Source organism: Natrix helvetica (assembly GCF_964273705.1).
Source record: "Natrix helvetica genome assembly, chromosome: 1".
NCBI lineage: Eukaryota > Metazoa > Chordata > Lepidosauria > Squamata > Natricidae > Natrix > Natrix helvetica.
This window is the reverse complement of record NC_138548.1, coordinates 150,834,963-150,979,141: the sequence shown is the minus strand read 5'-3', so window position 1 is coordinate 150,979,141 and position 144,179 is coordinate 150,834,963. Positions and strand designations below refer to the sequence as shown.

The following is a 144,179-nucleotide window of genomic DNA, read 5'->3' as shown; positions in this document are numbered from 1 at the left end:
GCAGAAGCAAAAACACGATGGTGGCACGAGAACCAGTTCAGGGGCATGGCAGGCCTGGGTCGCTGCGGTTTTCAGCAATCCAGGCCATCAAACCACTACCGGTTCGGCTAATAGGAAGGAACCAGTAGGAACCCACCAATGAATTTCAGTTATGTTAGCGCACTGATAGTTATATCATATCCCTTCCTTCCTTCCCCCCCTCCCCTCCCTTTTCCTCCCTCCTCCTCTTTCATTCATTCACTTACTTATTTTATTATTTTATTTTTTATTTTGTGCATTGTATCATTTTATGTGTATTTTTATTTGATTTTATTTATTTTTTACTTTATTTTGTTTTTTTGATTGATTACTCTTCCATCTTTATTTTGTACAACTCAAGGAACTGGGCAGAATGCTTCCTCCTGTTATTTCCCCCACAATAAAACTTAGTCAGGGAATGAATGACTGGCTCAAATTCACCCAGTCAATTTCGGTGCCTAAATGATTCATGAACTCCAAAGTTCTAGACAGGTTCTTTAACCATTACACCACAGTGGATCTCTATAATGATGGTGATACTGATGGTGGCGATGACAACGGTGAGGATTTAGTATAACCACCCATTCCAGGATCCGAATGACATACACCGTAACAACTATATAATTAACATGGTTAAAACACAACCGGAAGACGTAACAGCCATTGAAGTCAAAACAACAGGACAGACCCTCACCCAGTTCCCCTCTCCCCTCTTCCAACACACCATCTCCAGACCTGGGAACAGAGCTTGTTCAGAGCAAACATTCACTTTAGAAAATAAATGATTCCTCTTCCTTAGAAGTTTCCTAGAAGTTGGTAAACATATATGTAGTTTAGGAAAATGAAGTAAATAAACCTAACATTCCAGAATTGCATAGCATTGGTTTCTTGTTTTATCCTTATTTCTCCTCTTTAATATGGATGCTCCTGGGATGTACTTAGCTGTTTCTTAAGCCAACTTCAAAATTTCAGTCCAGATTGTAGTGAGTCGATAACAGAACAGGGCTGGTGCTCAGTCCAGATTTGGACTGATTGTTCTCTACTCCTTGTTGTCATGGCCCCATCAGAGCCTGGTTTGGAGGAGGAAGAGGAGTTGGAACTGAGACTGCCAACAGGGATGGCACGTTTCCCTTGGAATGTTTGGAGGGGCCAGTGGCTCAGGACGATGCTGTACCAGGCCCTTCAGGCATTGGGGAAAGTGGTCAACCAGAAAGAGAGCTGTCTGCCCTTACAGATATAGGGGAGGATCAGCTGGTGACAGACAGTGGTGCTGATAGGCAAAAGATCCCCTCTGATGAAGGATAGCTGCCTCCCCCACTCGATCCAAGGGCATGAAGAGCAGAGCATAGGCAAGTTCAGAGAAGGGCTGTGAGGCTACACGGGAGAAGATTGCCCAACTCCTCACAAGGAACACCTGGAGTATATTGACTTAAGTGTTTGCCAGGAACAATTGTTTGTTTTGGTTTTATATTACTCCACGTTTGACTTGTGCTTTTTGCCTTGTCTTGAGACTGCTTTTCGCCTTTTGCTTTGCCTGCTCTTGAGTCCAGCCTTCTGCCTTTTGCCTTGCCTGGAGAACTGCCTTTTGCCTTGTACCTTTCTTTTGCCCTGAGGACTGCTTTTGTCTTGTGCCTTGTCTTTGCCTTGTGGACTACAGTTGGCCTCAAGACATATTCCTACTCTGTGGACTTTCTTTGTTATATATGGGTGGTTGTTTGGGGGACTGAGGGTGGCTGACTTCAGGATAGTTTGGGGTGGAGCCTTACCAGTCATTGGAGGGCCATTTGTTGGAACATTTACTTAGAGCAATAAGGGACTCTCTAGAGACCTGCCTTGCCTTGAGACCTGTGTCATAACACTTGTCCCTCCCATCTGCTCAAGGTAGGCAGTGTACACTGGCTGGCTGGACAACTGTACCAGTGCCTTCTCTTTCTTTCAGGGGTTATTCCTTCTCCCTAGTCTCTGTACCTTCCATTGGCTTTCTCAGAGGCCTGCACACAACATATAGCTGCCTTCAAATTTTATTTATTTCTTTATTAAGAAAATTTATTTGGCAATCCAACTCATTCATGGTGACTCCAAGCAGCTTACAGTAATAAAGCCTAGTTACAAAACCCAGTAAATCCTAGTTCCCCTAGTGATAACAATCAAGCCAATCACTTCATGAGCTCCATATCACCTTGGGGTCCTCAGGCATGTTGGACAAACCAAGTTTTCCGGGCTTTTCAAAGTGGGGACTAATCTTATTTCTGTAGGGATCATGTTTCATAGGGAGGGAGTCACCATGAAGAAGGCTGTTTGTTTCTTAGTCCCATCAGATCGAACTCTTTAAGAGAGAGGACTCTTACCCTGTTTCCATGAAAATAAGACCTCCCCAGATAATAAGCAATTGTGCTGTTGAGCGCAGGTGCTAAAAGAAGCCCTCCCCCTAAAAGAAGCCCTCCCAAAAATATTGCAACACAGCAGCAGCCATGAGGTGACCACGTCTTATTTCCCTGAAATAAGGCCAAACACTTATTTCAGGGGTCAAAAGAAAATAAGACTCTGTCTTATTTTGGGGGAAACACGGTAACATACCCTGTCTCCCCACTCTGGTGGGTCAGATAATATAACTGGGGAAAGATGGTCCTTCAAATAACATTCCATCCTTTGCACTCTATCTCCTTTGACACTAAATCTGACTTTTTTCTTTTTTTTGCCTTGTGGTACCATTGTGGTTCTGATGCTACAATCAAAGCAATAGGGGGAAAATAGCTCTTTCACTCCCACCTCTCTTCTAACTTCAGGGAAACTTGTACAAGGAACAACTGATAGGTCAGTTTTATAGAAACAACAGCAATGTTTCTAGCTTGCAACTGAAATATCCTTTCAAAAAAATAAAGGAAAAGAAGGGAAGGGAAGCTTTGCAGTACTATGAGCAGGGAATGGAAAGCAAGGGAAGGATGATTCACTCAGCCTAGGCCAGGGGTATCCAAACTTGGGAACTTTAAGACTTGTGGACTTCAACTCCCAGAATTCCCCAATTCTGGGAGTTGAAGTCCACAAGTCTTAAAGTTCCCAAGTTTGGACACCCCTGGCCTAGGCAGAAAGTGAGAGGGTGTCCATAGGGAAAGGTGAGCATTGAACATTATTTGCACTTGTGTCAGAGGGACTGAGATGGTTCCAGTTTGAAAGAATTAGCCATTGATATCACCAGCCGGTGTCAACTGGGAGACACCCAGTTAGGGGGGGGGGGGGGGAGGCTTTCATTTGCCCGCTGGGAGCTTGAGCAAAGAATGGGAGCTCACCCTACCCCATGGCAATATTCGGATGACGAACATGAGTTTGCTGCTTGTCAAGTCAGTGTCTAACCATGAGAGCCACCAAGCTCCTTGACCATTGACATATGGGGCCATCACTGGATCCCACAAGAGCAACTGCTGGTCAGCAGAAGCAACCCACTGGAGGGCAGGAATGGGCTGTCATAGCTGGGCTGTTCCTGAAGTGGATGAAGCTCTGAAACCATCTGCTCTCAAGGACTTCAGAAGGCTCAGGTTGGAAAACAGCAGCTTTGAATCAAAGCTGGGAAATGGAGGTGCAGGGGGCATTTGCAGAGGGCTGGGAATGGAAGGAGAAAGATGTCACCCCTTCTTGCACTCAGAGAGCAATGAGTGGCCTGTACACTATTAGTGATGGATTTTTAAAAAATAAAGTATGTGCCATCAAGTCATTTTGACCCTTAGCAACCAAATAGACAAACTAGGTTTTCTAATGGAGTGCCATTATAACTAGTTATTTAATTCATTTGTCAATTTGCCGCCTATCTCACCATGGGGCTACTCTAGGCTATCCTATCATTCATCTAACTATCTATCTATCTTTCTTTCTATTTATCTATCTATCTATTTATCTATTTATCTATCTATCTATCTATCTATCTATCTATCTATCTATCCATCCATCCATCCATCCATCCATCCATCATCTATTTATCATCTGCCAGCTTTGGAAGCCATATTGATACGGGAAGCTTCCATGCTGCCACATTCCTCTGCTTGGGAAATTAGGAGGGGGATTTAGTAGAGGGGATGTAGTTAGACATAAAAGCATTCTTCTTTTCAGAATGGTATTTCTGCACCTGGAGGAGGAGTGGTTGAAGTGGTGTCTTGAGTTGGGACGGATTGGGATTGGACTATGTGATGGACTGATGGGTGCAGGGGATGGGTTTGGACTTTTGACTTACTGACGGAAAGCCCGAGTTTTCCCAGATATGCCTGTATATCTACTCTAATAAATGGGAGCTTTGAGAAATGACTGTCTTGGAGTTTTCACTGGAGTTTGGTTTTTCTGGAACGCTGACATTATCTATCTATCTATCATCTATCTATCTATCTATCTATCTATCTATCTATCTATCTATCTATCTATCTATCATCTATCTATCTATCTATCTATCTATCTCAGGTTAACCTCCTTTCTGCTAGTCATCTCATCCTCCAACTTCCCATGATTTAAGACTTCTTTAAGAAGCAAGATCTTCCCATAATATGTCTCTAAGTAAGATAGTTTGAGCCTAGTTATTTGTGCCTCGAGTGAGGTTGAGTGTACCCAGGTGCCTCTGAAATGATTGGTTCAATTATCCATTGGTTTGTTTTCTTGGTGATGGGCCAAAGGAAAAAATTTGGATCTGCTCTTATAAAGCTCTACCATGTTTTAACACGTCTATAGATCTGCATTTACATCATACAAACATAATCAGTTTCTGTAGGATGCATTTAATTGTATCAAATCTAAGCATTGCACAGAGAAACAGTATGAATGAATGAATGAATGGCAATGTACACAGTTATTCAACCACAAAATTATGTTCTGTGCATTCTAGTTAACTGTTATTACAAAATGGGCAGAGTTCTAGAATGATGTCGTAAGAGTCTGTTTCAAAAATATTGTGATCTGTCAACTATGTGATTCAGCTTTGATATATTAGTATAACAAATTGTAATTCAAACCCTCTATGTCAACAGCCTTGTATTGTCATGTGATAAACTTTCAGCAAAGTATTTTTAAAAATTGTCCCATGATTTTCTCATTAGCAAATGCAATCAGGCTTCATCAACAGAAGTGTAGTTTCTAAATCACAGAACATAATTCTGTTTTATTTTAGTTTAGTCAGCCCCATCCCCAACTTCTTAGGTTCATAAAAGGACAGTAAATAGAATTCAGGAACCAGAACCAGTCAAGAGAGACTGAGAGGATTCAGATTATCTATCCCTTAAAGACCAAATGTTTTCAAATGTCTGAAAAGACACCACACAACAGATTGCAAAGAACATTACTCCTCCATCATTGCAGAATCTTGGAATACATTATTGTATTCCATACAATAATGGAAAAAAATGAGAGGAAGTAAGTTTCCTGTTGACTATCAGGAAAATATTCCTAAGAATGAGAGTAATTTAAGATTGAAGCCAACTTCCACCAAAAGATGGTGAACTCTCCTTATTTAAGGTAATCTGCTGTGGATGGATTACATTAATGCACACAGTAGGAGTTTGACTTCATACCTTAAATCAGAAGTGGGGAATTATGTCCCCTTTATAACCAGCCATGCTGGCACAGGAATTCTGGGAGTTGAAGTCCATAGGTCATTAAAAGATCATAGTTCCTCACCCTTAAAGGTAAAGGTTCCCCTCACACACATGTGCTAGTCATCCCGACTCTAGGGAGCAGTGGTCATCTCTGTTTCAAAGCTGAAGAGCCAGCGCTGTCCAAAGACATCTCCGTGGTCATGTGGCTGGCATGTCTAAACACCGAAGGTGCACAGAACACTGTTACCTTCCCACTAAAGGTGGTTCCTATTTTTCTACTTGCATTTTTATATGCTTTCGAACTGCTAGGTTGGCAGAAGCTGGGACAAGTAACAGGAGCTCACTCCATTACGCGATGCTAGGGATTCGAACTGCCGAACTGCCGATCTTTCTGATCGACAAGCTCAGTGTCTTAGCCACAGAGCCGCCGTGTCCTCACCCTCACCTTGCCTTAAATTCTCTCCTTCAATTACATAACCTTTTTAAATCTATTGACATAAGATCCCTCAAATTATCTTTTATAGCATCAGGATGAGTTGATGGTACTATAGAAGGCCTCACTTCCTGACAGAATCATGCTGTAACAATCCTCCTCCTAGCCCTTTAAAATGTTACTTTCCTGAGTTTGGAAAGGTGGAAAGAAGCTGTGGGTAACCAACAGAATCTCAAGAAGACAACAAATCAAGAATCATCATGTTTGCTCAGCAGGAGGACCTGTTTCCCTTTTTTGACAGTCAGAACAAAACAAAAAAAACCACCCCAAGCTCCTTTTAAAGAAACATCATGGCAAGGAGCAACGTGAGATGGTATATATTAACTTGAAGGTCGGGCAGGCAATCTTGTAACCAAGTGCTGCATTGATTTTTTAGCTACCAAGGTCACAGGAGATGTGGTGGTGAGTGCCATCGCTGGTGGATGGCAGGACTGGAATTTCAAAATCCTTTTTATTTCTTTGCTAAAATAGAAACGTTACGTTTTTGGATGCTTAATGCATTTACCTGTTTATTTTTCTTTCAGAAAGCAAGGGGAAGTGGGGGAGAAGGTTCACTGTCATACATTGGTTGATGACCCGGGGGAACCTGTGGTAGTGTGCATGCCCTGAATTTCATGTTTCTACTTTAAGCAAGCCCCAGTGAGTTCAGTTAGGTTTCTCTCTGGAAAAAAAACCCTACCAATAAATATAGCCATTTCTGAAACTGCCTGGTTTTTATCTATGGATTGCAACTGGGATTATCCTCAAGAAACTGTAATTAGGAATCCTTGCAATATGATGCCTTGAAAGCTTCAGCCTAAAGAATCTGCTGGATCTGTGACTTCCAAGTCTACTCCACCCGGAGAGTGTCCAGGGGGAGGGACCAACAAAGCTAATTTAGTAGGCACAACTGAGCAATCGAACCCCTGTCCATTTTCACATCAATGTGATTTATGAAAGAGGGCCTGGGCTTTGAATTAATGGACAAGATAACAACTCTGACTACTTTGATCTCTTCTAAGCAGCCCTCTCCATCCTTTAACCAACTGAAATTAAGAGTACCTATCAAAACATTCAGCTTGCTTACTGAAAGTCTGGCTTTAAAATTACCTTCTTCAAAAAGCTGTATTTCCATTCCACCATCTTTAATGGGGCTTAACTCCCATGTTAACTTTGCTATAATTCTGCTTTTCCTCTATTTCTGAGCTTGTTTCTGTTCTGTGCAAAATTCCAAACGTTGATTCATTTGACTTGTAAACTTAGAATAAATCCCATTTGATTTTTAATAGCTCCTCCAGGGCTTAGATACATTTCAGTAGTTGTGCAACACACCATCTCAGGCAGATATTGGGGAATTTGTAGGTTCTTGGCATAGCACACCATCCTATGAATCCTGTTCACAGGGAAATTCATATCATCCCTTAAAGGAAAATGCAGGTTTACACTTCCTTATTGGTCATTTACATAAGGCTTATGGTCCCCATGGTTACCTAAAAGAAGATACACTCTCTCACCTAGGCAGTATAGAGACGGAAAGCACATTTGAAAAGCAATCTAAAACATAATCTCATCCTATACTACTCTTATGCATTTAATGATGCATCATTAAATACACTCGTTTGCAAATTACTATTTTAAATGATAGAAAGATACAGTGTTTGATTTGGGGAAGGCATTGGACCTTCGTCAAAATGTCAAAGAAACAGACAGACAGACAGATAAAGAGAAGGAGATGGAGGGGGGGAGAGGGAGAAGAAGGGAGAGAGAGAAAAGAGGAAGAGTGAGTGTGAGATGGAAAAAGAGGGAGAGAAAGAGAAAGAGAAGGGAGGAAAAGGGAAGGAGGGAGAAAGCAAGGGAGAAAGCAAGAAAGAGGGAGGGATAAAGAGAGAGGGGGAAGAAAGAAAAAGTGGAAGGGAGGGAGAGGGAAGGAGGAAGGAAAAGAGAAAAGGGGCAAGGGTGAGAGAAAGAAGGAGAAGGAGAGGGAAAGAGTGATCGAGCTATCTATAATAACTATCAGCAGTACAAATATCTAAATTGGGTTTGGAAATTGTGGCAAATATATAAACTGGGAATTAAGAGCTCCAATCCCAAGAAGAAGTAAGTTACATAAATTAATTACGCATCTTGTTAAAAGAGAGGATGTACCTGTAGGGAAATGGGATTCAGCAATAATCTTGCCTTTTGGGGGGTAAGACCTGACTTTCCCTCATAAAGCTAAGCTATTGAAATTCAAGCCCACAGCCAAAGATGAAGGGATGCTGGAAGTTCAGCAACATGTAAAGAAGCCCAGGTTCTCCATTCATGGAGTTGGCTTCCGATCAAACAACTTCCTAGTTAATTCAAGGCAAGCTTGGCCGCGTTTGTGCAGCTCACATGCTAATATTTACATTCAGAGACTTTGAGGTAGAATAATCGGGACCGGCTACAAAACAATTGCGCCAGGTTTCTCCAGGTGTTATAACATGAGCAACCTTAAAGTTGGCATGTTTTAAAGTTGGTGCCTCCCAGGTAGTTTCTCAAGAACAAATGAAGCCGATCTAGAAAGGTATTTCCCTTAGGATGCCAGAGACGGTTTTTTAGTCATGGGGCCTAGCCTGACAGAATAATTCAAACTGTAATATGGAGATCTTTGTCGCAGGGAGATCGTAATTGCCTTGGGAGCTAGGCCCTCGCAGAGTGCATGATAGGCTTTCATTCCATAATGATTAATTGCAAGGTCACATCAGGAATTTCATCAGACAAGGCAGACAAAAGGAGAAAGTAGTGACAAGATCTATGATAGAACACAACAGTGGATGTGGGAGGAAGTAACATTCCTGCCTATGTCACAGGGTGATATAGCAAAACACTTCAACTTGAAAGGCCTTCTTCTTATCTTTTATGAATTAATTCTTTTCTCTCTCTCTCTTTCTTGGTTATTTCCAAATTCTATATCCAATACTTAATCAACGTCAAAAGATCACACACACCAAAAGGCCATTGTCACGGTTCATCAGCTAGTCCTGAATCAGTGGTGGGATTCACATTTTTTTTACTACTGGTTCTGTGGGCGTGGCCTGGTGGGTGTGGCATGGCTTGGTGGGCGTGGCTTGATGGACATGGCAGGGGAAGGATACTGTAAAATCCCCATTCCCTCCCGATCAGCTGGGACTTGGGAGGCAGAGAGTAGATGGGGACAGGGCCAGTCAGAAGTGGTAGTTACTGGTTCTCCGAACTACTCAAAATTTCCACTACCGGTTCGCCAGAACTGGTCAGAACCTGCTGAATCTGTCCTGGATGCTAGACTAGAAAAGGGCTGCCTGGGCATTGCACCACCAATCCCCGTGAGGCTCTCAGATAGGAAACAGTTTATTATTATTATGGTTGGTTGCACAGTCAATCAGATGTATAGGCTGGATTTGGCATTTTGTCCACCTATCGAGTCTTACTCAAGCACCTGGTTAGATAGATGATGTTTGCTGGTGTTAAAAGGTCTCGTCTCAGGATGTTAGTTGTTCCAAGTAAACCTGCCTTTTGCAATTGACTGATTTTGTTGATGCCAATGATGTTCCAGTGGTGCATCATTTGTTTTGGGATTGTACCCAAGGCACCTTTGATTATTGGTTCTATCTTTGTTTTCATTTGCTACATTCAGCTTCTATTTGCGGGTTCCTTATATTTTGTGATTTTCTCCAATACTTTCTCTTTATTTTGTTGTCTCCAGGAACTGCAACATTCACTAGCCAGACTTCTTTATCTTTCTTATCAACGATGGTTAAATCTAGTGTGTTATGTGGCCTAACTCTCTGCTTGAATTCTAAAATGCCAGAGGATTTTAGCTTCTTCATTTTCTATTATGATATTTTTATCCCATCTTGTTTTGTGTATAATTCAAGGCTGGGGACATGTCTTATATTCCTGCCTCCACCTGAAGAACCCTGTAAGTTGGGTTGGGCTAAAAGAGAACAACTGGGTCAGATCAGAAGTGGTATTAAGCAGGTTCTGACCAGTTCTGAAGAACCAGTAGCGGAAATTTTGAGTAGTTCAGAGAACCAGTAAATACCACCAATTACTGGCCCTACCCCCATCTATTCTCTGCCTCCTGAGTCCCAGCTGATCGGGAGGAAATGGGTATTTTGCAGTAACCTTCCCCTGGAGTGGGGAGGGAATGGAGATTTTACAGTATCTTTTCTATGGAGTGGGGTGGGAATGGAAATATTACAGTATCCTTCCCCTGCCACACCCACAAAGCCACGCCCACAGAATGGGCAGTAAAAATAATTGAATCCCACCACTGGGTCAGAATCACCCAGCCGACTTTCATGGCCAAGAAACTTATAGAAGAAACTTATAGAAACGTATAGTTTAGTACTTTATAGGCTTACACCTTCAAGGAGAAATTTGTAGGCCATTGACCTTGCTCAAGGCATCAGTTCCAAGGGTGACATCCTGAAATACACACTGGATACATCCCCCCTGTTACTCTTTGGCAAAGGTTCTAATGTTGTTTTGTGCAGTTATCTCTGCATGCAAACTTTGTGAAGAGTGCTTTTAAAATAAGCTCCATCAAACACGTATAGGCCATGGGCTCATACATGGTTGAACAACAATAAGGTGGAGAAAAGCCAGCGTAGAGGGAATGTGACCTCTTTTTCAACTTCTCCTTCCAGTTGCCTCTAAAGTGTGTAAGGCCATGTATGTATTGGTGTGGGGATTAGTGTGAAACACAAGTCTTCGAATTTTAGAAATTGATATGTTGTATCAAACGTTGCTGATGAATACAGTATGTTGTGCATTATTTTCTTGTTTTACTTTTTGGAAGTACTTGTGATTTTTGTTGTTGCATTTGCACCAAAGAAGTCAAAAACGTGTTTTTGCTCCCTAATGAACTCTCATAATTTTTCTCTATTTGAGTATTAACATAAACTGAAGCATGTAGAAATCAAAGGCCATCAGGTCCCATGCAAAGCTTCGGCCTCAAGCATTGTGTCTGCTGTGGAGCTTGTTTATAGAAATCTCTGATCTTCAAGAATCACATCAAGTGGGCATTGAGATAAACAGATTGGATCATAACCTGAAAAATAAGCTTGCAAAAGAAGGGCCCATGATCTCAGAAGTATCTTTTCCAACCTTGTTAGTATCGAATGAGCAATCTTTTCCCACACATGGCCACCTACAAATAATATGTTTCTAGGGGAAATTTTCTAATTGAAGAGACCTTGTTAATCCACATTTCAATTGTATGTATGTGTGTGTGTATGTATATATATATACACACACAATTTTAGACACACACACACACACATACACACACATAAACAAATATACCGTATTTTTCAGAGTATAAGATGCACTTTTTTCCTCCCTAAGAAGGTGAAAATTTGGGTGCATCTTATATACCGAATGTAGCCCTGCCCACGCACTGGCCCCCACCCTTTGAACTCTACCTTCCAGCAATTTGGCTCCTTGTAGCAAATAGCAAACAGTCTGTTTCTGTTTCAGTTCCGTGCACCACACTTTCCGCCCATTCTGATCTCCGCCACTTGGAACAGGCTGAAAACAGAGCATGGGGAGGCCGAAAACAGGGCGTGCAGAGGCTGAAAATGGGATGCGGAGGCCAAAAATGGGGTGCATGGAGGCAGCAATAGGCTATGACAATCCCTGCAGCCTGAAACAGCTGATCGTCGGGAGGTCGATGCAACAGACAATCAGCTGCTTGTGCTAATCAGGTTGTGCTGAAACTGAAACTGAAACGGGCTATTTGCTGCAAGGAGGCAAATTGCTGGGAGGCAGAGGCAGATTTTTTTTCTTTTTTCCTCCAAAAGCTAGGTGCATCTTATACTCTGAAAAATATAGTACATACTCTCCTGAGTTCAGAAAGCGGCTCCAACAGATCCCAGGAACAGCATCAGAGCTCTCTGTCCAGCAGTGCTAGGAACAGTTAAGATTCTACACAGATCACTCAAGCTTCCAGGGATCTTGTAGAGGACCCAAGATCAAGGTAGACACAGACCATCCATAGGGATAAGAAGTGAATTTGTTTATGCCATGTATGTATGTATGTATGTATGTATGTATGTATGTATGTATGTATGTATATATATATATATATATATATATATATATATATATATATATATATATATATATATATATATATAATCAATTAGTCATCTGAGTTAATTATAAAAACCATAATGTAGTATTTTCTTTATATATAGCTTATGGAATCTGCCCACACAACGGCAAACGAATACAGAATCTGAACAAAGTGATTGGTTTTTGTTTTATAAACATTTTGCAGTGCCAAACTCTTGGTGCTTGTAAGCCTTGGCATCTGCAGCAAAGGTCAAAACAGACAAGGCGGCCCTTATAGCATCATGAGCTTCTCCTCTACATGTGTTGACATGTTGAAAAGGGTAGGGCTATGATTGGGATGGTCTGCTTGCCATCTTGTCTGTTTTGACATCGCCCCTTCTAATACAGCAGAATTGTGCAGCAATTGAATTTTTTGTAGTTTAGTATCTTAGATGTTGTTATGCATTTTTGCTTAGTTACATCCTTACACCTTACTTTCATGGTAATGATAAACGTTACAATAAGATGCTGCCATTAGTTTAATACAGAGACATTTGGATTCAAAAAAAAAATAAGTTATCATGTTTCCCCGAAAATAAGACATGGTCTTATTTTGTTTTGACCTCCCAAATAAGCACTTGGCCTTATTTTCAGGGAGGTCTTCTTATTTTTGTGGTGCAGGAAGCGGTAAGCATGGTCACCTCCAGTGACGTGCAGTGAGGTTTATGGCTGGTGAGGCTGGTGACGTCATCAGGAAGGTGGGGAATGGGACCACGTGTGCTGGAGGCTCAGGCTGCCTCAGCCTCCAGCACACGTGATCCCATTCCCCGTCTTCCTGAGCGTGCTCCGCCGGCTTGCGCTCCGCATTCCTCGAAAGTGACTTTGCGCGCTCCTCGTGACTGCATATTGCAGTCGCGAGGAGTGCGCAAAATCCAGCAGAGGCAGGAAGGTTCTCGTCATTCCCCAGGCGCTTTCGTGCCTTCGTCATCCGGGAGTGCCGACAACATTTCTGCCTCCGCAGATCCCGGGCGCGGCCGGATGGAGGTAGCCAGAATGGCGCCGAGGCAATCCGGCGGGCGAGTGACCGAGGATCAGGCTGCCTCGCTCGCTCTTTCGTCCGCCCGGACCGCCTCGGCGTCGCTGTGGCTACATCCGTCTGGCTGCGCCCGGGAGCTGCGGAGGCAGAAATGTTGTCGGCGCTCCCGGATGACGAAGGCACGAAAGCGACTGGGGAACAACAAGAACCTTCCTGCCTCTGCTGGATTTCGCGCGCTCCTGTCGCTTTCGTGCCTTCGTCATCCGGGAGCGCCGACAACATTTCTGCCTCCACAGCTCCCGGGCGTGGCCGGATGGATGTATATAATATTATAATATTATATATATAGTATATAATATTATATACTATTATTTCATGAAGAGAGGTGAGGCTCTGCCTCCCTTGCCTCCCCTGACCGCACGTCCCTGGTCACCTCATGGCTGCTGCTGTGCTGCAATATTTTCAGGAAGGGCTTATTTTTTGGGGAGGACTTATTTTAGCGCATGCATTCAAAAGCCCGATTGGGGAGGTCTTATTTTCCTCGGGGAGGTCTTATTTTCATGTAAACAAGACATTTGTCCAAGAACTTGCAAATTCTTCAGGTTTAGAAGGGCAATCCATTACAGACGCTACGATGCTGCAATGAAGAAGCTAAGTATCAACGCTTATTCAAATTTTTCCAAGGTGCCAATGGATCCTTGGCAAGCTCTCCACCCAATTCATTGTTTTAACTTGCACAAATTCCTATCTCTGATATCTAATTTAGATAAGCTCTTGTTTTTCTTCCGACATAACAAACTCATCTTTTTCCTAGCTCAACTAATATTTGCTATAACATTGAAAGGTGGGTCATTAAGAGAAAGGGACAATAATTCCAATTTGTTCATTTTTTTTCTTTTCCTTTTGAAATTACCAAATACAATAAGGGCATCTTTTTCTTGCTGAAGTTTGTTGCTTAATTAACTAATTATTTGTAGGCTATGTAGGTACACCATCAGAGAAGGAAAATACAAGTCAAATTATATTCCTTTTTTCTTTATAACTCCTAGATATACGCATATAGAATATTTGCTGCCTGATGAAGTTGGTGACATCCTTAGTTACCCAGCCATGAGAAAATTCAGATAGTGTACCATCTACAACTGTTCCTTTTCCCCACCTTCTTTAAAATCCAATTTTGAAACTGATGATATGGGACAGAAGCTGGCCTAGGAAATGTCACCTCCTTTTTCTTACTTCCGTTTGAAGAGCTGGATTGCTATGACAACCATAGTCCACTTGAATCTGAAGGCTTTACCACATAAATACATTTATCTTAAAGAGTTTCCTGGGAGGATGCTGAAGATAATGCAAAATTATTATTTTTTTTATTATATAACGTCTTTGTTCAAGGTCTTGATTTCAATCAGAAAGATCTCATCAAGGGCTCCCAATGAGTAAGAAATAAATTCCAGAAGTAAGAAGGCGGTTGCAGGAGAGGAGGTTTAGATGCAGGTGAAAATGTATAAAATACAACGGAGAAGAACCGAAACGTCAAGATTCCATTGTCTGGACTTGCCTGTGTGAAATCATGATGGAATGTATCTAACATTCACCCCTAGGATCTGGCTGTGTACAAAATGCTAGGGATGTGTTTAAGGTTCCCTCCAGCTAAATTCCTTCAGGGATTTCTGAATTCATCATTCTCTCTTATTGAATGCAGAATGACCCATGTTCACTAAACTGATGAGACAACTGTTATCATTATTTTTATTCCTGGTAGTGAATGGGCTGGTTCTCCTCTCCTTCTCAGCATCCTGCCTGCCGATTCTGGCCAGGCATTTCAAGCAGAAACAGTTGGGGTTTGGCACCTCCACAACCAGCATTTCCCAATCCCCTTCTTTCTCCTAAATAGAAAAAAGATTTTAAAAATCAAGCAGGAGAGCATGACAAGAAGCCAGGTAAAGATAAAGGTTCCCCTCACACATATGTGCTAGTCGTTCTCCACTCTAGGGGGCAGTGCTCATCTCCGTTTCAAAGCCAAAGAGCCAGCGCTGTCTGAAGATGTCTCTGTGGTCATGTGACCAGCATGACTAAACCAGAGCTGGTTGCTGCTGATTCAGCCAAACAGGTGGTGGAAGTCAGGCCTGGGTCACAGAACTGGCAGTGACCCAGGCCTGCCACACCCCCGAACCTGTTCCCTTGCCACCACTGGGCCGCCACCATTTTGGATTTTAGTGACTGCACGTGCACAGTTGACTGTAAATTGTTCTGCACATGTACATTTTTAACGTGCTTTCAAACTGCTAGGTTGGCAGAAGGTGGGATAAGTAACGGACGCTCACTCCGTTACGCAGTGCTAGGGATTTGAACCGCCAAACTGCCAACCTTTCTGATCGACAAATTCAGCGTCTTAGACACTGAGTCACCACATCCCCTAAGAAGCTGGCTACTAGGTTTTTTCAACACAACCACGACCTAGTTATTTGCGGGATCGTATTCTGCCCCATACATCCCTCCGGCCGATTTGCTCACACAGAGACGGACTCCTCCGGGTGCCGTCTACTAGGCTGTGCCAGCGGGCGACGCCTAGGGGAAGGGCCTTCTCTGTGATGGGCCCGACCCTCTGGAATGACCTTCCCCCCGACATTAGAATGACTACGGATCTCCGCTCCTTCCGTCAGAAACTTAAAACCCACCTATTCCAGCTAGCTGGCTTGGCCTAATTCCACCTATCCCACCTCAGTCCTATTTCTAAATTTTTTAAGATTGGTTTTAAGGTCTGTTTTTTAATTTTTATAAATTGTACAGGGGTTGTTAATTTGATTTTTACCTATGTGTATGATTGTTTGTATGGTTTAAATTTATTCCTGTACACCGCCCCGAGTCCCTCCGGGGAGAGGGGGCGGTCTAGAAATTTAATAAATTATTATTATTATTATTATTATTATTATTAAAGTTGGATTTTGTGGAAAGCAGGATTTTCCATGTAGTAAAATTAGCATAAGGTACATCTGTTTCAAGGGCCATCTATTCTCTAAAGAAGCAAGGAGAAATTAACTAAGAACTGCCCTAAGCTTAATTTCTTTTCTCTCTCTGCTGGTTAATGCTTAATGGTCTCTGAAATTTTAGAGTTCCGTGTACGTGTTGAAAAAAATGTGTGGTTTTATGCAAGTTGGAACCTTTTTACAACCAAATTTCTTTAGATTCTAGAACTTTAACTTGAGTTTGCCCAGAAAATTAATTGTATTTTTTTTAGTTTTCTACAGGAAATCTTTTGATGTCATAATCTGTGCTCTGAACAGTCCTGTAGTTTTATTGCCTTTGCTACTGAATGATTTATCTCTAGCTATTGAAAGCAAGATAAAGGAATTTTGTACATTCTCCTTTTTAATTAAGTAATCTTATTTTCTCATTGTGAGACTGATCTTCCTCCAAAATAAGAGTCAACTTCAGAGTCAAATAACCTTAAACCAATTCAACACCTTTACTTCAAATTATATTCATATAAATGATGATGAAAGCTTGATTCCATTGTGATCCTCCTTTATAACAACTGTCAGGGTCATCTCCTTACAACTACAAGTATAAAATCATAGCCAGTATTATGGCTATTATTCTATAAAACATAGGTAATTTATATATTTGGCCAAGAATATAGTCTCTCTCTGGCTACAGTGAAGACCATATTCTTCATTGTATCAAAGGGATTTGTTGAGGGGCCAGAAATGCTTCTCAAAGTTGCACAATGATTTTAACAGTAATTGACAAAAGAAAAGATGAAACAGAAATTGTATATAAATGTCACTAAAAAAATAATCCCTTGAATTTTGGAATATTGCTTTACTCTTCTGATAGTTCTATTATTTCTGCAACACTTTGAATAAAAAATAGTGATTTTGTACTTCATCCCGTCCATCTTATTTTTAGCTGATTCTTCTCAAGAAAAAAACATTTTAATTATTTTTCCTCCAGCAATTCTTCGTAGATTGTTCCATTATCTTTATAAATGCATCATTTTTTAAAAAACAAAATTGTAAATTTCCAGTGAATGAAAATTAGGCTTGTAATGCCAGCAGAATACTGTTTTTTTTCCTTATTAAATAGCAACAGTTTCTTCATTATTTAGCTTAAACGATAAAGACAGAAAAAGTCTCATAAAGAAATGATTTTAAAATAATTATTTCCGTGTGAATGCTTTTGCGAGTGCACAGGATGAATACAGGAGGTTACTGATTTTAGATGCAAACTAGAGGTAGTTAGTCTTCTACTAGCAGCTTTGTTATCAAGGAGTAGAATTTCCAAGGAAAAAAATTCAGGGACCCATGGAAATGTGACCATGTCAATGGATACTAAACCTTACAATTATTGTCCAAAGAAGCAATCGTCAATAAATATTATTCATCCCAAAAAGCATAACCCTTAAGAACTACCTACAGATAGTCCTAGACTTACGACCAGGTAAGTCGGGATCAGGATTTCTGCACAATTCCATAGTTCTGAACACCCACATAATTCACTGAACAATTGCAGCAATTTGCTTAACAACCATGACAAAAATTGTTGCAAAATTAAGCATGACTCACTTAATTTGCCTTGTTTAGGAATGAAAAACTCTACTGCCAGCTGCGGTCATAAATCAATGTAATATGGGACTGAGTGCTGAGATCAGGACTGCACACAGTATTGGGGCCAAAGTGGGCCCCATGTCCTTCTGAGGATACCATCAAATTGTGGTGGTGCAACTGATGAAAATTAACAAGAAACATAGGACAACTGTTGGTTGAACACCTTAATACCTTTAACCCAATTAAAAAGCAACCCTTTCTTTCTAAGTTCTGCCTGTCCAGAAACTCTCAATCAGCTCTGCTGCTTTACATTATTGTCCCTAGTAGCCATTTTATATTTTAGCCCCCAAAATATTAAATGAATTCCCATCTGCCAGATGTCTGCTTATCTTGGGCATAGAGGAATGAACAGGAGTCGTGACTTCATTTAAAAGGAAGGACGTTTCTGAAAAATTCTACAAACCCTTTGCATTCTCTGGAATTTTCCAACTGTGCCCCACATGAAAATTTCTCAAGGATGACCTTTGATGAACATTTCCTTACTTTTTCCAAATGCTCTGAAGATAAATATGCTTCTCTCAGAATATGCCTTTGTTTCTTCCAAAAGTGTTCTGTATCATCAATCATCTCAGAAACGAAGGAGAAGACAGGGAAGGATTACTATTGATGCACATCTAATACCAGATAACCAGGAATGGGAAGGCTCTGCTTAGGGCAAATGACATTGACTCCCTCCCCATTTTAATCCTTCAGATCCCCTGAATTTCTTCTCAAAAATCCAGGTCCATTTTCCCTCCTTTTAGAGGGATTTTATAGCAATAGCGCTATAGCACTTAGACTTATATACCGCTTCCCAGTGCTTTACAGCCCTTTCTAAGCTTTTTACAGAGTCAGCAACAATCTGGGTCCTCATTTTACCCACCTCGGAAGGATGGAAGGCTGAGTCAACCTTGAGCCTGGTGAGATTCGATCAGCCAAACTGCTGCAGCCGGTAATCAGCAGAAGTAGACTGCAGTACTACACTCTAACCACTGCACCACGGCTGCTCTTATAGTTGTCTTTATAGGATAAGACAGAATTTTTGGGAGGATTAAAAGAAAGAGCAGTTTTTTAGAAGAGCTACTCCTTGCCAAAGCCTCATAACAATTCACTTTCTAAAGTTTGGGATGCTATTTCTTTATGTCATGGATGGCCAGCCTTTTTTTTTTTTCTAAATGTGTTTTTGACCAACAGCCTCTCTGAGAACTCCAATGAATTGCTGGATGGAAGTGGGTGGTAGAGCCAGAACAAACATGTTCAAAGTCATTAATTTATCAATAGTTCCCCTTTTCGAAATATTTTTCCACAAACAAAGGTGAATATATGTGTCCCAGGATAATGTTGCAGGATCCAATCCATGTCGGGACCAGAGGTTTTGTCTTCCGAGCTTTCGGATTCGTGCTGAAGTCCATCTTCCTGGTTTTCCTTTTTTTCTCCTTCAGAGACTTTTCATCCTTCGTTCTCCATGTGCCTGTTTATTAGGGTGGGGATTGGCTGCTCTTGCCAGAAATCTTAACTTCCCTTTTGGCAGAGGGGGCTTTAATTGAGTCATATTAAAACAATATGCACCTCCAAGGGGCTTTAGGAGGGCAGCCTGTGAATCGCAACTTTATGTGCAGCTTTTCTAAAGTGAGCCCCAACAACCCATAGTAGATGTGGACTGTCAACAATTGTGAATATTCTGCTGGTATTCTACCTAGGCCTTGTGTCAAGATCATGGAGATATACTGCCTTTAACAGAGCGACCATTGCATCCAATGTGTACATATTGTGATAACTAGACAATGCACCAGTGGTGGGTTCTGGCCAGTATGCCCCAGTACAGGCATACCAGTGCCTTCTGGGAGCCACAAGCACCGTTCCGGTACGGTGCTGCAGAGGGCCCACCCACTTGCCCGCTCTCCTTACCTCTATTTGAGCTTACTGGGGCATTTGCGTACGTGCAACGCAGTGTACGCCGCCTGCGTGACACTCTGCCAAGCAGCTGGAGCGTTGCAGGGCGGTGGCGCGCATGTGTTTGCAGCGCACGTGCACCTGCTGGACTCCCAGCCCCATTGGTTGCGACGGGGACCGGACCCACCACTGCAATGCACATAGCCTTCAAAAAGCCAGATCCATTCCTAGTGTCCCTAGAAACCATACTATGACTTAGCTTTCCAGTTAGAGACTGTACAAGAGATAACACCATGTTCAAACTCAAGAGGCAACCAAATATCTTATTATGACAGGCATGTCCTCCTGCCTCCGCCACACATCAAACTCACCCTGTTATCCCATCCTCAAGATGGTTGCCATGTAGTAGCTATAAACCTGCTACATCTTCTGGTATCCTTCTGGGTTGTTTCTTGTAGGCCCTGATGGAGAACCAAAAGCCTGCCTGATATAATTAGATAAAAGCATGGTTCATGAGGAGAGAGATCTGAGGAACTGCTGTCCACCAATATGCTTGTGTGCTTCCCCAGCATGATTCAGGCAGGGGGACTTCAACAATGAGATTGTCCATAATAAAATTCAATTGTACACAGACACAGATGTATGTGAGTATGCAAAATGAAAACTGTAAAGAAAACATTCTTTGCCTACATATGACCGTAAACAGCATACTTCTGGAGAAAGCCAAAAAGCTTCCCTTGCCAAACAATGGGAAAGGCCTAGAAAATAAATATGTAATTATGCTTAAGGAGCCATTCCTCTTAATGTACTTTAATGTACTATTTCCTTTAAATACACTCTAAGCAATAATTGCCATAGCTACATATCATTTTCACATTCCTTAGCCTAATCCAGTGCCAAGGAGTTTGGCTTGTAATTTACATAACTCACAGGATGGATGTAGTAAAGTCTTTTTTTTTTTGTCTGTGCTCTCCTTATTGTGGAAAAGATTCAAGAAACAGACTCCTTCTCCCTCCTCCTCCTCCCATTCCCAACGCCTGCACCTGAGATATTCTAAACATGAATTTTGGACACCTAAAATTAATAAAATTCATTGAGATCCAAAAGACCAAGGGGAACTCTTGTTAGCCCTTTGTTTGTGCAAAAAGCTTCTTCTTCTTTTCAATCAAAGGCAAACTTTCCACACATTTTCCAAACATTTGTTCGTGGAAGCTACACCTCCCATTATCCCCATCTAATACTGTTATTGTTCAAGATTCCCATGGAGGATGGAACTTGTAATCTAATGAATGCAGAAGGCATCTGGCTAGAATAGCTTGCCTTAAAATGCAGGCTTAAAGCCCTTACCTGCCTAAGAAAGACACCCTGGTTATTTATTGCATTGACTCAGGATTGCATGCAGCTTCAGTTGAAAGCAAATCTGAGAAGCTTACAAGTCCAGATATAACATAAAAGGTTAAAAGGAAGTCTATAATGCAGGGGTGTCCAAACTTGGCAACTTTAAGACTTGTGGACTTCAACTCCTAGAATTCCCCAGCCAGCTCTGCTGGCTGGGAAATTCTGGGAGTTGAAGTCCACAAGTCTTAAAGTTGCCAAATTTGGACACCCCTGCTATAATGCAATGTTAAACGTAACAATCACTTACTCAACAGTAGGCAATTCACAATTTTCTTCCTTGAAGGGAACAAAGACTCCAATCACATGTACACACATGCACATACTTTTGGAAGAGCCAAATTCTTAATGTCTTTCCAAAATCATTCTGATCTTGGGCAGGTCCCTTTGTGGTATCAGTTAAGGCGGCCCAGTCCTGGGACCCACAGCCGGCTCTCTCTTGTACTTAGATTCTTTTTAAAAAAAATGACCAAACCAACCAAATTCCAGAATAACTGGTATTTTATAAATGAATCACAGTCAAGGCATGAGTTGACTTTATTGTTGCAGGATATAATAACAGAAGGCTGAAAGCCTGGCAGTAGAATGTGGTTAAAAAAAACAACACAAGATGGCAACCAAAGCAGTGACGATCGAATCTGTGTTTGCTTTTTACGTGTGCACATATAGTACTAAGCCATAAACCATGACTTAACACATCTTAAAGAAGCCACATGATCCTTTAAGGTAAAGGTAAAGATTCCCCTCACACATAATGCATGTGCTAGTCATTCCCGACTGTAGGGGTGGTGCAGTGGTGGGTTTCAAAAATTTTTACAACCTCTTCTGTAGGTGTGGCCTGCTTTATGGGAGTGGCTTAGCAGTCATGTGATTGGGTGCGTGTGGCCAACTTGTAAAATGTGGTGAAACTTATTTAACAATGCTCTTGCTTAGCAACCAAAATGTTGGCTCAGAAACTCTGGCATTTGAAGCACAGAAGTCTTAAAGCTGTCAAGTTACAAGACCCTTGCACCCCTAACCCTTTAGAAAAATAACCGCAGTAGTGTTCAAACTTGACAGCTTTAAGACTTGTGGACTTCAACTCCCAGAATTCCTCCTCTTGCTCTTCATCTTGATGATGTCTGGATGGGTGGTGGGAGGGAGCTGGAACCGGTTCTAAACGGCACTGTAGATTTGTGGAACCTCTTCTATAGAAGAGGTTAGAACTGGCAGGAACCCACCCCTGGGGTGGTGTTCATCTCCGTTTCGAAGCTGAAGAGCCAGCGCTGTTCGAAGACGTCTCTGTGATTATGTGGCCAGCATGACTAAATGCCGACGTGCACGGAACGCTGGTACCTTCCCAAGGTGGTTCCTATTTTTCTACTTTCATTTTTACAAGCTTTCAAATTGCTAGGTTGGCAGAAGCTGGGACAAGTAACTCACCCCGTTATGAGGCGCTAGGGATTTGAACCACCAAACTGCCAATCTTTCTGATCGACAAGTTCAGTGTCTTAGCCACTGAGCCACCGCATCCCCCCCTTTATACTTTAGGGTCCTCCATATGCTCGTTATATTTCTTACAGAACTGTTTGTAATGTATGACCTTGTTCAACAAACCATGATTGAAATAAATCATGTGTGAATTCTCTGGCAACTGGCCTTATGGAGTTTACCCTACCCTTTAGTGAAATTCCTTTTTCTTTTTTCTGAAGTAAGAAAGATAATGTTAAAAGAGTTTTTTAAACATTGTCTAGGTTAGGGCAATTAAAGATCTCAGCAGATGTCAAAAACCTGGTAGTTCTTTGGACTCGGAAAGAAGCAGAGTTATCCCCGCTTCTTCACTATTATTAACCCTTTACTATTTAGTTAGGAAATCCCCAGAAAATATTCGATTTTGCAGATGATTAGGAAGCTGAGAAACAGGCCACGGGCAAACAATTTCTGAAACATTGGCAAGAAAACTGCATGTGTGTATATGGGTGACTGCAGGAGGTAAATGATGACATGCACATGATGATGTTATCACGCAAATGTACAAGTTGAATACAGCTCTTGTTTGAGTTGCTGGGACTCAAAGTCCTGGTATGAATATGATATCATGTTTGGCATCTTGCAGTTAGTTATAAATGCCATGGAGATGTCTTATGTCCATGAGATGACTAAGGGACAGGTTTAAATTAAGGAAGACTCTATTTTTAAAGTGCTTAAAGTATTGTTCACATCCAATGAAAACTATTTTTAAAAAAACCCCAAAACATAGATTTTTCTTTTATCATGAATAATTCTGCGACTGATTTATTGTTTACCCTTTTCGAAGACAATTGTTGCACAACAAGAATGCAGTCAGTATTTTTGAAGCGACTAAAGAAACAGATTGCACATTACATACGTGAAAAACAAAGCGCTGGCATGTTTTTGTTGAAATGGTGACTGATTCTGTTACCGGTTTATTTATCTTAGAAATGATTCATTAACACCAAGCCAGAAATGACTGGAAGAATGTATTCAGAATGATGTATATGACCTGTGTTGTAATACAAAGAAAACACAGAATATGTTGTGGTATGTGCATTTTGACGGCCACATGTTATTAACCTAATTAGTGGCATTTCCCTTGATTAAATTAGTATTACATATGTTAAAATGATAACTGGAGAATTTGTACAAGAAGACCTGTAGTTAATGTATAACATTAACCTTGAATCATCTATAGCAGTGTTTCTCAACCTTGGCAACTTGGAGATGTCTGGACTTCAACTCCCAGAATTCCCCAGCCAGCGAATGCACAGGTTCACCACCTTGAGTTATCTGTGAATTAATAAAGGCAGGATAAAAATCTCAGGGGTTGCCACAAAGAAGAGGGAGTCAAACTATTCTCTGAAGCACCTGAGGGCAGAACAAAAAGCAATGGGTGGAAACTAATCAAGGAGAGAAGCAACTTAGAACTGAGAAGAAATTTCCTGACATGGGAACAACTTGCCTCCAGAAGTTGTGAATGCTCCAACACTGGAAGTTTTAAAGAAGAGTTTGGATAACCATTTGTTTGAAGTGGTGTAGGGTTTCCTGCCTAAGCAGAGGGTTGGACTAGAAGACCTCCAAGGTCCCTTCAAACTCTGTTATTCTATTTTATTCAAATAAATAAATAAGTAAGTAAGTAAGTAAGTAAGTAAGTCAATAAGTAAGTAAGAGAGGAGGGTACTATTGCCCCCTAGGTAATGCTTACAGTTCTCCTTATGTGGGAACACAAATACTTATCATTGCTTTAAAGCAGGGATGGGCAACTAGGCCCCCTTTATGACCTGTGGACTTCAACTCCCAGAATTCCTGAGTTAGCATGAAGTTGAAGGTCACAGATCGTAAAAGGACCAGAGTTCCCCACCCCTCCTTTAACCAGGCCTCATTCTCATCTTTGAGGACACTTGTGTGCATGCATAAATAAACTTACATCCGTACGGCAATTCAGAGCAGAGTACTAAGATGTCAGCATTTACCCAGCGAATTTGTAATTGGCCTCTTGTGAAACATCCTTCAGAAACAAGTTGACAGAACTGAATTCCAGCTTGTCGTTTGATCTGTAATAGTCGGAGGTGATCTGAAGACACTTCCTGGATGGGGTGAGGCCAACCGATTTTTTCCTTATCTTCAACAAGTTTTGTTCCTTTCATTCATCTTGGCAGCGCGTCTTGTATGCATTGTCATGCCAACGAGATTGCTTCCCCCACTTCCTCCAAATACCAAAAAGTAAAAAGCAAACAGTTATTGGAAACGAAGCAGAGTGGTTTCTCTTGTATTCTCCACCACACCCCACTCAAAGTTGTTTCTTTGGGAGGAGAAAGACAATCTATCTCTAGCTTCCTTATAAGATTTCCTTCTGCATTTCAAAGCATTTCTCATGCTTTTGACCATGATCAAACTTCTATTCTTTTTGATATGGGAATTCGATTCAACACCAATAGTGCAATCTTATCCTTTCGGAAACATTCCCACTGATTTCAACTTTTGAGGAAAGAGAATGGCAACTTTCAATTGCTAGAATCCCTCTAGCATAAACGTCAGCAGACTTCATGTTTTCCCTTTGACCACAGTTTCTCTTTTAATTTGTTTATGATATGGAAACAGTGGGGAAAAAGAGAAATCCATAAAAGCAAGATCTCTGTCTCTGTCTCTGTCTCTCTCTCTCTCTCTCTCTCTCTCTCTCTTTCTCTCTCTCTCTCTCTCTCTCATATCAGTTATCTTAAAAATAGTTGAAAAGAAGAAAACAAATCTACAAATTCGTTTATATTGCCTTAATTTCCTCCAAATGGGATTCCGAGCCATAGAATTTTTGTTTAAATGTGTAGAGGTGAGCTTGATAGAAAACAGACAACCTCTCGCTGTATTCATATAATATTTACTGCAATCATAAAATGGTACAATATGCATTTATCTTATCTCCTGTTTCATTTCTCAATTTTTGGCATGTTCAAAAGGGAACCACTATAAGTAAAGAAGCATATTGTAAAAACCAATATCACATTTCCAATAAGGAGCTAAATCTACCAATTTTTTCCCTAAAGTCTCCAATATCCTCCAATTAATTTTGGATTGAATTGTACTTTTAAATTTATAGTAATGTGGCTATAGGAAATCATCAGCCTGAAACCGAGGGAGGAGTCAAGGACATCATCAGTTTGGAGTCCCTTCGCATCCACAAGACATCTAAGTCCAGCCCTCCTTGAATTAACTCTTACCTACTGCAAATTTGTTTTGACTGTTAGTAGTACAGATTCTTGTAGTGAGCTAATATGGATAAATTTGTACTCACTTGAATGACTTTGGTTCCTGAATTTTTGCACCTACGTTGGCCTATTAATGCTAAATGTTAATTCATTCATTGTAATTCTTCATTCTATTCTTCTCTAGCATTCAATATCTAGATTAATTGAATGCATTACATATCACACCTATATAGTGGAGCGCTGCAGCTCTCTGAGGGAAATGTTACAATATCTCTGCAGGTGCATCATCTAACCAACCATGTCTGGACTCAGAAATTAAGCAGGGTTAGGCCTGGTAGGTATTTGGATGAGAGACCTCTTAGAAATGCCTGGACTAAATTGGGAAGCCCAAAAGACATCCCAGGAAAACTGAAGAACAAACTTATTTTGTAATTCTGTCAGCAAAAACAACATGGATATGAACATGAAGTCACTATGTTTGACCTGAAGGAGATTTTACTTCCTTTTATTATTATTTTTGATTCCTGAAGCAACACAAAGAGCACTTCTGATATAAAACTGTTCTTGAAATGGTCATGTAGTTCTCATTTCCATGTTCTATTTCCTCCAGTAAATCCAATAATTGGAAGAGACTTTGTATACATATTCCCAATTCCTCTCACAAGCCTCGAGTTATCTTCTAATCCAGAGGGATCCTGAAACAGAGCTACCTGCCTTTATATACCTGTTTGGCTTCCCTGAAAATAATAACCACATACTCTGGTTTCTCTTTTTAAAATCTAATGCTGTAGTAGCTTCCCAATTTTATAATCTTTTTGCTAAATCCAGGAGTCTCACCCTCCCAACTCTAAGCTTAGGCAAAGTTCTGTACCAGAAGCATTCCTCTCCCATCCTGTGCAGACACACACACACACACACACACACACACACACACAGTTTCCACATCACACTAAGAATATGATTTAATTGATTCTGGAAACCTAGTCATTGTGGTTTCTAAATCATGTTTGATGGCTTTAGACCAAAGTGTGCATCTAGCTATTGTGGTGGAGTCAATGAACCACAGGCAGAATTATCAATGGCTTCATATTATGTGTAATGCTAGCTATTTTTTCCTTCCAGCCTCAATGAATCAGCTATAGTTTGACATTTAACCTATGTTCCAGAATTGTGATCCTCATACTTCACACAGGAGCCATGAATAAAATATTGAAAAGTCTCTGCCTTAGGAACATAGGCAGTAAATTGAATTCTAAAGGGGGAAACAATCCAACTGCTGACATTTCGATAACCTAAACTCTTTCAATAAATTTTGGTGAAGAAACTCTAGAGAAAAAAAACTGTGCTTTTATGGAGGTGGGATGAAGAAGAATTTGACAAGTAGTTTGAACTGGGGTCTGGCTTAAATAGGCAGCCTTATGATGTTAACAAAACATGATAATACTCCAGAAGGTCCAGAGCAGATTGAATAGCACTATTTCAGACTAGGATCAAGGAAAAGAAAGGAGAATGAAGAACATCTACCTGGAGACTATTGCAATAGAATAGAATAGAATAGAATAGAATAGAATAGAATAGAATAGAATAGAATAGAATTCTTTATTGGCCAAGTGTGATTGGACATACAAGGAATTTGTCTTTGGTGCATATGCTCTCAGTGTACATAAGGAGAAAAAAATACATTCCTAATCTGATTTAGATTGCAGTAATATATAATGTGATGCAGTCAAGGCATCACCAAATAAAGGACACATATTCCTCTCTCAAAAGTCTTTGGATCCTATAAGTTACTCATCAAATGAAAATTAGTGATAGATAAATAGACGCAATGTGAATTGATTACCAATCATGTCCTGAGATTGTGGGCAGAGAAAATGGGGGGGGGGGTAGGGAATCTGGAAATCTTAGAGACAGAGAATATGAAGGACAGTCAAGTCAAAAGAGAACAATACCTACCTTATTCATCTTCAATTTAAAATGATGACAGGACATGGTAATCACAAGTTGTCTAGAAGTTGTTACAACAATAACAAAAGTCATGTTGACCAAGGTACATAGAACAAAGGCACACAATATTTTAAACACATTTGCTATGGCATACACTTCTGTGTATTAGACATAAACTGCAGATGACAATACCATCTTGTATGTTGGTACCTATTAAGCAAGTGCTTCATTTAGCTGGTATTGTCTGAGCTTAAAAACTAAGCAAGATGCTTCTGGCTAAGAATTTGCATGGGAGAACTACCCCAAAATCAGACTGGTGATTCTCTTCTTGTCTTCCAATTCTGGAAAGAAGCAATGGCAAACTATTTCTGTAATGCTGCCAAGGACATAACTTCTTCTAAGTGTCATCTCTCTCTCTCTCTCTCTCTCTCTCTCTCTCTCTCTCTCTCTCTCTCTCTCTCTCTCTCTCTCTCTCTCTCTGCTGAAAAGGAGGCTGGACTAGAAATTATTTAAGGATGACATTAGCTCCAATTTTTGTGGACCCCTTCCCTTAAGGTGTGGTTTTCATCTTGTCTAAGATGGAAAGAAATTTGATTAACTGTTCTCCCTCCATGTCCACAAAATCAGCATATGTAGTTTGGAAAAAAAATTCTCAGTAAACAAATGAAGAAGTATAATAGTTTTGACTCATTTCTTCAGTTGGGCTCTCTTCATCCACTTGTTTTAGGGCTTGTGTGAAGAACATATTCATTTTATATCATATTTATATAGAAAATATTGAAAAATCAAGAGATTCTACAAACTTTTAAACACCACTGTATGTTAAGCACACTCTCTGCAAGGGAATTTCTGGGATGAAATATGTCTCAGGGTCTCGGGGTCATGTGATCTCCTTTTGCGACCTTCTGAAAAAGCAAAGTCAATGGGGAAGCCTGATTCACTTAACAACCCTGTCACTAAATTAACAACCAAAGTGTTTGGCTTAACAAATGTGGCAAGAAAGGTCGTAAAATGAGAGCAAAACTCATTTAACAACTATCTTGCTGAACAACAGAAATTTTGGGCTCAATTGTGGTCGTAAGTCGAGGAGTACCCGTGACTGTAATTGGCACAGGTAGTCCTCGACTTACAACAATTTGCTTAGTGACCGTTCAAAGTTACAACGGCACTGAAACATGTGACTTATGACTCGTTTTTCACACTTATGACCGTTATAGCATCCCCATGATCACGTGATCAAAATTCAGATGCTGGCAGCTGGTTCACACGTATGACCATCGCTGTATCCCAAGGTCATGTCATCCCCTTTTGCGACCTTCTGAAAAAGCTGTCAGTGGGGAAGCCGCATTCACTTAACAACCGGGTTACTAACTTAGCAACAGAGGTGATTCACTTAACAACCGAGGCCAAGAAAAGTCGTAAAATGGGGCAAATATCTCACTGACAAATGTCCCATTTAACAACAGAAATGTTGGGCTCAACTGGGCTATAAATCGAGGACCGCTGGATTGAGCGAGGTCCTTTGTCAAATAGCATCTGATCACCGCTTCCTAGCGGGCTGAGGTGATTTCTCCTTCCTGCGGTCGCCGGGTTACTCCTGGTGGTTTCTCCCCTAGAGGGCGCGTCTCGGCCGGTTGCCGTCGGTGCTGACCGGCTTCTAGCAACCATAAAAGGGCAGGAGGCGGATCGCTCCTTTCTTTCCTTGAGCCTCGGATTGGAAGGCGGCGGGGCATATAAATTCCGGCAGGGCGGAGTGAAACAAAGCAGTTTGCCTTAGGATCCGACGCGGAGAGGTGGGAGCCGAGTAGCTGCGATTCAAAGGACCGGCGAGCGAGCCGCGAGTTTGGCAGGAGATTTTCCTTTTGCGCTTTGGATCGCCTCCCCACCCCCGCCCCCCTCCTCGAAACTGGTAACTTGCGTGGGGTTTTAAAAAATAATAATTCAGAGAGAGAGAGGAGGAAACCAAAAGATCACGGACATCTCAATGAAGGAAAGAAGAGCTAGCCAGAAATTAACCAGCAAATCGATCATGGACCCTAATCAGAATGTGAAGTGCAAAATAGTGGTGGTGGGAGACACGCAGTGTGGGAAGACGGCGTTGCTTCACGTCTTCGCCAAGGACTGCTTTCCCGAGGTAAGTTGCTACCCGCCAAGCTTGGGGGGAATCCCTCTCGGAAGTTTATTTTAAGCCGGATTTCCCGGGGAACGGTCTCTCGTGACGCTCGGTTTAATGCGGAATGCCAAAGAAATGCCACCTGATCCGGATCCCACCGTCGAGAAATTAGCCTGTCCCGGACCCGGGTTAGGGATGGTGAAGATGATGAGATCTTCAGGATCTCACTGCGATCTTCAGGATCTCAGCTTTTCAGTGAAGCTGCTCTCCAGTCTTTCTCCTGAGAGACTTCAGTGTAGCTCTGGATCCCGAATGTGCTGTCCGGATTAAAGCCGCTTCCTCGCTGGTGATTGATAATGTCACCCAGCCACCCCGGTGGTGACATAAAGCCTGTCTCCTTGGCTGATATATTAGCCCGGGGACTGGTTCATTGCCTTATAAATCACTAGCGAGGAAATGGATTGGATGCCCGCAACTTCTAGCCTCTGTCCTTTATCCCTCCTCCACTCTTTAGAAACCATACTCCTAGTAAAGCTTTGCTGAACTTATGCATAGCAATTGAGTTAGTAAATTTAGTAGACCCCTGGCCCATTGATTTAGTACATTTAACTTGTTTAAGTTGAGGGGCTGAAGCCCTAAGAATCTGTTTAAAGCATGCTTGGGCATGCAGGAAAACTCTAGCAGGACACCTATCTTTCCCTCCTGAAAATATATTTTGTGAGGGATGGGGAAGGAAAGAACAATGGGGGTGGGGGGCATCCAGACCCCTGCCCCCTCTGCTACTGCAAAGGAGGCAAGATTCCTCATCCAGGAACAGAATCCATGTTAATTTGTCTTTCCCCAAGCTGGTGCCCACGAAACCTTTGAAGAATGACTCCCATTAGTCCCCCCCCCTCCCCGTCTACCCTGACCTTTGACCAAGTGTGAACAAGGCTGGTTTGACTTTCAAGATCTGAGAAGTATAAACTTGGTTGGAGGGAGGTGAGCCGAGCCTGATGCCGCAATGTAAAGCAATGAAGGAAAGTGGTATAGAATTAAAGGCATGGCCGGTGGCTGGGAGATCCAGGGAAAGATTTGTGTTCCTTTCCAAGTCTGGGAATCTTCCAGAAGGAGAAACAAAACATGTTCAAAGCGATGTGGTGTTCACTTTCAAGCGACCGTAACGCTGTTCTTCTCTCTTTTGTTGCCTAGAATTATGTGCCCACTGTGTTTGAGAATTACACCGCCAGTTTTGAAATAGACACGCAGAGGATAGAGCTCAGCCTCTGGGACACTTCGGGTAAGAGCTTAGCTGTGTAGCAGGAATTCTCTCCTTCTGTTTCCATGCCATTCCAGTGACTCATAGCTGCCTTGTGTCGTAATTATAAGGCTTCACTCAAACCTCTGTTAACACCCTGTTGATGAAGTAATTACTTGCCATCTAGAGCTGCCTTTTTCAGAGGGATATGTGCCTGTATGTGTCAGGTTTTGACATAAAGTATTGTGTCCCCTCCTCTCTCCTTCCTTTGTTTTAATTGTAACTCTTTCTGCAGTGTGGTTAATGCTTCCATCATGTTTACCTGACTCCCCCCCCCCTTTTCCCCTCTTATTTTTAATTCTCTCAAGGGTCTTAGGGTAATTAGCTGAACAGATGGGAGAAGGTTATACTGGCCTATTGTGAGCCATTCTTTTTAATATTTGCCTCCACGGCTGGGGGGAGCCGGCATGTGTTCTCCTGGTAATATGTAATTTATACAGCCGCAAGAAAATGAGTAAATACACATATGCCGGCATAGGTTGGGGTGTGTGTGTACGTGTTTCTCGCTGAATTTTTTTTTTTCTCCCGCCGTTTCGGCATGCATTCCCCATGTATTTTCTTCCCCCCAATACTCTCCACGGCAAAAGATGTAGGAAGTCTTTCATTTAGTGGATATGAGGTGATTTTGGCGTGGGGGTGTAATCCCTGGAGGATTTGACAATACATCCAGCAGGGGGTGGAAAAGCTTTTGAAATGGAATTTTTTCAAAAAGCTGAAAGAAGTTTAAAGGCAAATGTGAGTTTTATGCCTGAGCATAGTTCAAGATGCAGTTAGGTAATTCTAGGGGAAAGGGGTAATGACAAGACAGACAATTGAGGAGTGGGGTTGCTGAATTTCGGCAGCTTCCAATTGTTTAACCAGCGGTAAGAAAAGGGCTCTTCTGTGAAATTTGTCTTGGGATCTCTAGTAATGTGGATGTAGATTTGAAATTGTCATATTCAGGTCACCTCAGTATGTAAGGTTTCTTGAGGAAAATAAATGACAGGATTTCCTCTCAACTGAGCCATTATTGTTGCACACCTGATATAATTTGGTCACTTTTAGTTGCTGCTTAAAGTAAAGTAGGCCCAGGGATCCTGAAGTCTTGCTTGTTTTCTAGCAAGACAGATCAACATAACTTGAATTGACTAGCAATGATCCTGTGGCTTTCAAACAAAAATCATTCCCACCTTACATGGGGGTATCAGAGTTTGAACCATGGGCCTCTAGCATCCATTGTTTGTACTTACTCCTGAATGATGGTCCTTCTCTTCCCCTTCCCTCCACCTTGCTAAATTACAACACTGGAAACCATTGCTTCTTTTCCCCCTTCTGCTGTGCACCAGATTGTCTTGCAGTCTTCCAAATGAATTTTCTGCCCCATAAATCATCCCCTTGAGACTTTGCCTTTCCGCTAGGCCATCCTGTGATTTAATGCTAGGTTTGCAGATACTGTCATCTCGGCCCATGTTCTATCCTAAGGCAATAATGTTGAGATGGTGGGAGAAATTAAAGAAAAAGTGTAACCTGGATCATTTCTGAGGGACTGAGACAATAGTCGTATAAAGAGACTAATCTTATTTTTCTGGTGGTTTTATACTGTATATATTTATACCTTTTAGACCTGAAGGTCCAAAAGAAGTTATAAATTTGCTCTATATTTACATGAAATATAATCATTTAGCAAGAGACCTTGCTAAATGATTATATTTCATGTAAATATAGAGCAAATTTATAACTCCTTTTGGACCTTCAGGCCAAATCTGTAAAGAGCTTTGCAATGAACTGTGCAAGGGGATGCTAGAAGCAATGTACACTGTTACACTGATGCCCCTCAGGACTTGCATAAGGTTGAATTCTCTTCTAAAAGAAGTGGCTGTATTCTCAAGAACCACTGCAAATCCTAGAGCCTCTCATGGCCTAATAAAATCAGCTCCATTTAGCACTGAAATACATTCTTTCGAGCATAGCATTCCATAAAGGGCAAAACCAGAGAATGTTGGAATCTGTTTCTTTCAATATTTTACTCATTACATTTATATGCAGGTGATGTATTGCTATCTTAGAAGCCTTTTCTAAGGGCATAAGAAATTTTACTTCTCTCTCTCGCCCTCTCTTCTGACTGATTTTATATATAAATCCAACCCACTGAGATGAGACCTATAAAATTATGTGTGCAGAGCAAATAAAATCTTCCTGGTTCACTGTCATTTATGATGATTAAAAAAAACATGCCACTAAAGAAGGCAAGGGGTGGGAGACAAAGAAGGGTACAGGATGATGAGAATGAATGGCAAGACAATCTGAACTCTTGTCTGTATTGCCTTCAGCCTGGTGTGTGTAAGACCACCCAGTAGGTTATCATTCTTCCAAGGCAAAGAATCCCAAAGAGTTGCTGAAGAGGATGCCTGTTTTACAGCCTAACACACAAAGTACAAAGTTCTTTCTGGTTTTAAAAACACTTTTAAATATTAGGTCAAATGTTTGTCTGCCGGTTGCAGTAAGCAACGTTATGAAATCACATTGTGGCACAAAGAATGGTCCGATGGGGAAAGGATGTTAATAAAAGCCCCAAATAGCAAGTCTGCTTGTCTTGTACATTGGGCAACGTTTCTACAGCTCTTTTGAAGACACCACAATTAAGTCCTTTCTGCTTTAGCAATCTTCACAGCACATTACTGCTGTTGGCATCATTGGAATGCAAGCTTCCAGATGTGGATGACAGCTGGGAGGCCCGCAGCTCTGATTCTCTTTCTCTTTCCTCCTCCCCCTACAGAGGAATGTGTGCTGCTTTTCTCCCTCCACTGTGATAGAGCAAAATTTAATTCTCTCCTTCCACCCCATAGCAGGAGAAAGAGCATGAAATGGAGAAGGGGAGTGAAGGAAAATTAACACCAAAAAAAGTCTCAGAACTTATGCTTTTATTCAAAGCTGGAGATCTCCTAAACTATGGTACATGTTAAGGGTGATCTGTAGAATAATTTTGTTTTTAAACTTAATGAGTGAGAGTTAAATTCCATTAAACCAATGGGCCTTATTTTAAATCTAAGCCAACCACTTCAGATTAGGATCCTACTGACATGTTTTAGTTATTCTTGGAGTTATAAGTTAGTTGTCAAGTATCAGCTGCCTAGATATTTTGGGCTGTGGTTCCCATTGCTCTTGGCCTAATGCCCTATTAGCTGGAGGTGAAGAGAATTAATAGTTTAAAAAATCTGGCATTTACTGGGTTAATTATCCCAGCATTTTTATGTTGCTAAACAAAATGGAACAATTTCTTCCTGGCATGAATCAAACATAGCCTTCCAATTCCAACAGGATATGATGAAACAGACTTCAAAAACTTTCAGGAGATTGCCTTGATTCTTAATTATTATGTTTCGGTATGTTGAGTTATTTTGCTCATCTGTGTCCTAAGATCTCTTCTACACTGCCCTGTGGTATTTTTTAGGTGCACAATAAGTAGGGGCTATCACTCTACAAAAAAGTAATTCTCATCTGTATTACTCACACCTGTGAATTACTGGGTAGAGAAACCTTAGTTATCCTTCTCATCTTTGTTAGAGATTAGCATATCATTTGCAAGCCTACTATAGAGGAAAAGACTGTTCTGTTTGCTAGACCTATTCTCATCTAGAGATTATAGGATTGCAGCATGACTCCAAGTCAAAATCTATGCCTAGTTTGAACTGCATAAACTTTGCATTAAAGCCTGACTGCTTGAGTAGGACACAGCTCAAACATCAGAGTAGCAATAAATATCAATATAATGGTCTGAAATAGTCAACCTTTGATCCTCATAGTGGAATCCAACTTTCATTGTCATCTTTATCACTGGCTGTGCTGGCTAGGAAATTGGTTTTCAGCACCTACAGGGCTACATGATCAACCCTGTTAACCACATAAGGGAAATGCTTGCTTGACTATAGATGATAATTGGGGCAAAAGGATGGCAAAACAGAATAAAAAGAACAAAAGGACAATCTCCCATTAGGAAATCCCAAAGTTGGGATGAGTTTATGTATCGGGGAAAAAAAATATGTGATGTTCCATTATGTACTTTATTTACAGCATACGACTATGCAAATTGCTAAAATACAGTGAATTTTTATAGACTCCATGTCTACCAGAACTAGTCTACTGTTTAATTGAACACAATTCAAGAAAATAATGCCTCACTTTTAATGACACCACTTGGGTAGTGCTCATCCTTCAAATGTTGGTTGAGGCTCCCAAAGCATTTCAATATGACTCCTAGTCTCGTGTGTTCTCGTTAAGTCAGTGGGTCTACTTTATTTCACTGTACATTTGGGATGAGCATTCCTGAACAAGTAGTGTTCTCAATTAACAACGGTTAATTGCTGTTTGACCACATCTTGGCTTTGGGGTTAAAATTCATGGAAAGGTTTAGGAATCAACAAGTACAATAAATATCTGAATATTTTATGCCTTAATCTATCCCTAGAGCTGTTGGTATTACAAACATTCAAATAGGAACCAATAGAGTTGCTTTAGGGCTATTTTTGCGAAAGCCAAGGTCTCATTTTTAAAATGAGAAAGAGTGCAGTCCAGCCTTCACAGTGTTTTTGTGTCATAAATCTAGTAAATTAGGGAACAGGCAGCACTAGTATTCTGACATGCTTAAAGCATCTATACCAGTGGTAGTCAACCTGGTCCCTACCGCCCACTAGTGGGCGTTCCAGTTTTCATGATGGGCGGTAGGGTTTTGCTGTAACTCTGCTTTATACATTTTATAAAGTAACTTCCCTACTTTATAAATCACCATTAATGTGGAACCGGTGGGCGGTTAGAAAACTTTACTACTAACAGAGATACAAATGTGGGTGGTAGTTATAAAAAGTTTGACTACCCCTGCTCTATACTATGAGCACACAGCCTAGCAACTCTCTCTTCCCATTAAAAACCCAGCCTCTGATTATGTGCTCCTGATTCGTATTGACCCCTTATGACAGGGGAGGGCAATCCTTTAGAGACCAAGTGTGGTGAGAGGTATCGGAAAGAGGTATCGGAAAGTTGACGAGGCTCCATTATTCATGTGGGTGACCTTGGTTTTTGATGGGAATGCTATTGTTTATTTTTAAACCATCTTCTGCTTTCTTTTATATCTTACCTTAAGGTTCTAATTATTTCCCAACTCAAAATTGTGCAGAATTGTGTTACCTTGTTCAGAGGAGACTCCCACAAAAAGTAGACTCTGGAGTTGCATACAACCTTGGGGTTGAAAGTCGCCAATCTTGACTTTTGATATGCTGTAAGATTAGAGCCAGCTTGGTGTAATCGTTAAGGCATCAGGTTAGAAACTAGAAGACCTTCTGTTCTTGGCCCAGTTGAGCCACAAAGCCAGTTGGGTGACCTTGGGTCCATCACTCTTTTTCTCAACCTTAGGAAGGTAATAAGGGCAAACCACTTCCAAATTCTTACACAAAAACTGGATGGCTTTGCTCAGGCAGAGATGAGGAGTCAACATGATATGCAAAGGTACCAAAAAGAAAAAAAAACCTGTAAGCCATATTCTGTAAACTGTATTAAAATATTAATTTTACACTCGACAAAGTACCCACCCTAGGAGAGTGTTCTATTGTCTAATTAATCTAAATTGCACATGAAGTGTATTAGCCAGATTGAACAAATGACTCTCTTCCTTGTTGCAGTTACTGGAAAATAATTTGCAGTAAAATATTTATTCTTTTACAGTCGTCTTATACAGCTTGTCACCATAGAAAATGAACTCATTTTAGCAGCTTTATTTTGCTATATTTTATTAAGAATTCAAAGCACCTGAAAGGTGTATCCAATGAAAACCATATGTGTGTTTACTGGTTTTTTCCCCCTTATGTTAAATCGCCTATCCATCACATCTAGCAGATGTGTTTTATAATCTCTTATTCAAATTGTTTTCAGACGTTCAGATTTCACAGTTATACGGTTACCCAGTGGTAAATCGTAGGACATTGAGGGTGGCTAATATGTGAATTTTGATTAAGTTTAATTACAAGAAAAACATGACGGCATACCAAGGGGCCTTGACAACTTTCAGATTAATTGATTTTGATATTAATCTACTAGGGTAATCCAAATATAGTCTTCCCAGATAGGTTGGGTTTCAATTCCCATAAATCCTCAAAGAATGTTATCATAGGTCAAAGTAATTTGTCTTCTGAAACATTCTGTGGCCTTTTGGAATGTTGGAGTAGCCTACAAATATTATATAATTTCAGGAGACATTTCATCTTCTTGATCAGTTTAGCAATTAGTCTTCCAAAACGTCTTGGAGAAAAGGCCTTAATAAACTCAAATTGGGTAACTCTTTCTGTTTCCGGAAAAGAATATGGTGAAGACCATCTGATTCCTTTCAATAATCAGGATTGTTATATAGGCTAGATTTGAGTATAAAAGCCACCCATGATGACTTAATTGAGGTTAAGAAGCTTTTTCATGAATGACATCTGGGAGATAAGCATATAAACTGATCACCACTCACCTTAGGGAACTGGTACTTGAGGCAATGGGTCAGCCTTTCATTCCTAAATCAGTGGCAGATCCCTGATCAAAATAGTTATTAACAGTTATTACAAGTTACTAGCAGACACTACTTCTGCAGCAATGGTATTTTCTGCTGGTCTTAGTGCTCATTTTACATTTGTGTTTAAAATTAGCCATGGTGATTCAGTGGTTAGAATGCAGTATTGCAGGCTGACTCTGCCCACTGCCAGCAGTTCAATCCTGACCGGTTCAAGGTTGACTCAACCTTCCATCCTTCCAAGGTCAGTAAAAGGAGGACCCAGATTTTGGTGGGCAATATGCTGACTCTGTAAAAAGCTTAGAGAGAGTTGTAAAACACTGTGAAGTGGTATATAAGTCTAAGTGCTTTTGCTATTGTGCTTATTAACCCAATTTTTCAATGATCCTATAATGATGGACAAGCTTTTGAACATTTATTAGAAACCTTGATCAGGCAACAAGGGGAAACTTTCATCAGGCAGCAAGAGGGAAAACCTGGGAGAAAAATGGTTGGCATGAAGCTAGAGAACCTGCATTTAGCCATGTCAGGCTGACAAGTGGGATCAAAGTGTCAGCTATAGAGAAGACTAAGTGTCCTTTCCTAATAACAAGGATATCAACATACAGAATGCATGTTGTGACACAAGATATGCTCTCTCTCGTTTGTGTTACAACTTGGCATGCAAATACATAAAGAAGAGAGTTTGTGCTGATACCACAACACATTCCCTTGTCTCCTTTCCCTTTATGGACAACTTCACTATCAAAAATTGTTCAGGTAGCTACTTTATTTATGACCCAAAGATCCAAACTGCAAAGTACAAATGGAATCTAAAATTTCGCATTAGATAAAACAGTTCTAAAGTAATTGATAAACATTACAGAATACGTTGAAATTTCTAGCATGTTGATGCATTACAGTTGATATGTTAGTAGCAGGGTTGTTAAGTGAATCCAGGCTTCCCCGTTGACTTTGCTTGTCAGAAGGTTGCAAAAGAGAATCACATCACCTTGGGACACAGCAATGGTCCAAAGTATAAATCAAGTAGGGCCAAGCATCTGAATTTTGATCACATGATTGTGGGGATGCTGCAAAGGTAACTCTGAAAAATGGTCCTAAGTCACTTTTTTCAGTGTCATCGTAACTGTGAAAGCTCACTAAACAAACTGTAGTAAGTTGAGGACTACCTGTAATAAGTGGTCTACAGTGTATGATGTAGATTGGACAGAGAATGACCATTGGCTTACCTGAAGGGTCCTTTTCTGTACACCGCGGGAGAGTCCAAGCAATGGGTTAATTCAGTCTGCTTGCCCTTAGGACTGAGGAACTATTTTTCCTTTAGCCACACCTCCTCCTGGTGTGATCAATCCCCCAGAATTCTTAGAAGGAGTCAGTTCGTGCGGACGGAGCGAAGCGTCCAAGATGATGTACTGTTGACACAAAGAACCCGAATCCCGGCCTTGAGAGCCAGGGTGGGTTGGACTCTCCCGCGGTGTACAGAAAAGGACCCTTTAGGTAAGCCAATGGTCATTTTCCTGTACACCGCTTGGAGAGTCCAAGCAATGGGACATACCCAAGTTATTGTCCATCTGGGTGGGCAGAAGAAGGCTCCCGGGATTCGGTCTCTGACACAACCGCCTGGAGCACACGCCTGCCGAAGGACGCCTCAGCCGAGGCGAAAATGTCCAATTTATAGTGTCGCACAAAAGGAGAAGGAGAGGACCACGTAGCGGCCCTGCAGATGTCCAGGATCGAGGCCTGGGTGGCCCAGGCCGCCGAGGTAGCAGCACTTCGTGTGGAGTGTGCGGTGATGCCGCGCGGAATGGCTTTGGATTGGCTTTCATAGGCTGTCGCAATGCAGGCACGAAGCCACCTGCCAATCGTGGAGGAAGAGACCTTCTTCCCTAGAGAACCAGGCTGGAAGGAGAGGAAGAGAGCCTCTGACTTCCTGAACTCCGCAGTACGAGCGATGTAAACCTTCAGGGCCCTCCTGACATCAAGATTGTGCCAGGAACGCTCTCTGGGATGCGACGGATGAGGACAAAAATTTGGCAACACAATGTCTTGCGCTCTATGGAGCCATGAGTTTACTTTGGGGGTAAAAGTCGGGTCCAGCCTCAAAATAACCCTGTCAGGGTGGATGACGCACAGGTCCTGGCGAACAGACAGAGCCGCCAGCTCCGAAATTCGGCGAGCGGACGTGATGGCAATCAAGAAAGCCGTCTTCAGCGTCAGGAATCGAAGAAAAGTAGTGCGTAGAGGTTCGAATGGAGGGCCGGAGAGGGCCCTTAGGACCACGGACAGCTGCCAAGTGGGGTAGCGATGAACGGTGGGAGGGCAAAGGTTAGAGGCGCCCTTGAGGAAGAGGCGCACCTTCGGGATTTTGCTGAGAGGCAAAAGATGGTCGCCCGACCAGACGGTGGACAAGGCCGCCACTTGGCGTCGAAGGGTGTTCGGGGCCAGGCCCTTGTTGAGTCCCGCTTGAAGAAAGTCAAGGACTCTGGAAACAGGCGCGGTCGTCGGCTCGATGAGCAGCTCCTCACACCACTTTGCGAAGGCGGCCCAAAACGCATCATAAATTCTGGTGGTTGAAGGGCGTCTCGCCGCCTGAATGGTGTTCACTACCTCCTCTGACAGGCCTTCGCCTTTCAGTTGGTCCCCCTCAAGTGCCAGACGGCCAACTGGAGCCACTGGGGCTCTGGATGAACCACGGCCCCCTGGCTGAGGGAGATCTGGTCCGGAGGCATGCGCCACGGAGGAGACACCGACAGGTGGACAAGGTCGGCGAACCACGACCTGCGGGGCCAGTGTGGGGCCATGAGGAGAACTTCCGCTCCCTCTGCGATGACTTTGGAGATGAATTGAGGAAGGAGAGGCAGGGGAGGGAAGGCATACAGTAGCTCGCGGGGCCACTTGCAACGCAGTGCATCTGTCCCCTCCGCCCCCGGGGTGGAGAACCGGGAGTAGAAGTGGTTGAGCTGCTTGTTGTCCCTGGACGCGAACAGGTCTACGGTCGGATTTCCGAATCTGTTGGACATCTGGTGGAACAGGCGAGGGTCCAGTTTCCACTCCGCAGGATCTATGGTTGTCCTGCTCAACCAGTCTGCCTGTATGTTGTCCACTCCGGAGATGTGGTCGGAGCGGAGAGATTCCAGATGGCGCTCCGCCCAGCAGCCCAGGGACTCCGCCTCTCTCATCAGTGCCCTTGGCGGTTGATGTGGGCCTTGGTGGCCACATTGTCCGTCATCAGAAGCACATGTTGACAATGGATGGACCGGCTGAAATGGCGCAGGGCCAGGCGAGCAGCTCTCAGTTCCAGTAGGTTGATGCTGTAACTGGCTTCCACTTGGGACCACTTGCCCTGGACAACCAGGGAACCCATGTGGGCTCCCCAGCCGGAGAGGCTGGCGTCTGTGGTGATGATTAACCTCTCGGGCTCCTTGAATAGGTGGCCCTTGAGGACGGCCGGAGACACCCACCAGCGGAGAGACCTCTTCATTTCCGGCGGAACTCGAATCGGCCTGGGAGAGTTGCTCCTGGATGCCCTCTGGTGCGGCAGCAGCAGCCACTGAAGCGCCCTGGAATGCAGGCGGGCCCACGGCATGATGGAGATGCAGGAGATCATTTTTCCCAGCAGCTGCGACAGAAGGACCACTGGAGCCTGCCTCAAGCTCATCACCTTGTGGGTCATGGACCTTAGACCGTCCAATCTGTCTTGGGAGAGGAAAACCCTGCACAAGTTGGTATCTATCACCGCCCACAGGTGTACAAGTCTGTTTGTTGGAGTGAGATGGCTCTTCTCTATGTTTAGAGTGAAGCCGTGATTTCTGAGGGATCTCATAGTGGTTTGGAGGTCCCGCAAGGCCTGCTGCCTGGATGACGACTGGATAAGGATGTCGTCCAGGTAGCACTGGAGCCTTATGGGCCTGCGTCTTAGCTGGGCCGCCACTACCGCCAGAACTTTGGTAAACGTCCGGGGAGCGGACGAGAGGCCGAATGGGAGAGCTTTGTACTGGAAGTGGCGACCGGCATAATAGAAGCGCAGGAACTTCCTGTGCTGAGGGCGGATGGGAATGTGGAGGTATGCCTCCTTGAGATCTATAGATGTAAGGAGATCTCCCTGTCGAATCCCCGCCAGAATGGTCTGCAGGGACTGCATCTTGAACCTCCGGTAGGCGATGTGCCTGTTGAGGTTTTTGAGGTCCAAGATGGCTCTCCACCCCCCCGAGTTCTTTGGCACCAGGAAGAGGATGGAGTAAAAACCCCTCCCTTCTTCTCCCTGGGGAACTGGTTCCACGGCCCTGATGTCCAGGAGGTGGCTGACTTCCTGGTCCATGCGCTCCCTCTTTTGAGGGCAGGATGGGACGGGGCACCGGATGTAGGTCCGGGGGGGAGGGACAGGAACTCCAGGGAGAGACCTTCCCTGACTATCTGCAGAACCCAGGCATCCTCGGTTGTCTGGGCCCAATGGGAGGCAAACAGCTGAAGCCAACCCCTGATGGGCGCCGACCCCGGGCAGTCACTTTGACTTACGGAACAGCCTATTGGAGGCCCCACCGCGGTTATACTTGCAGAAGCCGAACTGCTGCCTGCCCCTGTCCCGAAAGGGCGCCCTGTCCTGGGACCTGTCGCCCTGCTGACCGAAGGACCTATTGGAGGGAGAGAAGGAAGAGGCAGAGGTGGAAGGCTCGGAGGCACGAAAGGACTGCCTCCTGGAATAGGGAGCGGTCTTACGTTCCTGCTTCTTGTTTAGAGAAGGGAGGATCTTCCTCTTGTCCTTGGACTCAATGAGGAGAGGATCCAGGGACTCGCCAAATAATTTGGACCCCTTAAAAGGGGCGGAAGCCAGTTTCCATTTGTTTTTCTGGTCCGCTTGCCAATGGCGGAGCCAGATCAGACGGCGAGAAGTAATATTAGAGCCGAGTGCCCTGGAGGCGAATTTAGTGGCGTTAAGGGAAGCGTCAGCGGCTTATTGGGAGGCCGCGATTATCTTAGACACGTCCTGGTGGAGGCGGAGCTTGGTTAGGAGCTCGCGCAGCCAGATAACTGAAGCCCTATTAAAAAAGGAGGCGGATGAAGAGGCCCTGATGGCCCAGGCAGCCGCCAAATGGGTCTTGTGGCACGCCTTTTCCGCCTTCTTGTCCTCCGCCTTAAGGCCTTCCAGGAGGTCGGCCGGTAGGGAGGAATTGGAGGTGAGTGCAGCGATGGGCGGGTCGACAGTGGGAAGGGCCAGAAGGTCTTCCAGCACTGGCTCCATAGTATAGAGTTTCTTATCTACCCCGCTAGGAGAGGACTGCGTGGCTGGTTGAGCCCACTGGCGCTGGATGAGGTCGAGAAACAGCCCCGGGACCGGCACCAACTCCTGCTGTGGAGCTGGAACATCGAACATGACCGCATTGGGATTGGCCGGAGCGGCATCCGCCGCCGGCACGGCCGGTTTGGGCTTGATCCCCACCCTGGTGGCAGCCTTGACCTTTGAAGGACAGATTTAAAAAGGCTGGGCTTGAACAGACCCGCAAAGGCGGGCGCTTCAGGAGGAAGGTCCTCGTCGTCCGAAAGACCTAGCACCTCTGGGTCCGGGTCCTCTATGGCAGAGACCTCGCTGACCACCGAGGATTCCAGGGAAGGATGGCGGGCACGCTTGCTAGGAGGAGGAGCTGCCTGATCAGGTTTGGGACCCTTAGGGACCACTGCAGTGGGATTCTTAAATTTCATGGCCTCCGTGATGCCCTTGGCAATGGCACGGGCCATCAGTTCCTGCATGCGGGGAGATAATTCCTCTGAGCCAGAATCAGGATCCAAACCCTCCTCTAGGGGGGGTGAAGCCTCACCCTGCATATCATCTATGCTAGCATCCCCAGGGGGAGGAGCCTGCTCACAGGCCCAAGAGGGTGCCGGGGAAGCAGGCTCTGCAAACGACCTGTTTGGGGATAGGTCCTGGGACTCCACCTCCTCGGCAAGGACCATTTGGAGATCCTCCCGGGAGGGAGGGATTCCTGAGTGGGCCTGCTCCCTGTCTGCCTGGCGTCTGGCCTTCTCAAACTGCTTGTCAAGGGCCCGCTGGCGCCTTTCAGCATCCTTGGCCTCAGCCACAGAAGGGGTTCTGGAACGCTGTTTCCCAGAACTACCCCCACCACTCTTGCCCGCACCCCCACTCCCCGATGAGGAGGAACCCTTGCTATGGGCCTGAGAGAGGTTCGGCCTAGTGTCTTGGGAATCGGGGGGACTAGGCAGGTCCATAGTCAATGACCACACAAGATGGAGCAAGGCTATGACAAGGCAGAAGTTAGAGAGAGAGACTGGTTGCTGCAAGGGGAACAAAACAAAAGGATTTGTCAAAATTGCTATATGCACAGTAATTGAGTCAATACGTATGAAAGTATCCCATGCTTAATACCAGTCAGAGGCCCAGGGGTAGGATTGGGGCCTGCAGCGAGGCGCAAGGCTCCGCAGGAGAAGCAGGGAGGAGAATGACTAGAAAAAAGGCTTTGGCCTGCGCTTACTTAGGCCTCCTCCCTGAGCCGGTATAATGACCGTTGGTATGGCCCAGGAACCAGCACCGCTCGCAAAAATAGGCAAAAGACGAAGGTGGCGATCCCAGCCTGAGAAACCCTTGCTAGGCCCTGCCACCTCCAGCGGTCTCCTGATAACGAGGCTGATGCAAAATGGCGGCCATGGCTGCGCGCACTTTTTTTCATGCCTAAAATGGCCACCGCAACAGCGTGGGGCTAAGGGAGAGCGAGGAGTGAACGCGCCTCGAATGGCGACGATCGCTCACTCCTCCCTGCGGCAGAGGTCCTCTAGCATGCCAGGGAACGAAAAAACTTCGTCTAAAATAACAAAGGAGGGGCCTGGGAACGTAGGAACCTCGCCGCTGCAGCCGCGCCGTTTTAAACGACAAGCGGCAGGCCTCCGAAGCCGTCCCATAAGGATCGGCTGAGGGGCACCCCCCACCACCTTCCAGCTTACCTCCTGGCCTACAAATGAAGATTCTGCTGGAGAAAAACGCAGCGATGAGGAGAAAAACGTCTCACAAAGTTGGGGAAATGTTAGGAAAGAGAAATAAAACGCAAATAGAGAGTCCAAGCCAAAAAAGGATTAATTCAGCTCAGAGCTCTAGCTAATTACGTCCAAACGGGCTGACTGAGGAAGAATTCTGGGGGATTGATCACCAGGAGGAGGTGTGGCTAAAGGAAAAATAGTTCCTCAGTCCTAAGGGCAAGCAGACTGAATTAACCCATTGCTTGGACTCTCCAAGCGGTGTACAGGAAAATGATTTTTGCTTAGAGCAACCCCCTACCCAGGAGTGGGTTCCGGCCGGCACTGCTGCCGGTTTGCTCATGTCCATGCTTCACTCATGTGCACACTTTACACACACACACACACTTGATCCCCGCTGCATGCGCATGCAATAGAAATTGTCCTGCGCATGCGCAGAACTGATAAACAAGATGGCGGAGGTGACTGGGGAACCGGTTCGGGGGCGTGGCAGGTTCCAGCGACCCAGGCTGCCAAACCAGTAAACTTGTAGGAACCCACCATAGCCCCTACCCCACCCCTTCCCCAAATGGTTACTGAAACAAATGTGTTAGGGAGGCAAGCTTGACTTGGAATGTTAGCTTCCCAGCAGTAAACTTTAGCCTCTTAAGACCATATATACACTAAACGCAGATTCCTAATCTCTGGGAACTTCATTGATGTAATACATTCTGAATCCGAATATTCATCGGATGTACAGTGATCTCCTCAATCTGTGCCATTTCTCTGTTTTGGGCAGGGTTTCAGGGTTTTTGAAAACCATCTTGGGGAAAGATTGAACAGATCGCTATTGAGCTCTCTTGAAAAGAGACTTTTTAGATTTAGCACACATTCTCAAAATTCCTCAGCTCTGAGGATTTTGTTCTAAGTAAAAAAGGTTGCGAGGATAAAATGCCCTATTGAATTCCATCCTGATGCTTTTGTTCCTAACTTCTGACTGACTTGGGCAGAGATAAAGGATGGCTATTGAAAGAAAATGCATTCCTTGGGAAGCAAAAATGTAACTATATATTCTTAAAAGATGCAGCATATAGTAACATTCCTCGGTCATTCCCTCACATTTTTTCTCCAGATAAGAACGCCAGATTGGTTTCCACTATCGTTGGATTCAGCAAATTTATAATTAAATAAGGTGACTCTGGCGTATCAGTATATCATTCATAGACATGTACATATATGGTGTGTAGATCTCCTGGGTGATGACTGAACACTTAGGTATGTGTCTAAAGAATTGTTATTATATTTTTGGGGCGAGGTGCTTTATTCTTCTCTTATGCAAGCAATATCTCTATCCAAAGTTTAATGAACTTTAGAAGTTAAGGATTCATCATGCCCGTGCCTGTCTCAAGAATGTGGAGAAGAGAAGGTGGCACCTGTAGGTTGGAAATTAAAATATTGTGCATTTCCCCGAAGTTAGTCGAGGTTTTATAGCATGATGATAAAGCATAGTATCTGGTTATCCGTGGGTTGCACTTGAGAGAACAGTGGTTTTGGAATACCAGCTTAAAAAACTGTGATCATGGTTACATTTTTAGACAGTAGGTGTGCCATAAAAGCACAACTTAGATTTTGCCCAGCTAATTAGTGATCACCAATCCATGGCCTTGCCAGCAAATATATACTGTATATAATATTGAGTTATAGACATGTTGCTTAAAGGCTGCCTATTCTTTTATCAGAAAAGGGCAGGTGGGACCAGTGACTTTGCCCTTTAAAAGTGGGCAGAGCAGATTGTAATGGCTAATCAAATAGTTTGTGCATTTTTCTTGAGAGAAAGCCTTGGTAGGAGCAAAGAGTGGTCATTTGCTCTCTGATTATGGCTCAGGAAAGGTCATCAGAAAGTTTCCACAACCACACTACTGAAAAACAGACACCAGAGGCCACTTTGAGGCTGAGTTCATCATAAGAAACCATGGTTTGATATTGCATCTGAATACAATATATGCATATGTCAGTTGCAGGTGCCAGATGAATAATCTCATCAGGAAGGGCCAGACAAGAACATATGTCTTAAAAGTAGGGTCAGTACCAGCGGTGGGATTCATTTTTTTTTACTATCGGTTCTGTGGGCGTGGCTTTGTGGGCAGGAAGTGGTTTTGTGGGTGTAGCTTTGTGGATGTGGCAGAGGAAGGTTACTGCAAAATCCCCATTCCATTCCCTCCCACCCCACTAACCTGCTTTCCAGCTCCGTTCTCCTGTTCAGGGCAACAAAAGAAGATCAGCTGGGAGGCCAGCCTATTTGCCGGTTCTCCGAACTACTCAAAATCTCTGCTACCGGTTCTCCAGAACCTGTCAGAACTGGCTCAGTTCAGCTCTGGTCAGAATAGCACTAACTTAACTGCAAAAGACTTTGACTTCCATATCCCAGGGGAAAGAATTTGGTGGCATATTATGGAAAGGAACTTGGCAAGATGTCCTTGGTAAATTTGTGCTAAGCAGGGTTAGTTGTGTTTTTTTAGATCAGGAGTGAGGAACTATGGCCCTTTTATGGTTTACGCTGGCTTAGGAATTTTGGGAATTGTAGTTCACAGATTGGCTTAATGGCTATTAAACATTTCTATCGCATTAAGAATTGTAATGTGGTAAGCCCCTTTGGAGTTACTTTAGCATAGGCTTTCTTCTCTAGATGTGAATTCTTTGGTCAGCTTGATCATTCCTGAAAATTCTGGGAATTGTTTACACATCTGGAGAACACCTAGATTTGGGATAAGTCACTGTAGAAGTTGCATCTGAAAGTCTAGCTTTGGGGAAACTGCAGATGAGGGTCATATTTTTCTCTCTAGCAACCCTATTTGCAGTAATAACTGTTTTACCTCTGAAGTGTTTGGCCGTGTTGCCAGATTCCAGCAGGAGCCAGTGAAGCAGCAGTGAGATGCTATAGGTTTATTGTTCCTGTATAAAAGTTAGCTCTGGTGTTGACAGTATAAATACACATCTTGTAGAAGATCATTTGAGATGCCCAACTTCATATGCTTCTCTTTTGGGGTTCCCTAATCCAAAATCTGCAATAATACTACAAGAAATGATGAGGAAATTGTGCCATCAAGGGGCGCATTTTGTAGAGTCCTCTCTATCCTGCTCAGTTATCATTCAATGCAATCCCTCACTCATCCGTAGCATGCTGCAGGCTTAAAATATTCAACATGGCTCGTTCCCCAAAGCCAAAGGCAATCTGATCACCAAATATTTGTGTGTCCTCTTCCAGCACACAGTATGCAGCCAACTATCCAGCACAGTGGTAGAGACTGTCTGCCAAGAGAAGACCCCCTGGTTGTCAGCCTGGCACCATCCCTGCTAAGATTTGGCTGGCTCTCAAAAGCCCTAGGGGTGTGCTGTACAAAAAAAACCAAATCAAAAATCAGGAAAAATAAGGATCCACCAGGAAATAAAATATAGCTGGTCTGGGATTGAGCATATGCAGTAATATGCTGATTGTCATTTATTTTATTGTAAGAAAAGGATCTGAGAGAGTTATGGAACAGCTTATCCTGCTGGTTGATTGAGCAGGTCATTAAACTAAAAAGGGTATTTTATTTCTACACCGTTTTGTGGCAGGTCAATGATAAACAGGAGTAAATGTGTTTTTAAGGATGCAGTCTAATTCTTCGGATTCCTGGGAGAGGAAGACCACTCATCCATTTAAAAAATACTTAAGCCATTGACTTCTTCAAGAAACAGCCAGTTCTAGCAGGCTTTTAAGTTTCATGGGAGCTGCTTGCAAAGGCAGTGTGGCTGGAGGCGATGTGGAATCCTGCATTCCAGAAGACCAATTCCCTCTAATGACCTCTGATAGATTTGAGCAGGTCATTAAACTGCGGGTGCTCCAAAGGATTCTTTTACTGATGCACGATAGAAGTGACCCTACAGATAGGACGGAGAAAATTAATAGTTACATGCAAAGGCAGGCCAGACTTATGGCGACTGTGGCCAGATAACTGCTTAGTGGAGGGACTTAGTTATACCCTTGCTGCATATCTGGTGATCCGCAAAGCTGTGGGTAGTCTGATCATTCTATCAGTGTTGTCATGATGCCTGTATAGAGCAGGGGTGTCCAAACTTGGGAACTTTAAGACTTGTGGACTTCAACTCCCAGAATTCCCCAGCCAGGCTGGGTGGGGAATTCTGGGAGTTGAAGTCCACAAGTCTTAAAGTTCCCAAGTTTGGACACCCCTGGTGTAGAGTCAACTGTACAGAGAGAAGCAACCTGGAATTAAGGAGAAACTTCGTAACAGTGAGGACAATTAACCAGTGGAACAGCTTTGTCTTCAGAAGGTGCTTCGTCACTGGAGGTTTTTCAAGAAAAGACTAGACAGCCACCTGTCTGAAATGGTATAGGGCAGTGGTCGGCAAGCCGCGGCTCGCGAGCCAAATGCGGCTCTTTAAACATTTTAATCTGGCTCTTCTGTGTGCCGGGCGCCCGCTTCCCTCCCTCCTCTCGGGCTTCGGAGGGAAGCTTCTGCAAAACCCCGGCGAGACAAGTCTCCCAGGCTGTAATTTGCCGAGCTGTACGCGCGCGCCTGTTTTCCACGGCGTGGAGCAGCGGCGAGATTCTGGGCGGCAAGCGATGATTCCGGGGGCCATCAGTGGGGGGGCAGGGTCCCCCCTCGTGTTCCTCATCTTCCCGGATGGCCCCCGGAATCATCGCTCGCCGCGCAGAATCTCGCCGCTGCTCCACGGCGTGGAAAACAGGCGCGTGCGCACAGCTCGGCAAATTAAAGCCTGGGAGACTTCTTGTCACTCGCCAGGGCTTTTGAAGAAGCTTCCCTCCGAAGCGTTCCAAGGGAGGGCTGTAAACTTCCCTCCGAAGTCTTGGGAAGTTCTGAGGAGCCCCCCAAGCCAAAACGCCGCTGCCAGGTAGTTAAAAGTACCTCTCTGATTCGTCTCTGTCAGTCTCTCTCTGATTCCCTCTCTCACTCCCTCTCTCTGTTCCTCTCTCTGTCTGTCTGTCTCACTCACACACACACTGTGGTCACCTTGTTGAGTGTTCCAATCACATTTCAAATGTGATTGGAACACTCAACAAGGTGACCACAGTGTGTGTGTGTGTGTGTGTGTGTGTGTGTGTGTGAATGAGACAGACAGACAGAGAGAGGAACAGAGAGGGAGTGAGGGAGGGAATCAGAGAGAGACTGACAGACACACACACACACACAGGGGGAGGGAGGGGGAGAAAGATAGACAGACAGAGAGAGAGAGACACACAGAGTGAGTGATTAAGTGAATGAGTGAGAGACAGACACACCCACATACACAGAGTGACAGAGAGAGAGGGAGGGGAGAGAGACAGAGGGAGAGACAGAGACAGACACACACACACACAGAGTGAGTGAGAGACAGACACACACACACACACACACACACACACACACAGAGTGACAGAGATGGGGGAAGGAGGAGAGAGAGACAGAGATACAGAGAGAGAGAGACAGACAGATAGACACCCAGAGAAAATGACAGAGGGAGACAGGGAGGGAGGGAGAGAGAGACAAAGAGCCAGAGACAGAGAGAGAAAGAAAAAGAAAAAAAGAAAGAAAGTGGGAGAGGGAGATGAAATTAAAAGCAACAACATACAAACCTGACTTACTCAAACTATCCAAGGAAATGCAAGGCCAATGTTCACATTAGTGGTTGTGACTTTGTCAGTCATTGTCAGGATGTAATTTTCTCTACATTGTAAGGCAAATTTTACGGAATTTAACGTTATCGATAAATAATATCGTTCTAAAGTTTTTATTTTATTAGTTGTGTTATTTGTGTCCTCCCCACCTATGTGGATACTTGCATGCGGAATATTCTCAATAAAAACTTATTGAAACTAAAAATAGTGTACCATCCTATGTATTTTCGGTTTTAAAAATGCGGCTCTCCAAATAAATTTCAATCGTGGTTTTGGCGAGATTTGGCTCAGTTGAAAAAAAAGGTTGCCCACCACTGATATAGGGTCTCTTGCTTGAACAGGAGATTGGACTAGAAGACCTCCAAGTTCCCTTCCAGCTCAATTCTGATTGACTTTAACTGCTGAGCTTCAGCAGACAAGTCCTACTGTCTGTGTCCCCAAACACATTGCTTCTTGTTGCCCACTTTGTGGAGATGGGATGCTCAGCTAAGTGAATGATGGCTTTGATCCAAGAGAGTTTTTTCTCTTTTTGTAGACGTTGTCTCTGGTTAGGTTAATACCAGTCGTAGGCAGGAAACATAAATGAGATGTTTGTTGAGTTTCTGGTGGTTGCGTTATTGGGTCACAAGTTGCAACAAGCTAAAGGTGCAAGTGCCTAGAGCTTTACAAGGAAAAGTCTTTGCTTAGCAATGGCAACTGGTAGCAGCAACTCCATCACTTAAGCAACGCAGTTGTAAAGTGCAGTGTCACATGACTGCACCAATCTGTAACGACAGTTGTGGCAGTCCCAGTTGATGTATTAGGAGAATCCCTTACGGGTTGCAGCCTCTCCTGGTCATATGATTGCTACTTGTGACCTCCTGCCAGCTTCCCAATTTGCTTGTCAGAAGCTGGCAGTGAAGGTTGCCAATGACAATCACATGACTGCGGGATGCTACAGCAGGACCCATGGTAAGTCCCCCTTGCTCACTGCTGTTGAACGGTCACTGAATGAACGAATGAATTTGGCATGAAAACAGGGTATAGTTAATTAACCATCCAACTGATCTCCCAGCACTCTACTTTGGATCTGCAGTGATGAAAAGTTTAGCAGCTGGATATCTCATAGGGAGATAATGCTTGGGAAGGCTTTATGGGGACAGCTTTATGGGAATAGGCTAAAATATTGTATATATTTCCCAATTTCGGAACATTAGGCTGACTGGCCGCTTTGGGTTTTGCGAAAGTAATGCTGAGCATATATTTCTCTAGGGTTCAGGCTTGAAGTGAACCTAATATAGCGTTTAGATCTAGAATTCAATCAGGTTCTGAAAAATGCTGAGGTAACAAACTGAACCTAACTACATTAGTCATGGAACAGAAAATTAAAGGTGTGTGTCATTTTACTCCAGCTGTAGTCCTTTTAAAAAGAAGGCAGACAGCTCCTGGGCTCTCTTGGCATAAGTGTAAGAGATTTTAGTGAGCTTAATCATATTTTAATTCTCCGGAGAGACGAGAACAATTTCAAATTGTTGTTTCCCTTCCAAACTGTACGCGAGAGCTGTTTCTGGGAAGCCATGTAAGCACATGCTTTATTGATGTGTAGGTGACTTACCCATAAGAAATGGGCTGAAGAGGATCTGAATGCCCATTGGTTACCCTATGTGGTTATTCCTTCTCTATTACTAAATGTAAAACAAGTTCAAGAGGTGGTGGCTGTTTCAGCTGAAGCTAGCCTAAATGAAATGATCTTTAATATTGGGTTCTACTGATTCTAATGCAGGGGTATCAAACTCAAGGCCCGGCGGCCGAATCCGGGCCATGGGGTGCTTAGATCTGGCCCGCGGGGGCCACCCTGGAAACAGTGAAGGACTGCCCGTGGTGCCTTTGCCAGCAAAAACAGAGCTCGGGAAGGCCACACACTGGACAAGGGTTGCAGGAGGAGAGTCCCTTTTCTCTGGCTGAGTGCTCCGACCACCACAGGCTCCCCCGACACGAGTGACAACAAGCTGGACATGTCCACCCTGGCCACGCCCATTCCATCCCCCTGAGGTCAAACACAACCCTGATGCGGCCCTCAGTGAAATCGAGTTTGACACCCCTGTTCTAATGGATGAAAGAAACTTGAAGTTGAGGATCGGGAAATCATGATACCTGTGACACATGAGAGTTCTCTAATCTCTCCAAATTGGGTTGGGTTGTATCTGTCATCAGAGCTGAAATCTAATGCATTTGGGGAGCACAGGATTAGAAATGATTGTCATGTGCCATGATTAAAACTCTTGGGGCACATACTTTTGTGATATGTATGTGTTTTTCTATTGTATAACCCTGATTTAATTTATTCTTAACAGGGTCTCCTTATTATGATAATGTCCGCCCACTTTCCTATCCAGATTCTGATGCCGTCTTAATTTGCTTTGACATCAGCCGTCCAGAAACTCTTGACAGCGTATTGAAAAAGGTAGGTGTTTTAGAAATGTGCATATCTATCAAACACTACTGTTTTCATTTTTATATATTTAAATATATCATCCAGGCTGGGGATTGGAAAAATGAAGCTACTATGTAGACTACTATGAAAATATTTAAAAAAGAATAGTTCATTGTTTTCCCGAGCATATTCAACTCCTGATGGTAAGCATTAGGCATCCACTTTTATTTCTCTATTTGGGGTTTGAGTTCAAACATTTAGCTTAGCGCTCAAAGGGATCTCTTAACCTCTTGTATCTCTTTGATCTATATGTTGGCCAGGAATCATAGCTTAGTAGGGGATCATATAATCTGAATCTTGGAAAACTAGATTGTCAAAATCCCAGCCTCCTCGCCATTGGCCAAACTGAGAGGAACTGCTGTAGATTATAGTTGAGGAATATCTGAAGAAGAACAGGTTTCCCATTGGTTCTGGTTTAGTGTAAAGCAATTTTATTATTAAACTATTTATTGACAACAAAACGAGCCGCTGCCCTCAAAAGGAGGAGAATGCTGAGATTAATATCTGACTCTTAAACAAATTACAAACCGTGTCTTTTTTAATTGACTAACATGGTGAATTTTGTACAGCTGCTTATTTCTTAAAGGAAATTGCTTCTTCATCTTTCCTTCTTAAATATAACATTTGTTTTTAATTGTTTCTATATTTTTTGATGTATGCCACCCAAAGTCATTGTTTCATATGGGTGGCTACGGAAATCAGATAAATAACCCATGAATTAAGGACTCAGAAGCTGAACTAATTTGGTTGAGTCGAAAAAGGTGCTCGGCCTAGGCCCCAAATGAACCACTGTTAGATTTGGGTAGAATTTTATCTTTATTAATTGCAGTATGATCTGACTTTTTTCTCATCTCATACGTTAGGGAAAATTGATGACCCACCGAATTTCAATAATTTTCTATATTTTGATGCCTATCTTTTTCCTAATGTTTTATAACATTTTGATATAATATTAGGCTAACGGGAAATGTGTGAATAAATAAAACATACTAGGGAATGTCTGCTTTTGGTGATTATTTAAAAGAATTGAAGATGAATGAAGAAATGACAGAAAAAGGATATGAGCAGGCAGAAATGTAAGTGAAAGGGACTAAAATTAGAAAGATTCATCTTTATTTCTTTGAATTAAGAAACCCTGTTTGAAGAACCCATCTAAAAAAAGATGGAAGATTCTCCTCTATGCAATTTATAAGGAGAAGGAGGATATCTAATCAAGTCTTTGTTAAACTGTATAAAGGTGGGATCCCAAGCCAATGAAATTCTTGAAACATTATTTTCTAGTTTTCTTGAATGCCTTTGCCTAAGAACACTGTTCTCCTATATTTATTAATGCAACAGGATAATGGTTAGAAACCTGTGTTTTTACAGATGATATTCTGTGGAGATTCTTAGCCATCCTGGTCATAGTTGTCTCAAATGTGTTTTTTCTTTTCTTCAAAAGGTGATTGGACTGTTTTTTTCCTTGAGGAAGAAGAAGAAAATGTTTTGCTTCTCATCCAATAAACTTCATAAGTTCCATCCCCCCCCCCCCCCCTCCATCAGAACTGAAAAAGCTTCTTGGATGAGAAGCAAAACGTTTTCTTCTTCCTCCTCAGGGGGAAAAAAAACCCATTCCGATTGCCTTTGGAAGAAAAAAGCACCTTTGAGACTTCCATGATACTGAATTTCAGCTTCCCAAAGACCTAAAAAGCAAGCTGAACCAAGCAGTGTGGTGAAGAATTCCAATTCAACAACATCCCAGTTCCTCTTGCCTGGCATATTACATGGGAAGTAGATCTCTCGTTACTTTCCAAAAAGAAATATTTAAAGAAATGTTAGTGCTAAACTCCTGTAAGTTATGATCCCTCAATTGAAGGTATTTTAGTGGGAATGTAATCAAGCAAATTGAGCTTATTATATCCAGTAGGCTTTACATATAAATAGATGGGAATCCCAGGAACTAAAGGATTTGAAAAAGCAATATATTCATGTGTATTAGGCATCCTTTAGTTTTAAGCAAACCTTCAGCTATAGGGAGAAGTAGGGGAATGCACATTTGATCTTCTACATATATTAAAAGAACAACTGCCCAAGCCTTAAATGCAATTCAATTACAGGTGATCCTCGACTTACAACAGTTCACTTAGTGACTGTTACAACAGCACTGAGAAAAATGACTTATGGTGGTTTTTCACACTTACAACTATTGCAACATTCCCCTGGTCACGTGATTAAAATTCAGATGCTTGGCAACTGACTCATATTTACGACAGTTGCAGTGTCCCGGGGTCACGTGATCCCCTTTTGCAACCTTCTTATCAGCAAAGTCAAAGGGGAAGCCAGATTCACTCAACAACTGCGTTACTAACAACCGCAGCGATTCATTTAACAACTGTGGCCTGAAAGGTCTTAAAAACAGGGCAAATTGAACTTAACACATGTTTCGCTTAGCAACAGAAATGTTGGGCTCAACTGTGGCCGTAAGTCGAGGAGTACCTGAACCGTGTTTTCTGTGGTTAATTGTGACTAAATTGGATTACATTCTTTCCACCCCCACCACCACTGCCTTGCTGATCCGCATTTTGTAAGGTAGCCCATTTCTAGAATTGCTGCTGATCTAACCCTTTCCACCTTCTGCAGTGGGAGCAAATACACACCTAGGCTTGGTGCTAAGCTGCTTTATATTAAAAAAAAAAAAAGCCCGTTTTCACACTGTACAGACCGCATTTTGTGCGGGACACAGGTTAAGACCACAGTTTAATCTAACGATTACGCTACATGAAATTTAAGGAGCAGTTGAAACTTGCTCTCTCAGAAACTCCCTTGATTAGATCTGTGCCGCCGGTTGATGTGATGACTCAGACGGCAGGGCAGCTGGGCTATCTGCAGGGGATGCTGAGCTTCATGTTGCCAGCCAGCCTTTCTTCCTCAGCCCTCTGGAGTTGGATGGGTTTAAAATTAGCAGCACTAATTTTGATGCAAGACTTGTCCTGACAGGCCATTCACCTTAAGGTGGCTTCTGATCTTTGGCGAACCATAAAACACAACGCTGCATTAAAACGCAATGGTGTTGGTAGTGCCATATACATAAATATATAGAGATATTAGGTGTAAATATCATACACACACATCTCTATCAGATTGTATTGTATTCAGGAGGTTCTGGCCAGTTCTGGAGAACCGGTAGCGGAAATTTTGAGTAGTTCAGAGAATCAGTAAATGCCACCTCTGACTGGCCCCGCCCCTATCTATTCTCCGTCTTCCAAGTCCCAGCTGAACGGGAGGAAATGGGGATTTTGCAGTAACCTTCCCCTGCCATGTCTACTAAGCCATGCCACACCCACCAAGCCACACCCACAGAACCAGTAGTAAAAAATGTTGAAGCCCACCATTGATCTCTGTCTGGTGTGTGTGTGTGTGTGTGTGTGTGTGTGTGTGTGTGTGGTCCTTGGTGGACTCTGAGCTTGGTTGTTTGCTGGTAGACATTTCATTACTCAATTAGATAACATTATCAGGGTTAGTAGGTGTGGTATTTGCAGTATATACAGTAGCACCAAGGTAGGACGGTAGCTTTTTAGGTACAGTGAGCACCAAAGATGTCAGAGTTCAAGCCTAAGCATATATATGTATATATTCTCTGCTATTGGATGTACATACAGTATCTATTAAGGATAATTAAAGAAAGTGGAAGATATTATAGACTAGTTCTCTCCCTTTCTCTCCTTCTCTCTGTCACACTTTTACATCTCTAACCTCCTGCTAAGGGATGCAGTAGCTCAGTGGCTAAGACGCTGAGCTTGTCGAGCAGAAAGGTCAGCAGTTCAGTGGTTCGAATCCCTAGTACTGCGTGATAGAGTGAGCTCCCGTTACTTTTCTCAGCTTCTGCCAAACTAGCAGTTTGAAAGCATGTAAAAAATGCAAGTAGAAAAATAGGGACTACATTTGGTGGGAAGGTATCAGTGTTCCGTGCGCCTTTGGCATTTAGTCATGCCGGCCACATGGCCACGGAGATGTCTTCGGACAGCGCTGGCTATTCAGCTTTGAAACGGAGATGAGCACCGCCCCCTAGAGTCAGGAATGACTACACATATGCCGAAGGGAATCTTTCAAACTCAGCCGAGATTGCACCCTTTGGGAGAGGGGGCAAAATAAAGAGGTATAATGACATCATCACACAGGGCTGCCTTGGAATTTTCAGTCCATGTTTCTCATTTTTAGGGAGGTGTTTTTTTTAAAAAATTTACTTTTCCAAACCTATAAGAGGTTTTATATACCCCTTTAGAGCCATCTACTACTATGATTTGGTATTGTGCGTAGTTGGGAGATTTTACATTGGGGGAAAGAAGGAGGAAGAAGATGAGAAAAAAAGGTATTAGGGTCACATCTGTGGCCAGAGGGAGGAAAATGTTGAAAGGGAGGTCTTGGCAAAGCAATAATATACTACTGTAAGCCACACAGAGTCAGTCAAGATAATGTGATGGATGGCATACAAATTGAATAAAAAATAAATCAAAGTGCCACCTTTTTTTACAGGCATGTGCCAAAAGGACAAAACTTTGTTCACCATGCTGGGACTACTCTGGATTTTTTAAATCCCTTCCCCTGGATGCTATTGGGACCCAATATGGTCCATGGACTGTACTAATCCTTCACTCTTATATATCTGCAGTTGAGAAGCTCAATTTCGGGGGGGGGGGGGGCTATTGAGATGTAGTCCATATGTACTTAAGCATTTATATAAATTTGACTTGAAGAAAAGGATTTAAATGATAGACATCTGCAGATGCAGATGATGTAAATGATGTAAACATGATTGAATATGCATCCTAACATCAAAATGAAGGCATTTATGATTTGAGTCCCGAGTAAAGCTGAACCTTACAATCCTTTGCATCTATGCTCAGAAAAAAAAGCTTTATTACCCATTATTTTACTCAGAGACAAGGGTGTGTAGGATTACAATCCGACACTATTTAATACTTGAATTGGATGCTTTACTTTACTGTTACATAGCACTTGAAGTGTACAACTAATCATGATAGGGATTAACACTTTAAACTTCTCAGTGGCGCAAGATGCACTACTTTATTATTGCATTATGGCATTGCATGATCATGAATGTCTTATTTTTACAGTGGAAAGGAGAAATTCAAGAGTTTTGCCCCAACACCAAAATGCTTTTGGTTGGCTGCAAGTCTGATCTGCGCACAGATGTTAGTACGCTTGTAGAGTTGTCCAATCACAGACAGACACCAGTGTCATATGATCAGGTAAGTTCTGACAATTCCATATTTTGGTTGTTACTTTCAGACTTTTTTATAGTACAGTGTAGCAAAGACAGATACATGCGCTACACTGATTTTCATCATTCATAATTACTACAGGCACTGGGAATTTCGTGGAACCAGAAAATGTGAATTATTGACTCATGGTGCTCGCAGAGTCATTGTTTACCATACTTGCAGAGCTCACCCTGCAATTAAGAAAGCCCAGGTTCAATTTGTAGAGTGTCCAGATAACTGAAATCTGAACTATGAGTGCAATAGTGGACAGTCTTTTTCATTTGGGTGCCTGCAAATTTTCTTTGAGTTCTGCTTGGGAAACAGACATGGGTATGGATCCCTGTTGTCCTTTAAAAGACTTCCCCCAAACCCAAATGAAAATCTACAATTTTGGTCCCGTTCATTCTAGTGGCGGCTGCAAATAAAGTCCTGGAGGAGAGTAAATTTGAGCTGCAGGTTGCCCAAACGCTCCTAATGAAATGTTGCCCAGTCAAGTTAGCAAAATGGACTAATGGATTGATTCAGTTTGGAAGGCAGTCCTGTGCCAGAGACTCCACATTGGACCAGAAGACATGATAGAGAGAATGGATGATCTTTTATAGGAAGGTCTTGAACAATGCTAGTATCGCTACATAGATTGTGAAGCTCAAATAAAATAGTCTTATGCATGAATGATTGCAAGTTGTTATGCCAGCACTCATTAACATGTTGGGTGAAACCTAGTCATAGTGATTTATATGAATCTACCCATTGCTGCTTGTTCCATGTTGCGTTGAAATCAAGCTATGCAATACATAAAAGAAGCATAAACAGCAGAAATGTGTTTGCACGTATCCTACTGGAATCCAATTACTCACAACTGAGGACTTCACGGAAGAGCTTTTGTGTGAACAGAACCCTCTTCAAAAGGAATAGGGGTTGCTCCCCTTGATAACTCAGAATATAATCTGCAGAATTTGTTATCAACAACTGCAGGCTTTCAGTCCCCCTCCCTCTTTTCTGTGTTGCTGAAGCTGGATAGCTAAACCGGGCAGGAGTCCATTTGGCTTTAAAAGGTTCTCCTCCCTTTGTGGAAAGAGTGAACTGAATGTGTATTTCCTCTTGTCATGATAAGCAATAAGGCAGAAGCGGCTGTTTTCTTTAAAGAAGCAAAAAAAGTAGGGAGCGCGTCTAACCAATGTCTCAAACTGGGAATAACCACCCTTGTCCCTCATGAAGATGGCAGAGGACTCTTTTGTATTGTTATAAAGCTGCATCAACCTAAATCTGATGTAACACAACAAGCATCAAATAAGCCACTTCCAAAACATTTCCCCGAGGCAAATGGATTCAAAGGGCATTGAAAACAGTCATTATACTGTTAAGAAAACTTGGTTTCAGCCGGCATACAACTGGTTTATAACATGTGGATTTCTGTTTGTTGTTGAACACCAAAACACATCAACCCTAGGCAAATATGTTGATAGTGATGATGTTTGGAGATGCAGTCCAGCTATGTCTGGAAAACAACATGGTTCCCTGCCAGTCTTCAGTTTCTCCAAATCCTACAGCTTCAGGATATTTGTCAACCTTTTTTTAGGTCTATCACATCTGATGAGATCTTGGCAATATCATTACAAGGACTTGTTAGACAGTGCTGAGTTTTCACAAAACTTTCACATGAAATGTTGGCATTTCCCCCCCTCCCCCAATGCTTACTTCTCAAAAGGGATACCCGCTAAAAACACAGAAGCAAAGCAATAACATAGCTTATGTATTAGTCCTCCCTATTTTAAAAAAAAATTTACAGATGAAACCATTTTTGTCCCGAAGACACAGGAATTAGTTCCATTTGAATTGTCAAGAAAATAATTGGGATTTCCCCCCCACACACACACACGCACAGCGTTTGCTTTCTAAACTTTATCAAGCCGTGATTGAGTCTTATGAACACTTTTTTTCCTCTGCAGAATCTATAGGAATAAATAGGAGTAAACACCTACAGTTGACAACATAGATGGATACTGTGATAAAATGGTGAAAGGGTCTTTTATTGGGTCATAGAGGAGGGTTGATCTTGATAGTAGTTTCAAACTAGAATCATACGGCCTTGAATCAGACTTTATGGTGTACAGCGCGACCACAATCTTATGCCTTTCAGGACTACATTTTTGTGGGCACCAAATTGGAGCTTTGAAAAATAACATATGAAACAAATACTTCTCTGTGGCTTCCCATGTAGCGCTGGTGAGTTTAACTTTCTCACTGCAGATTGATTGTCGTGGATAATCCAGAAACTATCTGATTGCCCCTTCAGTTGTAATGAGACAAGCCATTTAATTATCTTGATTCATTTTTCTGCCAAAATGTTTGAGCTTGCACAAAATTATCCAGCTTTCCTTCCGAGAGTCAACTCAAAGCTCCAGCTCTTATTATATCTAAAGACCCAACAACCTTTGGTTTCTGAATGTCTTCCAGATCATTTCCATTAGGCACGAAGTGACAAAGTGCAAGAGACCATTCCTAACGTCAGTAGTGAGGCTCGTATTTGTACAACCGGAATATGCAAACTGTTCTAAGTTCTAGTTGAACAGCATTTTTCCCTGTCCAGGTTGAGTAAATAAGCATTATTACCAAACAGGAAAATCAAATATTTGTTTTTCTTCCAGTTTTAGGTGGCTTGTATCCCTCCCTGATGCTTTAGGGCACTAAATGGCTCAGAGGAATAAAATTATAGATCTCATTATCAATTAACAACATATAGTTTGTTTGTTTATTAATTGCTGGCTTAGTGAAAGTTGAGGGTTTCTAGAAAACACTGTTCTTTGCCTACATAGTATAATGCTAGACTTTGCTATGTCTAAACCCATACGTGTGATTTTAGAGTCAGGTTACAGGTTTTACCAGTCTTGCGATGAAAAAAGATGCCATCTGCTGTCCAGAATCTTAGCTCAAGCAGTTCTACCCTATTTCTTTAAGAGAACAGAGAAGGTGCCTTAACTTCACCACATTTGGATGGCTTGCTTCATCTTTTGACGCCCGTTGGGTTTTTAAAGTCAACAACTATAGGTCATAATCTGAACTAGTTGAACTATTCAACCTTGTATTTAGGGGGAAAGGTAGCAGACAGCCCAAACCCAAAAGCCTACATTGGTTGCTACATAAAGAGCGGTCTGTACCGCAGTAGTTAAAACAATTTGCTCAGCATGGGAAGGGAAATGTGTCTTGTCTGCTGTGTTGAGTTTATGTATATCATACAAAATTGTGCTAGGAGTCTTTAGTTCCTTTTCCCCTCGCTGTTACTTGTTGCGGGTCATATCTAATCCATTCCACAAGCTCTGGACACACAGACACTGCATTGTAGGACTGCTGATAGGAACATGAAACATTCAGACCATTGAACCAGAATTTAGGACCTGGTTATTGTTGCCTATCATCTGACCCTGTTACTTCTCTATAAGTACTGTCTTGAAATGGATAGGGTTCAGTAAGGGCTTTTTTTTTAATGTGGCTATTGTTAGACTACCAAACTGCTTAAAGATTCCACTGTCCAAATTGCTGTCAAAGATCGTTTAAGGTTGTGATGTGGACAATAAGAGCTAGGATCAGCCTTTATTGGTTGAGTGTCCTCCAAATTCATTGAGGTTAATATTCCTAGAATTCGCTGTGCTGGCTGGGATTCTGCGAATTGTAATCCTAACACATCTGAATGACAACAGGGTGTAGAAGTCTGTTTTTATTTGCCTAAATGCTCCATCCAAAAGCAAATAGGACTTGGTTTAGGTTTGAACAGACTTTTACTGAGGGCTAATACCTGCCTCTCCTTTTTCTTTCTTCCTAGGGTGCAAACATGGCCAAACAGATTGGAGCAGCCACTTATATTGAATGCTCAGCCTTGCAATCTGAAAACAGCGTACGAGACATTTTTCATGTGGCGACCCTAGCCTGTGTGAACAAAACTAATAAAAATGTTAAGCGGAACAAGTCGCAGAGGGCAACAAAACGAATTTCACACATGCCAGGCCGGCCAGAACTCACTACAGTCACCACAGATCTGCGGAAGGACAAAGCAAAGAGCTGTACAGTGATGTGAAGACTCAAGTTTCTCACTCAAGATGGCCAAGGACCATGTGTTTGGGGGGATAGACGATAACTCAACAAGAAGTGCCCAGTGAAAGTGGCCTATTGTATGGGCATGCCAGTGCTTAAAGGCCACCGTTTCCCCTTAGTAGGCAAGAACTGTACTTGAGGGGTCAGTGTGTAGGGAATCAGTGGGAAAAGATGGATCCTGAAGGGTTGTTAAAGCTACTTGGATGAAATACCAAATATGAATGAAGCTATTTGAATGTGCTAACGTGGCTAAAGGATTAAGTAGCGCCCAAGAAAATGATATTCTGGAGGAAGCTTATTTTCAGTCGGTTTTGAATACCAACTTCAATTCTAATTACGTTCTAAACAATACTCTCAGATCTAAAGTCAAGATTTTCCTACTCCTTTCATTGTGAATTTTGGCCTTGTGATGCAGTTTTAGTTTTTTCCAAAGAATATATCTTTGCCTTTTAGTTGAACCTTAAAAATAGGAAGAGTTATTCTGGAGAAGAATGCTCTTAGACTTTAAAAATATATGTTGTGTGAGAGGACTAGAGTGAAGGAGGAAGTTAAACACTTTTTAAAAGCTATTGTTATGAAAACACGGATGGATAAGGAAGAGGGTTTTAAGAATCTCTTTTTCAGAGCAGATCTTGGATACGACACCTTTCCCTTCATGCTTGACCCATCCTTTTGGATAATGGGCTGAAAATTAAGTTGGATTTCAATGGCTTCTTCAGGAGTTGTATACAACAAGAATAGCATAGGTGGAAGAGTAACAACATCCAACAAATGGTGCTAAGAGTTAGTTATAAAAGAGCATAGTCTTACTGCCCTCCTAACCCGCTCTTTTAGTGTGAAGGAGGCCAACCACAGCACTGTGTGTAAGAGAGTAAGTGCTGTTTTGCTATATGACCTTTTCTACAGTTCTGTCCTGGGTATTTTCTGTTTCGGCTAGCACATGAGCCAACCTTCTCCAATTAGCTCCATAAAAATGTATCTCAGAGAGAGAAAGGGAGAGAAAGGCTGCGTATGGATGACCGTCTCTTATTACACATTTCTGTTTACTTGTAATGAGCACTCTGAGGAAATGGGGGAGGAGGAGCCCAAAGAATGGTGGAGCCTTAACAGGTCCCATGTGGAAACAGGATATTGCATTAATCCTGAAGGTCTAATGCAAGCATATCCAGACAGTGATCATTAAACATTACTTGGGTGACCCAGATTCTGTCAAATTCCTTTTCCCTGACTGATGACTATTGTTACATCCACTAAGCCAATCTCAAAAATAGTTTGCAGATGTTGTTGCGCTTTGGAAGAGGCTGCAGAGCTCTGCTGAGAAGCTGTCTCTCTAGCTTGTCCAAAGCCAGCGTTTTTCTCCAATGCTTCATTTTTGAAGCACTTCCACACGAAAGGTCCAGATCTATTGCCACCGTGATAACGCTTTTGATTGACGCAATGGTATGCTTATGGCAGTATTAAAACAAGCCAACAAAACAAAAAAGCTGGCAAGTGCTTTCCGTATTTAAGTATTGTAAAATGAGAAATGAGTTAACTGTTTCAGCAGAGCATCACTTTTTAACAAATGATGGTCACTTTGTATGTTTGGTTATTGTTTCTGCAGTATTTATTTTTCTTTTAAATAAAAAAAAATGTTTAGTCGTTGATTACATCTGTGTTCCTATGCTGTTTTATACTGTCCAGCACTGATATTTGTGAGGGGCAAAGAACAGAAAGACCAATTTGGATGACCCGGAGATAAAAATCTTGGATCGGTGATCAAAGAGGAACTTATAAATGTTTCAATGTTTGAAGAGAGGTCAGGACGATGGGTGCAAGCAGTCTGGTTACTTTATGTAAGAATGTTTAGACCATACCAGAACACTTTAGTTAATTTGTGGTAAATGCCTGGCATTTTTGCCTGTTGCTGCAGCTTGGTATAGGATTTTTATAGATGCTGTTAAAAAGAAAGACAGGCAGGAGAAAGAAAGAAAAAGAAAAAGAAAGGAAGGAAAGAGAAAGAAAGAGGAAGGGAGGGAAGGAAGGAAGGAAGGAAGGAAGGAAGGAAGGACAGTGATAATGGGAAAAGGTAGAGAACCAAGCATACAAGTGGATTACCATATAAATGGTAATGAAATTTTTATGATGATGATGATGGTAGCAAGTTGGGATTTTGAGATGTGTTGTTTTTACAATTCTGTAAAAAATGGGTAGAGAAGGAGAATAAGAATTATTGTGCTACTGTGGGATTTTCCAAGCAGAAGACAGTGCTATCTTAGTGCTATCCTAGCTCTAGTAAGCTAAGTGGTGAAACTTTAGAGCAGGGAAGTTATGACAGCAAATGCAATCGTATTTTGAGAAGCTGTAATTTTCCTGAATAGCTGCTTTGAGCCTAAAGTTACCTTTAAAAATTGTTCAGCTAATTACATGAATTATGTATTGTCTTGGTTGGCTTAGTAGTACAGCTGTATTATGAAGTAAGACTGGCTAGTGGAGAAGAAGAAATTGCTGATCTGTTGCAAATTATCAGTTTATTTACTTTGCTCATGACTTACCTCATCCATGCAAGAAAAGTAACTTACATATTGAAAAGATTAGAAAAGCTATTACACATAGTTGACATTCGTAATTAAAATAATAATACTTATTATGCCCCTGAAATGTCAAGATCACCTTGTCCAAACTGGCTCCTTCAGAAGTGCTCAATCACAGCTCCCATCTGCCATAGTCTTAAAGTCCCTGTGAAGCATTGCTGGTTGTAAATGGAACTGATAATTTCTCACTGGAAACCCATTCTCTTAATTTATATTTTTTAGATCAACTTGTTGGATGCTTCTCTACCCACCCACCCACCCCATTCAATGATTTTGAGTTGGGTGAGGGAGAGAAATGACTCACTGAGATTTAGTCTATCAATTTCCTTGCAAAGAAAGGTTTCGGGCTAAAAGAACCAGGGCTGTTTATAAGGTTACAGCATAGAAGACTAGCTATGACACATTAGCTATTTGCCATGAAAGCCAGTTGAGTGATCTTGGGCCAATCATTCTCTCTCAGCCTGCCCCGCCTCACAGGATTGTTGTTATGGGGAAAATAGGAGGAGAAAGCTGTATGTTATATTTGTATCAATAATAAAGGTGGGATACAAACGAATAAAAAATAAAATAGAAGATTTGTTCAAGTCTATACACAAGAATCTGATCAACTGAAGTTCAACACTAAATGGACGCTAGATAAGGCTCAACGGAATTCAGAAGAGGTTGGATTTGGAGCACTTGAGGGAATGCAAATTAGTTTAACTGTGCACTTAACTCCGCCCTCACCCCCTCCTCCTACAAATGGGAAGAAATGACCTGTTGGGATTCCATTCCATCGATTTCCTCGCAAGGAAGTGGGTTGCCATCTATTTTACAGTCTACATCTGTGTCAAGCAAAAGGATATAAAAACAGGAAAGCTTGCCGACCCTAGGGACTGGCACTATTACCAACATAACAGCTTCCATCGCCAGATGCAGTATTAGGTAGAGCAGTTGTGTGTTGGCCAATTAATCATAATCTACAGTGGGTTTGCATAATCATTGGTATTCACAGATGGCCAGACATTATTACTTTGCTTAGTAACCAAGGGATGCTTCTGGCTAAGTCAGAACAGACTCCATCAGGTACCTCTTCTTTGGATGAAATGATGGAAATGTTTTGGAAAATATTTTTCCAAAATCCTATTGTCAGCCCTGGAACCTATTAGGAGTTTTGAATCTGATCCAGTTACAGCTGGTTGATAAGACATTTCAGGTCTGCTACTTTACCCTTTACCATTGGAGTCATTTGGGACAAAATCCTAAACTTGATCCCAAGGGCGGAGACCATACAGAGCATACTATCTCTACACAAAGGCTTTCAAGAAAATAGATTTATGGTGCTTTCTGAAACAAACAGCTATATCCCAATTATGCCGCTGGCAGAGAGAATACGAATACAACAAGAGGAAATAACATCTTCTTAACCTGAAGCTGTTTCCCATTAAGGAGCCAATTCAGCCATAAAAACAAGAAATGAGCAAAATGGGGAATAAAAGCCGAGGCCCTCAAGAGTCGATATGCAGCCTGAGGGAAAAGGAGTGTCAGGCCTGTAGTTACGTTCCTTTTAGGATCTTTGGCCTGCCACACTTTCTATTATTTTCCTATGCTGTTTCATTAGTGTAGCAGTTGGGAGGGGGGAATAGAAAGGAGTAGATTTGTGGAATGTGTTGTTGTCATTCTTTCTAGAAGCCCAAGGTCATCTTTTGTCTCCGCACCTCGACACCTGACCGGAAGCAGCTGGGTGGAGATGCCAGCATGGAAGAAGAAGATTGGGCCATGTGATGGATTTATGGGTGTGGGCATAAGATTATGAACTTTCAACTGGGTGGAATTCCAGGAAGCAAATCAGAGTTGGAATTCCACAGATGTGGTAAGATGTCTGATTTATTAAATTGGAACTTTAAGGATAACTTTGCCTTGGATTCTGATTTAATTCTGCATGATATTTGGAACGCTGACAAGGAGACTTAAAGCAGAGCGTGTATGAAAACCAACTGGAGGAGGAAGAAAGCTTGGAATGTAAAGGCTTTCAAGAAATGGAGGATGGAGGTTGAGCAGAAAGAGGAAGAAGAGTGTTCAAGGTTAATTGGTCAGGACAGGTCCTACCAACTAGCAAAATGTGATTGGGCAATACTGGAAGTGTTGCGAAGTAAGAGTATTGGGTTATACTTTGCCTTCTTTAGGCTAAACCAAAGTCCTCAGGTGTGATGGTGAATGTTGTGGTGCCAACAATCTTGACATGACATTCAGCTAGCAGTCAAGTCAGTTTCTATAGATGGAGTGGGATGAGTTGGTGCCATCTTGTCTTTTGCCTCGGGCTGCAAAAGACCTCAGATTGGGCTTTGATTTGGAAGGACTTTTAAAATGAAGGGTGTTGAGAACAACATACATACATACATACATACATACATACATACATACATACATACATATTCGGGTCTTTTCCTGTGTAAGATTGAGATTGTCTTGGCAACATTTCAGTGATTTCTCACTCACCATCTTCAGGCTGGTGTTTTCCGCTTAAAGCGTGGTCAGAGCTGCCATCTTTCTATAAATCTTGGTGTGTGTGTGTGGAGTGATGGCTTTGTTTCATTGATTGGCTGTGTGGTTGTGAGACCTTGCCGAAATGTTGCCAAGAGAATCTCAATCTTACACGGGAAAAGACCCGAATACAACAAGACCAGCACACACACACACACACACACACGTATGTATGTATGTATGTATGTATGTATGTATGTTTTGATTCAATCAGCAAAGCACCTCAGTCTTATAAAATAAAAAGAAAGAAACAAAGGAAGCACTCACTTTTCATAGAAAAACACATTGACTTTTTAAAAATGCATTCCATAAGCACTTTATTTTTTTATACTACATCCAAAAACATTGAGGTACTGTAAACATGGGAAATTGACATCGGCAGTTACATTGTGAGGACATTTTTGGTGAACAAGTTTTTAAAATGTATTGACCTACTTTCTAAAACATACTCTGCTTGCAAATGGAAAGAGTTCTATAACAAGAGTCACAATTACTATAATACTAAAATTTCCTGAGACTTCCAACTGTTTTAATGTTGCTAATTATTTATGATTAAAAAAATCAGAGAAGCAACAATTGAATTATGAAGTGTTTGTGTGGATTTTTCGAAATTCAGAAATAATTTTTTATTAAAAATTTTAATAAGTTTTACAATTATTCCCCCCTTACCCTTCCCTCTTCCCCCATCCCTACCCCTCTTCCCTCCCTCCCTCCCCCCCACCTCCCAGAGCAAAATACAGGGTATAAACATTTAACAACCATACGCTAGCTAATTTTAACATGTTACTATTCTTGTGCTTTAACTCCCCCTTTATTAAACTAGCTTTAAATGAATTGTAGCATTCCTTATGCCTTCATTCATAAGCTAACTGAATTTTTTTAGTCCGGTATTTGTTTTGAATATAGTCAATCCATCTTCTCCAGTCCAGCTTGTACTTCTCTTCTGAATGGTCCTTCAGATACGCTGAGATTTTGGCCATCTCTGCTAAGTTTACTACTTTTAACGTCCATTCTGGGCAACTCTTCCTTCTTCCAATATTGCGCCACCAACAATCTTGCTGCCGTCGTTAGGTTCAAAATCAAATTAGTCTCTATAACAGTACAATCTGAAACTATACCTAACAGGAACAACTGGGGCGTGAACTTTATCCTCTTTTTCAAAATATTTTGAATAACCCACCATATTTTTATCCAAAGTGTTTTAGCTTTTTTACAAGTCCACCAAATATGGTAATACGTGACACTAACACAGTCGCATCTCCAACATTTAGATTGTAGATTCGGATACATACAGGCTAGCCTTTTTGGATCTAAATGCCATCTGTACAACATCTTGTAAAAATTCTCTCTCTCAAGTTCTAGCTTGTGTAAATTTTACATTTCTTACCCAAATCTCTTCCCATGTTTCCATCATTATTGGTTCTTCAAAATTTTGTGCCCATTTTATCATACAATCTTTAACTAATTCTGTTTCTGAGTCTATTTCTATCAATACATTATACAACCTTTTTATGTGCATTTGACCCTGGTCCCTAATTTGTTTTATCAAATTATCCTCATTTTGGATGATACCAGATTTCTGGTCTTTTTTCCATCTAGCCTGTAACTGACCGTACTGAAACCAGGTTGGAATTACCCTTTCCTCTCTTAGTACATTCAAAGATTTTAACTGTGGTACACCTCTATCCATACTAAGAAGTTCTGCATATGTAGTTACATCTTGTTTTTGTTCTATACTTATGTTCTCCATAGCATGTCTGGGCACCCACCACATGGGTATCTTGTCATTTAACCTATATTGATTTTTTTCCAGACACGCAATAAAGCATTCCTTAAAATATGACTTTTAAAAATCTTGTCCACCTTCTTGTCATATATTAGATAAGCATGCCAGCTATATACCAGATCATAACCCTCAATATTCAATATTCTATCCTCTATTTGGTTAACCCAATCGCTAATTGTTGTTAGAACTGCTGCTTCATAGTATAATTTTAAGTTGGGCATTTTTAAGCCTCCTCTTTCGCGTGTATCTTGCATTATTTTAAGTTTTATTCTCGGTTTTTTCCCTGCCCAAACAAAGTTGTTGATACCTTTCTGCCATTCTTCCAAATTTGCGTCTTTTTTAAGTATTGGTATCATTTGAAGGAGGAATAGAAACTTGGGCAAAACATTCATTTTAACTGCTGCTATCCTTCCCAACAAAGACAATTGTAATTTTTTTTCATTTATTCATTTCTATCTGTATTTTATGCCATAATGGTTCATAATTGTACTTATATAATTTCCCATTTGAAGTTGTATTATAAATTCCTAAATATTTAACCTTTTTTACTATCTCACATCCTGTTACTCTTTCTAATTCTTCTTTTTGGTTCATAGTCATATTTTTAACTATCATCTTTGTCTTCCCTAGATTTACTTTGAACCCAGATACTTGGCCATATTGATTAATTATATTCATTAAACCTGTAACTGATTCCCCCGGTTGGGTTAAAGTTACAACCAAGTCATCCGCAAATGCTTTTACTCTGTATTCCTAATCTTAATTCCTTGTAATTCGTCAGACCCACGTATTCTGTTCAATAACAATTCCAGGGTTAAAATAAACAATAATGGAGACAAGGGACACCCCTGTCTTCTTCCTTTTTCAATTTTAAAAGATTCTGTTATGCCTCTATTAACTATAATTTGTGCTGTCTGTTTCTGGTATATTGCTTTGATAGATTGCATGAAATGCTTTCCGAACTGCATCTTTTGTAATATTTTTATTAAAAATTGCCAATTGACTTGACTGAATGCTTTCTCCGCATCTAAGAAATTCAGAAATATTTTTGTCAAGTCAAGAAAAAACTATGTCAGCCCTATTTTGGGGGGGTTCTGTGCTAGAACCAAAGAAGAAGTTATAATATCAACCATTTCCCTGCTTTTAAAGTTGAAAAAAAAAAGGTTTACCACAAATTTCTTCTCCCAACTGAATGACCTGTCTTCTTTTTAAAGAAAACTATTTTTAGGGGAAGAAAAAGAAATGCAAGAAACATATTTTTATTTTTAACACCAGAAGCTCGACTGATTTTGAGATTCCCGTGCAAACGTGCAATTAAAGCATTGTGTTTGCCTTTTCCTTTGTCAGGAATTGAAAAAACGAGACCTCCAGAATTCCCAGTGCAATCTTTAGCCTTGAGGGAACTGTCCTGATTTTGTTTTTCTGCTTGTTTTCCTAATGCTAAGGAGAACAACTGTGCTAGGAACACATCCTTCTTACACACTCACATCTGATTCTTTTATTGTTTTACTGGATCAAACAAGGTACGTAGCCAACTCTTTATTGTCAGTAAGTGGCCAGAAGTTAGTGGGAAGATCATAATCGTATGATATGAATATTATTGCCTAATGTTTGTTCTTAGTCTCTTATCTGGAGTTAGAACTATAGGGGTCAACAATTGCAAGTCATTTGAGGACTATTATAACAACCCTAGTTGATCCTCCAGCTGCCTGTCCAGCAAGATGCTTGAGCCAGGAAAATTATGGCTGAATAAGCTTGATCTGTTTTCAAAGTGGTTTCCAATTATAATTAATTACTGACCAGCGGCCAAAGTGCATTATGTTTCTTTTCTTAGTCACATTGAAATTTTACAGGACAAACAACTCAGAAAGCTAAATAATTTCTCCCTGATAGGAATATAATAGGAACTTCATGACTCCACGTATATACATTTAGATGTAATACCAACTACCAGTAGTATCCAAAATTGCACAAAGACTTTTTCTACTCATAAGCTGTTAAAGGTATATAGCTATATATTAATGACTTGTGCATGTTTAATTGAATTCGTAAGTTTTGCCCCTAACAAAGTGCACAGGATCATAGGAATTTCCCTATACATTAATTTGTCTATTCTCCATTATTTATAAATAGGCCCATTTTTAAAAAAATGCAGATTTAATAAGCCAGGAAATAATTGTATACTCTCCTCACTAGTGCTGATAGTCTAACTTTTAGAAGTATCTTTGCAACTCTTCATCTCTTGAAGATAATTGATATCTGAAGACAGAGGAAGAATCTCTGCCAATGATTCTCTTTCAGGCTGATGTTACCATCAATGTTCTGTAAAGCTATTCTAGTTCAGGTTTGGAAACAACAAGATCAGAGGTGGATTGCTGCTGGTTTGGTCCAGTTCGGATGAACCGGTAGTGGAATTCAGGCCTGGGTCGCAGAACCAGCAGCGACCCAGGACTGACACGTCCCTGAACCGATTCTACGGTGTCTTCTGCCGTTGCTGGCATGGTTCTGTCCATGTGCAGAGCAAACTAAACCGGTACTAACCAGTTCAGGAACCCACCCCATCCCTGGACAAGATGGTTACCATGATGGCTTATTTGGAACTGGACTTCTCAGTTCAAAAATATGAAAGCCATTGTTTGTGTGTGTGTTGGGGTGGGGGTTCCCTTGGTGTTCTTTGAGTTTGCTTGTCCCAACGTTCTTCAGTTCTTGGATGAGAAGCGGAACATCTTCAAGGAAAAACAAAGTCCACTTGCCTTTTCAAAAAGCCCCTTTGGGACAACCATGACCTGGATGACTGAGTCTCTCCGTAGACATCTGAGTTTGGTTATTTTCTTGCAGACATTTCATTATCCAAACTAGGCAACATCATCAGGACTAGCACTGATGATGTTGCCTAGTTTGGGTAATGAAATGTCCACCAGAAAACAACCAAGCTCAGAGAGCACCAAAGATCCTTCATTTCAACCCTGAGCTACAAATATTCTCTTTTAAAGAGCAGGTGCTTTACCATTGACATTAGTTATTTAAAACATTTATACAGCAGCCCATTTTAGTTTAGGAAATAATTACACATCCACAGTTAGTGAGGACATGGCAAATCTTTCCCTTAAAAGATGGGTTTTTATCATTCAGCTGCTGCAAATCAAACATTTTGTACTACAGTACTGTGTGTGTAAGCATCCTTTTAGATTCAGGTAACATCAAAAGATTTTAGTATATATGTTTCCTCAATTGTTAACACATTTAGATTTTAGATTCTATATGCACAGGGACTATCATTGATTTTTTTAAAAAAAACAATTCTCTCTAAATTGCCTGAGGCCTCTTTAATGTCACAACTCTCCTTAATTGGCTTTTGTTGTTTGGAGCTTCTCTCCAGTCATACATTTAGACAATTATCTGTAATGATAAAGATTTAAACCATCCCAGTTCAGATCATCAATTGGTCATATTAGATAGGGGTATGCTGAAGTGCTGCAAAGCCTGAAGATCAAACCTGAAGTAGTAATCAGGGATTACCCATTTCATTCTCTCCATCCCATAACCACAAAGAAATGGCTGCTTTCTTCATCGGGAAGTCAGGCCATCCTGGGGGAACAGTGAGAAAGGTAGAGTAACACATTTCCTTCCCCCTATCACTGCCCATTCTCTTAAATTCTAGATTACTGTAAACACTTAACTCAGTGATTTACTCCTGCTTGGTTTCTACTTGTCGCTGAAGCATTTGGTCAGAAACAAACAAGGGTAAAATGTCAGGAAGAGGAGGAGGAGGAGGAGGAGGAGGAGGAGGAGGAGGAGGAGGAGGAGGAGGAGGAGGAGGATCATTTTTATACTAAATTGGTGTACTGAGACTACAGTATTTTACCTATATATTCCTATCTATCTATCTATCTATCTATCTATCTATCTATCTATCATCTATCTATCTATCTATCTATCTATCTATCTATCTATCTACCTACCTACCTACCTACCTACCTACCTACCTACCTATCATCCATCTATCTATCTATCTATCTATCTATCTATCTATCTATCTATCTATCTATCTATCTATCACCTATCATTGTATTTATCACCTCTCTTTCCGTCTATCTATTTGTCTTTGGTATCTATCTCTGTCTATCTTTGCTACCTATCTATCAATTACTATGTATCGATCTATCTGTCTATCATCTTTATATCTTTCTATTTATAACCATATTTCATGCATTAAGGTTTGATTGAAATATTCAGCTGAAACTTTCTAAAAGCATGAAAAGGGGAACATAAGAAGAAAATTTCAATGAATTTATCATGGTTTGGATATGCCATTTGTCTGATTGCTCTGTATAGGAATGCCCTGTCATTCTACCATCATTGGTCTACAGTTTCATAATCTTGTGATATTTCAGATGGGTCCCAAAGAAAGATAGCAGGAAGGATTTTCTTCTAAAGGGCTTTTTCTAGCTAGAGATTATTGAAAGACAGGGAGACTCCAGAAGACAGTACAGTCAGGGATACAACAGAAAAGAAACAATAATGTTAACTCAATATCAGCTAAAGAAATTCTAATGTACCCCAAGAATTACATGGCAATCTAAAGAGGAAGAAAGCACCCCAAAGACCAAATTCAACAGAACAATTTTGCTCTCATGTCTTTCTATTGGGGAGAGGTGGGGTGGAACATAATGTAGTCCAGGGGTGTCCAACTTTGGCAACTTTAAGACTGGTGGCTGGCAGGGGAATTGAAGTCCACAGGTCTTAAAGTTTTCAAAGATATCCAAAGGTCTTAAAGTTGTCAATGTAGACCTTGTCTGTTTGCAGGAGTTGGATTGCCCTGGATTGGATTCTAGGCATGTCATGACCCAACTATATTAACTGAGCATGGTAGAGATTTATCTGATCAGATATGAAATAGTTCAAAATCGAATAATTATTTCTGAGTTATTTTAGTAATATACATCATAATCACTCATTACTTATCATCTTTCAGTTTCCTATACTCACCAAACTGCATTAATCATGCAGTTTCTTTTGAGCCATTGACACTCAAAGGATGGCTGGAGAAAAAAAAGAGGCTATCAACCTTTATGCTATATTTAAAGAATCAAATGATGTATGAGACACTTTTAGTTCCTGTGGACGTTTTGAATTATTTTACCTATTCTCTCATCCACCATGCAGTGAATAATCAATCAGCAACAGAGAATCACAAACAGGTGATCTTTTGCTTTTAAATAGAAGCTACAGTACATATAATGATTTATATTATATTAATCAATCCACAGCACTCCTATTAACCCCATCTCTATAGAGAGCAAACCTGTTCAAACAGGCAGCTCAATCCTTTTCAACTTTACTTTGAAATAGACCAATTTTACTTTCAAATAAAATTTCAGTGGAGGTCTGTGCAATATTCTCAACAATGGCATTCTCCTTGTGCTTAGTACATTAGTCTTAGTACAGAGCAGGGGTGGTATTCAGCAGGTTCTGACCAGTTCTGGAGAACTGGCAGTGGAAATTTTGAGTAGTTTGGTGAATCAGTAAATGCCATATCTGACTGGCCCCGCCCCCATCTATTCTCTGCCTCCTGAGTCCTAGCTGATTGGGAGGAAATGGGGATTTTGCAGTAACCTTCCCTTGGAGTGAGGAGGTATGGAGATTTTACAGTATCCTTCCCCTGCCATGGCCACTAAGCCATGCCCACCAAGCCATGCCCACAAAACTGGTAGTAAAAAAATTTGAATCCCACCACTGGTACAGAGGTGTCAAACCTGTGGCCCGCAGGCTGGATGCATCACGCCCTGCCCTCTCCCAGTTTAGCAAAGGAGAAAAAAGTCACGATACATCACGTGATGACAATGTGACGCCACGAGTTTGACACCCCTGTCTTAGTATGTAGTTTGGGGTGCTTTTGAATCTATCATTATTATTAGATGTTTGAGTGGCCTCCAAGAAATTAAGATTGTGTTAACTGTTCTGGAGTTGGTTGGATAATCCAGTGGCAGTGAACATTGTGTTAATTCTCTTCTACCTGGGTTACTGCAATAGGCTGGATATTGGACTCCTTTGGAAAATAGTTTAGGAAACTTCATCCAGTCCAGATGTTCAACTGATTTATATAAATCAAAAGGACAGGAAGCTAGCCCGATATAATGCAGAAAACATTATGTCTGTGCATACTGTATTCCTCAAAGCAGATATAGGGAAGGGGGTACAAAGGAAGAAGTTCATCAACATTTACATATATACCAATTGTATAAAGTAAAAAAAAATCTCTGAAACCTTAAAAAACCTGAAAAAAATAGGAGCTGAAAAATCCAATTATATATAGAAGTCCACAAAATGCTATTTAAACAGGGTTAACCATGCTTACAATACAATATAATAGCAGAGTTGGAAGGGACCTTGGAGGTCTTCTAGTCTAACCCCCTGCTTAGGCAGGAAACCCTATATCGTTTCAGACAAATGGCTATCCAACATTTTCTTAAAGACTTCCAGTGTTGGGGCACTCACAACTTCTGGAGGCAAGCTGTTCCACTGATTAATTGTTCTAACTGTCAGGAAGTTTCTCCTCAGTTCTAAGTTGCTTCTCTCCTTGATTAGTTTCCACCCATTGCTTCTTGTTCTACCCTCAGGTGCCTTGGAAAATAGTTTGACTCCCTCTTCTTTGTGGAAACCCCTAAGATATTGGAACACTGCTATCATGTCTCCCCTAGTCCTTCTTTCTATTAAACTAGACATACCCAGTTCCTGCAACCGTTCTTCATATGTTTTAGTCTCCAGTCCCCTAATCATCTTTGTTGCTCTTCTCTGCACTTTTTCTAGAGTCTCCACATCTTTTCTACATCGTGGTGACCAAAACTGGATGCAGTATTCCAAGTGTGGCCTTACCAAGGCATTATAAAGTGGTATTAACACTTCACATGATCTTGATTCTATCCCTCTGTTGATGCAGCCTAGAACTGTGTTGGCTTTATTGGCAGCTGCTGCACACTGCTGGCTCATATTTAAATGGTTGTCCACTAGGACTCCAAGATCCCTTTCACAGTTACTACTACTGAGCAAGGTATCAATACTGTACCTGTGCATTCCGTTTTTGTTGCCTAAATGTAGAATCTTACTCTTTTCACCACTGAATTTCATTTTATTAGATAGTGCCCAATGTTCAAGTTTGTCAATATCCTTCTGTATCTTAAGCCTATCTTCTGGAGTGTTGGCTATTCCTGCCAGCTTGGTGTCATCTGCAAATTTGATGAGTTCCCCATTTATTCCCTCATCCAAATCATTGATGAAGATGTTGAATAACACTGGGCCCAAAACAGAGCCTTGGGGTACTCCACTGCATACCTCCCTCCATGTAGATGCAGTTCCATTGAGGACTACACGTTGCTTGCCTAATTTCAACGAGAGTTTATTGGATGTTTGTACTGCGTTTTTTTAAAAAAACATATGCTGACTTTTATATGTTTGCATCTTTTTATGCCTATGTAACACAGTAGGGCTGTGCAAGCTTTTAAATTGCTTCAGAAGAAAACTGTCTTGGGCTCAGAAGCCTGATAAAAGATGGACTACTTTAAAGAAGAGATATGCAGTACTTATGCTTTATGAGTCTCGTAGTGTATCTCCTGAACTGTTTTTGAAGCCAGCGCAACCAAACAATGTATTATACATGTGTTATGCTATCAAGCATGTGATCATCTTGAAAACTGCTATATTTGTATTTGTGGGATGCTAGAAGCCACATTATATGCATTCAAAAGGAATGGATAGGTTGGATGAAGCCTGAAAGGATGGGGATGAATGGAAGACTAAAGTGTGCGTTACTATCTGTGTTTGAGAGGAAGGTGTACTTTGATGGCAGTTTTCATCAAATTAACCACATCGACTAGAGCGCTACCCAAATGGATTCATGGCTCTGCAGCAAGATTGCTAAATACCATTAGTAATAGTGCATAGTAATTACTCAGTGCAACCTGTCTTGAGAAGGAATTAAGTTAAAGATGAATCCAATAAAAAGACGGTCTTGGAACAGATCCCAAGCAGTCAGCAAAACCCTTTCAGAAGTCAGCCAAACAATGAAGAATGCATTGTCAAAACTCACGCATTAGAACTGAATGGGCCAGGCTGCTAAGAATGAGTAGACAGATTAAATATTAGGTCCTAGGAACGAGCCACTATGTAATCTACGAAAAGTAGAATATACGATAGAGAAGCTAATAATAACTTCTGCCAACTTTTCATTAAAGTGTTAGATCATGGGATTCGTTGGAGGCAACCCACGTCTGGGACATTATAATAAGGAACGTACACTTGAAAGTATATTGGTGGTTTTTTTTACAGAAGTCATACTAAAGAAAGATGCTTGATTTGATACTCATGTCAGATGTGTTGGCTTTTTTAAAAAAAATCATGGAACTCACAAATACATACTTGCCCTCTTTGTGCACATTAAAAAGGTCTGCAGCAGGTTGTTGTTGTTTTTCTTTTCTTATGGGTATAATGGTGGATCAGAAATTTAAATTGGGTATCCTACAGGAAGAGCTATCAAAACTCATTGATTCCAAAAAAGAAAAGGCATTGTACCAGAAACCAGAAAAATGTAAACATTTTTGCTGGGGCTGTTGTAGTAATGGAGCAAACTAACAATTAAATGGCAGAAGAAGAATGAAAGATTTGGGCATAATAAAATTATGGGAAAAGTATAATGACCACTAAAATATGGAAGTTTAATGGAACATTTCACTGCTGGAAAAGAAAGACTTGTCCTCCTTTTGTTCTGAATCATCCTTCGTTATCAGAATATTCTTGAAGTTACTCAGCTCTTACCCTTATCTCTGTCCTTCATTCTACTTGTTTTCCACCCATTGTTAAAAAAATAAGTATTTTATTATAGGCAAACCTAATGTCAGGGTTACAAGTAAGACCCCCAACGAAAGAAGATTTCTTGAGATTTCTCAAAGTTCCATTTTATTAGAGATGTCATATTGGCACATCTGGAAAAACCCAAATCTGAAAGTTTCCGGGTTTTCCACACCCAAAAGAAAGTTCGAGTCCTTGCCCAGCACCCACATGTCCATCACAGGATCCAATCAGGTATCGTCCAAAACTGGAGATGCCTCCCTGTCACCTCATTGCAGCTGCAGGGCAAGGTGGTCCTTGACTCTCTGAGAAAGGAATGTTTTTTGACTATATAACTCCCATATTCCATATACTGTAATCTCCCTCCCATTTTCCCACAGCATTAAATGTGGCAAGCCGGAAGGCCCCATGCAAAAGATGGCTTCCAGGCCTGGCACCTATTTGTCCTCAGTAACAGCATATCAGGTTATAAAAAGAACCTCCTCAGGAGTTGCTCTTTGTTTTCTTTTATGACCTTCAATATATATATATTTGTGTTACAACCCCTGGTATGCCTACATACTAAATACAACACAAATATATATATATATATATATATATATATATATATATATATATATATATATATATATATATATATATATATATATATATATATATATATATATATATATATGATAACTCAATCAGCTTTTTATCCTTATGTGAAGTTTTAAACTTGGTTCCCCTGGTTTAATATGTATACTTAGAAGTGAGCCAATTTTTGTTTCTTCTTTTTTCTTCTTTCCTCTCCTTGATCTCAGAAGGTAATAACGTTGCTTATCTTGTTTATGGTTTGAACTTGGGGTCAGGCTGGGTTAGTACTTGGCTGAAGATACCAGGACTGTAGGCTAGGCAGCATGGCTGGCTGCATAATTCTGGGAGTTAAAATCCACAAGTCTCAAAGTTGCCAAATTTAAAGACTCCTGGGCTAGACAGAAGAACATCCCATCTAGCACGGATAGATCTCTTCCACAGATGCCAAGAAAATGACATGGTTATGTCCACATAATCATCAGAAATAGAGCTCAAATTCAGAATGTGTTTCTATTCACTTTCAAGCTTCCTGAATAACCAAGGAGAAAACATTTATCAGTTGAATTGCTCCATGCATCCATTAATGCCATCCCAGAATTAGACAGAATGTGTGTTAAATACACACAAAATTCTTAAATGAATATGCCAAATTGAGGTTCTTTTCTCCTGTCCATCAGCAAGACATGGCAGCCAATTACATTGGAATTTAAGGATTAGATCAGTGATGGCTAACCTTTTCCGGACTGAGTGCCCAAACCCCCAAAATGCAATGCTCCCAACCCCACGCATGCCCCCCACCCCCGGACATGCGCGGTAGAGAGCTGAAGACCAGCTGGCCGGCAGGCGCATCAAAGCTGAACTGGGGAGACGGCTCACGTGCCATCAGAGAGGGGGCTGCGTGCCACCTCCAGCAGGCGTGCCATAGGTTCACCATCATGGGATTATTATTAATAAAGTACATGAAATTTGATATCTGCCACAATATTGATGCAGGTTCCAATTTAAATTTCTGCTGAATTTCATGAAAATATACTATGAGCGTGTTTAGTTTGAAGTTTATCACTAACCATCACCCTAAGATCAATTTTCTCCATTTTTATAGAATTGATGTTATGGTGCTATAATAAACATGGCTGAAGTGCTCATATTTTCCGACACCATAATATTTTGTGTGCTTTATTAAACCAGGAACTCTTACTTCCCAGATTATGAATCCCGGTTTAGATGGCATTACATCTTTCCAGAATGTCAACAGATACTCACTGTGGATGCTGAATGGGACACTGTGTTGACAACTATCTGAGCATCAGAAAAGCCCGGAGCATAATCATATAGGAAATGTCACCGGACAAAAGGATGGCTGGCAAATACAAATCTAAGCGGATGGGGTTTGTGTTTCATGATTAAACACTGCCAGCCACACTGCTCAGCAAGTGTTAAATTGACTTTCTCAATGTAGCTTATTCATGATTGTGTTAAATGAAGGTTGCAATCTTGGTGGCTATGAGGACATGGTGTTTTCTAGATGAATAATGGGCTAGAAATGCCCAGCTAGCGGTACACATTTTGACATAATCAACAGAGGGTACCCCCTTCTTTTTCCTTGCCCTTTTAAACCTCATTTAAGGGGAAAAGGTGCCTTCATTTTGTTCAATTATTCCTGCTCCTGGGGTTGCCCAAAATTTATTTAACACTCTTTAAGTTGTTGGTATTGCCTATCATTTAAAGAACTGATTGACAGTATTTTTTTAAAAAAAGACATAAAACTATTTTTAAAAATCAGTATCTTCTTTCTGTATATTAGGGCACTATTTCAAGCAACTAACCAAAATGGTTACTAAGGTCAGAGGAGACAATGAAATTTCTTGGGCAGATAAATACATGCAATCATTAAGTGTTTAAAAGAATGATTTTATTCTAAAATGCACAATTGCCAAATTAGAGGGAAAAAGTCCCATAAAGCTGATGAGTTCATAATTGAACATAAATGGACAGCATTTTCCTCTTTTTATGAAGTTCTCCCGTTTTGGTGGTATGGATGAGATTCATTGTTAGCAATGCTGAAGGCGTACAACTGCTTTCCTCTTTGCTACATTTCCCCACCCTGTTTTTCTTAGTTTGCAAGCTGCTAGTAATTTCACTGGCATTCCGGCTATCATTTTGTAACTTCTACAGAGTCCCACACAATGCATTTGGAGGAAAAAGAACCTGACATCTGGTACACATTTTTTTCAACCTGGTTTTCATTTTCTAGAGGGATGAAAAAAAAAAGAACGAAAGAAAAAAGAAAATAGACAAATTTAGTCAGAAAATGTCTTCTGAGAAATTTCAGTTCTGCTAAGCCAGTGTTTCTCAACCTCAACCAATTTATGTTGTGTGGGCTTTAACTTCCAGAATTCTCCATCCAGCGTTGCTAGCTAGGGAATTCTGGGAATTGGAAGTCCAAATATCTTAAAATGACTGAAGTTGAGAAACACTGTACTACTTCTCTGCTTCAGCACATTTGGAAGGAAAACTTCTCCCCAGAGTCCCAAAGCTTTAATGGCTTAAAGTCAAGAATCGGTGCCAGGAATAGGAATAAACTACTGAAGTATCTTTTTTCAGTCTGTTTTTCCTTTCTACTGCTCAACAATCAACCATCATTTCATGACTAACAAGTATATTCAACTGTCATGGGCTTGTCTATGTATATCTCCCTTATTCTCTGTGTGTCATACGTATGTACATTCTTCATACTTTCAAATTTTGGAACTCTCTAAAGTCTACTGTTATCCTCCTTCATATCATGTGGATACAGTGCCACAGATCTATATTTGGAGAATGATTTGACTGTCAATTTATAAGCCAAGGATAATGGGAGTTTTATACCAACTGCGGGTAAAGCTATGTGATAACATAGCTATTGAACAAGAAATTGAACGGTCAATAACGACAGCAGGAACATAATCAAATATACTATGTTTTGTTGTTATTTTACAAATGACTTTGATTTGTTGCCATTCTAATTGAAGTTGGTCAGGTATAATATTCAGAATACGTTTTCAAATGCATAAAATACTAAGACTTAAGAAAAACTTGGGAAAAAGCATTGATTTTGGTGGTAACATCAATATTGAAAAATATACAATATTTCATTGTTTTTGAACGTATAAGATCTTCTGGTTTTACATCTCACATAGTAATTTTCATTGCTTTCAAGGGGGCTTGAAAGCTGCTCAGGCTGACTTTATCATTATTTGACGTTTTTCCAAATATTATTACTATTTTATTCATATTTTTATTCTGTAGGCAAGGGTGGATAGTTAAACAGAGAATTAAATGTCCTCAACAAATTCTAATTTATCAATGTCTCATGTCTAATAGCATTTAATTGAGATAAAGTTATTTAATATTTATTTTAAATGAGACTCATTTAAAAAATAATCAATGAAATACAGATAAATACCCTATAAGAAATCTCCTATCTTCTAATAATTGTTTAGCAGCCAAATTACATTAAGAAAAAAAAAATAAAGCAAATTGTAAAATTGGCAATACCACATAGACTTATATACCACTTCACAGTGCTTCACAGCCCTCTAAGAGGTTTACAGAGTCAGCATATTGCCTCCAACTATCTGGGTCCTCATTTTACCCACCTTGGAAGGATGGAAGGTAGAGTCAACTTGAGTTGGTGACAATTGAACTCCTGGCAACGAGCAGAATTGGCCTGCAATACTGCATTCCAACCACTGCGCCACCATGGCTCATAAATTGGTATTTTGTGAAATCTTTTTGGTTAAAAAAAAATCTGAATAACATTTTTTTATGTGAGAAGTTCAGAGACTAATGTAGAGGTGTCAAACCTTGGCAATTTAAAGAACTTCATGGCTTAAAGTCCATAGGTCAAGGCTAACCCTAACCCTAACCCTGGGCTAATGCATTCAGAGGTCCACCCCCTCTCCCCATGTCTAGATTTTTGGCTTCACAGTTCATTCTTCTATGATGAGAAATGAAAATGATTCTTTGGTTTCTGTCCTTCCTAGAATAGATTGCTGAGAATATGCAGAATTTCATTCACTCCCCACTCAAAAGCTATAATGAAAATACTAGGTCATTTGAGGATGCGGTAAAAATTCATTGATGACAGAGCAAATAATGATTGGATGGGATTTTCATGAACGTCTACCATGAAGAGGAAGTTGGGCACTTTTAATTTTATAAACATAATTAAACACGGTTATATGTTTTTGTAGGTATAGTATACTCATCTTCTCTCTAACTATCTTCTACTTTGTTGGGATTTTTTTAAAAAATAGGTTTCTATTAAAAAAGGATTTTACAAAGATTTTAAACACTGCAGAAGTATAGAAGAACTCGAATAACAGAGTTGGAAGGGACCTTGGAGGTCTTCAAGTCCAACCTCCTGCTCAAGCAGGAAACCCCATAAAAGGGTTATAAAAAGATTAAAGAGAATAACAAAAAGCAAGAAAAAGAATTATAGCCAGAGAAGCAACTTCCAATCTTTTCTGCAGCAGTTACAAACATGGCATTTCCACCCTGCCATATTGCATATCATAATTCCTTTCTTCCCATAAACAAAACTTTTTTTAATCAATAAATCCCCAAATCAGCATGTTTTTTTTTCATTTTTATCTGTTTTTAGTAAAATCTCCACAATGGGTTTCCAGTTCTTTATAAAACTAATTGTAGTTAGATCCTTAATCAGACCAGTTAATTTAGCCATTTTTGCAAATTCAGCCATCTTCACAATCCATTCTTTCTTTATTGGTGTTTCTGTAGTCTTCCATCTTTGTAAATATAATGGCTTCACTGGAGTTACAATATATAAAACCGATCATCCATGAGTCCTTTTTAGTTCAATATCCATAAATCCTAATAAGAAAATCCCGATTTCATCTGAAAGTTAATTTTTAAAACTCTCTCGATCACCATATGTATTTGTATTTTTTTTCTTTTGGCTTTTTTATAAGTCCACTGTGGAGGATAGGATAGGATAGGATAGGAAGGGACCTTGGAGGTCTTCTAGTCCAACCCCCTGCTCAGGCAGGAAACCCTATACCGTTTCAGACAAATGGTTATCCAATCTCTTCTTAAAAACTTCCAGTGTTGGAGTATTCACAATTTCTGAAGGCCAGTTGTTCCACTGGTTAATTGTTCTAATTGTCAGGGAATTTCTCCTTAGTTCTATGTTGCTTCTCTCCATGATTAGTTTCCATCCATTGCTTCTTGTCCCGCCTTCAGGTGCTTTGGAGAATAGCTTGACTCCTTCTTTTTGCGGCAAGCCCTGAGATATAGGAATGTTATCCCTAGTCCTTCTTTTCATTAAACTAGATATGACCAGATCCAGCAACTGTTCTTTATACAGTATGTTTTAGCCTCCAGTCACTTTCCTGATAAAATGTTCCTTCATGATTTTTATATTTTCAACACTAGTTAGAACTAGCTTTATACATCTAGACAATTTCTCTGGTTCATACACCAATGGTACGTTGTGGTTTTTTTTTTTTTTTAAAAAAAAAACCCTTTCTTTTAAATTGTAACACTGAGAATTTCAGATTTTTTAATCACATTCGTTCCTATCCATCCATTTGAATATTATAAACATACATTTTACCATACATTCTTTAATTTACTTTTTCTCCATTTCAAATCTCAACAAAAATGTATTCATTTTAACAATCATCATTGTGAAGTGTGGTATATTACTCCAGCATTTTTGCTGTGGGTCTAGAATTTTGGCCAAAAACGTATAATAGAATAACTAAAGCTATTCAGTTGTTCCTATTACCCTTTTTTTGTTCCTTCCAGTTATCATTTTCAGAGTTCCTCACTGCTAAAATGTAGGCAGTAATTTTATTGAATTAAGTACAGAACTATTAAATATAAGCTACTAAACCCCAAATAACAACTACCAGTATATAATAGCAGAGCGATCAATTCTAGTGTTGATTCCATTATTGCAACCTTGATGAGATAGTCATAGAGAAGTTGTTCTTTTGGTGTTGCTAATGCCATGTTTTATGCCTCATAGATAGTGATTTAATCACAAAGCATTCTCACAGAAATCAGCAGAATGTAAAAAAAACCAATGAATATCCCATCATGCTTCAAAGTCCCTGCTGTAGCAGCACATATTAAAGACTTTCATGTATAACTCATTTTGGCTCATGATGGCTGATTTTTGTCAGACTGTATAATACAACTCAGCTTTTGAAATAACCAACCCTTGTAGAATGCTTTTACACACCATAGTAACTAATATAGTGTAAGACTAGGTTGCAATGAATGAGGAAATATAATACCGATATCACCCTTCAGGTTGCAGTTTACATGGTGAAATTGGAAAAAAGATGGTTGGCACACTATAGTCACTACAGACTTGAATTTTTATTAGTTCCCAAAACTAAAATATGAATTAGATCCTTGGTGTACCTAACTATTGTTGAATTGCACTCAATGTGAACAATCCAACATATTTTCTTCAAGTTCTTTGTGATTGTTTTCAATGAGTATTTGTAAAATGTCAAAGATCTCTATAAAACTGGTAAAAATCAGATGTATATGCATAAATGCCACTCCATGGAGAGATAATACAATATAGTAACCCTAATGCTTGAATACCTTATAAATGCAGAAGATGAATATTGACTTCATAGCACAATATTAGAAGATGGAACATTACATCAGTGGTTGAGGAAGATATCTGGGAATAAAACCTGTGTCTAACATATTATGCTGGCTGGCTATGCTTCATGTAATTTTAAACATTATTAATGCAGACTAAGTCTGGAGGTAAATATTCATAAAGCTACATCTCCGTTAAGTGGCTAAATCAAGAGATTAATTTAAATAAAAAAAACATTAGCAGATGAAAAGTACAATATCTCAAGATAGCAAAAAAAAATAGTGAACTTTGAGCTAGGATACCTCTGTTCTCATTAAAAGAAGATGTTAAGAACTGAGTAACTAGTACATGGTCAAATCACATTATAGATTACGTCTTGCTTGTTCTACTTCTGTTTTACTCATAACGTTCTCCATCATTTCTACTGTAGCACAGGAAGTTCTAGCTGGAGGGATAGAAAGATAGTTAGATGTTAGGAAACAACCCAATAGTTTAATTGCTTCACAAAACAAGACCAACCTTGACTGGGCATCCCTCATTAAGAGTCATTTGGAATAAAAGATGGATTTATTTAGAAACCAGATCCAAAATGGATGCCTGGTTGAATTGAAACTGCATACCGTTTTTTCTCCATTTCTGAATAAGGAACAGAAGCAAGGTTTGAGGAGCAGACTGAAAACAATTTCAATGATTGTTGCAACAGAAACAGCTTTCTATTTGAAATCCAAAGTTTAGTGAAGCATTTTCTCCTTACCCTATTATAACTCAGACATTCCTACTCACCTTGATTGCAAGGCCCTTGTTTACTGGATCTTCTAATCTGTACATTTTATCTTTGTTAAGGAACAAGTGATCAAGGACATGTATCTCTTGCTTAGCTGGCATTGGAAGGCCACCAGGATGTTTGACTGTCAGACACATTCATGTGTAAAACAGCGACTGAACAGAGTGTGTTTTCTTTGTAACCAAGCTAGCTTTTCAAACCACAATGAGCACCAGAAAGGGTGCTGCGCGCTTGAAGGTTAGCTTATAGTAGTACCAACTGCTGTAACTGCATCTGCTCTCAACTAGCCAGAAATCATGTTTAATAACAAGAAAATCTACTTCGTCCAAATCCCTGTTGGGAGGGCTTTACCCCCGAACAAAAGAGCCCCGTGGGTCGTGATTTCCATAACAGATGTAGGATCTGATGCATGACAGCTCAGCAGAGTTTTTCCCTGCCATTATTACTCTGCATATCCATCTGCAAGGCCTAGCTCTTTCGTTTTATTCATTGTTCCTTGTGTCCCGTGCTTTGTTCTTGCAACATGTTATTGTGCTACTCCGAGCACAGCAAAGGCCTAGTTGCGTTTAACCATAAGGCTCAAAGTGCAGCACCTTCAAATGGGGATAGGAATAAAACTTTGTAATTAATTCAACCATCTCTCTTTTTCTCTTAGCCTCTGCCGGCCTCGTGCTCAAAGAAATATTAAGTCTCTTCTCCATTAACACCTAAGATATTAACCAAAGTGAGCTGGTGATATCCAAATTAAGAACACCACAAAAACTGGATCTGAGCATGGGGCGGATGGGAAAGAAGACATGCCAAAATCCGAGTCGCGGGATGATGAAGGCAAGACTATTTCATCAGTGCAAACATCAAAAAGAGAAACAAACAAACAAACAAACAAAAACCTTGAGGCTCCTTTTTTTTTAAAGAAAAAAATTATATTGGAGATATTTATAAGAATTATTTCCCATGTTATTGAACCTATTGTCTATCTCAGATAGCAGGAAATAAAACAAATAACACTCTTAACAGGAAACTACTAGCTTGCTCATAAATAACAAAGAAAGTTTTTTGTGTGTTTCAGTTTGGAATTGTGTTTTGATGGGTAGAGAACTTCTTCCTGTAACATTCTTTTCAGAAGAAGATCTATTCTTAGGATTCTACTGCCCTGGCAGAAGAAGGAAAGGACAGATGGAGGCTGGGACAAAATGACATGATAATAATCAGGGGGAGTGGCCTGAAACACAATGGGAGCTATTGCTGCTACTTTACAGGCCTAAATGTATGTGATCAAATTTTAAATGCTCACATCTCCCTTTCTTATTCCTCTCACATCCGTGCCTTTCCTGCAAACAGTTGGAAACATTAGGAATAAGGATAGGGCAGACTAAAAACTAATTTTTAAATTTGATGAGAAGATGGTTTGCAGAATTCTGGTCACTACTATAATCTCTCTCTCTCTCTCTCTCTCTCTCTCTCTCTCTCTCTCTCTCTCTCTCTCTCTCCCTCCCTCCCTCCCTCCCTCCCTCCCTCCCTCCCTCCCTCTCTCTCCCACTATTATTATTTTTATAAAATAAAAATAATTATTTTAAATTATTATTATTATTTTTATAAATACCTCTAGGTGACAAACCTATGGACAATATTCCTTCCTCCTATTTTCTCCACAACAACAGCCCTGTGAGGTGGGTTGGAGTGAGTTAGAGTGATGGACCCAATGTCACCCAGCTGGCTTTCGTGCCTTAGGCAGAACTAGAATTCGGAATCTCCTGTTTTCTAGCCTGGTGCCTTAACCACTAGACCAAACTTGAGTTCTACATTTATAAAGGAGACCAAGCCATTTTTAGAAGAATCAATTCCAAAGCACAACCAGATAGTTCATTTCACTTCTTCCTAACATTAGGAATTATAAAAATGGCACAGCTTATTCTAATAGAAATGTAGTAGTCATTGAAACGTCACAGCATCCCAAATTATATTTATTGTGTTTCTGGTGGAGTTGAAAATCTCTATAAAGATTGTATGCTTTATCTTTCATTCACCATGGCAACAGATCACAAGGAGAGCATGACGAAGGAAAAGAAGACATGATTTATCATCACAAGAATAGTAAGAACAGATGTGTGCAAATGAATGGTATAGCAAGCTACAGATCTCTGTGGAGAAAAAAGAAGGAATTCTTAGGAGACATTGTCTAAGTGCCTTTGATAAAGTGAGGATATGGGGTGTTAACCGTCTCCCCAGAAGCTGCATGTGCTTCTTTTTCTATAGCCCCATAAATTAGATTTTTTTTTTTGACAGCATCAGTTTTGGTGGACATTTTTTATGGGAGTCAATGAGAAAGGTAAAACATTTAGGTACATTAAGGTTTAATTAATATTTTGTGTATTCAAAGATCCTCCCGCCATTCCACTCAAAGGGCTGAAATCCTGGTCCCATATTTCCTGATGACATCTAGCCTCATTGTTCTTAGAGATTACCATGCTGTCCCTGAAGATAGTCCTTGTCTGCCCATTTTTAGTGGGTCAAGGCTACAATCCATCTTTTCTGCCCTTCCTGAATCTTTCCTTTTGCTAAGGTGACCAACCGTCCTCCTTTAGGGAGGACAGTCCTTCTTTTGTAAGTCCTGTCCTCCCTCGAAAAGTGTCCTCCTACATGTCCTCCTTTTTGATATTTGAAGGCTAATCTGTTGCGCGTTATGTGACGTATTTTATTAAACAGTTTTTAATGGTGTTTTTTTTACTTCATCGCAAGTATATTGAACAGATATTGAATCTTGTGTTGAATTTTTATCTAAAGAAATGCTAGACATTAAAATAGACGACAATTGTCTCTTTGAAGAAATTAGAAGACTGAATGTATATTTAAATTCTGAAAAATTAATACAATGGGAAAATCAACATGTTGAAATTGATAAAAGATGGGTGGATATTTTCAGCCATTTCAAAAACGAACATATTCCATGTGAACATTTATTTATACTTGTTCAATTTACGTTGTGCTGCCCTGGAACTAATGCAGCAGTTGAAAGAGTTTTTTTCAATTGCCAATGATTTTTCGACAAGTGAGAAATCGAGATTGAATGTTGATACTCTAACTGCAGCACTTGCCGTAAAATTCAATATGAAGGATATTTCTTGTTCAGATATTTCCAATATATTGTTAGAAGATGATACATTGACAAAAATATTAATTAAATGGAAAAGTACTCATTTAAATAATAATTAACAGGCATGTAAGCATAATTACAATATAAAATGTTGCAAATGTTTTTATTATGCATATATCATATTTTAGTGTATTATTGTTACAATGAATAAAATATTTCTTTTATTTACAATATATTTTTTCCAATTTATTTGTCCTCCTTTTCATTGTAAAAAAGTTGGTCACCTTACTTTTGCAGGCAGCGCTTGCTCATCTCCATAAGTCACGTTTATGGGGTTTGGTTTTTAAAAACCTCTGATCGTTCTGCTTACCTTCCTTGGGATCTGCATCTGTTGGTCAGTGTTTGTCTTAATATTTGCTGCCGAGAATTCGACATCATTCTTCAAATGCAGTTTGGCCTATGCAAAACAGAGTAAAAATCTTCCTTCTTATTCTCTGCGTTCTGTAATAATGTGAGTGAAGCATAGGGTGAATGAGTTTTGTTGCCTGTCTCTTCTGAGACAGTTTTATTCCGTTCTCTTGACTAGTGGTAATTCTAGAAGATTTCAGTAGCAATAGCAATAGCATTTACTTATATGGTAAAGCATAGTGCTTTACAGCACTTTCCAAGTGGTTTACGATGTCAACGTATTGCCCCCAACAATCTCGGTACTCATTTTATCAATCTCAGAAGAATGGAAGGCTGATCTACAATACTCTCTGGCAGAGGTGGGCTGCACTTAACGTTCGAAAGCAGTTCGTTGGTTGTGAGCGCTCGCCCCTTTGGGAGTGAAACAGAGCTTCAAAGAAGCAGGTAATCAACTCAGGCAGCTCCGGTGAGTAAAGCAGGGGTGGTGCAAAACTCAGCTGGGCAGCGAGGGCGGAGGGAACGAGCCAGAAAGTTAGTTATAAATGGATAGCTTAGCACAAGGGTTGGTAGGCAAGGTCCAGCCAGCGATCAAAGCAAAAGGTTTGCTTGAACCGGTGCGACTACGCAGGAGCCCACCACTGCTCTCTGGACAGCATATTGCCTTCAACACTCTGGATCCTCCTTTGACCGGCCTTGAAAGGATGGAAGCCTGAATCAACCTTGAGCTGGGCTGGATCAAACTCCTGGCTGTGGGCAGGGTTACTGAATTCTAACCACTGCGCCACTAGGGCTTTCAATAAACATGGTTTTGATGGCAAGCATCAATGCCAGTGGTGGGATTCAGCCAGTTCGCACCTATTCGGGAGAACCGGTTGTTAACTTTCTAAGCAGTTAGGAGAACCGGCTGTTGGAAGAAATCTCATTTTGTTTTTTTCCACTTTACAGGGCTAATCCTGTAAGGAAGGCAGGAAGGAAACATTCTGGTGTTGTTTCTAGCCTAATCTTTATTGCCCTGCTTACAAAAACTGCCTCTCTGGTTAACCCTTATTACATTGTAACAGCTAAGGCGAAGCGCCCATCGACCTGAGAGATGTTGAGTTGGCCACACCCACCCAGTCACATGACCACCGAGCCATGCCTACCCAGCTGGTCATTAGGGCAGAGAACCGGTTGTTAAATTATTTGAATCCCACCACTGATCAATGCACTTCTTTTTCTTTAATAAGATGGGCTTTTTTATTTCCCAGGTTATTCTGATTCCAACAGGACATTACCTTCAGGCATTAAGCAAGATGGAGGAGTCCCCAATTGGCATTTTTGGATCTTACATTTGGATAGTGTGCATATTGTTCTGTTTCTGTAACTTGGTTTAGAAAAACAAATCAGAGAGCCAAAGAGCAAATTTCCCTTAAAAACGAAGAATGAATGACAATTAGCGAAGCAAATTATCCCAGCTTTAAAAACACTACCTGTGCTTTCCATTGTACAATGGCAAACCCAGCTGAGTAACATATTTAAGATTATGTCACTGTCTTTTGTGTTGGAGCATTTTAATTACACAAGTAATTGAAGATTGTCAAAAGAATCCCGGGACGTTGGAATGGTTTTCATTATATATTGGCAAGGAAAACAAAAAGGATACTGCAGCACCATAATAAATCAAAAACGAGTTAAACTTTAGGCTTATCGGAGCCACAGAAAGCTTCTATCCGTAATTACTTTAAGAAGCTACAACGGGGGCAGTAGTATGAATGATCAGACATTTGTGTCAGTCTGCCCTGTGTGTTCTTCTGTAAAGTGCTATGTTAGTTCCCCTAAGGGCAGCAAGACAGAAAACAATTCATATTCCACGCAACTATTGCAAAATGCTCCCTGAGTTTTCAATCCTTTCATTGTTTATGCAAAACGTTGAGAGGAAAAAATGACGGCAGAGTTCAAGAATGCGACACAATAATATTTTGAAGGGGCAGAGAAATGTATCCTCCTTTGTAATAGAAAGGTAAATGACGTGGTTGAGCTGTGATGATTCATCAACTGACATATAGTTTTACATGCCACCACGGGACCTAGTCATTGGTATCCTAACTGAAATGTCCCGAAACGTTTCCATAAAAATAGAACGGCACATGTGTTTTCTGAAATTAAAACCAAAGAAATTTTTTTTATAAAATATAGATAATGGTTTCTATTTGAATACTCACAGTTGCATATGTAAAGCGTTTGGCTGCAAGACAGAAAATGAATGTTCACTCTGTTCTAAAGACATTTAAAATAGGGATTTCTACCTTCCCAGAAGTTGTTTGATTACAACTCCCATTGATCTCAACAACTGGCAATGCTGGCTGGAGTTGATGGGTGCTAGAGTAGCTAGAAAGCTGTCAGTTTGCTTCTGCACCTCATGTGTATGCAGGTAGTCCTCAACTTATGACCACAATTGAGCCCAAAATTTATGTTGCTAAGTGAGACATTTGTTAAGTGAGTTTTGCCCCATTTTATGACCTTTCTTGCCACAATTGTTAAGTGAATTATTGCACAGTTGTTCAGCTAGTAACATGGCTGTTATGAATCTGACTTCTCCACTGACTTTACTCGTCAGAAGGTTACAAAAACTGATCATTGACTCCGGGACATTGAAATCGTCCTAAATATGAACCAGCTGCCAAGCATCCAGATTTTGATCACATGACCAAGCAGTTGCTGCAATGGTTGTAAGTGTGAAAAATGGTCATAGGTTGTCCCAAAGGTAGGTTTTCAAGAGACAACTGGACTTTTCTGGTTTTTCTTTTGAAGACGTTTTGCTTCTCATCCAAGAAACTTCTTCAAGTTTATTGGATGAGAAAATTGATGAGCGAAAGGTCTTCAAAGAAAAAACGGAAAAGTCCAGGTGTCTCTTGAAAAACCACCTATTAGGACAACCATGACCTGCTGGATGACTGTGAATCCTCATAGACACGGTCATACGTTGTTTTTTTCAGTGTTGTTGTAACTTTGAGCAGTCACTAAATGAACTATCTGTATAAACATGTGTGGTGCCATGATGACTAGACTGAATCCTGATGTTATATTTCCTACCTAGCCTTCTCCCTGGTATTCACCTAGAGTGTGAACATTTATAGGAATTTTGGTTTTATATATCTGTATCATCTATGTCTATATATCCATAGCTCTATGTCTGTCTGTCTGTCTGTCTGTCTGTCTATCTATCTATCTATCTATCTATCTATCTATCTATCTATCATCTATCTATCTATCATCTAATGATTTCAATATGGATTCTTGAAGATTTCCCTTTCAAATAATTCACATTGTTTATTAAAAAAAAACCTTGGATATTACAGATCTACATTTAGTAAATTTTGCATGTAAGGGGAAGAATTTTGGATAGATCAAATGAAGGGCAGAATCTCCAACACAATCTGACTAAACAATGACGTCTATTTATCTATTTGTACCCTACCTTTATTATTTTTACAAATAACTCAAGGTGGAGAACAAAGCTAATCCTACTTTCTTTTGTCCACAGCTATAGCCCTGTGAAGTGGGTTGGTGTGTATGTGTGACAGAGAGAGAGAGAGAGAGAGAGAGAGAGAGGGAGGGAGGGAGGGAGGGAGGGAGGGAGGGAGTGTGTGTGTGTGTGTGTGTGTGTGTGTGTGTGTGACTGGCCCAAAATCATCCAGCTGGCTTTCATGGCCAAGGGGGCATTTGAGTTCAGAGTCTCCTGCTTTCTGGCCAGGTGCCTTAACCACTAGGCCAAAGTTTATATCATTTGCAAACATTTATTTCATTTGTGTTTTGCAAATAAAATGCATGTGTGCGAATATGGTAAATCTGGGAAATGTACCTTCCACCCAGTTGATCCATAAAAGTGAAGCTTTGCATTTGGGGTACAAGATAGTTGATCCAGAGGAATATTATTAGTAGGAATGGGTCTGCTTCTTCCTATACATTCACAGGCATAGTAGCATAATTCATCTTGTAGCTGTATGTGCCTTACATTATATCATGTAATCTAAAATTGAAAGATTTGTAAGTACAGAATAGACTGTATCTGAAGTAGGAATATCCCGCTTCATATATCCGTCTTCTAAAGAGAAAAAGAAGTAGATATATAATTTAGGGCAAAATAATCTTGTCCCAAATTGCACATCTTGGTATTACATTTAATCTGTCTCTGACTCACTTTTACTGCAAAAAAGAAGAAGAAGAAAAGAATTGAAATTGATTTTACCGACGCATAAAATGATATGGAAACTGGGTTATATTTCTGCTAGCATTTTATCAATAGCAATAGCATTTAGACATACAGTATACCACCCTGTATTGCTCTCTGGGTGGTTAACAATGTAAGCCTTATTTGCATATTGTCCCCAGTAATCTGGGTCCTCATTTTACTGACCTTAGAAGAATGGAAGGCTCAACCTTGAGCCCCATCAGGATTGAATTCCATGCTCTGAGCACAATTTGCCTGCAATACTGCATTTTAACCACTGCACCACTGGGGCTCAATACATGGAAGCAAGGGTGGGTTGCTACCGGCATTACTGCCGGTTTGATGCATGCGCAGTTGCCCATAAATGGGCATGAGCAGAACATTTTAAAAATGGGAAAAAAACCATGTCGCGCCAACTGGGGAATGGTTCGGAGGCATGGCAGGCTCAGGTCACTGCCGGTTCCAGTGACCAGGGCCGGCAAACCACTACCGGTTCTGTCAAACCGGTCCAAACTGATAGGAACCCAGGAAGGGATGTATGGAAGTATACACAGAAGTATATAAAAAATATAGCCCTGTTCCTACTCTGTACTGCTCAGACAGGTGAGATAAGATGTGGGTGAAGAGATTTCAAAAGGGTGCTAGTGGTTGCTTAAGCCAGATATGTCCATCTTCCCCAGAGAATGAGATTGAGCTAGGATCCTGAAGTCCAGACACAAAGCATGCCCAGATGAACTAAATATACTGTATTTTTTGGAGTATAAGATGCTCTGAAGTATAAGACGCACCTGCACCTAGCTTTTGGGGAAGAAAACAAAGGAAAAATATCTGCCTCTGCCTCCCAGCAATTTACCTCCTTGCAACAAACAACAAACAGTACAGACAATATACACTGTTTGTAGTGTTACATTTTAGACTATACTTGTACAGATGCTTTTACAATTGATGTGCTTTCTGGAAGTATAGTTATTCTCTGCTATTTAAAAGAAGATACAATAGCACTTCAGATCAAGCATTTATTTTAAAAAGCTTCTTCATTTTGTTAAGTTGTCTATGTTCTAGCTGGGAGAACGCGGGCAGACAAAGGGAGGCGAGCCAGGACTTCAAAAGGCTAACAGTTTTAATGCTAACAGTTTGCCAAATGCAGCACTTCACAATTCACGCATCTCAGCTAACTGGCAACAGCTGAGTCCTGTTTGACAGCTCTTTATATATACTGGCTGTCAAACAGGTAACCAATCAGGAGCGAGGACAGCGCCCCCTAGTCAACGGACCAGAGTGAAAAATATAGAATATAGCACTCCTTCACACCTAGAATGCGCATGCGTAATTTTCCAAGTAGCCAGGGCAGCGCTGGATCCGCCCAGATCTTCTTAGCGTGCCTTCGGCAGCTATAGTGGATAGTAGGCTCCTCGGAGCTTCTGGACTAACTGGAGATTCCGCCATTTTGCTCTCTGTCGACGCCTCCGAAGGCAGCAACGCTGGAATGCCACTAGGAAGAACAGGTAAGGCCGTGGTTGGTTGGCCTGTAGTTGCATCAAACCTCTTGGGGGAAAGAGAGCAAGACCATAGATTCCGTTTGTAAGTCTTGGCTGAGGTCGTATACAAACCCGGCAGGCGCGGTTGCTGTTCCGCCATGTTTGGGGCAACTTGCCTAGCCCTTAATTGATTAATATGGCGCTTCTATACCCTGCCATCCTCTATCTCTACTAGGTAAGAGCACGGCCCTGTAATTTGTTTCACTATGCCCGGTAACCATAAGGGATGGTTGGTATAATTTCTGGCATAAACTGGTGCGTCCACGGTGAACCCCTTAAGCTAACTATGCAAGACCAAAGGCCTTTCAGGGCCATACTCAGGGAGGAGGCAGTCTAACATGGTTCTTATTCACCTACCCATTAACAACTCAGCCAGGCTTTTGTTGGTTGTGTTGCATGGGGTGGGATGCTGCCACAATAAGTATTTGTCAGTGTCCTCCTGCCGGTTTATGGGGCCAAACCTCGCTAAAGCCTTCTTGGTTGTGCGGACCGCTCATTCCGCCAGGCCATTTGCAGCGGGATTGAAGGGGGCTACAAAAGCGTGGTTTATTCCCAATCGGGTAAAGAAGGTGGCCATTAGGGAAGCTGTAAACTGGGGCCCATTATCAGACACAATCAGATCAGGCAACCCATGGGTAGCAAACACCTGCCTCAATACTCGGATAACCGCTGGGGCTGTGGTAGCAGACATTAAACTTACTTCAACCCATTTTGAAAATGCATCAACAATTACAAGAAAAGTCTGGCCCTTAAAAGGGCCCGCTAGGTCTATATGTACCCGGGACCACAGAGCCCTTGGTTGTTCCCAATTTTGGATTGGGGCCCTGGGACACGCTGGCCGGGACTCTTGGCAATGGGGGCACCCAGAAACCCACTGTTCAATGTCCTGGTCCATGCCCGCCCACCAGGCATAGCTCCAGCCCAGTGATTTCATCCGGACTATGCCTGGATGGCCCTCGTGTAACGTGGTTAGCACAGAGTCTCGAAGGGAGGCTGGGATGACCACCCTGCTCCCCCTTGCTGAGATGAAACTTTGTCTTGTCGGATAGCAAATGGCCATAATTCGGTGCTGAGTGGACCCAATGGCCATCCCCTTGTGGTCCACCCCAACACCTTAGATAGCAGTTTGTCCCGGCCAGTGTGTTTAGCCACATCAGCTGCGGTGATTGGCAGCTGCATGTCATCAATCAGCAAAACTGTGGAGGCTAGCGCCGGATCCTCAATTGCAATCGGCAACGGGCACCTGCTCAAAGCATCTGCATGGCTAATATGTTTTCCTGGCTTGTAATGTAAAGTATAGTTATATGCCACTAGGAATACAGTCCATCTGGTGAAACATGGAGACAGAATTTGAGGAGTTTCTCGGTCCCCAGCAATGATGCCTAATAGCGGTTTGTGGTCAGTCACTAAGTGGAAATGACGGCCATAAAGATAGGTGTGAAAAGGTTTCACTCCTGCCACTATAGCCAATGCTTCATGATCAAGTTGGCTATAGTTCCTTTCTGGCAACGAAAGAGTGTGAGAGAAAAATGCAACCAGAGCCTCTAGTCCTGATGGTAGTCGGTGACTTAGGACTGCGCCAACCCCATAAGGGGATGCATCACACGCCAACATTAAAGGTAGAGACTCATCATATTGCAGGAGAATGCTTCTAGACATGTGGAAGTTTTTAACAGTTTGAAAAGCCATGGCTTCTTGCTTTCCCCACATCCACTTTGCTGATCTATCTAGTAAATGGTGTAGGGGCTCTACCAGTGATGCCTTATGCGGTAGGAAAATATTGTAAAAGTTTAAAAGTCATAGAAAAGTAGTTCAGCTTTAGTGGTTGGCGTCAGAGCTTGTCGTATAGCTTGCACCTTGTCAGGGGTAGGATGGATTCCCTTTGCGTCTATCAAAAATCCTAGAAATTTGACCTGAGGCACCATGATCTGGCATTTGGTTGTCTTTAGCTTCAAACCAACGTCTCAGAACTGGCAAAGTACGGTACGGAGGCGGGTCAGTAGATCATCTAGGGAACGTGCCGAGGCCAGGACGTCATCGAAATAAGGGACGATGCCTGGTATGCCCTGCAATAGCCTTTCCGTGAGATTTTGAAAAAGTCCAGGAGCCGCACTGACTCCAAATTGGAGTCGGTTGCACTTGAACGTGCCCCTATGTGTGACAATAGTCTGGGCTTCAGCAGTTGTTTCATCTACAGGCAACTGCTAAAATGCCTGGGCTAGGTCCAATTTAGCGAATATTGTCCCCTGCCCCAGAGAATGCAGCAGATGCTGCACCACGGATACAGGGTATGCGCTCTGTTGCAACACCCTGTTCAAAGTGCATTTAAAATCAGCGCATATGCGCACAGACCCATCACTCTTAATCAGGGTCACAATAGGTGTTTCCCAATGGGCGTGATCAATAGTTCTATCACCCCTTGTGCCAGCAATTTATCTATTTCTGCATCAACCTTAGGCTTTAACGCGAAAGGCACCCTGCACGGCTTAAGACGCCGCAGAGGAACCTGCGGATCTAAATTAAATGAAATTGGGCTGCCAGTGTATCTCCCCAAACCTTCTTTGAAAACTTCTGGGAACTCTTTAATCAACATATCTAGATATGGAGTACACTGTATCTGGTCAATTCCCGTTACTCTCAACCCCAGGGCTTCGAACCATTCCAGCCCTAATAGGCTTGGTCGTGGTTCTTTGACTACAATCAAAGGTAACTTCCTGCAAAATTGTAAACCAGGGTAGTCAACCTTTTTATACCTAACACCCACTTTTGCATCTCTGTTAGTAGTAAAATTTTCTAACCTCCCACCAGTTCCACAGTAATGGTGATTTATAAAGTAGGGAAGTAACTTTACTTTATAAAATTTATAAAGCAGAGTTACAGCAAACCCATACCACCCACCTTGAAAGCTGGAATCCCCACTAGTGGGCGGTAGGGACCAGGTTAGGGACAGTTTAAACTTTAAACTGTACCCTACAAAAATATTTTCCTAAAACCGGAATGGGATTTCCCTGGAAATCCCTTAGATTTAACAGGCACGGTTTCAACCTTGTCTGAATCAAATTGGGCATGAGTCTTTTAAGTCATCCAAGAAATTATGGAGACAGCTGATCCTGTGTCTACCTCCATAGGGCAGGACTGCCCCTCCAATTTTACTGTTATAAAAATTTTCCCCCTCGGACTATGGGTAATCTGGTCAACTTCAGTCTCTTCCCTGCCCTCATTGACAGAGAAACAGGATTCCCTTTTCCTGAACATAGTCCCCTTAACAAATTTGGATGGCTTCCTGTAATACTGACTATTGCTGGGTGAGGTGCCCTCTAAAGCATTAGTGCAAGGTACAGCTGCTCTGCAGACCTTGGCTAAATGACCATGTTTCCCGCAACGAAGGCAGACTGTGTTTTTAAAACGGCACTCCGCTATATTGTGTTTACCTCCGCACCCAGGGCAATTACTGGAGGTAATTGGGGACTTACCTTGCCGACCTCTGGCCTGCTCCGCCTTCAACCAGTGGATGTCATTGTCCTCGGTAGCCAACTATTCATTGCTAATATCTTCATGATGCATGTCAAGAGGTTTTCCCGCGACTTGAGGCTTGGAAAATCTTTGAATTTCCTCTGTCGATCATGTTGACAGCTCCATTGCTCTGGCCTCGTCTAGCACAATCTGCAGGTCTAGTTCAGGTTTGGCCAGGAGGCGGTGCTTTATGCGGCGGTCTCTTACACCATCGACAATTTGGTCCGTAAGGACATCATCTAAATCTCTGAAATTACAATGTAGAGCAGCGGCCCATAACGCAGCCACATACTCATTAATTGTTTCTCCCTCACGCTGGCTTCTCCTATAAAAGGCATGCTGGTGTGCTGTGCAGGATGGTGTTGGAGCGTAATGATTCCTTAGTTTCGCCATTAACACATCCCATGACACAGTGTGTACAGACTGAGGAGCCACTAGCGTGCCCACAATATTAAATATCTCCGTGCCACACAAATTTAGGAAACATGACTTTTTCCATAGCTCAGATAGATTTGTGTAATCGTTGGCTTCTAAAAAACATTCAAACTGGGAAATATATGAGTCTCAGGTTTCTGTGGCCCCGTTAAAAACTGCTAGCATATTCATTGAAGCCATTCCAAGGTAACTTGTTTTCTCGGTCGAATAATCAGACGGCAGTTCTCGTAGGCTTTGTGACTTCGCTCGACCTCTCGTCGAGTGATTCCTCTGAGGGAATTCAGTTTTCGTGACTCAGCTCTGTGATTAGTGACTTTTGTCAGCTCTGCCTGGGCTCCGCCTCAGCATCCCACCCTCGTCGCCAATGTTCTAGCTGGGAGAACGCGGGCAGACAAACGGAGGTGAGCCAGGACTTCAAAAGGCTAACATTCTAACATTAATGCTAACAGTTTGCCAAATGCAGCACTTCACAATTTGCGCGTCTCTGCTAACTGGCAACAGCTGAGCCCTGTTTGACAGCTCTTTATATATACCGGCTATCAAACAGGTAACCAATCAGGAATGAGGACAGCGCCCCCTAGTCAACGGACCAGAGAGAAAAATATAGAATATAGCACTCCTTCACACCTAGAATGCGCATGCGTAATTTTCGAAGTAGCCAGGGCAACGGAGCAGAGGGAAAACTATAGAATATAGCACTCTAGAACAATAATAAAGCAGTCTTTAAAAAATAAGTCTAATAATTTGAATATTCTATAGGCATTTATAGCTATTGACTTACCTCCTTGCAGCAAACAGCAAACAGCCTGATTAGCACAAGAAAAAAAAATCTGCCTCTGTCTCCCAGCAATTTGCCTCGTGGAGCAAACAGCAAGTTTCAATTTCAGCCTTGGCCTCATCAGCTGTTTCAGGCTGCAGGGATTGCTATAGTCTATTGCAGCCAGCGAAAGCCCCATTTTCCCCATTTGCTGCAAGGAGGCAAATTGCTGGGAGGCAGAGCCAAAGGGTTGGGGCTGGTGGGTGGAGCTACATTCAGTGTATAAGACACACCCAAATTTTCACCCCTTTTAGGGGGGATAAAGGTGCATCTTATGCTCCAAAAAATACAGTACTTTATTGTAAGGTTACATTTACAGAAACTTGTAAGTCTGAAAGTACATTTCTCTCTCCCCCCCACTCCTTTAAAACACATGAAACATGGGAGGATCCCTTCTGAGACATTTGCCACATCCACATTCCTATTCTGGTCTAAGCTACCTTTTATCAGACTGTTTCCCTGGCTGTGGCTCTTCTCCCTGTCTTCTAAAATCATTTCCACATACCATTACATTAAATTGCTATATTTTTTTTTGACAAGGACTCTATTCAGCATATTCAGTCCCTGTGACCCCTTCAGTCTGAGTTCCAATTTGTGGTTGTGATCCATTGTATCTAACTGCTGAGTACAGGGAGTCCTCGACGTACAACCACAATTGAGCCCAAAAATTATGTTAAGTGATCTTTGCCCCATTGTACGACTTTTCCTGCCACATTTGTTAGGTGAATCACTGCCGTTGTTAAATTATTAACCTGGTTGTTAAGTGAATCTGGTTTCTCCCATTGATTCTGCTTGTCAGAAGGTTGCAAAAGGGGATAATATAACCCTGGGATACTGCAACTTTCGGTTTTGACCTAGGCTTCCCAATATCATGAAGCAGGCTCCTCATCCCGATAAAACCTTTTTTATTTAGGTTAAAGGCAATTCCTCTCCAACAATGTCCCGGCAAGCAGTCTTGCATGAAATTTCACAACTACAGACCTTTATCAGTCTTGAAGAGTTGCCAGGCTGATATCTTCCAAATTCCACGCTGTAGCAGCAATTACTTGGCAAGAAGTCAGCAACATATCTTCACCCTAATGAATTGAACTAATGGTCTCCTGCAAACTCCCCTCCCCTTTCGCTCCTCTTTATTCCCTGTGGGAGGGGCCAGTCACCTCCACACGTGCCTTTACTCCCGAGTCGGCCCTTGTTCCTTAACTGTTCCCTTCTCCTGGCAGCTCTGTGCATGTGCACATAGAGAACAGGCTCCAGTTGTTCTTCTGCCCCACTGATATCCGACTCTGAAGGCAGAGGCCTCATCTCTGCCTCTGACACAGAGCACTCATCAGAGCCTTCCCCAGACTCCAGGACTAGCCCATGTTCCTTCCCAACCTCCTCACTGGTGGGCCACAACACCATCATAAATATCAGTCAGTTGACAAGCCTCTGAATCTTATTCATTTAATTGTCGGGATGCTGCAATGGTCATAAGGGGGAAAATGATCATAAGTCACTTTTTTCAGTGCCGTTGTAACTTTGAACAGTCATTAAACAAACTGTTGTATATCGAGGAGCTGTAAGTGAAGGAATAGTGGGCTAAAGAGCAGAAAAGTACTGGGAATCAGAATCATAAAAAAACCACCACCACCACCAAGAAACTTTAGAGGACACTATCAAAGGCTGGGATTCATCCATTTCATTCATACTACATGCTGTTCAGAAGTTTCAGCCTTGAACTGGTTCCTTAGAAAAGAAGAATTAAGATCATACTTCTAAAGTCATCTCTCTCCTACAAGATACATTATTTTGTGGCATTGGATCTGCAGAATTAATAGCCTTTTGGTTCTATTTCTGTGGGACTGATTTCTGTGGGGCTGAATATCCTCTCTTGCTTTCTGTTTCTCTGAAGGTCAGAGCAAAGCCTTAAGGCAAGTATTTCTCTGCAAGTTTTAAAATGAAGAGCAGAAAAATCTGATCTAAAAGCTTCTGTTGGAGCTATAGGGACTACAGACAGCAGGCTAGATGACTGCATATGTTTACCTATTCCTGTTTTCAAACATAAGGTATCATTAAACTAACAACATTCTACATGTCACCATGTAGCCACAATAGTACATAGCAGTTTCACTAGGTAGAACTGGGTATACTCTTGGCCAAACCAAAATTGGACTTTAGTTACAACATATTTTTTTTTTGCAGCAGCAGCAGCAGCAACAGCAGAAGTGTTATCTGGAAGGGATACATGTGGATCCATTTTGCTGTTTGTTTACTGAACACACAAAAACAAGGTTGCATTATTTATTTTTCTCATGCAGAGAATGATAATACCCAGTGATAGCTTTTGAATGTGAACAAGTGCAGGAAGGGGTACGTGTGTTTGTGTGTGAGTGTGCATGTATATGAATATATTCTGTCCTTTCCTTTTAGAAAGCTGTCGGTATTGAAAACAACAGCTCTTTCAGAATTTCTGTGCCATCTCTCTTCCAAAATTGCAACCTTTCACCCTATGCCCAGCAAAGAGAGGTGGTGACAGGTGCACACACCAGATGGGGGCCCAAGGTAATAGAACTAGTTAGGATTCCTTATGAAAAGCACCCTTACAGTACACCAGCTGTCTAATTGCAAGGTTGCACTTCATCTCTTAAGTCTGTCCAACTTGACAGAGAAATAAAAAGTCAAAGAAAAGCATGAATTGTTTCTCCGGCAAGTTCCAACTGGAGATGGGCAAAAAATTGCATTCATTTCCTTTTCAAAAGAAAACTGAAACCGCTAGCCAAACATGCATGAAAGGAGAGGGGGGGAGGGAATCCACAATTCAGATATTCCAATGCCCCAACCAAAGATTTAGAAATAATCCTTACTATTTTGTTGCTCATTGGTGAGGAATTTTATAGAGTTTAACTGTCATAATCAAGTTTTCTTGATTTATGTCAAGAGGATATAAACTTTCAATTTTTCATTTACAAGAACTTTTCATTTACAAGAACTTTTATTCACTGTTGAATTATAAAAAGTAGGTGCAGTTATCCCCCAAAATGTAAGAGAGGAGAAAGACATATCAAATATAGCAATTATTATTTACTCAAGAGCACTTCTTCATTTATTCTTGCATTTCATCACTTGTTGCCTGACACATACCGGTATGTTGAATATTACAGGCAGGGCTTCATTTAACCAAGGCACAATGGTTTCTGGTCACAGTGAATTTAGCGATATAAATTATACAATACATCTCCTAAAAGTTTCAGTTAATTTATTTGGTTCAATTTGCAAAGTTTACATTGACTGCTAAAATGTAAACCAGATTACAATTTAGAATAGGCACAGTTTTAGCACAATTTAAAAACCCCAGAAACAAACATGACTCTTGTTCTGATGTCACATGAATTCAGCAACAGACTTAAGAGAACTTGCAGGATGCTTCCATTCTAGTATCTTTATACCTTGTTACCAGGATAAGGCATCATCCCTCAAGCAGATACCTGAGCAGCTCCCTCAGATTCTGCATCTCAAGACCTACCGAAAGAGATCCTCTAAGAGATATCTGAAAGGGTATAAATACAGATTACTAGAGTATAAAAGCAGCAAACATGCAAAAGAAGCATTTGTTGGAACCCAAACATGAACTGTTTCAAGCACTAACTCCCTCATCCATTGGCAAAACTGTAGAACTATGGAAATTAACTAAAGCTTTCGACCCAAATTTCATGGAGTCCTTGTTTTCAATTCTACAGCAGAAAAATGTTGAATGGTTCTTGAACTTTTACTTCGAATTTTTTGTGGTGTTCGATCACCCATTGTGTTTTCTTTCTCTGAAGCTACCTGACTAGTATCTGGAGCATTTACTTTCCTCTGCTTCCGCCATAGCACAGCTGCAAATATCAAAGCAGCCAGAACTAAAAGTGCACCAATAATTCCAAAAACAATTCCAAAAATGTTGCCAGATCCTGATTCTGAATCTGATCCTGGATCAACTGTGGGAGTTGTTTCCTTCTGGGTTGGGAACACTGGAATGAAAGTAGTCTCATCTACTTCTGGAGGAGCACGGGTAGGGGGAATTGGTGGGCGCATAGGGGTTGGAGGAGGAGGAGGTGGAAGGGTTCTAGGTGGTTTGGTAGTTGATACAGTCTTGTCACAACGTGGAAGTGAAGGCTTCCATGTATTATCAGCATCACATTTAACCCAAGAGGCCCCTACCAAAGTATAGCCAGGATTGCATTCAAGTGTTACTCTATCACCATATGTATATGCAGGTTTATATACAGTTCCCAATTTCCCATTTCGGATGCTTGGTCTCGCACAACTGACTTTTTTACATTCAGGTGATGGTAAATTCCACTGTCCATTGTTACCATCAGCTGTAACTACACAGGTAATTGTTGAATTTCCAATAAGGGAGTAACCAGCATCACACCGGTATATCACAACTGTGCCCACAACATATGTATCTCCAGGATCCGCATCATACCTTCCATTGGAAATTATAGTCGGGCGAACACAAGGAATCTCTTGACAGAATGGAACGTCTCTGTGCCACCTAACTTCGCCTCCTCTTATAACACATCGAAGGTTAGCTTCACCTACCATTCTGAATCCATAATCGCATTCCAAGGTTACTGTGTCACCAAGCCGGAGATCACCGGACTTTGCTATTCTTCCATTTTCTAAATTGGGAACTTTACATCTCTTTCCTTGACATAATTCAGTAATCTTTGTCCACGTTCCATCTGCAGAGCATGTCATAGCAGGACGCTTCCCAGGTATAACTTCATAACCAGGACGGCAAAATAATCGCAAAACAGTTCCAGTAGGATAGCTGTCTTTTGGGGCTTCTGAATCTTTTAGTGTAGAACTGGGGGGGAAGGTTGGGGTTGAGCAATCGCACAAAACAGTGGAAGGTAGGATCAGCAGGATCAAGACAACTGTTGGGACTCCATTGGAACAAAAAGAAGGACCCATTGGAATACCTAGAGAATCAGGAGACACATCCTCTGACCCTATAAACAAAAATAGTTGAGGTTTGTGGAAGAATTCAAGCCATTTGAATATTAACAAATGTTTGAAGCAAATATTTAAAAAGCATACAAGCAAATGGGTGAATAATACCAGTTTTATATTATATTTGTGTTATAATATAAATGTATTTTGTTGCTCATTGGTGAGGAATTTTATAGAGTTTAACTGTCATAATCTAGTTCTCTTGATTTATGTCAAGAGGATATAAACTTTCAATTTTTCATGTGAATTGGGTCCTGAAAAGTCTGATCAGCATTTCTTAGATAATTATTATGTTCTGCAACAATTGTATGTCTGGACTGAAAAAATGAAGAACATTTAGATATTTGAACCAATGGAACAACTGCCTACCTACAACTAGTCAGTAGTATTTACTAGAAGGTCGTCAATAATTACAAGAACTTTTATTCACTGTTGAATTATAAAAGGTAGGTGCAGTTATCCCCCAAAATGTAAGAGAGGAGAAAGAGATATCAAATATAGCAATTATTATTTACTCAAGAGCACTTCTTCATTTATTCTTGCATTTCATCACTTGTTGCCTGACACATACCGGTATGTTGAATATTACAAGCAGGGCTTCATTTAACCAAGGCACAATGGTTTCTGGTCACAGTGAATTTAGCGATATAAATTATACAATACGTCTCCTAAAAGTTTCAGTTAATTTATTTGGTTCAATTTGCAAAGTTTACATTGACTGCTAAAATGTAAACCAAATTACAATTTAGAATAGGCAGAGTTTTAGCACAATTTAAAAACCCCAGAAACAAACATGACTCTTGTTCTGATGTCACATGAATTCAGCAACAGACTTAAGAGAACTTGCAGGATGCTTCCATTCTAGTATCTTTATACCCTGTTACCAGGATAAGGCATCATCCCTCAAGCAGATACCTGAGCAGCTCCCTCAGATTCTGCATCTCAAGACCTACCGAAAGAGATCCTCTAAGAGATATCTGAAAGGGTATAAATACAGATTACTAGAGTATAAAAGCAGCAAACATGCAAAAGAAGCATTTGTTGGAACCCAAACATGAACTGTTTCAAGCACTAACTCCCTCATCCATTGGCAAAACTGTAGAACTATGGAAATTAACTAAAGCTTTCGACCCAAATTTCATGGAGTCCCTGTTTACAATTCTATAGCAGAAAAATGTTGAATGGTTCTTGAACTTTGACTTCGAATTCTTTGTGGTCTTCGATCACCCATTGTGTTTTCTTTCTCTGAAGCTACCTGACTAGTATCTGGAGCATTTACTTCCTTCTGCTTCCGCCATAGCACAGCTGCAAATATCAAAGCAGCCAGAACTAAAAGTGCACCAATAATTCCAAAAACAATTCCAAAAATGTTGCCAGATCCTGATTCTGAATCTGATCCTGGATCAACTGTGGGAGTTGTTTCCTTCTGGGTTGGGAACATTGGAATGAAAGTAGTCTCATCTACTTCTGGAGGAGCACGGGTAGGGGGAATTGGTGGGCGCATAGGGGTTGGAGGAGGAGGAACATATGGAGGAGGAACAAAAGGAGGGACAGGACGAAATGGTGGAAGGGTTCTAGGTGGTTTGGTAGTTGATACAGTCTTGTCACAACGTGGAAGTGAAGGCTTCCATGTATTATCAGCATCACATTTAACCCAAGAGGCCCCTACCAAAGTATAGCCAGGATTGCATTCAAGTGTAACTCTATCACCATATCTATATTTAGGTTTATATACAGTTCCCAATTTCCCATTTCGGATGCTTGGTCTCGCACAACTGACTTTTTTACATTCAGGTGATGGTGAATTCCACTGTCCATTGTTACCATCAGCTGTAACTACACAGGTAATTGTTGAATTTCCAATAAGGGAGTAATCAGCATCACACCGGTATATCACAACTGTGCCCACAACATATGTATCTCCAGGATCCGCATCATACCTTCCATTGGAAATTATAGTCGGGCGAACACAAGGAATCTCTTGACAGAATGGAACGTCTCTGTGCCACCTAACTTCGCCTCCTCTTATAACACATCGAAGGTTAGCTTCACCTACCATTCTGAATCCATAATCGCATTCCAAGGTTACTGTGTCACCAAGCCGGAGATCACCGGACTTTGCTATTCTTCCATTTTCTAAATTGGGAACTTTACATCGCTTTCCTTGACATAATTCAGTAATCTTTGTCCACGTTCCATCTGCAGAGCATGTCATAGCAGGACGCTTCCCAGGTATAACTTCATAACCAGGACGGCAAAATAATCGCAAAACAGTTCCAGTAGGATAGCTGTCTTTTGGGGCTTCTGAATCTTTAAGTGTAGAACTGGGGGGGAAGGTTGGGGTTGAGCAATCGCACAAAACAGTGGAAGGTAGGATCAGCAGGATCAAGACAACTGTTGGGACTCCATTGGAACAAAAAGAAGGACCCATTGGAATACCTAGAGAATCAGGAGACACATCCTCTGACCCTATAAACAAAAATAGTTGAGCTTTGTGGAAGAATTGAAGCCATTTGAATATTAACAAATGTTTGAAGCAAATATTTAGAAAGCATACAAGCAAATGGGTACATAATACCAGTTTTATATTATATTTGTGTTTATATTATATTTGTGCAAACATAATATAAAGGTATAATGTTATAATGCTTCAGCTAGGTGGGACCAATTTTGTGGCGTCTGCAAGTACAGTATAAATTATATATGTATAATTAGCTCGAAATAGATCTATACTAGTCTCCCTTTATTTATTTATCAGTACAAATACAACACAAATATAAAAAGGCAACATTAAAAATAAAAATATGGTTTTCTGCCTGCATGGTCTTCTGTGATAAACCGAAGGACAGAAAGAGGGAGTAGTGACCTTCCTCCCATATTTAGGCAAACCAGGGGTTGTAACACAAATACATACCTATTTCCCTGGCTCAACTGATAAGGAGGCGAGCCTGAGGCTTAGTGGCTAAGACTCCTGCCTAAGATATATACAGCCCAGGTTCGAATCCCAGTAAGGGTATGGCTAGCTGATGAGAGCTAATTAGCTCGAAATAGATCTATACTAGTCTCCCTTTATTTATTTATCAGCACAAATACAACACAAATATAAAAAGGCAACATTAAAAATAAAAATATGGTTTTCTGCCTGCATGGTCTTCTGTGATAAACCGAAGGACAGAAAGAGGGAGTAGTGACCTTCCTCCCATATTTAGGCAAACCAGGGGTGGTAACACAAATACATACCTATTTCCCTGGCTCAACTGATAAGGAGGCGAGCCTGTGGCTTAGTGGCTAAGACTCCTGCCTAAGATATATACAGCCCAGGTTCGAATCCCAGTAAGGGTATGGCTAGCTGATGAGAGCTAATTAGATCGAAATAGATCTATACTAGTCTCCCTTTATTTATTTATCAGTACAAATACAACACAAATATAAAAAGGCAACATTAAAAATAAAAATATGGTTTTCTGCCTGCATGGTCTTCTGTGATGAGCCGAAGGACAGAAAGAGGGAGTAGTGAGCTTCCTCCCATATTTGGGCATACCAGGGGTCATAACACAAATACATACCTATTTCCCTGGCTTAACTGATAAGGACGAGAGCCTGTGGCTTAGTGGCTAAGACTCCTGCCTAATATGTAATGCAGCCCAGGTTCAAATCCCAGTAAGGGTATGGCTACCTGATGAGAGCTAAATAGCTTGAAATGGATCTATACTAGTCTCCCTTTATTTATTTATCAGCACAAATACAACACACACACACACACACACACACACACACACACACACATATATATATTCATAGATTTTCACTGGTACTCGAATACACCCGTATTCGGGTCTTTTCCCATGTAAGATTGAGAGTATCTTGGCAACGTTTCCACGAGGTACCACTCACCATCTTCAGGCTGGTGCCTTCAGCTTCATTCTTGTACGAGCAAAGTGTGATCGAAACTGCTGTCTTTGTATAAATATTGGTGGGGGTGTGTAGAGTGCTGACTTTGTTGCTGTAGCTTTAGCAACAAACAAGTCCCAGCCATGAAAACTGACACCGGACCCAGAACAACAAAGGACGCAACCACCAATCACCCTCATCAGACTCAAACCCAAACCCAGCCCATAGACCAAATGCAACCACCATCCAGAAGCCATACCATGGCAGCATCACCAACTACTGCACCCCCCACTGACCCCTCACACAAAGCAAACTGACACACGTCATGAACAGATGGCCAGACCGCAAACTCGGAGCCAAAACAAAGCCCGGGATGTTACAGCCATCTGCTCAGGACATTACATCACAGAACTCAGGAGGTTACAACGCAAAGGCTCAGGATGTTACAACGCAGTCAACACTCCAGGAGGTCGCAGCAGAGGACTCAGGATATCACTACTATAGAGCTCAGGATGTCATCACACAGCCCATTACCCAAGTTGTTACAACACAAAAGAACAATAGGCACACCGCCAGTACCTCAGCCACACTGGATGTTACGAAACAACCGACTAATCTGCAAACATCAACTCCATCAACTAATCAAGAAGTTACATTAGTTGATGTTCCATCAACTAATCAAGATGTTATATATGCCTCTCCCATCAGTGAAGAGATCCAGCAAAGAATCATCGCCAAAGAGAAATCATCCAAGCTCTATGGCCACCCCAATATACACAAAGAAGAAACACCACTCAGACCCATAGTCAGCACCATAGGCTCACCTCTACAGAATCTTGCCAAATTCCTTGTCAAACAACTTCAACCCTACACAGAATCCATCACCTCACACGTACAAAACTCACTCCACTTCATAGAAACAATAAAGAAACAAAACCTATAACCCAGAGACCTACTCGTGAGCTTCGATGTCATATCTCTCTTCATCCAAGTGCCTATAAAATAAGCCTTGACAGCTATCCAGAACAAACACAACCCCCCTAAACACATCCTGGACCTGACTAACCACTGCCTAACCAACACATACTTCATCCATAATGGACAAAGATACAAACAGATCAGTGGTGGGTTCCTGCTGGATCGCACCGGATCGCGCGCGCTCCCTTTCAGCGCTCCACCTGGCTTGCGCGCTCCCTTTCAGCGCTCCACCTGGCTCTCGCGCTCCCTTCCGGCGCTGAAACCGGAAGTACAGTCTTGCCCCGCCCCTGGCGAAGCAACGACGCCTGCCTGCGCTCCACCAGCTCGGCTGGGAACGGAGATGTTTCCTCAGCGGAGCGGAGCGCCTGAAAAGACTTTTCAGGCGCTCCGCTCCGCTGAGGAAACATCTCCGTTCCCAGTCGAGCTGGTGGAGCGCAGACAGGCGTCGTTGCTTCGCCAGGGGCGGGCAAAACTGTACTTCCGGTTTCAGCGCCGGAAGGGAGCGCGAGAGCCAGGTGGAGCGCTGAAAGGGAGCGCGCAAGCCAGGTGGAGCGCTGAAAGGGAGCGCGCAAGCCAGGTGGAGCGCTGAAAGGGAGCGCGCAAGCCAGGTGGAGCGCTGAAAGGGAGCGCACGCGATCCGGTGCGATCCGGGAGGAACCCACCACTGAAACAGATAGAAGGAGCACCCATGGGATCACCCCTCTCACCCGTCATCGCAAACCTATACATGGAACATTTTGAAACTAACGCCTTAGATAAATCTGAACACAAACACAAACTATTGCATAGATATGTTGATGACACTTTCGTGATTTGGCCACATGGGAAAGAAAAACTGGACAACTTCCTCACACATCTCAACAGCCTACACCCCAAAATACAATTCACTAAGGAAATAGAAGAAAACAACCAACTTCCCTTTCTGGATGTCATAATCTACAAAAAACCCAATGGCTCCCTAGGACACACCATCTACTGGAAAAAAAACACACACCAACCACTACTTAAACGCACAATCCCATCACCATCCTGCACAGATCAACTGTGTAGCTAAGACCCTCCTCTCCAGAACCAAATGCCTAGCCGACAAAGACCACCTGAAAACTGAATTACACTCTCACAAACGTATTAATCTCCAATGGATTCCAAAGAAAAACAATTACCAACCAAACCCAAAGGGAGACTCCCCCCAAGAACCGAGACACAGAACCGGACAATGGCATCGTCCTCCTCCCTTACATCAAAGGCACCACAGATAAAATCAGAAAAATTCTCCACAAGCACAATACCAAGACAGCCTTCAGCACTGACCAAAAAATAGCCAACATCTTAAGAAACCCCAAAGGCAAGAAAACCAAGGAGTCTACGAAATACCATGCAAAGTCTGCCCTGCCACATACATTGGACAAACTAATAGGAGAATAAATGCACGCATCATAGAACACAAGAACGCAGTCAGAAAAAAAGAAAAAACTTCCTCCCTTTTCCAGCACCTTAAAGCAACAAGACATGAAATTGATTTTGAAGGAACCAAATCAATCTCCAAAACAGAACACTTCAAGAAGAGAATAATTATGGAAGCCATCGAAATAGAGAAACATCCCCACAACATGAATAAAAGTGATGATACCTCCCGCCTACCAGACATTTGGAAACCAGCCCTTGTCAACAAAAAAACCCCACCCACCACCCAGGTCATTACAACACAAAAGAACAACGGACACACAGCCAGCACCTCAGCCACACAGGATGATACGAAACAACCAACCAATCTACAAACATCAACTACATCTACCAATCAGGATGCAACTACACAGCCAATCAAACCACTTACAGTAACAAAGCCAGCACTCCACACACACCCCACCAAGATTTATAGAAAGACGACACACTTTACTCGCACCAGCACGAAGCCGAAAACACCAGCCTAAAGATGGCAAGTGGGACCTCGCCGAAACGTTGCCAAGACAATCTCAATCTTCCAAGGGAAAAGACCCAAATACAAGAAGACCAGCATATATATATGACTAGACTAGACTATATTAGACTATATATATATGACTAGACTAGACTAGACTATATTAGACTATATTTATAAACTGGTCACACCTAGTGGAAACTGTGGCAGATAAATTTAGCAGACAAAGCTTAGCAATTTGTGTCTATTTTAAAATGTTGTCTTTTTATAATTGATAATCAATCGTATTTGAAATCTTGCTTTTTTTAAAAAAATTGTCATCTTTAGAAACTGCCTATCTCCCTCATAGAATCAAAATGCCGTTTCCTGTTGTATTAGGTCTTGCCCATGGAATGTTACCAAACATGTTCATGAGTGCTTAAGATGGCTTTACAAACCCGTAATACATCTTGGAGATCAAAGTCTTCTAGTGTCCCGCTTGTAGTGATGCGATAAACCCCATCTTGAGAAGGAAAACTGGCAAGTTGCAAAAGGGAGGGAACAGCTGTTCTCTATTGCAGATTTTTCTCCAACAGATCCTAGAACAGTGATGGCAAACCTATGGCACATGTGCCAGAGGTGGCAAACAGAGCCCTCTCTGTGGGCACCCGCACTGTCACCAGCTGCTCTTCTGGGTTCCAGCATGCGCATGCGCGCTGGATAGCTGGTCTTTATTGAAGACCGGCTATCCAGCATGCATACACACACCAGAACCCAGAAGAACAGTTGGCCGCTGCGCACATGCACACCAGCCAGCCAGCTCTCGTCCGGGTTCTGGCACTCCGACGTGCACACGTTACAGTTTTGGCACTCAGTGCCAAAAAGGTTAGCGGTCACAGTTCTAGAATATGAGGACTGAAATAGAACACCACCACTTTTCTGCTACCATGAGCAGCTTTGCACTAAATGTGGGAGCTTCAAAAGTCCCAATGTACAGGGGTGGCATTTTGTAAGATGGTGGCATGCCCCACATAATATTTGAGTTGACTCTCTCCAGAGAAACGTTATGAAGGCATGGCCTTCTGCAGCTGTGCAGCAGGTGATGGCCCACTGTCAGGAACGCTGGCCACGTAACATCCCCAAATCTTGCAAATCCAGGGCCAGTGGGAGAAAATGATAAGAAAATTACAAACACTGGTGGCCTTCCTCTTTCATGACATAATTTCCTTCCCAAGCTGCCTTTTAGGGAGCTAGGCCTGGCCTGTTCTGGTTAGCTATGGTGGCTCTACATGCATGCGAGTTAACTGAGCCTACAAGGCCCCGTGTGAGCGATTTCTAGGAAAATCCTTCCCAAAGGATTTGCACTTGTCCTGGTTTCTCCCAGGACACCTCCAACTGGAAGCCCTCTGTCCCAGGCCCACTACAACCTCTTGGTACCCACCTGGATCCTCTAGGGTCTAGGTCTCTCTGACAGGCCTCAGTCACAGCTCCACTTATATCTCCTGCTGGGCAACATTTGGTTCTCCAGTGCCTATCCAGCAAAGCCCAGCTGCTGCTGGATCATTTAGGCCTCAGCTTTCCTCCTGCTGGGACAGCTTTGCCCAGCAATACTAAAGCAGCACCAGACAACCTTTTGGTAATTAAGGCTGTGCTTAACAATCTTTTCAGGGGCGTGGAAATGCAAAGCGGTCAGGATTATGTATGACTGGTGCTAGAGTTTGAGCCTGATTTCGTAGATTCTTCTCTTCTTTTTAAAAGTGATTAAAAAAAAATATTGTGAAGATGGATGAGTTTGCAGAATGGCTAAATGGGGTCGTTTGATCACAGAGGGAATTATAATCACTTTGATAAAAGACTGGAAATCCTTTATGGATTATTTTGCTGAAAGTGGATAAAAATGAATTGCTGATTTAGGGGTTTGATTTTTTAAAAAAAGTTTGTTTATGGGAAGAAAGGAACTATGGCAGAATGTAGATGGTAATTGGTACGTTTGTGGTGTTGCAAAGATGGCAAGTCGCCTCTGTAAATATCTTTCTTGTTCTTTTGTTATTCACCATTTCTTTTACCATGTTGTGATCTTTTTCTATTTCTTCTTTGTTTCTGCGGTTGTATAACTTCACAAAAAAAAATTTTAAGGTGATATTTCAGAGCTCAGGCTAGCATTTTCATTTATTTCGCATCTCAGGGGGAAACCAACCTGAGGGCAGGTCAAGGAGGATGCACGAAGCATCAGTTGGGATGCAGAACTGCAATGGAAAATGCTACTTAGCAGCTGCAAACCAGTGGAAGATGCTGCAATTGTTGTTGCACAACTCTGCAAGGAAGTGAGCCAGGAAATGAAATTAACCGCTGTGGGGTCTTTGCAGGTCTACTATTTAACTGACAAGCACAGAAGTGTGAACTATTATATTTCAAATGCATCCTCAATGTGATTGGAAAACTTGGCAGACCTCAGTGTGAATGCTGGAATGCAGGAGGGTTAGTTTGGAAGATGTTCATGGCTGACATTCTCAGGCTTTGCGAATGTAAATCAAAAAGCACAAAGAATCAGTGAGGACTGATCACATAATATGCTTCTCCGTCTTTAGGATGTATTGTTGTCTGTGCATCAGTCTCAATTCCTATGAAGTTGGTGGAGAGCCTGGAGTGTTTTTATAGCTGCAGGCAAATCTAGGTCCCCAATCTAGCTTTCCAAACAATGATGAAAGGATCGTCTTTCTGTTCCCTTTGTTCTCAGGAAAAGATATGGTTCTGTCAGGGTATAAATGATGTATGAAATATAAAGAAAAGCCTAGCCCCAAATGAACAGAGTAAAGGAAGCACTTAATGCTTTAATGTGTTATTTATCTATTTGTTAATTGGCACTGTCTTTAGACAAATTGCCTTTGTGGAGCAAAAACAAAACCTCAAGAGCCTAATAAATAATTCCTTATTTCACCCACATCTTTTCTTCTCAAGCAGATGCATGTTCTCTTTCCATCACACCAGATTTGCTTGTGTGTGTGCGCGTGTGCGTGTGCACATGCACGCATGTATGTGCGCCTTCTCGAGAATCCCTTCTTTTTATCCATCTGACATATTTCTTCTTTGCTGATGTGGTGAAATGAAAAGCTGTGGGAGAAATACGCTCAAAATGTTTTGTCTCTGGAGACGAAATATTGAGAGGAACTCCAGAACATTCTGTTCTTCCTGAATACAACATCAGGATGGCCATTCTGGGGTGGTCCAGCAATTTTCCAGAAGTAAAGCTTTCCAGAAGAGGAAGTGGTTTTTGACATGAGCAATTACTTTCATGGCACACAAAATTCTTTGACTGGGTTTGGAAAACACACTAACTCGTGGTTAATTGAAACTATACCATATTGAATGAACCCAATTTCCTGAGTTCTTCATACAGCACACAACTGAACACAGACTATAGTGAGCCACAAACAAAGCACATCTCATCTTGATCTGGTATTATAAAGCCAGCACTGATTACAATATGAGAAGAAAGCAATAAAATTAGCCTTTCTAAATCTTGAGAAGTTCTCCATCCATTTCATTATTTTTCAGCACATAGGGAAAGCCAATTACTATCAAGTTGTTGGAAATATCATGAATTGAATCTCAGATCTTTTGCACAGAGAAAATGTCAACTAAGCTCAGGGATGAGAATGGTGCAGTTTAGCTAGCTTTCAATGTGAGGTGAGCCTCCCATAAGCTTGTAGAAAGCTTGTAGCACTGGGAAGCATGACTGGTGACATGGGTCTGGTGAAAAGCATGCCCAATTGGTTGCAACTTTACATGAATGTATGGGATACAATGGTCCTTACATTCAAGGAACAAAAGTTGAGGGATAGCCCTGTAAAACTTAGGGTTGACAGGAGATGATGATGATGATGATGATGATGATGATGATGATGATGATGATAGGAGCAGTAGCATTTTGGTCTTAAACATTTGAAATGCCTTAACTGGAATTAAGTAAGTGTCTCAGATTGTTCTGTTTCAAGAGTAACCCTTTTTATTTGATTCTAAATTACTTACCAGAGAACCAATTGATGTAGTGGTTGAGGTGCCAGATCTATACAAGGAAATCATGAATTCTAGCTTGCTTTGGGCAAAAAACCAGCTACTGTAGGTGATCTTGAGCCAGACATTCATTCTCAGCCCTAGGAAACAGGCTATGGCAAGCCACTTCTGAAAAACCTTGCCAAGAAAATTTCAGGGACTTGTCAAGACAGTTGCTGTCAACACTGACTCAAAGGCACTGATAAATAAATAAAAATACTAACTGGCTTAATGATACCATTTAAATCCTGCCAAATGATCCTCTTTCTACATTCACCTCTTTGTAGCTCTCAGAATTCTCTAAAAATATACTAACAAAATATAGTATATAATAAGGCAAGAAATGAGGATTCGAGGCAGCATTTATAGAAGCAAAATTAATGAACAAAAATTATATAAAATTATATAAAAATTATATAAAAATTATATAATCAAAGTGGACTTTGTGGATTTCACCTTCACTTCTGGAAGGTGATTTGTAATTTGTACAAATTTAATAATTGGTACAGAGCAGCGGAATAGTTTCCAATTTTCACACGGAATTTATTATTTTAGTGCAATTTGTTGCCTTCAATTGAAATGATGCTTCCTCGCTTTGTTTGGGACTGTTAGCAGCTGCAGATGTCTTCCAGACCTGCAATAGGCTTTTTGTAAGCATGAGGAGGGACATTATATTTCTTTGTTTCTCCTGTTTCAACATTTCTCTTCATTTTCACTGAAGTGTCTCTTCAGTTCTTGATCCAGGGTTGTGTAATTGGTCCTTGTTCTGTGTTTACATGAGACAGATGGAGCACATTGTACTGGGAATATGAGGAATTGCAGATGCGCCATTGAGCTTTTTTTAAAACATAGAAATGGGGAAGGGGAATGGCTTCTTAATAAGCATTATTAATAAACCAAATTCATTCGGTGCTTTTTCAATTTACTGCAACAAAAGGACTTGCTGTGCTTTGCTAGGATTCCGCCATCACGTGATACCACAGAATGAATGGTGGCGTGACCTCACTCCGTCTTTACACATTATGATGTTAACATCATTGGGGCCTGCAACCCCACTGCTGCTCCCTGTCCAATATGCATTCATTATGCACCAATAAATATTTGAAAAATGATTATATTCTAAATAAATGGGGTATAATAACTGATCTACGAACAGCTGCACATATGAAGCGTCCAGTCTTGCCTGTTTATTATGCATTATAGTTATGATTATTTATATCAGACTCATCATCCAGGTTTTTAGAAAAAAGGATTCCCAGAGTCAAACATGTATAATCAATAATTTTAAAAATAATATCCTTATCTGCAAACTTTGTCATATTGCAGGAATCAAGAACGACATATGGAGTAGTGTCTGAGTAGTTTAGTGTTCTTCACCTATAGTTCTGACCCAAGTCACGCAGGCAAGAGCAGGTGCTAGTATATAAGGTGACCAACTTTTTTACAATGAAAAGGAGGACAAAACACATTCTATTGTCCAAGTATAGCATGTTTACTGCACAACTATAAGTAAATCAAGCAGTTTTCCAAAGCAATGTGACAGCCCCCAAACTGTTCCACAGTTATACTTGTAAAGCTCAGCCCCAATTTCCCCGAGGGCACAATCACCCACAATCAGCAAAAGCACAGTTCCAAGGACAAAGTTGATATCCTCAAACTAAGAGCAAAGTCCAAAATTCACAGAGCAGGGTCCCAAATCCACAAGGCAAGAGCAAGGTCTGAAATCTACGGGGCAGGATCCGAAGTCCACAAAAACAGGGTCTGAAGTCCACAAAACAAGGTCCAAAGTCCACAAAGCCAAAGCAAGATCCGACATCCAAAATGCAAGTTCCAAAGTTCACGAAGTCAAAGAGAATGCATACATAACAGACACAAATGGTTGTTCTCGACCAACACACCTTCTCTTGTGCCTGGCTAAGTCATCCCAAATCAGATGAGGTTTCTTTTAGGAAGGGCAAGGCTGTTTCCTCGCAAGTAGCCTTGCTGACCTCTTCTGTGCTTCCCTATACTCTGCTCTTTTCTCCCATGGATCAAACACGGGTGGCAGCTATTCCTCATCAGAAGCTGTTTATTGCTGCTCATCAGTGCTAACCATTGACAGCAGCTCATCCCCCTCTTCTTCTAGTGCAGGCAGCTGACCATCCAATCAACCACTCCCCCCAAGGCCAAACTGACCTGGGACTGCATCTTCCTCAGCCCCTGGGCTCTCAGGACACTCCTGGGGATTCATGTCATCCCCATCTAATGGTCCCAGTTCCGGTTCATCACCCTCCTTTGAGCCAACTTCCAACAGGGCCATCACACCTATAGACAGAATCTTGATAGACCAAAGCAGCTATTTGCATCACTGTAGATACACTCTGAGAACTGCTAGGAAGAAGCCGCTTTAACCCTCTTCCTGCTGACCAAATTTTCCAGGCTCTCCCGCAGCTTTGCCCACTGGAAAGCAGCCCTTCCTCCTGGGAATTCAGACTAATTCATTACAGACTTAGAATTTAACTATGGTACAAAAGAGGAAAAATGATGGGGGAGGTAAAAGGTAAAAAATAATCTCTTCATCAATTCTTCTATAATAAATAGCTTGATATAATTCAGGCAAAAGGGGAATGGATATTGGGACATTGCTGATGGAATGGTCAGGTTATACAAAGAATATATACAAAGACCAGGAGATAAGTACAAGGATAAAGGATTAAGTTTTGTCTAAGTCAGTCAGCTTAGTGTAGTGGCATCAGTCCAGAAGCCAGAAGACTGAGAGTTCAAGTCCCACCTCAGCAGTGAAAACCAGGATTGTAGGATTGTATTGTTGGGTTGGTTAAGCAGTAGGAGGACAGAAGGAAGAGAAAGGATTGAGATAGCTGGTTTATTGGGAGGATGCAAGATAACAGGAACTTTCTTGGGAAGAGATATAGTAAATGCTTCTTATATTCACAATATGGGAAGTGAGGCCACTTTGGATATTTGTGTTCAGCCTGAACTTAAGAATTCCCCACCCCCACCCCAGGAGAACAGATCTTTAGGATTCTTAAAGATGCTGACGGTACGCAAAGCTTACTGTCTAACATCTTCAGTATTAGCAATGTTAGCAATAGTAAATCCTATTTCCTGTTTCTATTAGAATTGGGGGTGGTAGGGGTGGAAATCCCAGTGATGAATGACTGGTTAAATGCACATGGGCCATCCATAAAAACAAAGTGAGGTAATTGTATGGAAGAAAAGTTCAGAGTGATGATAACTCCTATATTTAGTTGACTGTTATAAACCTGCGTCACCTCACATTGCAGAACTGGCAAGAAGCCCGATTCATACTGTAGTTGAAAAACCAGCTATTAGTCACTTCTCTTTATACAGTACATCAGTCTTCACTTAGAACCACCATTTTGAAGATCTGTCCTAACCCTGGAATTCTGGAATGTAACAAATATACATTACCGAAGATATATAGATGGAGGTAATACCTCTTTGAGAAATGTGTTAAAAGTCAGATGGATTCATAGCTCAAGATGATGCCGGAGCATACTGATAAGGCAATATATTTGAAAGTTGTTGTAGGAAACTTCCTAAATCTCCCAGATAGGCCTAAGCTTGACATAAATGGTGCAGAGTCAAATACTTTAGTGTATCGGGAAAAAGAACAGATCATAAATCAGATGAAACAGTATTATAATTACTTATTTCACTGATGAAATCTCCCATAAAGTGAGATGTACAGTATAGCAAAGGTCATTAAGTCTTAACCAGAATATAACTCAGTACTGTCAAAACGCCTGGCTGATTCTCCAGGGTCACTTGATTTTCTTTTTCCAATTAGTGAGGCTGGAAATAGAAAAAAAGAGAGAGAGAAATACTTCATTTTGAGGTAGGTTAATTTAGGATGCCTATCTGACTCTTGATTATTCCAAGAGTTATTGCAAAATAACATGGATTTCTTTCCCAGCAGTGGGAATAACAAGGAACTTCCCATTCTTTAAAATGTGACTACATTCGTGGCCACAATGCCTGGTATGAAATATCAACAAATTGCCAATTGTACTCTACCTTTTATGTATGCATTTAGTATACTGTAGTGTCCTGTTTATACATTCCTGTGCGGATTAATATCTTGTACTTGTGAGTAATATTTTTGTAAATGAGCACAAATCTAGGATTAGTACAGAACATGGGCTTTGACCAGTGGTGGGATTCAAATTGTTTACTACTGGTTCTGTGAGCATGGTTTGGTGGATGTGGCATGGCTTGGTGGGCGTGGCAGGAGAAGGATATTGTAAAAGCTCCATTTCCTCCTGACCAGCTGGGACTCGGGAGGCAGAGAATAGATGGGGGCGGGGCCAGTCAGATATGGCATTTACTGATTCTCCGAACTACTCAAAATTTCTGCTACTGGTTCTCTAGAATTGGTCAGAACCTGCTGAATACCACCTCTGGCTTTTACCAATGCAGGCCTTCTTCTAGGGAAGACTGCAGTAAATCCAGGATGTCAGTTATCCTTCCACGTGTATGACCAAATCAGACTCTCAAGTACAGAACGTAGTAATTACTTTGTTAAGTAGTAGGCACATTGTACCAGTTCATCTAGTTTGCATACATCTTATTCAGGTGTCCACTCCCTGCATAATTAGTAAGCTATGAAAGAAAAGGAATCATATAATGCAAGGGTTGGGGGACTTTAGAGCACACCGCACCCCTGTGTAGAAAGCTAATACTTCCATATCCCTGACAGATGATCATCTAGTCTTTTCAGTAAAGGAAAGGCCATCATCTTTTCAAGTAGTTTGCTCCAATTGTTGGGCAGCATTTCTCTTTAGGAAGCATCATTTTTCTTCTTCCTGATCTCATATTCACATTTCTACCTCTGAACTCCATCACCTTCCATGCGCTAGTATGGTTGCCTGTTCATAGCCAGGAGTTTGTTCTACTGTTTAAGCTCCCTGTAATAATTAATTGATTGATCGATATCCTGCTTTGTTTTTTAATAAACAACTAAAGGTAGAGAACATATCTAATACTCAATCCTCCCTCTATTTTCACCATAATAACAACCATGGTCTGAGGCTGAGAGAGAGAGAGTGTAGCTGGTCTAAAATCACCCAGACAGCTTTCATGCCTAAGTAGAACTAGAACTCACACTCTCCTGGTTACTGTGTTGTAAGAAGGTTTCTAAATTATGCAAAGAGCTTCTAAAAGTCAAAGTAGAAAAATATCCCCCATTTTTTTCTGCCTAAGATATCCCCCAATTCAATAGCAGCCCTCTGATTAGCCAGAAAGCCATAAATGTGCTAAATGGGGTCAGGGAAATCACTATTAACACAGCACCACATAGCAATGTGGAAATTATGTCCAGAGCTAGAGTAAAGACTACATTGATAATATCCATGGAAGTTAAGAACCGTATTCATGTTACTTAAGTTGTCTCTACTTAATTATACAGTACTTAAGGAGATAGTATAGTATATTTCAACTAGCTAGAGATTCTTGACATTCTAAAACAAAGTTCTCCAACATTTCCAGCTTTGTAGACCAGCGGGGGAGGGTAGTTAGTTCGTGCAAGCCGTCGGCAAGCGCATGCACATGCACCTCTATTTGCACAAGTGGGGTGCATGTGTGCCTCCTGCTCATGCAAATGGAGTGCGTGCATCAGAGGTGGATTCCTACCGGTTCGGACCGGTTCGTCCAAATAGGTAGTAACTTAGCAGCCTGGGTCGCTGGAACCAGCAGCTACCCAGGCCTGCCACACCCCCAAACTGGTTCTCTTGGCGGCACCATCTTGTTTTTGGCTTCTGCACATGTGCAGAAACATTTTTTTAGTACTGCGCATTGTGTGTGCGCACACAGCCCATCCTTGAGCGAACCAGCGGTAGCAGCAGCCAGACATGTATGTGTTTTCTCACTGCTCACTGCAAGTGAGAATGTGCATGTACATATGCGCGCTCACCAGCTGTTTCCACAACCCAGTTGCAAACCCCTCACAATCCTAGTGGGCTGTGGCTCACAGGTTGGGGATTTTTGTTCTAAAAGATGTGCAAACAATCTTAAAATATTAATTTCTTTAAGCAGGGGTGATTATAGGCATAAGGTCTGTGCCTCCTTCAAATATAATTCAGAAGAAATGCTTTAGGCTTTGCATAAGCATAGCACATCTCTGCTGTTCATTAAAGCAGGCCAATTCTTCTTATAAATTTTAAAAGTATGCTGCTACTTTAAGGAGTTTAATTCCTCAAAGTTAATGTGACTCTTAAAAATCCCCTTTTTTCAGCTTCGAAAAAAAAAACCATGCTTTAAAAAAATGCTTTAACAATTTTTCAAAGTATGCAAAGCTATAATAGGTACAGAGCAAAATCATCTCGGTTTACGCAAATTAGCAGGCTTGCTTTCCCAGCAACAAGAGAATTTGCTAGAAACTCAACTATTGAAAAAGCCCTCGTGACATTTCCTTGCCAAATGTCTTTAGGGTGGAGAGAAATTCCCCCAACAAGTTTTCTGGGTTGTGATCCCTATTAGCTGTGAAACTTTTCCTTCCTTGTTTTCCTTGCTGCCTGGCAAGTGGCCACAGAAGCATTTGTGTTCACAGAAAAGCATTTTGCAGTGATTACAATGACTAAACCTATTTAATACCAGGGCACTGTGCAGTATATGCTTATGTGTGTTTATAGGTGAGTGGGTGGTATTAACAGACATTGTCAAAAAGAAAAGAAAAGAAAAGAATGGACAAAGCAGATTCCATTAACAGAATGATTAAATTTATATTTATATCCAACACAGGGAGTATAATTTGAAATATTTGGGCCCCAACATAAATTTTGCAAATTGTCCCAAAATCAGCATTGGTCTTTTATTGTAGAGTAGAGGTGTCAAAGTCACGGCCTGAAGGCCAGGGGTTAAATCCAGCAGGTTCTGACAAGTTCTGGAGAACCTGCAGCGGACATTTTGAGTACAGTGAATCAGCAAATGCCACCTCTGGCTGGCTCCAAAGTGGGGTAGGAATGGAGATTTTGCAGTATCCTTCCCCTGGAATGGGGTGGGAATGGAGATTTTGCAGTATCCTTCCCCTGGAATGGGGTGGGAATGGAGATTTTGCAGTATCCTTCCCCTGGAGGGGGTGAGAATGGAGATTTTGCCATATCCTTCCCCTGCCACACCCACAAAGCCACACCCACAAAGCCACACCACGTCCACCAAGCCATGCCCACAGAAGCAGTAGTAAACATTTTTGAATTTCACCACTGCCGCAGGCTGGATGCGTCAGCTGTCCCCTGTTTTAGCAAAGGGGAAAAAACTCACGATATGTCACATGATGACAATGTGACTGTAAGTTTGACACCCCTGTTGTAGAAGTATTGGTTACATTCAAAGGAACAGATCTATTCTGATACCTGGCACTTCCACAAAGAAGACATTCTTGAAGAGAGCAGTCCTAGGAAGTCCTAGGATGTAGGCAATGGCAAGCCACTTCTGAAGGACCTTGCTAAGAAAAAACCTGCAGGGTCTTGTCCAGGCGGTTTTTGAGAATCGGACATGACTGAATGGGAGAAAAAAAAAGTAGATGCCTGCCTGTCAGTGTAAAATTAGATGTCTTAATGTTTACTGGAATTATTGAGTTTACACACACCTTTCTCACATCCAGTGAGGTGCTATTATCTAGCTGATCTTGGCTGACCTCAGAAAGGCAAGTGGGTTGAGACCTGGTTAGAATTTGTTGGGAAATCCCTAAAAATGCTGGGGTGTAGGGTAGACTAGGAAATAGATAACCACAACAACAAGAGGAGGAGGAGGAAATGGGAAAACATTTCCTTATGGTTGCTGAGAACACTACATGGATTGACTACAAAGTCACCAAGAGTGAAGTCTGACTTTTCTCCCTGTAGTTAGCCGCATAGCCAAAGTGAAGATGATGTAAACACAGTTTGGAAGCTGCTTCTTCCAAAGCCTCAGAAGCCATTTTGTCTGAATGCCTTCAACATTGCTTTCTTTACAGTGTTGACCAGCTGCCAAAAATCAGAGTCAGAATAGAGCTTGAAGGGACCTTGGAGGTCTTCTAGTCCAGTCCCCTGCTCAAGCAGGAGATCCTATACCATTTCAAACAAGTGACTGTCCAGTCTCTTCCTAAAAACCTCCAGTGATGAAACGCCCACAACAATGGGGAGTGCAGAAATTGGTATCCGGTGTCTCATCATATTCACTGTTTCCTCTCCTTTGCCCCGTCTAATATGAAACAATCATATTATTACATATTATAATTTTGTTATTACATACCTCTTTCCAAAAGAAGGAAGCTGCTATGATCTTCGCTACCATTACCACGTTTACATTTCATACAATCTGCTTGCTTTCAAAATCCTTACAAGTAGTCCTCATTTAGCAATTGCCTTATGTATGGTGACCTTTCAAAGTTATGACAGTGATGAAGAAGTAACTTTGAGACCAATCCTTGCATTTACAACCTTTGCAGATCTGGAAAGCAGAAGCAAGCTGAAGTAAGATCATAATCAGAGTTGTAGTTTCTGTTTGGTAACTGTTACCCATAGCGACTGTTGTTGGTCCCAATTGCAGTCACCACAATGAGAACTACCTATATTGTAAGATACTTCTAGCTAAATAAGCTCATGTTTATTCCCTTTGCTGAATTACCCAATAGATCAAGCAGAAATGGGTCTCAGGAGTGAAGCTGAGTTGTAATGCTGATGTTTTCTCTTTCTGAAAGAAGTAAATTATTATCATTATATTTGTTGCAGGGGTGGATTGCTCCCGGCATTACTGCCGATTTGGTGTGCACAAAAAATGTGTGCTCCGTGTGCCTGCGCACAGTGGCGTAGCGTGGGTTGTCAGCACCCGGGGCAAGGCAAGTAATTTGCGCCCCCTAAAGCGAGGGCGGCCCGACTGCAGCTGCCCCTGGGTCGGCATCAGTCAAGTGAGGCTCTCCATGCTGGCCTCCTGCCTTCCTCCCGAGGAGGAGCTCGAAGGGCAGCGGGAAAAGGCTCGACTGAAGGGAAGCAGGTGCCGCGGGGGTGGGAGGCGCACCGGGGGCTTCGGGAAGGCGCTGGCTTCCCGGGGCGCTCCAGGCGGAGCGGAAGGACGCGGTGGCGTTGCAGCGGCGGGCAGACGGAGCGCAGCGCAGCGCCGCTCTCCTTCGGCTCCGCCTGGAGCGCCCCGGGAAGCCGGCGCCTTCCCGAAGCCCCCGGTGCGCCTCCCACCCCCGCGGCACCTGCTTCCCTTCAGTCGAGCCTTTTCCCGCTGCCCTTCGAGCTCCTCCTCGGGAGGAAAGAGACGGCCACAGTCCGGCAAAGGGCGGCGCAGGGCGAGTCAGGGCGCCCCCCCAGATGTTGCGCCCGGTGCGGCCGGCCCCCCTGCACCCCCCCACGCTACGCCACTGCCTGTGCATTTGCACAAAAATAGGTCTGTGCATGTGCAAAATGTTTAAAATAGAAAAAAATTAAATGTGTTTAATTACAATTGTTCTGCGCATGCGCAGAACTGAAAATCAAGATGGCAGCCCCGTAGGAGAACCGGTTCGGGGGTGTGGCAGGCCTGTGTCGCTGCCGGTTCCAGCTACCCAGGCCGCCAAACCACCTCTGATTTGTTGTCACCTCTGTTGTCTCAAGGGAGTGTTGGGAGGAGACCCAGCCAGACTCTTAAAGAGCATGTTAAAGACATGCACCAAGAGAAGATCTGAAGAGGTGGGGCAAGGCAACAGGAAGCCACCTGTTTCACAGTTCCGGCATTAATGCTGCACCTCTTTTCTTGCATTCCTCAGAAGGGCTACACACAGATATGTGTTTGCTACTAAGACCCCCTTCCCTTTTAAACTAGGAGCATATATCAGGAATCTTGTAATAGGTTTAAGATGGATGGATTGATGGAGAAGAGACAGAGAGGGAGGGAGGGAGGGAGGGAGGGAGGGAGAGAGAGAGAGAGAGAGAGAGAGAGAGAGAGAGAGAGAGAGAGAGAGAGAGAGAGAGAGAGAGAAAATGAGAATGAATGAATAATACTGGCCTATGTAAGGAATAATTTAAAGTGTAAGGATCTGAAGCCAGTCAACACTTCTTTGAAGTAGCAATCCACATGCAGCATGTATTTTTCTCCAAGATTGGCACTGCCCTGTTGCGTTCTCATAGCAATGGGGTTCCGCAATTCTGTCTCAGCTACAAGGTGGGAAGAAAAAAATGCAAGAAAAGCCATCAGGAAATGCTAGATCAAGTAGGCCAAAGTTATCCTGCTTTTCCTCCTGTTTCTCTCCTGCTACCTACCCTCTCTGAGTTTTCAAAGCAGTGGAGGGGTTGAGGGAAAGCCTCCTCTTCCTCCTCCAGCTGGCTTGGAATAGTTACTGGACTGACTCAGAGAAGGAAAGCAAATGACTAGAGAGAGGTGGGCTGACTCACAGGCAGCTTGTTCAGGGACATATTAATATCTTCAACAAAGGTCTTTGTTTTGTTCCTTCTGGCAGGATGAAAAGCATAATTGGAGGTACACCTCTATACATGCACTAGATCTTCCAAAGTTCTCTTGTTCCACCATTGGATTTCTAAGAGGGCAACTGAAGATTCTTGCAGAGTGAAAAATTCATCGAGTCTCGTTCTGCTTCTCTAAGATGTCAGACAACTTTTGATTTTTGTTTGTTGTTTCAATCAGGGAACTGTAGCCTGTAATGCTGGGTGTGGAATACCTTTTTTAAAAAAAAAAAAACCTTTAGAGGCTTAAAGGTCTCAATGGCTAGGCCTTAATCCAATGTTATGATGCAAGTGGGCAGATCTGAGATTTCCAGGGTATTTGGGGGCTGCTCTATGGGTTCATACCTCACAGCTTTATCTCCCATTATTTTATGTCAGAAATAAACAGAAACAAACCTGGTTTGTGGCTGAATTTCAACGATATTCTTTCTAGGGCCTACAGAAGACCTTCAGGTTGCTCATCCTGGTTTATGTCAATCCCAAGAATTGGAAAGAAAAGGTTTCTCATGCAGATTTTTGCTGCAATGGATAAGGATGACCATAAAAGACGATGAGCTGATATCCTTACCATAAGATACCTTGCCAGGCTCAACACAACCATCTGTTCTATTATCACAAGCACAGAAACACAATATGTTGAATGTTTATTCAACTAAACTCTTAATCGCACAACATCATGAATATAAAAGATCTTCTAGTCTAACTACTGAGCATTTGGAACTTTCTACACAATTCCCAATAGTTCAAATTGGAGTAAGTTAAGAGATCTTCAAAGAAAGGAAGAATAGACATTTGTCAAAATGCTCTAGAGCAGGGGTATCCAACCTTGGCAACTTTAAGACTTGAACTTCAACTCCAGAATTCGTCGGCTAGCATGGCTGCCTGAGGAATTCTTGGAATTAAAGTCCTGAAGCTTTAAAATTGCTAATGTTGGACATCCGTTATATAGAGCTGCGTTGAGTCGCTAGTTGGACAAAGTGATCTTTATAATCACTTCCAACTCTATGATTTGGTGACAACATTTGGAAAAACAAGGCACAAAGTGTGTAGAATGCTCTACAGGCTAAAGGAGAGGAAAAAAAATACTAAGCGATAGAATGTTTCTTGCAGAAAGAAATGAAAAAGTGCATTTTTTAAAAAATTATAGAAAACATGTCCACTTGACTTACAAGACCTGTAATTTATCTTTTCTCTGTTGTTGTCAGGCAAATAAATGTATTCAAATATGGGATGACAGTTGGAATTAAGTCATAGATGACCGCAGGAGGAAACAATTAAAGTCAAATTCTATTCTCAATGCTGTGTATAATTTTGTAAAGACAATGAATTTCTTTAAACAGCTCCTCCATGAATTGCAAGCTTTTTCCCCTTAAATATGCATTCATTGTCATCTTTCTTTCAAGGGAGCACTACAGAAATAATACATTGATTCCTGCATTCAGAGCAGTTTAAAAACATTAATAAAAGGATAGTGTTCTACCTCAGAAACCACACAATCTACAGATTCACCCAGGGCTGCTTGTACTGAGCTGAAAGATATCAAGATGGTGTCATGTCGGGAAGCAGCAACAGCTCTGGGTTTCTTTACTCAGTGGGTAATCTTGTCACCTGAGCTATAGTAAGTTGCATGTAGGATTCTGTTAAATGTCACTCTGTGGTTAATACTCTTTTTTTTACCAATGTGTGGTGCTTCTTCATTAGTTCTAGATCAGAATGGTTTTATTCTGAGCCGAATATATGAATAGTTTTATATACTAATTGACATGTTGCGAACCCCAATTCTGAATCTAAAACAGCTGTCAGAAAACCTGTATGTCACATGACTTGTAGCAGCAAATATAGGGGTTTTGTTTACAAAAACAGTTGTCTATGCTATAATTACTATATAACACGACTTCAGTCTTAGTCTTCGACCTATCATTTTGACAGGTAGAAAGGGGTAAGCACGGAAATTGTCAAAGGCACACAGTGTAATTTGTGGCTGTTGGTGGTCAAGCATAAATGAATACAGAAGAGAATATATGTAGCTCATGGCTGAGCTATGGAGTCCTTGATGCTCTCTTGAGTTTGGCTGTTTGCCAAACATTTCATTACTTAACTCACACTATCATTGTGAATGAGTGTGAGGCTTGCTCTCTGTTTATACAGTCACTTGCTCTGTCAATATTGGTGGGGTGTGTGGCTTTCTGTTTGAAAGCTCTTTGATTTGGGTATTGTTTCCTGCATATTTGCCTGAACTAAATCCCTGCTAATCAGGGTGTTGGCTGCTGGAGAGGATGTGTTTGGGTATTTTTGTTTCCTTTGTAACTTCTTATTGTCTCTTTTGAATTGAGTATATATGTGGTTTATCCCTATGTGTCTATTGATGGATGATTTGTCTGAATGCTAAGCTTCTAGGAATTCCCTAATGTTTTGGGATTTAACTTGGTCTAGGATACTCACGGTTTCCCATTTCAAACTATGGTTGAATTGGTCCACGTGTTCTGAAATTAAGAAATTTCATTGTGTCTTCTGACTGCTAGTTGGTGTTTATGGATGCACTCTGGTAATCTTTTGCCTATCTTACATAGTGACTGTTGCAGTTCTTACACTGTATGTTGTAGATAGCTGTTATCTTCTTGAGCTTCTAGGTCTTTGGGTTTACTTAAGATGTTTTGATTTGTGTGCTATGATAATGCTGTGTGGCTGTAATAGTCTGTTGGTTACTTTTGAGTTGTTTTTGATATATGGTAGTGTTATACTTTTCAGAGCTTGTGTTAGTTGTGCTACAATGGGTTGAATGACCAGACATTTTTGGATAGTTGGGTGGGTATCCATATTGTTGGAAGTTGTTGTGTAAATGATCTATTACCTTTATTCAAGGAAGGATGTTCTAGGTTGCTATAGTGCATTTGTATTCATCTGAACAACATTCTTACACAGTTCTTGTTATGGGAGATTGGGTTGTTTACTTTGATAATGCAGCATTTGGTTAGTGTGGGTACTTTTTCGATAAACTGGTGTTTCTTCTTTGCCATCACTATCTCTACTGATGAGGATATTCAGGAAGATATTGTGCTGTTTTCTTCTTCCCTTGTGAGTTTTATTTCTTTGAAGATGTTGATTGTTTCACTCTGGTTGTTCATTTGTTATTTTGGCAAAGATGTTGTCTACATACTGGATCTATACTTTGAGTTGTATGTATGAGAGTGCTATAATTTCTAGGCACTGAGTTATGATCGCTACTATACATCATAGGGATGGTGATTCCATGGGTGTTCCTCTGTTTTGCTGATATATTTGTTCATAAAACTGAAAGTAGGTAGTGAGACAGAGCTTGATGTCCATATTCCGGGTATTTAGCTCTTAATGTATTTGGCTATGTCTGGTGTGCTATGCTGCCATGGATTCCTTCATTAATTCTGAGCCCATAGTCATATAGAGTGTTGTGACATTGAATGAAACCATAATGGTTGTTGTGTGCCACCCCATGCCACTTTTGATGAGATGTGTGGCTATAAACAAATTTGGCAAATAAATAAAAATTATATCTTCTTCTAACTGTAGGACACTGATTATCTGGATCCAGTGAGGAATCCAGAAAAAAAATGGTTTTTGGAATTGATTGAATATTCACTCCCCTCTGTGACATGTACAACTTTCTTTGCATTTTTTTTAACTGTGTTATATGTTGGGTTCCCTGGTAATAGTACAATTGGATGAAGAGGTACATATGGTTTATGTATTTCCAGGCATCCATAGAAGGGAGAAAACTCATAATCACTTGCACTGATTATTTCATCTGATTGTTTCATTGGGTAATTGTTTCATTGGGTAATGAAATGTCTGTAAGCAAACAACCAAGTTTAGAGAGCACCAAGGACTTCATGGCATCCACTCTGAAATTACCTAGCTGTTGTGGCCCAGCAGGATCCTGCTGAGCTGCTGATGGACTCAGATAGCGAGGAACCATATGAGTCTGCCCTGGACGATGTGGAGGACCCTGTGCAGGGTTCAGACTCAGAGCAGGGACCAGAGAGGCTGGTTGGCCACCAGGAAGCGCCTGAGGCATGGAGCAGTGGGGAGGATCAAAGGCAGTTTGTCCCTGATGCTAGATTGAGAAGGGCTGAGAAATTCCATAGGCAGACTCACAGAAAATGATTAAGCACAGGTGGTTGTGGATTGGCCCCTCCCAAGAGAGATTATAGGTGAGGCGTTGGGAGGGGACATTTGCAACCGTTCGAATTAATAGTTAAGAAAATCTATCTGTGTATTCTAGCCCTGTCTGTTCATTTGGACTATCTGCGTTGCTTCATTTGAATTATCTGGGTTGCTGCACAGCTACTCTATTGAACGTGAGTTGTCTGGGCCCTCAGCCAAAGGATTCGTTATCTCAGTAATTAAACAGTGGCAAACAGCTAAGCCTGTATTCTGGTTTATTCACAGGCATGGGGGGTGGGGGTCAGAACACCTAGCCATACCAAGCTGTTTACTGCAGGAGTTACTATTATCCAGCTGAATTTTGTACATAGCAATAGCACTTAGACTTATATACCACTTTACAGTGTTTTACAGCCCACTCTAAGCAGTTTAGGGAGTCAGCATATTGCCCCCAACAATTTGGGTCCTCATTTTACTCACCTTGGAAGGATAGAAGGCCGAGACAACCTTGAGCCTGGTGAGATTTGAACTGACAAATTGCAGGTAGCTGGAAGTCAGCAGAATTAACCTGCAGTACTGCACACTAACCACTGCGCCACCATGACTCATATCTGCTAAAGCAGGGGTCCTCAAACTACAAGGCTGGATATGGCCCACTGAAGCCATTAATCTGCCCACACGGGACCACAAGGCTGCCCTGCCCACATCGCCCTGCCCAACTGCGGGCCCCCACCCTTCGGCAGAGCGCAGGACTTACCTTTGCCAGCTGGAACTGGAAGGTAAGGCAGAGAGCTAGTAGAGGTGGGGGGAGGCCAAACATGGGCCTGTTTTTGGACAGCAGATGGCTTCTGGAGGCCGGAAAGGCAAAAACAGGATGCATGGAGCTCCCACAGAGAGGTACTAGAAGGAGAATGACGTCTCCGCCCCTGGAGAGGGAGGCAAGAAGGCCTGGCTTGGCAGGCAGATCAGCATTGCTGAGTTCCCGCCTTGGAACTTCCTCACCAGATCCCCTCTGAGCGATGCCTCCCCAGTTCAATCCTGTCTGCCAGATGCGGGGAGCCCTTGATGGAGCCTGTTGCGCATATTTGGCACATGTAGAGGAAGCTCTGGAGCAGCCAGTGAGTTTCCAAAAGCAGTTTGAGACCACCACGATGCAAATAGAATAAAATGGAATGGAAATTGGAGAGAATGGAATGGGAATGGGAATAGGATGGGATGAGATGTAATGGAATAGAAATAACAATAGGATGGAGTGGGAGTCAGAATGGGAATAGGACGGAATGGAGGGAGGGAGGGAGGGAGGGGGAGAGAGGGAGAGAGGGAGAGGCAGACAGACAGACAGACAGACTTATTGTAAAGTCCTTGGGGCTGAGAAGAATTGCTGCAAAACTGAGTTTCTTGAAGTGGACCACTAGACACCTAAACAACTTAAAAACGATCTAGTAAAAAATAAAGTCAACCAAAAGAGCAACATGCAACAAAAGCAAATAAAACACCTCCGGAAGCAAAACGAATTAAAGTTTAATTTGTGTGTATTGTTTAATGGACTGCTAAATTGGCAAAATGGACTGATATATTGCTCATGCCCACCTAGTGACATTACCACTTAGTGGTCTGCCCCCCCCCCCCCGAACAGTCTGAGGGACCATGAATTGGCTCCTGTTTAAAAAGTTTGAGGACCCTTGTGCTAAATTCTATATTTAGGTGGGGATTTTATGAATGTTCTTTTAATGAGTAAGTTCATATAACTCTGCTTTGCAAAGGATTCCAGAAGACATTAATTTTTTTTGAAAGTTTTCCACATCCAATACAGAAAAACAGCTAATATCTGTTCAGGCCGACTGATTTTTAAGCAGAAAATAGATTATGCTTATGTTCACGCAAGTTTCACATTAAAACATGAATACCATTGATTTCAGATTCTTGAGTTTTATTAGCCAATTTTATGGACTGTATTATTCATTTATCATATTCCACATTTTCACTCTGACCTTCATGCTTCCTCACACCAAGAACTTCTTGAGGTGGACTGGGCTGAGAATTACAGAGTGGTCCAAAGTTGAGCTTCTATGGTTTCAATATAAGTCTCAATTTAATATCTAGCCATGACACCATCTGGCTGTTACCAGATGGCTGGTAACAGTCATATTATTGGTTACAGTTGAGTAAACTCATAATGAGCTGTCAGAATGTAACCTGTTGCATAACATGCATTTATTTATTTAAATTATCTTCTCTCACTTAAAGGTCCTATTCTATGTAATACAAATTCTTCTTCTTATGTTGGTCATAGATAAATCAAATCAATACATATGGCAAACAGATTAATGCCCCATAACTACATTTAGATCTTGTTACCTGAGAGTTTCACAAAGCACAAAGCCAAATGAGAGGACACACACCGCCACCTATGTAAAGTAGTTGAAGTTCAAATGAAAGCAATAAGATTCTGCAATCTCCACACCTAATATATTTAAGACATCGACATTAACACATTGAGACAAAGCCAGTTCAAGTCGAACTAATGTTCACATCAAAACCCTCTCCCCAAATTAACAATATGAGCCATAGCATCAACTAAAAAGTGTTTGTCCCAAAGAATGTATAAATTTGAGGTAAATTATCAGCCAGATCCTTCATTCCTTCCAGATCAAAATAGAAATTGACTTTAATACATTACATGATAAAATGAAATACTGAAGCACCAACAGAAGCTTTCTTGTGCTCTTAGAGCTATACTATCATTTTCTAGAAAATGTAGACCTTTGTAATACAATTTAAGGGTTAAATAAAAAGGCAACCATTGAATAACTTTAAGGCATATTTTTAGATTTGTTGCAGCTGTATAGGAAAGGAGCTCTATAAATTATGTTTTTTTTTCAGTCATCATAACCCACAATTCTCACCTTCAATGTAACAGTGATTAATGACAATGTCTGCCCTGTATATAGAAGAGAAATGGCTTCACTTATCTGGGTGTCGACCTAGACAAAAGATTAGTGGCAATGCCTAGACCATCATACTCCAAACTAGATATAAGGGTGGTATTTCATCCCATTCAGAGATATTTTGATAGGCAAAACCCAAGTCTCTAATCCAAATCATATTCAGAATTAATTCAGCCAGGATATTAACAGAAACAATGAAAATGTAATTAGACAGGTATTAACAGTATATTGACTTGCAGATTACTCCTTATGAAATGCTTATCATGGAAATATGGAAAGTAGTGACAAATTATTTCAGATAGAAATAATTTCTTAAGACTTCTCTTGGCAAACTATAAACTGAGCCTCGGATCTGCTGCACAGAAAACCTGTGACCTAGCAATGAGCCACAGTCCTCTTCTTAAATACTGCATTAGTGAGTTGCAGCATTAAATATTTCATGCTGTAATGTAGCCTTGCCAAAGCGTCTGTTCAGCTGTGGGAAACTGCTTGATTTGGCTTCCGAAACACTTCGGGGGCATGAATATAGATGTCCCTTACCCAGTGAAACCCTCAGAACAGGATGCTGAATGGTTAGACTGGAAACATTTTCTGGTGTGTTGATTCCTCACTGAGATACTTATGCCACGGTTTATTTTGTATTTGTGGCTGTTATGGCAGCTGTGCCCTTTCCTGATGAAGTGAAGTGAAGCTTTTCTCACTGGTTCCACCCCTGCAACAGTTTTTGCATGGGACTGCTTTTGAAAATCACTTGGACATGCAGTTGGTTCAACATGCATCAATACAATTTTGGATGGTTGATAGACCCATTCTTGACACCAATGCTTTGAGTCCTGTGTTGGTTCCAGGCCAGGGCAGGGGTGGGCTTCAAAAATTTCAGCAAAGGGTTGTCTTCTTGGTTGCTGGGTGAGCATGGCCATGGTGGTGCCTGCCTCCTGCACCACGGCGTGGTGTGTATGTGTCTGTTTTTGCCTTCCCCAGGCTCCAGATGCTTTTCTTGAGCCTCTGGGAGAGCAAAAACTGCCTCTCCCAGGCTCTGGAGGCCTTCCAGGAGGCCTGTTTTTCCCCCCTCCCGAGCCTCCGCATAGGCCCTGCACTTACCTCACATCCAAAATGGGCCATGTGGAGACTCCTAGGCGTAGTGGGGTGGCAGGGGTGGGGCGAGTCAGGGGTGGGATTTGTAGGTTCTCCGAACCGGCCATAATGTTAGCTTCAGGTTCTCCCAACCCCAGGTGGAATGTGCTAGTTTTGACCCTTAAATCCCTTTATGACTTGACATCCAAGATGTGGATGTATTTCAGGTGGGTTCTATCCAGTGGTGGGTTTCAATTTTTTTTAGAACCTCTTCTGTAGGTTTGGCCTTCTTTGTGGGGGTGGCTTGCTGGCCATGTGACTGGATGGGAGTGGCTTGGTGTTTAGCAACCAAAATTTTGGCTCAGAAACTCTGGCATTTGAAGCATGCTAGTCTTAAAGCTATTTGGTTACAAGACCCTTGCACCCCTAACCCTTTAGAAAAAAAAACCCAGGAGTGTTCAAACTTTACAGCTTTAAGACTTGTGGACTTCAACTCCCAGAATTCCTCCTCCAGTCATGTTGGCTCAGGAACTCTGGCACTGAAGTGTGCAAGTCTTAAAGCTGTCAAGTTACAAGACTCTTGCACCCTAACCCTTTGGGAAAAAAAACTCAGGGGTGTTCAAACTTGACAGCTTTAAGACTTGTGGACTTCAACTCCCAGAATTCCTCCTCTCGCTCTTCATCTTGATGATATGCGGACGGGCGCGGGGAGGGAGCTGGAACCGGTTCTAAACGGCACTGTAGATTTGTGGAACCTCTTCTATAGAAGAGGTTAGAACACCTGTCCAAATGCTGAGGAGATCATTCCCACATGAGTTCCAGAGAAAAGTGAGAATATCCTGTTTCTCCTCCTCCTCCTCAATGGGACAGCTTTCTGCATAAATTGTTAAAAATCTCTTAAAAGGCCATTAAATTAAACTATGCCACTAATACATTTATTATGATTATTTTGTGAAAGGGACTAACATTCATTATTTATATAGTATTACCATTTCAGCTTTCATTGTACACTACCACGAGTCCATGCAAAATGTGACAATATTGAAAAGTGATATACACATACGTACGTACGTACATACATTTCTACATGACATTTCTGCTCCAGTTATGCTAACAATATTTTCTTGGAAAAAATAAAGGAAAAATCTGAAAGCAGTTCATAAGGATGGAAAAAATGTCGATGTAACCTTTGCTTCACGAAGGAAAATCCAAGATCCAAAACCAAGAAAAAAAATGTATATTCTCATCAAACTATCAAAAAGCAAACTTTTGTTTTAAATAGGCAATTCAATTTCTCACATGATTGTGAAAGGCTGCATTAAGGGCATTTGTAAGATAAAAGTTAAATGACCAAAATCAAAGGCAAAAGTGAGTTTTTGAAAAATAAATAAATCTAAAGGACAGCTTTCTGAAATAAAAGACTGCCTTTTCTAATAAAGGACATGTATTGACTGTAGCTATAGCATATTTATAGGTACCTAGGAAAGGATGGTTTAAACTCTTAATCATATTACTCAAGTTAAATACCCAAGCATTAATAGTTCCATGTTTTAAAAATCTTAAATGTTGCAGCAGTCTTTATACTGCTTCCTTACTCTTTCTTCTATGTGGGAAAGAGAGGAAAGTCCAACATCCTAAAATATTCTGGAATTTGGAGTCATTTTTCTGTCTGATTTGCAATAGGAAATTGCAAACTAATTTGGGAGATTCCGATGCATCTGCCAGGCAAAAACTTGCATTCATTTAAAACTATATCATTAAATTTAACTGTCAGACTAATTAAATAAGAAGTAATGGGAAAATATTGGAATGCTGAGCAAAAAAAAAAAAATGCTATCTGCTACGTTCTTTAATGGGACAATTTCATCTAGAACAGAAATGAGTAGCAAAAACTACAAAATCGAGCGATCTGACCTTTTCGTTTTTAATTGCATATCTAACCCTACAACTGCTTGAGGGTAAGATGTTCCTCTTTAAAACAGAAAGACGGAAGGCTGCCTTGCTTTAATGTAATTTGCAGGCCATAAGAGGTGTGTGAATAAACTGAGCATGCCAAATTATGAGATCTACTCAGGCATCCTTTCATTCAAGCAAATGAAAGATCTCAGCCATGGCAAGAAAGGCAATGGCAGCAGCACAAAGCCATTCCTTTGGCGTAAAAGAGGGAGTATGCCATGATTTTTTTGACAAGTAAATTGTCATAGAAAATAACACTAATAAGAGCATAATAGGAAATTGACAGAAAACCACCAAAAGGCATTTCTGTCCCTCAAAGAAATATATTCTTCAGAAATCCATGATGCTGGTTTTTCTTGTTGTTGTTGTTGTTGTTGCTGGAGTTTTGCATTTACAACTTCCGCAATTCATTTCTTCGAATTCTCTTTCTGCCTCTCTCATATTTTAATTTGAAATAGGAAGCACAAGATGGGAACTCAGCACAAATAAAGAACATGAAAAAGAAGCAGAGATTCTTAAGGCAAACCATATGCCTTAAGTGACTGCGCAATTTCTGTCTGTGGTCTAATTTCAAATGTACTCTGAAAGCTGTGAATTGAGACCTCTGGCAAACCTCTGATTTTTTGAAATAAAAAAAAAGAATAGGAAAGAAAGGGATAATGGAAATATATTAGAAAAAGAGAGTGACAGTTTGGCTCTGGCCTGTCATAGAAACATAGAATTATGGACTAAGAAGGACCATGAGGAACATCTACTCCATACCTTTACAGTGTGCAGGAAAATCAGTTAAACCATCCTCAAGAAGTAGATGCCAGCTTCTTTTAAAACATCTCCAAAGATGGAGAAGTGAAACCCCTGTAAGTAGACTGTCCACCATTTATATTAATCTTACCATCTGAAAGTTGATTTTTTGCTTATATTTAATTGCAGTCTAGGTATTTTGTAGCCTTCAATCATTTCTGCTCTCAGTTTCTGTGGCTGTGGAAAATAATTACTGATCACTTTCCCTCCACACTCCTTTTTTGGACCTGGACGTGATCTTGCACTTCCTCTCAGTCTTCTCCAGATTGAATATCTGAAGTTCTTTCAATTGGTCATCCTACATATCTATATATCATTTTTGTTACCATCCTCTTTACCTATCCTAATCAGTCAGTATACGTTTACCTGATGAATCAGCTAGGTTCAAATCCCAGTAAGGGTATGGCTAGCTGATGAGAGCTAAATAGCTTGAAATGGATCTATACTAGTCTCCCTTTATTTATTTATCAGCACAAATACAACACAAATATAAAAAGGCAACATTAAAAATAAAAATATGGGTTTCTGCCTGGATGGTTTTCTGTGATGAGCCGAAGGACAGAAAGAGGGAGGAGTGATCTCCCTCCCATGTTTGGGCATACCAGGGGTTGTAACACAAATACATATGTGTTTGTGTGTGTGTGTGTGTGTGTGTGTGTGTGTGAGAGAGAGAGAGAGAGAGAGAGAGAGAGAGAGAGAGAGAGAGAGAGAGAGAATTCTCCTTAACTTCTATTTTTGGGCTTTATTGGCTTCTTTCATTGATCCTTGTTTCTTTCTTCTATCCACCTATACCATTTTTCCCATATCTGATAATTATCAATACTGCTTCTAATTTAGCTTAGAACCGTGATGGCGAACCTATGGCACACGTGCCCAAAGTGACACGTGGAGCCATGTTGCCTGACAAACACGGCATCACTCGTTCCTCTTCTGGGCTTCTGATGCATATGCGCACATGATGATCAACTGGCCTTTGTGTGTGTGGCAGTGCCGGAAATTGGAAGAGCTTGTCTTCTGTTTTCCGGCGTGAGCATGCATGCCAGCCAGCTGATCAGTGTGTGCACATGTGCGGCAATAATCGGAAGACTTGCTGGAAACCAGAAGTACATTTCTGGTGCCCGCCTGCCCCCTGAGCAGCTCCTCTTCCTGATTGCTGCCGAGATCTGCATGCACGAAGTGCTCCCTTTTTGGCACTCGGTGCCAAAAAGGTTTACCATCATTAGCTTAGGTCATTAGTCTTTCTAGCAACTGCCCACTGTTATGTCTCATGTTTACTTGTTATCAATAATCATAACCAAGTCCTTTTCCAATATAACTTTCCATTCTATGGGTATCTTCTATGTGTGCTCTACAATTTCCCTCGCTAAATGTAATACACTACATGTCGGCCTTTTGAAGGACATTTTGTTCTTCTCACTCAATGTTCCAGCCTGTCCAGATTAGATTGCAATTTCATTTTGCCACTTTGGGTAGTGGACAGGTTCCTCATTTGTTATCTGCCAATTTGACAAATTCATCAACCCCAACAGTTCATTAATAAAAGTTTTAAATAATCCTGGGCACAAGACAGATCCCTAGGGGAACTCTACTGATTACTGTTCTCCAACTTGATGTAGAGCCATTAATGCTGAGTGTACTTAACTAGCCAGTTGTGGACTCACCTTATCATAGTAGCATCCAAACAACTCTTCAATAGAGTGTCAATGAGAATGTCATGTGAAATCTTATCTGAATCAAGGTAGCATTCCCCTTGTCAAAAGAAGAAATGAGATTTGTCTCATGAGACCTTTGTTGACAAAGCCACACTGACACTAAGTATTCATGGCATGACCTTCAAGAGGCTTGTAAAAAGGCTTACAAAGATGACTACAAACTATATCCTTTGATCTCTCTCCATGTATTGATGTTAGGTTAGGATCTTTTTTTTTCTTTTTTCTTTTTGAATTTAACTCTCCTTCAGTCATCTGATACCTCATAATTCCCCAGGACTTCCTCAAAACAGTTCTCAGTTCTTTACCCAGTTCTTTCAGTATTCTAGTGCATATTTCATCAAGGCTTGTGGATTTAAATGCATTCAAATTAACTAGAATAATCATTTGCCAAAAACTTACTGACTTGCACACACTCCCTGTTGCATTCATTCCCATCTATACCATGGTTATAGATGCGCTGCCACAAACCCCCACCCTCCTCGCATGCGTGGCAGAGTCCCAAAAATCAGCTGGCTGGCGGGAGGCAGGCACACACATGCATGGTGAAGCTCAGCTGAGGCGGCGGCTCGTGTGCCCACAGAGAGGGTTCTGCGTGCCACCAGTGGTTCAACATCACGGGCCTAGATAATAGGTCAGCACGATCAGTTTTTAGGTCAGTGTATGAGGGTAAAGTCCCCAAAATTAGAGTTTTAACTAAACTTAATGGATTATGTATTAATGGATTAATGGATAAATGTATTGTGCAAATGTATGTATTATATTTTCTGGCATGCCCATTTGTGGACTATCATTTTGAACTTTCACATTCTTTCCTTAAAATAAGGTTTTGATTAGTTTTTCCTATTATAATTAGCTTGCTGGTGTATCTCTAATGTCTGAACATTCCAGGGTATCATGTTCAGGTATGAGTGATTTGATATATATTATAGCAGAAGCAAAGGCTGTTAGCCATCTGGAAGTATGTTATGTCCCTTCCTGGTTCATTTTTGGCCAATATTATGGTGGCCTCTAATACGAATTAAACAGTAATCAAGAAAGAGACAAGCGTGCCTCGCTTCAACCTTGGTCTTAAACTATCCTGTCAGATTTTTATCAGCCTGTGAGTTGTGAGCTCATTGGCTTGTCATAGATGTTTCAATCAAACGCATCACCTCTAGTTCACCCTGCTGAAAATGGCTTTCCCAGACTGCTAGTTATATGACTCCCAAGATAGTAGCCACATAATCCTTCTTACTGGGAGCTCGCTTGAAATGGCAAGCTGTAATCATTGGAATTTTTCTCAGTCTTTTTTTTTTTTTAAAAAAAGGTTTCCCTGAATCTTAAATAATGTATTTTTGGTCATAAAGAGATTCCTAAATGTAAAAGGACACCACTTCCTTAGGAATAACTTATACGCTTTTGACAGGGCCTTCTATAGCTCAACCCTCCATGTAAAAATCTCTTGATTTCAGGTGAGCAATATATGATCTAATTTGTTAAAAATCTCAGCTTATGAAATAAGCCCCAGGTGGCTGGATTTATGCCACTCAGACAATCATAAACCACGGTTTTCATGCCACAAGGTTCCATTCAGCATGTAAACCAACTCCAAATAAATCACATTATAATACAGGCTAGCGAGAGGGGGAAATCCAATCTGTATTTCTGAAGGATGGGTGCTCAGATCATGCAATGCTAAAATATGGCTTGTTTGTTTGGTTATGGTGTGTTGTTTAGCTTAGCAACTTATTACACGGAACAGGTAAAGCAGATGTGGTAACAATATTAAGTATGTAGATAATTTTCAGAATGAAAGCTGGATAGCTTCTGGTGGTTGAAGCAGAAATTGGGTGCTTTGAATTCATTTTAGACAGCTGTGAGGCTGACACTTTTTTAAAAAAAATAGAGACATCTTCCGACAGCGCTGGCTCTTCAGCTTTGAAACGGAGATGAGCACCACCCCCTACAGTTGGGAACAACTAGCACATATTTGCAAGGGGAACCTTTACCTTTAACCTTCAAAAGAGCAAAAAAAGGGGGGGATGAGGAATAAGAATCATTTTTGGCTTAATTTTCCGATTTGGTTTCCAATTGAGATCACCATTGATTTATCCATTTTTCAAGTGGCAGGGTTGCTTGTAAGTGTGTTGAAATAAATATCGAATAGCCATAATATTATGTCTAAAGGGGTGAGGATATCACACTCACTCCACTTCATGCATCACACTATAAGAATTGCTGTAAGGCTGTACAAAAATATGCTTTCTTTCAGTACAGTTCTTTTATTTGAAAGGATATTGCTGAAATGTTTCACCGAGTATTCAACAACCTTCCCACCCTGCATTGTTCCTATTATGACTTGTATGCAGCCTTTGAGTGTGATTGTTTGATGGGATGACAACGTGACTTTCTGTGACATTATCATACCATGGCATTATCAAGTAGATGATGACATGGATAATATGATTTGCCTTAGCTGCATCACATGATTGACATTGTTTGAACAATGCTGACACGATATACATGACATCATCATGGCTTTTAACAAACAGTTGTGGATCACAGCCGTGAATTCAGAATAAAGGGAAGCTTAGATAAAAATCAGCTACATATTTCTGATTAATATACATGAATAATCCATGTATCTTTCTTCTATACGTAGGCAAGTTGGATGTCCACCAACATCTCTGTGACGGCAAAACTTTGGTAGTATCTGCCAAGCTCTGTGCCTTACTTGAATGAAATACAATTTTAAAAACTGTTCAACATTAATAAGTATGTAAAAACACAGTATTCTAGAATGTGTAAAGCAAAGCATTGAACTTGATTACACTCAAACCTGCTTTGCTGGCCCTGAAATTCTCATGTGATAATAAAAAGAAGGGAGGGAGGAAAGAAAAGGTTAGTAAAATATGTGAAAAAGAAGGAAGAAAGGAGATATTAAATGAAAAAAAGAGAAATACTCTTTTTCATTTAATCAAAAAATACAAGGAATTGTTTAGTCATGTCATGAGAGATAATCATTTTCTATGAAATGTACCAATGAAACAGCTTGCCACAAGTTTGTGATAACTTCGATTTCCCCCCTCCTCCTCCTTCTCCTTCCTGGTTTTGTATAAAATGTAAAAATGTTTTTATGGAACATTGATTAATTCTTCTCCAACAGAATTGTTTCTCCTGGCAATGGCATTGAAATTGATATGCAATTGTCTTCTGCTTTTCATTGCTAAATTAATTTGTTATTCTCCTCCATCATTATTTAGACTGATTGATTGCCATTAATACTATTATTAGCTCAGCCCTTCAGGAATTATTTGGAAAAATATGAACCTTGCAATACATGCGACTTTCTCAAGCAGTCTCATCTTTTCCCAGGATCATACGTTTGCCCTTGACAGCTACCACTCAGGAAGAAGATGTAGCTGCTTCAAAAAAAAATGAAGACAAAAACTACATTCATGTCTCCGTTTGCTGTGAATCACTATTTTGGAACTGAATCTGGATGTAAAATGCACATCCCTAATTATTAGCAGCATGAGTGTAACCTGCTGCTTGCATGACCAATTTCACTGGGCCAAGGTGTATACCACTGAAGCATGGTAACAATCACACTACAAAAGGGGCAGGTCATAAAAATGAGGTTTTTAAAAGGGGATTGCAGGAATTTTATTTTTTCATGGAATGGAAGGGTAGTTTTGTTTTTTTTAATTTTGCCCTTCTGCTATTTTCAACCAATGTAATCAGAAGGGATCCAATCAGTGGTGGGTTTCAAAAATTTTCTAGAAGCTCTTCTGTAGGTGTGGCCTGCTTTGTGGGAGTGGCTTGCCAGCCATGTGACTGGGTGGGAGTGGCTTGCCAGCCATGTGACTGGGTGGGCATGGCCAACTTGTAAAACTCACTTAACAACGCTCTTGCTTAGCAACCAAAATGTTGGCTCAGAAACTCTGGCATTTGAACAAGGCAAATCTTAAAGCTGTCAAGTTACAAGACCCTTGCACCCCTAACCCTTTAAAAAAAACCCAGGGCTGTTCAAACTTGACAGCTTTAAGACTTGTGGCCTTCAACTCCCAGAATTCCTCCTCTCGCTCTTCATCTTGATGATGTGCAGACAGGCAGGGGGAGGGAGCTGGAACCGGTTCTAAACGGCACTGTAGATTTGTGGAACCTCTTCTATAGAAGAGGTTAGAACTGGCAGGAACCCAGCCTTGGATCGAATCAACTGTAGAAAAGTAGTTGAGGGACACAATTTAACAATAGTTTGCCTTGAACTGAGATCTGCAACTAAGGAAAGACATGATAGTAATACGGTGTAGTGAATGAACTCCCCAGAACACATTTGAGATACATCTGTACTAATCTTTAGTTTAGAAGATGCAGGAGAGGGGAGAAAAAACTCCCTACAATTTTATGTAGATTGCCTCTTCACTCCCCCCTCCCTCCAAAATCCCTTTGTTCAAAATCTTCTGATGATTTTTCAGTTTCCAATGAGTCATCTCCGGAAAGATTAGCTATCAGCTGTAAATAGGTATGGTTCAAACCCTGCAGATGCAAAACACAAATAACAGTTGAGTGTTCTTAATATAAAGCATTATATCATAGATTCCTCAGAAGAAGCAAAGTATAACAAAAGGAAATGAAAGGGTAGGTTGCGTAATGTTTATAATTATGAGTCCTCAACACAAAATCCGTCATTCTTTTCCAGAACCAGACGGTGTTTCATAGAACTTCTGTGTTATCTTTGCCCTTGGTAGCTTTGGGAGGCTCCACACATTTTTATGACACATGAGAGTGGCTTAGAAACATTCTGTGCCTTAATTTAAGACTTACTTGGGAGTATCACTACCATTCCTAGGTCTAGACCTAGGAATTTATAATGCTTTGTGGTAGATATTAGAAAATTGCGGGAAATTGTGCACTGCCCAGAGCGACTTTTGGTGAGATGGGCAGCTATACAAATTTGATTAATGAATAAGTAAAATGTTAATTATGTATTACACCATTAATTAATGCATTTAGTGCCAATTGTGCTGTAATGCCATGGTACAGTGATAATGTGTACTTTATGAACTGGGCTTGTGTCAACAACCATGTAGAATACGTGTGGCCCATTTAAAGCAGGCAGAAAAGGCAAAAAGATTTGTCAGGAACATGTCAGGAGAATAACACCTTTGAAGAAGTTAAGAAGTTGAGAACAGGATGTTCCATTCTCACCATGAAACAAAGCTCCCTAATCAGCAGATGGTTTCGTGTGATGTGACTCAGGTAATGGCACTCTGGTTAAAAAAAAAATTACTTTAAAATGTGGGAAAAGTGCCAAGATGGGACAACTGTCTATATTGGACTGTTCAAGCTTTGTTGCAAAGTGTTAACAATGTGCTGTTTAGAGCAGTGGTGAAATTCATTTCTTTTTACTATGGGTTCTATGGGCATGGCTTGGGCGTGGTGTGGCTTGGTGGACGTGGCAAGGGAAGGATACTGCAAAATCTCCATTCCCACCCCACTCTGGGGCCAGCCAAAGGTGGCATTTGCCAGTTCTCTGAA

The 144,179-nt window shown here is 41.3% G+C and overlaps 1 protein-coding gene across 1 annotated transcript; it reads left to right on the top strand.

Moving 5' to 3' along the window:
• Positions 1-29,421: 29,421 nt before the first annotated feature.
• Positions 29,422-63,707, top strand: RND3 (Rho family GTPase 3). Its single transcript, XM_081945027.1, has 5 exons — positions 29,422-29,802; positions 30,973-31,060; positions 52,569-52,678; positions 57,823-57,957; positions 61,790-63,707. Exons 1-5 carry the CDS (start codon positions 29,653-29,655, stop codon positions 62,039-62,041), a joined length of 735 nt encoding a protein of 244 aa, XP_081801153.1. The 5' UTR covers positions 29,422-29,652; the 3' UTR covers positions 62,042-63,707.
• Positions 63,708-144,179: the final 80,472 nt, after the last annotated feature.

Coding starts and splice junctions, on each gene's coding strand:
- RND3 (XM_081945027.1), top strand. CDS start 29,653: ATGAAGGAAAGAAGAGCTAGCCAGAAATTAACCAGCAAATCGATCATG. Junction 31,061..52,568: donor CAGCCTCTGGGACACTTCGG/GTAAGAGCTTAG, acceptor TATTCTTAACAG/GGTCTCCTTATTATGATAAT. Junction 57,958..61,789: donor CACCAGTGTCATATGATCAG/GTAAGTTCTGAC, acceptor CTTTCTTCCTAG/GGTGCAAACATGGCCAAACA.